The sequence below is a fragment of the Equus caballus genome, chromosome 4 (genome assembly GCF_041296265.1).
Source record: "Equus caballus isolate H_3958 breed thoroughbred chromosome 4, TB-T2T, whole genome shotgun sequence".
NCBI lineage: Eukaryota > Metazoa > Chordata > Mammalia > Perissodactyla > Equidae > Equus > Equus caballus.
Window position 1 is genome coordinate 88,942,503 of NC_091687.1, and position 106,385 is coordinate 89,048,887.

Sequence of the window (106,385 nt, forward strand, 5' to 3'; positions counted from 1 at the left end):
GGATTTATGGTACACGGCTGAGACGAGAAGTGCCACCCCATGTGCGTGTCTTCACCATTAAAATATCAGTTCTAAGTGCCTATCAGTTTGAGGAAGCCAAGCAACACAGCATGTTTTGTGTCTCAGTAAGAACTAAAGTTTAGACTCCTAAGTATGCCCCTAAGACGAATTTGGCTGAAGTAAAGGCTGATATTCACAGAGAAGAAAAGGATAAATGATACAGTGAAAATAATCTAGATTAGTGGATTTGATCCCACAAGAATGAGTCAAGCAATGAAAAGAAAAACCTGTGTAAAATATACTATAAATAACATTTAATTAGAGAAAAGTTGATATTTACTCATTTTAACACAAGGACCAAAAAATTTACCATATTTGCAGTGTACTGTCTTCCCGAAGTATAAATTCAAACTAATTCACAAAATATTTTTAATAAAAGCCATATTAAAGTATAAACTGGCTCAAACATTTGTGAGGACAAGTTAATATAGGATAGCTCCCCCGAGTACAGGAACCCATACTAGATTCAGTGTGCAAACAAAACACCCTTTCTTTCTTCATACATCTCCCAACTCTTTTGACATGTATATTTATATTGCATATTGTATTTTTTGACAGGCACTTAAAAAATAAAATATTATAGCTTTGAATTTTTGGACTAAAAGCTGCCGTAAGTCCTATAAAGAAAAAAAAATTTGTCTTAAGTATTGTTAAAATTTTTCTCCTTATTACTTTTAATAAAGAATATGCAAATGAATAGTTTAACAACGTTAACAATTGTTATTCCATGACACCTTCAATAACTTTTGAAATAGATTCTAACATGCTTTTATACTTAACACATTTAATTGATATTTTCTTCTAAAATATCATAGCAAACATTTAAAACATATCAAAAGCAATCAAAAGATAGAAACTTCCTTTCCTTTGGACATTTAACTTTTAAAAAACAGGAACAACTTTTTGAAAAATGGAATTTACAAACGATACAAAATAGGCTGCATATACAATAATGACATGAGTGGCTCAGAAGATACTGGCTTCACTTGTTTCCAGGTGACGGAAGCAGTCTCTAATAATATGTCAATCTGGAAAACACACACAAATGCCAGCTAGCCTTAGAGATACTGCATATACACATAAGAAAATAAGGATGGAGAGTCAAGTAAAACTTACAAATGTGGTAACTTCTTACTCTCCAGATAATTTTGAACATATCTAAAAAATTTAAACAGACAAGGTATCATATGATCTTAAGGAAGGGAACTCTTAAAATACAATACTATGGAATAGTGAAATTGAGTTATTAAACCAAAGCAGTAATTTTCTTGATGTCCTCAGCCTCTTAACTAAGACCCAAAAGTTTAATTCTATCAACTAAATTTAATTCAAGAGTTGAATTTTTAAACGCTAATACTGTCAAATCTCTTTCAATAATATTTTAAAAATACACATGAACTACTACATTACTTAGAAGTTTATCTCATTTCTTTAAATGTGGGACATAGGCTTATTTGCTGAACACTGTGGAAATACAGAGATAAAAAATAAATTATAACTTGTTTCTTTTTAAGTATTTATACTAAATAATGTGATTGAAGAAAATTTTTGTAGGGAAGAATCAGGTGGATGATTCTTATTTGGGGTTTACAATGAAAAGAGACTCAAACTTATTTAATTAAGGGGGACCTACACTGTTGGGGTCAACAAAAATCTGAAGGATCACAGTTTTGTAGGCAACTGAAAAATCTGAAATGCGGTAAAAAACCGAGGGTACTATCTCTTGGTGTAGAAGATACAGCAAGTTTCATAATAGCTAAACTTTCGTTAAATCTAAAGAGTCTGTAGCGTTCATATGTATCTTCTTTCAAAAGTGGCAGTGACTCACGGATGCTGAGATTCAACTTCTGATTCAGCCAAATCAAAGTCCAAATGTTTGGAATTCAACGACCCACTACTCGCCAAAAATCCACAATATATTCACACCGGACAGACCAAGATTAACTCTCCTAAGAAAGAGAAAAAACAGTTTGAGCAGACTGGACTGCCAAGCATTGAAGGTCTTTTTTCAAATAACTAAAACAAGAGTCTTCACCAGGAATACACGTTTAACCGATGACATTTAACGCTATTCTGCAATAAGTTATGGCACACATGGTTTATCAGGTGAACTCTAGTAATAATAATTCTTAACTGTGCTTAAAACTCAAATTTAGAACAAATTGATTTATGGAGTTGAAAATTAATTTTTCAGTGGACCTTAAGAACTATTACATCAGATAGAGTTACAGGGCAGTTTTAGCAAGTAAGATTAAAGTGTCAATTAAATTTATTTATTTAATTTTTTTCTGGGAGGAAGAGTGGCCCTGAGCTAACAGCTGTGCTCATCTTCCTCTGTTTTATGTGAGTTGCCACCACAGCATGGCTTCATGAGTGGAATAGGTCTGCACAATGCAGGTCTGCGCCCAGGATCCGAACTTACAAACTGATCCGAACTTACAAACTCCAGGCTGCCAAGGTGAAGCACACCAAACTTAACCACTACACCACTGGGCCAGCCCCTAAAGTGTCAATTAAATTTAAAAAACAGAGATGATAGAGATGCCAGGCCTTTCAGAGAATTTTACCTATTTGACTTAAATTAGGAATTTTCTAATTATTAGAAATACTTTAGGGGGCCAGCCTGGTGGCATAGTGGTTAAGTTCGCATGCTCCACTTTGGTGGCCTCGGGTTTGTGGGTTCTGATCCTGGGCACGGACCTACACACCACTCGTCAAGCCATGCTGTGGCAGCATCCCAAATACAAATCAGAGGAAGACTGGCACAGATGTTAGCTCAGGGATAATCTTCCTCCCCAAAAAACCCACCCAAAACCAAGAAACAAAACAAAAAAACCAAGAAATGCTTCAGTGAATCTGCATATGGGTACTATTAATATAGCTTAAACTAAAGGATATTGCATATAATAAGAAAAATCTACTACTCCAGACAGTAACTCCTTCATACTCTCACCAACACTGCAAATGCTAAATCTCCATTTGATAGAAAAAATGTTTTCATTTTGGCTTGTTTGTATATGAGGCTAGTTAAGCATCTTTTTGTGTTTTATTAACCATTTGCACAACACTTTTCTATGAAAAAATCTTTTGTCTCTTTGACCATTTTCTATATTTCTCTTTTCTAATTAATGTATATATGCTCTTTATAGATGACAAACATTAGCTTGGATTTGATATATGTGTTGCAACTCTCACGCTTTGTCTCACTTTGTCATTTAGCTTCAAACTTTATTTACGGTGTCTTCTGCTAAACAGAACACTTAAGTTACTGTGTAGTTAATTCTATCTAGATTTCTTTTTCCCTTTTGAAAGTAAAACATTCATCTCATTCCAGTAACTGCACAAATATGTGGCACTGAATTGATAATGTATTTGGATCAATCTACTGCTTTATGGTCAGGATTCCAAATGGACTACATTTGAACCACTCTATTTCCTTTAAGTTACAGGATAGTGTCTTTTAACCATTTGATTGTTTTAGAATGTATTAAAAAGATTAATCAATCATATTTTAAAAGTTAATAATTTCAAAGTTTTTTTTTGCCTTGGTTAAAAAAAATCCCAAGAAATAAAACATATATTAATTTTAGTTTAAAATGTTTCATTTTCCACATAAAAGCTGATTCTTAAGAGAAAATAAGCACTCTGAAAATTAAATCAATTCTTTTCGGCGTCTGAGTAAATTACTGCCCCATTAAGTACTTTTAAAGTTTTTATGCATATGATATGTAAAATGCAAATGTAAAGTTTTTACATTTTTATGCATATGACAAACTGTATATGGCACTCAATCCAAGCTTCATGCTATCATGACAAATCATTTATGCATCAAAATATCAATGTGGATCTTTTGAAGGAAAAGATAAATTTTCAATTGAACTAAAAATTCATTACGTTAGCTCAGAGCAAGTCTTCTCAGCAAAAAGAGGATTGGTGGCAGATGTTAGCTCAGGGCTAATCTTCCTCAAAAAAAAAATAGTTAAAAAAAAAAGAAGAAACAGGTAAAATTAATTTTAATAATAGATTTCATTTAACCCAATATATCCAACATATTATTTCAACACAAGCGAACAATATACAAAATTATTAATGAGATATAGATATATATTTTTGGTACTAGGTCTTGGAATTCTAGTCTATGTATTTCACACTTATAACACACCTCAATTTGGACCAGTCATGTTTCAAATGCTCAATGCCACATGTGGTTGATGGCTGCTTTATCAGACAATGCAGTTCTAGAATACGTATAAAAGAGGGCACCTACACAAAACTTAGAAAAGACGCACGCATGACAGAACTGTAATGGACCCCAGAGGTTTTCTACTCCAAGGCCTTCTCTTTACATTTTCTTAGCCTCAGTGTGCTTACTGCTGGCAGAGCTGGACCCAGAACCCAGGTTTAGGGCCCTCAGACCGTGCAGTGCCAGACTTCCCCAGCTTTAGCCCGTGTCCACTTACTTCCAACGTTACTCACACACTAAAATGCTGGATCATCAAAATGACAATATAGCAACTGTGAATTTATTGTAACAGTATGTGAGCTTCATTACTAAGTATTTAGAATAAACAATTTCAACTGACCATTTTTCCATCCCAGTTAACAATATTATGGAATGGGTGCTGACTCAGACTCTGTGGAAGTGTAAACATTTTGCAGAAGGCTTTGTGTCTGAAATGGGATGGTGTAAATACAAATAGACTCCAGTTTTTTATTATTTTTATAAATTTCAAAGTGGCAAGAGCCTGAGATATATCTCGGAGTTGTTCCTCTGGGGAACACAAGTGTAAAGCCAATGATGGTCCAACTGCCTTTTTACCAACAGGGAAATAAATGGAAGTTCTGAGGAATTAATGGACTTGCCCAAGATAGCAGAGCTGGTGAGCGACAAGGCTGAGCTAGTACTAGAAGCCATATCTCTTGTTCGCTCCACAAATCCTTTCAGTATATGAAGCTGCCCTTTGCAGAATCTTACCATAAGAAGAAAAACAGTAAACAAATTAAATACTTGTGTTTTTAAAGCACAAACACCTACCACACCTACCCAAGCATTCCTGACTCTTTGGTCTTTATAATGTAGAGGAACATTAACAAGGTGTGAAACATATTATTTCGGCCCTGGAATAAAGAGAAAAAGAGAGCAAGATTTAAACTAAACCAAACCAAACCAAAGATTCAGTATGATAGGTAAATGCAGATCCTTCACATTCTAATACTCAGAATTCCATGTACATAATTCAGACTTTCATTCATTAAACAAAGTGCCTACTTTGTGCTAGGAAGAGAGAACATTGTGGTGAATCAGACAGACAGAATCCACGTAATCAAGGGGCTTAAAGTCTAGTAGGAAAGGCAGACAGTAAACTGAGAATTAAAAGAAAGTATGATGACTGTCATGAGAGAGGAGGTGCAGAGCATCAGGGCAACAGGTGCGGGCATCTGACCCCGACGGGGAGGCAGGGAATGCCTCCCCAAGGGAAGGATTTTTAAGTTGAGACCTGAAAGATGAGCGGAAAGTAAACACATTGGGAAGTTTCCACACGTGAGCAGCAGTATTTATGAAAGCTTGAAAGAGAGCTGTTCTGAGGCTGGTGACCCTGTATACGACACACAAAAACTGTTCTATCTCCAAAATCAACAGCAAAAACAAAAGTGATGGGATTAAAAAACTTTTAATCACACTTCAAAATACATTACAGTATATGTTAATAACAGTATAATTAACAAGTTAAATATACATTTATTTTAGCTACCAGGAACTACGAGGCAGCATTTTGCTAGCCCTTAAACTCAAACTGTTATATGTAATTTCTGGTCTGTAAAATAGCTCCTAAGTGAGATTTTCAACTTACTGATTAACTTGTAGCTGCTTACTCTGATTTATTGTTTTTACTCAAGAATCTACGGATGTATAATTTTTAAAAGACAGTATTTCTTTAAAAAGTAAAAAAGGATTTGTGGGGTTGGCCCCATGGCTGAGCAGTTAAGTTCACGCACTCCACTGCAGGCGGCCCAGTGTTTCGTTGGTTCGAATCCTGGGCGCAGATATGGCACTGCTTAGCGAACCATGCTGAGGCGGCATCCCACATGCCACAACTAGAAAGACCCACAACGAAGAATATACTTTGGGGGGAAAAAGGAAAAGAAAATGTTAAAAAAAACAAACAAACAAAAAGTAAAAAAGGATTTGCATGTGTACCCACAGGAATATCAATGGCCCAAAATATTTACACTTACAAAGTTGAAATACTAAACTTGAAAAAAATGAAATTAATATTCTCTCCTGGGAATCTGATGGAGAGCATGATTTACGATTATAGTAAATGTAAAATTTCTTACTAACAATGCCGGTAGAAAAATATGAGAAAAGGTCACCAACACAACTGCAAACAATCTGTTTGCAATCGAGAGTAAAATACCTTGAAAGAAGTGTAAACTGGTACAATAATCTTTTTTATAAAGTAATTTGATAATATGTTTTAAAAGCCTTGATAATATTCTGTACCTTAGAATTCCACTTTTGGACTTTGGGCTAAAGAAATTACCCCAAATGAAGATAGTTATATGCATAAAGTTGAATATTCAGCTGTACTTATGATAATGAAGAATTAGAAGCATCCAAAATGTCCAACAGTAGGGGAATGGTTGAATAAATTATGTTACAATCTTATGATGAAGTTTTTTATAGCCATTAAAAAGTATTTTCCTGAAGATTTTTAATGGCACTAAAAAATTATGTTATAAAGTTAATTTTTAAAAGGATATAAAACTATGTAAATAATATGATTTCAACCTGTAAAAAAGTACAAAGACCAAAATAAAATTTACCAAAAGGCAGCACACCAACATGTTAATAAGGAGCTGCCTCTAAGTAATGGAATAATGAATGATTTTTCTTTTCTTTATACTTTTCCAAATTAAATATATATTAGCTTTATAGTAAAAAAAAAAAAAAAAAAGAAAAGAAAAAAAGGATATACAAGAAATAAATTTTCCCTAATTTAAAAGTTTACCTACTCCATAAAAAAGAGAATCCTATTTTAAAAATATTATCAAAGCAAAGAACTCTCACAACTCAACAACAAAACATCAAACAACCCAATCAAAAAATGGGCTGGAGACATGAACAGACATTTCTCCAAAGAAGATATACTGATGGCCAATAGGCACATGAAAAGATGCTCATCATCGCTGATCATCAGGGAAATGCAAATCAAAACTACACTAAGATATCACCTTACACCCGTTAGAATGACAAAAATAACTAAAACTAATAGTAACAAATGTTGGAGAGGTTGTGGAGAAAAAAGAACCTTCATACACTGCTGGTGGGAATGCAAACTGGTGCAGCCACTATGGAAAACAGTATGGAGATTCCTCAAAAAATTAAAAATAGAACTACCATACGATCCAGCCATCCCACTACTGGGTATTTATCCAGAGAGCTTGAAGTCAGCAATCCCAAAAGTCCTATGCACCCCAGTGTTCACTGCAGCATTATTTACAATAGCCAAGACGTGGAAGCAACCTAAGCGCCCATCAACAGACGAATGGATAGAGAAGATGTGGTACATATATACAATGGAATACTACTCAGCTGCAAAACAGAACAAAATCATTCCATTTGCAACAACGTGGATGGACCTTGAGAGAATTATGTTAAGTGAAATAAGCCAGCGAGAGAAGGATAATCTGTGTATGACTCCACTCATATGAGGAATTTAAATTTATGGACTAAGAACAGTTTAGTGGATAGCAGGGGAAAGGTGGGGTGGGGGGTGGGCACAAAGGGTGAAGTGGTGCACCTACAACACGACTGACAAACATTAATGTACAACTGAAATTTCACAAGATTGTAACCTATCATTAACTCAATAAAAATAAATAAATAAAAAAAAATAAATTAAAAAAAAAATATTATCAAAGCGGGCCAGCCCAGTGGCATAGCGGTTAAGGTCATGCGCTAAGCTTTGGTGGCCCAGGGTTCACCAGTTCAGATTCCAGGTGCAGAGCTATGCACCACTTATCAAGCCATGCTGTGGCAGGCGTCCCACATATAAAGTAGAGGAAGATGGGCATGGATGTTAGCTCAGGGCGTCTTCCTCAGCAATAAAAAAGAGGAGGAGTGGTGGTGGATGTTAGCTCAGGGCTAATCTTCCTCAAAAAAAAAATATATATCAAAGCAAGTCATCCTCAACATTCTGTAACAGCAACTTCTACATTCAGAAGTACCTTTGGAAGATTGTAGACATGACGCTGGTAGATCAGTTCATAGTGGGGAGGGTTGATAGCACTTTGATAAACGCAAAAGACATTCTCATTGGTCACATCTGTAAAGGAAACACGCTACGTTAAAAAATAAAACCAAACCACTGGATATATTTCATGTGAAAAGCTCAACTCATTCTTTCAGGAAAGGTTTATACCTGGTTTATTTGGTGTCTGAACGAAGTGCTGAGAGGTAAATGTTTTCCCGTCGGGGTACTTTGGGTGTGGAGGTAACCGGGAATCAAGGTAGGTGCAGAATACATGCATGATGATCTGAAGAGGAGGGACAGTGTTTCAAAGTCAGCATGAAATCTATCATGGATACAGCCTTCTAAAAACGTGTGTGTTTATAATGACTCCAACTTTTAAATTTTCCCCTAAAGAGAAAATTAGCAAAAATGTTTTCAAGAGGTTCTAAGATGAAATCTATACAATGAAAAGATAAAAGCAAGACAATCTTAAGTTTTCCGTTAAGTGAATCCTTCACACCCAGAGTTAAGTAACAGCAAAACCAAGATAAAATACACATACATTCAATACTCAATTTGAATATTAACATTTAAAATTTCATTTTCACACATAACAGTCACTATAAAAAGATAAAGAACATGATTTTGAAAAACTCTTAAATGTTCAAAAACTTTATATTCTGTGATCTCATAAATCTAATTCTAGCAATCTTTCTTAAAGTCATAATCCCAAATAAGAAAGAAATATGCATCATGATAGTCCTTGTAACATTATTTGAGATAGAAAAACAGAAATCTCTCCCCATTCCACGTTTCTCAAACTTTTAGGCCCAATATAGGAGAACAGTTAGATGATAGTGTGTAATAATGAAAAAATAGTTAAACATTGCAAAAGTGAAAAAAGCAGGATACAAAATTTTACATATGGCATGATTACAGCTATGATAAAAACTAAAAAATAGCACAACCTAAATAAAGGGAAAAAAATACACCAAAATATTAACAGTGGTTGGGTTAAGACACTTGTACAATTTTATTTTTTATTTCTACCTTAGTTTCTAAGTTCTTTTTAGTACTTATTTTTATAATGGAAAAATAAAAACACATAAATCCAATAACAAAAATGTTAAACTAAGGGGCCAGCCTAGTGGCACAGTGGTTTAGTTTGCACATTCCACTTCAGGGGCCCAGGGTTTGCCTGTCTGGATCCCTGGTGCGGACATGGCACTGCTCATCAAGCCACGCTGTGGCAGGCATCCCACATATAAAGTAGATGAAGATGGGCATGGATGTTAGCTTAGGGCCAGTCTTCCTCAGCAAAAAGAGGAGGATTGGTGGCAGACGTTAGCTTAGGACTAATTTTCCTCAAAAAAAAAAAAAAAGAAAAATGTTAACCTGAGAAAACAAAACTAGGAACTTACAGCAGAATCAGTGGGCAGGTCTGTGTCCCACTTGCGTCCTTTGAAGTCTCCACCTCTATTCCATCGAAACGAGCTCATACAGCCTCCTTGAGATAGTTCTGTAAAACAAAGGTGAAATTTAAAAAGCTAAGAATATGCAAAAAAATAAGAAAAAGCCTAAGAAGTTATAACAAGGGAAGCAAATCATCTTAAAAACCTGATCAAAACACCCAAACATAAAGAAATACAACATATAAAAGATTAACTCAAACATCACCATGAGGAAAGAATCAGGTAAATCCACAATGTGGGAGAAGACTACTACTCTGGATTCTTAAAAAAGTCAATGTCATTTGGGAAAAAAATGGTGGCAGAACTGTTCTAGACAAAGAGACTAAAAAAAAAGATAAAACAATACAATGTAATGTGTAAACCTAGACTCTATCTTGGTTAGGGATAAAAAAAGAATATATAGCATTCTTTGGACAATTGGGAAATCTGAATATGAACTGTATATTAGATATTATACAAATATAGTTAATTTTAAAGGTCTGATAAGTGTATTGTGGTTATGCAGGAGAATGTAATTTTCAGGAATTCTTGTGCTGAAAAGTAATAATGTCTGTAATGTACTTTCAAATAGTAGAGCAAAAAAAAGTGTGTGTGTATGTACACACACAGAAAGAGAGAGAGAGAGAGACGTGCCAAAAATGGCAAAACGTTGGTAACTGTTCAATCTAGAAGGCCCATACTGTGTTCACTGTATTTTGTAAACTTTTTTGCATATTTGATATACAATAATACTTTATATATACTTTGTATATATGCACACGCGTGCGCGCACACACACACACCTATGAAGCAATCTTGCCAAAAAATTGCAACCTGAATTCACAGGAAATACAGAGGACAGAGGGTCATGTCAAACTACACCATGGGGACATGTTCAGCAAAATCCACACCACGGGAAACTCAATAGGACACACAATCCAGTTCTTTCAACAAATAAGCTGCAAAGCAAAAAGGATGGATGGGAAACCTGCAGCCTAAAAGAAACTTAAATGCATCTACCAATCACAATATGTGATAAGATTTAAATCCCAATTTAAACAAACAATACCAAACAAAGTAATTATACATTTTATGAGATAGCTGGAAATTTGTACACAGGCTGTGTATTTCAAGATATAAAGAAACTGTTTCAAAAATTAGGTGTGATAATTGTACTGTGGTTTTTTAAAAGCCTTCTATTTTAGAGATACATATGGAGATATTTACAGATGAGGTGATGTCAGTGTGGAGGATTTGTCTCCAATAACACAGGAAGGGAGGGGCTAGACAGGACACGGCTCATGCAGGGGTTGCCCAGGGACTGACGGCTGTTGGGACGGGTGCTGAGTACAAGAGGGCTGAGCATACTGTTGCATCTAGTTTTATGCATGTTTGAATTTTCCTTATATAGAAAGTTTTTAAAAGTCATGATAAATGCTTATTCCTGAACCCCAGTGCCAACCTAGGGGAGAGAGCGGGCACCATAACATTTTTACATTAACATTTATGATGAATCTGAAGAGTGAAATATTATTTCTAAAACTTGCTTAGTGATGAGAACATTTTACAGAATTTATCCAAATAAAAGTAGGGAGGCATAAAGAGGGCGTGTGGAGGCTCAGGAAGGGTACTTCCCTGACTCTCAAGTCAGGTTCCTCAGAAGACCCCCCAAAGAACCAGAATTCCCCCCCCAAATAATCAAAATATAACAGAAATATAAAGAAGCAATATATTAAATACAAATTATAAAAACTCAAAGAAATAAGTATCAGCATACTAAAATTATAAAGAATGCCACAGTGGCACCCATGCTTGGTAGTTTCTACTCCCAGTAGAAAATTAGTGAAATATTCACTTGAGCCCATTTAGCTCATATTTAAGTCTCCCTAAATACAATAAAATCATTAATTAACATATTCAAGGCTAACTACATTATTTTGACAATTCTTAAGCATATAAAATATAAAACCCAAAAGTTGTTCAAGTATAAGCCTTAATTAAGCCATAATTATATATATTTATAAAATATGAGATAATACTTAGGGATACTTTTCCTTTTTTCAAAAAGTGCTTTTCTTTGTTACCTTTATTTTATTATAACATCTCAAAGTACTAGTGAAAAAGCTCTTGTTTTTTTCTTTTTCAAATCAACAGTTACCTTTGATCCTCTCAAACAAGTATTCCTGATTTGGTGTAAGGTCTAGATACTGCACGATTGTATTCAGAGTTGGAATGAGAGGAGCTTTGACCAGAGCAGCTTGCTTCAAGCTAGTAATACTAGCCTCTGTCAAAAATAAAACATACACAACACAGATTATTCTTCATGTGGGTCTCTAAAAGAACTTAAAATGCTCTTCCCTCAATAGATGTTGAAGGAATAAATGAAAGCAATAATAGTCCTAACAATTTGCATGATCTACTTTTTGTTGTTAGTGCCATCCAGTCGATTCTGATCCCTAGGGCCCCTGTGTGGAGGAGAACAGAACCTGCCTGGTCTTTTTGCGCCATCCTCTCACCTTCCAGCACTGTATCAGACAATGCTTTGCTGCTACTCACAGGGTTTTCATGGCCGACTCTTTCGGAAGTAGGTGGTCAGGTCCTTCATCCTAGTCTGTCTTAGTCTGGAAGCTCCATTGAAACCTGTCCACCATGAGTGATCCTGCTGGTATTTGAAATACCAGTGGCACACCTTTCAGCATCATAGTAACACGCAGCTGCCACAATATGACAACCGACAGACAGGTAGTGTGGGTCCATGATCAGGAAACGAATCCAGGCTGCAGCGGTTGAGTGCTGATACTTAACCACTAGACCACCAGGGCTGGCCATTATCTACTTTACCTACAATTTATTTCATCATTTCTGGCAAGGTAGCCAGATTTACACACACACACACACACATTACAAAAGGGGCAGCCAAATCCATATCAGCAGATCTATGGACAACTAACACAGAGAAGATTTTTCTCTCTTTTTTTTTGCTGGGAAAGATTCACCCTAATATCTATTGCCAATCTTCCTCTCTTCTTTTTTTCCCTCACCAAAGCCCCAGTACACAGTTGTACATACTTGTTGTAAGTCCTTCTAGTTTTTCTACATGAGCTGCTGTCACAGCATGGCTACTGACAGATGAGTTGTGTGGTTCCACACCTGGGAACCAAACCTGCGCCACTGAAGTGGAGCACTAGGCCACCAGGGCTGGCTCTGCACAGAAGATTTTTGTAGGGTATTTATAAAAAGATATACGACAGCTTTCAAAATCAGGTTGAATTAAAAGTTGCCTGCTATGGAAGTGACAAGCAGAAACTTTTTCTTAAAGCTTTTTGGTAAGGAAGATCGGCTCTGAGCTAACATCTGCTGCCAATCTTCCTCTTTTTTTTCTTTTTCCCCAAATCCCCAGCACATAGTTGTATATCCTACTTGTAGCTTATTCTAGTTCTTCTATGTGGGATGCTGCCACAGCATGGTTTAATGAGTGGCGTGTAGGCCCACGCCTAGGATCCAAACTGTTGAACCCCGGGCCGCCAAGGCAGAGTGAGTGAATTTAACCACTCAGCCATGGGGCCAGCCCCACAGAAACTTTTTATGACAGCGATTTCTTTCCTCATATCATGAAAGACAACTATCCAAAGAAATTAATAAACCACCAGAAATTCCACAAAATGTCCAACCTTACTAGTAATATCCAATGTTGGGAAAAAGCCATGCTTACATGTGACATGGTTGCTAGAGTATATACACTGATATAAGGTTTTTGAAAGGTTATGCACATCAAAAGACTTAATACGTTTATACCTATTGAACTGACAACTCCACTTCTTTTTTTTTGGTGAGGAAGATTAGGCCTGGGCTAACATCTGTGCCAATCTGCCTCTATTTTTTGTATGTGGGTCACCACCACAGCATGGCCTTCTCATGAGTGGTGTAGGTCCATGCCCAGGATCCAAACCTGTGAACCCCAGGCCACTGAAGTGGAATGTGGCAGACTTAACCACTATGCTACTGGCCCAACTCCATTTCTAAGAAATTATCCTAAAGAAATAATTATAAATGTACACAAATATTTAGATAAAAGGATACTGACTCACAGCATTATTAATAACAGCAAAGGGAAAAAACCATAAATTTTAGATAATAAAGATCAGTTAAAAGTACAACACATTGTATATATAAAAAAGAAATACAATCTAGCCATAAAAATAGTACTGGAGAATATTCAACAAAAGAGAAATAGTGGGGGGAAAAGCAGATAACAAAATGGTATGACCACAATTTCATTAAAAATATATACATACAGAGGTACTGTATTTTCTCGACTCCTAAATATATACTCTTCATATTTTAATGTTCTTAAATTATGTATAATTTACAATTGATATATATAGTTAGCATCATAGTATTTTTCTCCAAAAATAATAATTGGTTGTGACTTAAAATTGATAATGGTTATCTCTAGAAGCAGAACTATGGGTAATATTCTCCTTTGTGTATTTCTGTACTTCCCAAATAAACAAGGAGTTTACTATATGGCTCAGCAATTCCATTCCTAGGTAACACCCAAGAGAAATTAAAATACACATCCACACAAATACTTTTACACAACTGTTCATAGCAGCATTGTTCATAATAGCCCAGAAGTGAAGACAACCTAAATGGCAATCAATTGATGAATGGGCAAACAAAATGTGGTAGATCTTTACAATGCGATATTATTTGGCAATAAAAGGAAATGAAGTTCTGATAGGCGATACAACACAGATGAACCTTGAAAACATTACGTCAAGCGAAAGAAGCCAGTCACAAAAGACAACATATTGTATGATCTCATTTATATGAAATATCCACAACAGGCCTATCTATAGAGACAGGCTGGTAGTTGCCTAGGGCTGGGGAATAGGTGGTGGTGGGAAAGGGGGTGGGTGGGGGTGGGGGTGTGTGTGTGTGTGTGTGTGTGTGTGTGTGTGTACATGGGGTTTCTTTTTTGTGTGATGAGATACTCTAAAATTGATTATGGTGATGGTTATACAACCCAAACCTTTGAACTGTAGACTTCAAATGGGTGAACTGTATGGTAAGTAAATTATATCTCAATAAAACTGTTATATTAAAAAAACACTATTACAGACATTTAGTTTTTGTCTTCACCTCAACATAACAAAAGAAGGTGCTAAACAGCCTATTACAAGAAGAAATTTTCTACCTGGCAGATTCATTGCAGGTACATCAAACGCTGGGCTCTGTTTTCACATACCTCCTATCTGCAGCTCTGGACAACCCATCCGTCTCATCTGTGTGCTGACAGACTCAACCTCCTGTACAAGTGGCACTAATATTGTCTCATTGATCCACTAGGAAGAAATGAGGTAAAGACTTTACACACATAATTCTAAAGCATTTCTCAAATAACTGTTTTCATAAAACTAAGAATTTTTTTACCATCTTGTACTAGAAGGTTAAGAGTACAGTGGAGAGAACGGAAGCAGCAAGTACCTGAAGTCTAGAGAGAGTTAAGCAAACATGCTATTGGAATGTAAGTTGCTAAGTTATATTCTTAAATCACGTCTGTTTTTTTTCCTGAAGAAAATATAAAACTTTCAGTTATATGTTAAATTTTTCTTAAATTTTTCTATGACTATTATACTTAGCTAAAAGGATAACTTTCAGTTTACATGTCTAGGGTAATCATTCATACATTTATTCAAGTAGTGTTTATATTGGTTTGAGATTAGTAAGATAGTTTTTGAAACTAACACAAGAGATTAACTCTCAGCAGGCTCACCCAATTCCCTAGCCACGTGGAAAACAGATTTATTATATTTGAAACTGGTTTGTGACTATTACAATAGCACTTTAGAACAAGGAATTTCAAATGCCACTTTGCATGGCTAATATCAAACTAACTCCGGGATGTGAAAAGACTGTCCAAGGGATCACGCCATCTGGTTTGTCCGTGTTACATGTTTTGTGTGTGTCTGTAGCAACTTCAACCACCATTTCTGTTTCAATGCTTCTGTTTAACCATAAAATTGAAGGATGAAAAAAGTACAGGTGAAATACAGGTCTATAATTCCTTATAAAAATTTTGAAGTAAAAATCTCTGAAAATTGCAAGTTTTTTTGGAATCCATTTAGCAAGCAAATTTGATATATTAGCAGGACCTGAACTGAATTCCCATGAAGCTATTTACAGACTTCATCCCACTTAGCGTGACTATTCAAATGCTTTGCTGCAGAAATATTCATGTGGTTGATTACCTAGTGCTAACCAGACTCCATTAGTGGTATTACAAAATATATGGTATATGCATATAGTTTTTTAAAAAAATCCAAAAACCACTAAATTTAGAACACTGTAGCCTAAGGAATTTGGACAAGGGATTGTGTTTGTATTTCTCCCAAGCTAGTACTCCTGACCAAGACTTTATATTTTAAATACATTAGCATTTTTAAACAAGCCTATAAGTGGAAAAAAAGAGAGTATAGTTTTAGGACATCACTTCACTCATTCTTCTAACATTTATTAAATGCATCCTACTTGTCAGACACTCTTTGGCTGCAACAAAATTATCTAAGGGGTCCAGAAGAGAGATCCAGACCTCATCCCCAAAAAGTCAGTAGTTTTAGGTTGGGCTCAGGAATTTTTTTTTTAACAAGCCATCCAGACTTCCGGGTCAAGAAAGCAGGCTGCTGTTTTTCCCCACTCCCTATTGATACCCTATTTAAATTATAGTAAAACAATAAAAAAGGAGTACAAGTGATTTCAAGATATTTCTAGAAGATAGAGAGTGGATGCATGAGTGCTGAAGGACGAAACAGCAGAAGCAGCAGCAGCCTCTACAGAATCTAAGTGGAGCTACCTGCAGTGGACCAGGGGCCAATCTGCCCAACAGAACTTGGGACACAGAGGGACTCCCGAGAGTGACAGGAAGAGGCAGCGCTGACATAAGGAAACTAATTCATGCTCCATATGGAAGAGCTGGCCTTCCCAACCTCCAGGTCAAAGATTAGAGGGTTCTTCTGTAGAAAAATCAAAGAAATTGACTGAAGTAGCTTCAAGCATATACTGTCTTCTCTCTCTAACTCTGAAGTCTTCTGAGGGCAAGGATCTCATTTTTGTTTCCCTCATATTTCTAGACACCTAACAGCTGATACAAAAGCTCTCCGAAAAATAAAATTGAGATGCTGGGAAAGGAAAGACCTTAATAACTAAATGTATTATTCCCTTATCCACTCAAAATACACTGACTTACTAAATATGGAGGAGAAAAAAAATCCCATGAAAATGGATGCCATAAGGTAAATGTCATGTTTATCCTTATACACATGCCATCCATACTGCACTTTTAATAATAATTAAGTCTGATATTCTGATTAATAATTAACATCTCTGATATTCCAAGAACATACTTTGCATATTAAGACACTAATATCATCCAGAGAGCAATGTCAGAACTTACATTTCTGAACTTAGCTGTCCATGAATCCATATGATCAAGAAGTTGTCTATTCATTGTCACTCTTGCCCAAACCTATTAAAAATATGTTTAAAATGAATAATCAGTGAGGAAAAATCTTGCCAGAAATCAGTCATTCTCTCCCCTACCCTCAAAAATATTTGGAATGATTTGAAAAAAGTCTTCACAAACATCAATACTGATCTAATTAATATGCCGTAATTGTCTTATTACTCACTTGGTTGCTATTCATGCACAGATATATCTCTAAAATTCCTTACATTAGTATGTTTAAAGGACATTCTTTTTGCTTTTAAGAACAAAATAAAAATCTTATACTTAGTATTAAACTGATGAATTTACAGACTGTCAAATGTTCTAATCCAAATGTATTAAAATGTCTTGCATATGTTGAGTACAAAGAGATACTTGAGATACCTTTTTATAAATGAATGCAGAAAAAAGTTTTAGGAGGACACTAATGTCAACTATGTGTCATAAAGAGTAACACGTAAAATATAATTCAGTTTCACGCACACAAAGTTAGATAGGAGTCTTTCCACTGTTTAATGTTTGCCAGACTTATGTTTCTAGGCATTAAAAGTGGAGGTTACAGAAAAAAAAACGTTCTAGAAGTAGAAGAGAAGCCTTTCTAATAATCTGTAAATCAGAAATATCAAGTCATTTTTATTTTCCATTTACCTCTTCTGCAGCTTGTTTAGAACTGAGATCAGCTTCATCTTTGTTGGCACATGGGGCCTGAGACCTACAGGCCAGCTGGTACTGAAACTTCTTTAAGGTTTGCGCATAATCCCCCACAGAACGACTGTAGTTCCAGAAAGTGGGACTAGTGGACGGCGAGGTGGAGTCCGGGCTCCCTACAATGATCACAGAGCGTCAGCGTGCAGGAGTAATCCTGACATCTAGAGTCAGCACACGAACCCCGGGCATCTGGGCACCCAGGTACTGGCAATCCAGGAAGACGGAGCCTCCAGGAGCTCCTCTCCCGCCTCCTCCCCAACGCTACCTTTTGTTTAGAGAACATGGCCTGCTTGTGCTAAAAATTAGAAAGAACATTTTCTGAGAAGTATCAATTTAAGAGCCATAAAAACCCTAAGTGGATGAAAGTGTCTGTTTATTTTTGTTGTAAAATTAAGCTTATTTCATTATCTAAGACTTTTAAATGCTTCAGTGAGAAACAAACAAAAGACAAATTTCTTCAGGGAAAAAACAGGCTAAGGAAGTTACCTGCTTGAATTTTTAGAAGCTCTTTCTGAATGGCATAACGAGAGCTTCCTATTAGGAAACTGCTCTGAGGGCTAGCAGCTAAACCCATTCTTCCCTGCACTATGCTGGGTTCCATTTACGGCCTGTAGTAATTCCTGTGTGGTAGTAAAAGAGACTATCTGCTGATTACACCTCCAGATTTACAAATTTACTTTTAGGAAATGTAAACAGTCATATTTAGGAACTTAGTCCTGTAGAGGCCTCGACCAGAGAACTCATCACACTTCAAGGTTACAGTCTGTCTCTTGCCCCAGACAGAATCTGAGCTCCTTGAGAGCAGGGGGTGTTTTCCCCAGCATGGAGCACAGTACCTGAACAAATCGCAAATTTTCGATGACGGGCTTATGATACTTATGAAGCGGCTTATTTTCAGAGTTTAACTGATATCAAAAATATCAGTTGATACTTCATACCCACATAAAAAAAATCACGAGTAGAAATTAGTTTTTTTTAATCTCCACAGAATTTCTAAAAGAAGTGACTAGAAAATAATAGAACTGGTTTTCTTGTGATGTTTACAGGCACAAAGGATGAGCAATCATGAAAGGAATATGTTGCAGTATTTCACCCCATAGCATCAAAACCTTGAAGGTTAGCCAGTCCTGTGCTAGTAGCTTTGGTGAATAGTAGTATGTTTCATGACAGCATAAAAATAAATAATTATGCACAGTCAAGGAATATCACACTTGGTGTAAAGTTAAATTTTCAAGTAGGACTTCTGGCAAAATTGACTTACAGGAATGAATTAATGTCAAGAAAAGAAGTTTTAAACCAACACAACTGATTTAATAAATAGGGAATAAAAAACGAAGGTAAGAGACATGGTCATGATAGAGGACAAAGTTATCCTATTTTGATTAATCATTTTGACTACTAATTTTAAAAATGATAATCAAGATTTCTGAGACAGAAATGTGAACATGAGAAAAATTTTGATAAAGACTGGCTTTAGATACAAAAGAAGTTTTACACAGATGATACAAATGAGAAGTTTTAGTATCTGTTGTATATTAGCCAAAGCAAAAGCAAATATATATAGTAAGCAGTGACAAAATAGGGCCTGTCTCTGATGACCACTGCCACCAACAAAACAGCACAAGATCTGGACCTGGAGAGCCCAAAGGACCTAAGAATCGAAGCACGTAGAGATTCGGAATTCTGACAACATAACAAACTAGGCAGCCTGAAAGATCTCCCACTACATAGATCTAAAAATGTTCATTAAATAAAACACATTATTTAAATGAATAATGGAACTTACAAAAAGTAAGAGGAATAGCCAGTGGCTAAAAATGAAAAGGGAATTGAAAATCAGAGTGGCCTGTGTGCGAGCTGATGTGTGGCTCCTACGGAGAATTTTGCAGGCTTTGGGAAACCTGGTAGCTTGGATTTCAGGGGCCAAATGGGAAAAGAGGATGTAGGCCCAGCAGAGGTGGAAAGCTGGATTCAGGCCTTCCTCCTACCTCCATCCCCTCACCCAGCACAGGGCCAGGGATCTCAGAGGACTGCATTCTCAGTGAATAAGAAAAAAGATCTGTCTACTGGCACTAGGAGGTAGTAACAAGGAAGCTTGTCTGTGTTAGTCAGGCTGTTGGGAAATTTAAAAAAACCTCTGAGATTTAAAAATCACAGATCCACCTTCACATTTAGAGCACCCATTTACACTACCCGTGAAGTCCAGGAACCTCCAAGCTCAGAAATTACTTAAGTTAGTTTGAGGTCAGTGATACTCCTGAGGCACCTGGCAGAGACAAACACAAAACTGCTAGGAGGAGACCAGGCTTCCACTCCGCCTACCCAGGACAGAAAAAGCATCGATAAAACACTACTGAAGACAAGTCTACCACAAACAGACAAAACACACATAAATCACAAGAAAATAAGCCTCCCAGCAAAAGAGTCAACAAGACAAAAATGTTAGTATTTAATCTCCGAGAACTTTAGATAACCGAACTGCTGGACAGAGACTTCTAAAAAGTATGTTTTAAGTGACTGTGATAAGAAAAAGAACTGAAAACATAAGAACAACATAAGATAACCTAAAGTAAATCAGGCATATTTGAAACAGAACCAAACAAAACTTTGAAAACTGAAAAAAACCCCGACAAATTTAAAAACTCAATGAGCTCGTTAAACAGCAGTTTAGAGACTGCTAAAGACAGAATCAACCATCAGTCCAAACTGGCTAAAACAAACAAACTGTGGGGTGAGGGGAAAAACAGAAAGCGCTTCTTTACAGAGCAATGCAAACTACTAAATGTAGAAGAAATGAAAGTATTAGAACGTCTCCATTTTGCAACCACCACTGCATGTACTCATTCAGGAAAGGATCATCAATGGATGCTAAAATCATTGGGTGAAAGGCTGTTGGGGGAACAGGAAATTCACACACTTGAAGGATTACACTATACATTATTTATTTATTTTTAATTTATTATTTTTTTTGGTGAGGGAGATTGGCCCTGAGCTAACATCCATACCCAATCTTTCTCTTTTTGCCTGAAGAAGAGTGGTCCTGAGCTAAGATCTGTGCCAATCTTCCTCTATTTTGTATTTGGGACGCCACCACAGCATGGCTTGATGAGCAGTGTGTAGGTCCGCACACAAGATCTGAACCCACGAACCCTGGGTCACCAAAGCGGAGTGCATGAACTTAACCAGTACGCCACCAGGCTGGTCCCTAGATTATTTGTTAATTACAAAAGGGAAAAGCTATTGGGAAGAAATCAGGTTGCTAGCACCTTGACCAAGTGATCCAATGTAATGTTTCCAGTAAAGCGACAAAATGATACCAGGAGTCTCTCGAGGTGATACACTGAAAGGAACACACCACTACCTATTGTATTTTTGCCAAGAAATAACATTTAAACTGAATCTAATAAAGAGAAAATGGTCACACAAATCCAAATTTGCATAACAACCAGCTTGATCTCTTCAAAATGTAAATATCATAAAAACCAAAAAACAAATAAATGTTCTAGATTAAAGAAGACAAAAGAAGTATAAGAACCCAATGCAATACATGATCCTTGACTGGATCCTGGATCGGCAAAAGAAAAAAAAGCTACAAAGGTCATTATTGGGTCAACTGGAGGAAACGCAAAAAGGACTAATAGCAGCATCTTAAGCATGATAATCACATTGCAGTTAGAAAGGAAAATCTCCTTGTTCTTAGGAGGTGCATGTGAAATATTTAAGGATGATGCGGCCAATCAGCAAAAAAGTGTGTGTGTGAAAAGGAATATATGTGAGTGCCTGGTCTCTCACTATTGGAGAAAGGAGTTACAAATATGGACAGGGAGGAGGCTGGAATAAACCCAATACAGTTGGATTGGAACTGGAGGTGTCAGTATGAACTCATGGTTTTTAATATATATAAATGGATGGATGTGGAAGTACACATCGATGTCTTATACATGTAGACATATAGATGTGTGTTTGTATGTATGTATACACATATATTTCCTAGCTGTTTGCGGAGAGGACCTACAGTAATGATACCCCATTAACAACGGCATATCCAATGCCCAGACATTAACTTATAAATACCATTCTCCACTAAAAGCAATCATCGTCCCTTGGAGAAACAGACTGACTCCAGAGCTAGTTAGCCAGGGAAAGTACAAGAGGAGCCTGGAATATCTTATGGTGCTAGAAAGTGAAAAAAAAAAAGTGCTCGAAGAATGATAGCATCATGTCAAAAGAACACAGAAGCCAGAGGATCCCATAGCCAAATCTGAGAGAATCAAACCACCAAAATAAATGATATAAGAAGGGAAGAAGAAAAAGCTCTATCTTACAGTAGAATGCCAACAAATAAATGTAAAAGGTGGCTGCACGACAATGTGAATGTACTTAATACCACTGAGTTATACACTTAAAAATGGTTAAAATGGTAAATTTTAGCTATATTTTACAATAAAAAAAGTTTAAAAAATATAACAGGGATAAATATAGAAGGAATGATGAAATTAGAAAGCCACTATGACAACCAACGTAGCATTAATTTTGAAAAGACTCATTAATTTGTTCAAAACACTTAATTACCTAAAACCTACAGGCACAGAAGGGTTAAAAGTATAGGGATGGACACAGATATAGCAGGCAAATACTAACCAAAAGGAAATTCGTACAGCTGTCTTAATGTCAGACAAAACAGACTCCAAGGCAAAAAGCCTAAGAGATAAAGATAAAAGGAATAATTGACCAGAATGATAGTACAAATCCTGAATTTACATGCACTTAACATAATCTCATACATATGGAGAACATTTGACAGAATTATGAGGAGATATTTAATGGGAGATAATCAGTGGGAGCTTTTAACATACTTTCTCAGTAACTAACATCGAGCAGATAAAAATTAGTAAGATAAAGAATTTAAGAACACTGTCAAGAAGCTTGACTCAGTAAACAAATATGGAGCCCAATACTTAGACTATGCATTCTTTTGAATACACCAAACCATTTATAAAAAGTGATCATATAGCAGGCCTAAACTTAGTCTCGAAAAACACCAAAAAATTAATAGGGTACAGATCAGAATCTCTAGCCACAGTACAATTAACTTGGAGGGAAAAACAAAAAGATAACCAAGCCTTTCATTTCACAGGTTTGAAAATTAAAAGCACCACCGATCACCAATAATACTTCCAAGCAATAATAACAATACATCTAAATAACTCCTATAGGTCAAAGAAAAAATCAAAATGGAAGTTAGAAAATATCTAGATATGACAACAATATGTAGAGGGTACACAGGTTGTTCTTTGTATTATACTCCACAATTTTCAGTATACTTGAAATATTTCAAAATTTAAAAAGAAGGAAAAGCATGTATCAACAAATAACAAGATAATATTGATTTGTTTCTTTGACATTTGTGGCATTTTCAGGCAAAATTAAATTAAAAATCAATGGAGAGATTTCAAGTGACACAAAGAGCCATGGTCCAATAACTGGTTTCCTCACTGTGGCCACACTTCAGCACCTAATGTGCTTTCTGCGAACGTTCCTCAGGGGAAAAATCATTACTCCGCTCAATAACCTAATTTGGTTTCAAACAATTGACTTTGTAATAATCAAATCCACCCCAAATAGATTAAGAGTTGCTAACATTGTTTCCCAAGGTAAACTAAAGAAAGTTCAAAAATGTTCTGAAAAACAGTAGCACTTCTACTAAAGCCATGCTCTCTCCCTCGTCCTTCCCGCCACCCCAGCCTTCCCAAGGACCAGCTGAGAGAGACAACTAGCACTTCAATAAGCCTCGCTATGCCCCGCTTCACAAACATCTGAAAGCCTCAATTTTTAAAGAGAAATTATAAATTACATCATATGAAAAAGCTTTCAATCTTAATGTAGACGAAAGGTTCAAGATGTCTCAGTTAGTTCAGCTATATTTTACTTCTTAAATTTGGTGAACTTAACTCTAAATGCATAAAATATAAAAAAAAAATGTGATTCTCTCCTAAGCCACACAAGTTATGTCAGAGAAAGAGGCAAACATTTTATGTACGGTATCAAAGTAGTGAAAATAAATGGGTTAAGGATACTGTAAAGTGACACCAAAAATATGTACATTAGACGTAAATTTAAAAAAATACGCACCCAGCTTAACTCTATGCTGTTTCTCTTCTTCACTTCTAAGAAAAGTATCCAAAGTTCGTAGGTCTGTCATGTAGTCCTCCTTGTCGGTAGGGGAGTTATACACCGTGGGTGAAGAACGGTAGCGAGATCGCAATCCACTGCTCTCCACCGGTCCAACAGTGGTAGGGTATGCAGAAGGAGGAGAAGGACTGTAGCTTGCCAACTATACAAAATAAAGGAATTTTATTTTATTTTTAATTGAAATTTATCTTTGTTTTTGTTTTTGACTCTCAAAAAGGAACACACCAATTAGAAAGGCCAAAATCCAGAACAGTGACAACACCAAATGCTGGCAGGATGTGGAGCAACAGGAACTCTCCTTCATTGCTGGTGGGAATGCAGAATGGTACAGCCACTTTGGAAGACAGCTCGGCAGTTTCTTACAAAACTAAACATACTCTTACCATATGACTTAGCAATCGTGCTCCTTGGGCTGTATAGTATTTCACTGTACAAATATGCCATAATTTGCTTTTACATTCTCTTATTCTAGACATTTGGATTAGCTACAACTTTTGGCTACTGTAAACAATGTTATGATTTACATCTTTGTACACAAATCTTGGTGAATTTCTGACGATTTCTTTAGGAGATTCCTAGAACTGAAATGATTTGATCAAAGCATATGAACATTTTTAATACATATTCCCATTCTATTAAATGAAAATGTTATACTAAGTTATACTCCTATCCGAAGAGAAAAGATAGGAGTACCTATTTTGGTGTGTGTCCATCAGCATTACTATTTTAAAATATGTTTATTTGATATACAAGATTTTTTTTTTTTAAGGAAGATTAGCCCTGAGCTAACTGCTGCCAATCCTCCTCTTTTTGCTGAAGAAGAGTGGCCCTGAGCTAACATCCGTGCTCATCTTCCTCTACTGTACACATGGGACACCTACCACAGCATGGCTTGAGAAGCAGTGCCACGACCGCACCTGGGATCCGAACCAGTGAACTCCGGGCTGCCAAAGGAGAATGTGTGCACTTAACCGCTGCGCCACCGGGCAGGCCCCTAGTGCCAAGATTTCAATCCTGTTTTTAACTCTAGAGTTTAAGCCTTTAACTTGTTTTATCAGATCAGAATTAGCTGTTCATACACTAGCAAAATGCTGACAACTGTTGAAGACGGGTAATAGATACACAGGAGTTCACTGTACTAATCCCTTCATTTTTGCGTACGTTTGAAAATTCCCATAACCAAAAGCCCAGAAAGTAACTACTTTTTGAAAATTTAAAAGAACTCAATGGTAACACTTTAGGGCCTTAATGTATTCTGCAGATATATTTGATTAATAGTTTTCAAATTTTCTTCCTTATTTAGGTTTTCTACTTCCTAGTTGATTTTAGCATTTTTTCCCCAGAAAAATAATTATTCATTTCATTAACTTTTCCAAGGTATTAGTTTGGTTCAACAAAGACTTACATAGCATCTATATTCCATACACTGTGCTAAGGAAACTAAGGTGAATAAAAACATATAATCTTGTGTTCAAGGAGGTTACAGTCCAGTAGAAAAAAGATAAGCAATGTTATCAACTTTATCTACAGAGCTATTTAGTGCAGACTAACAACAGTTTTTAATAAATGAAAGTAAATATTCAAGAGTAAACTACAGTATATCCGCTAGATGAGTACTAAGTAGCCATTAGACTATGAGTGATTTTTCTTCTACTTTTTTTCCTTTCTTTCTCACGAAAACAAACTATTTTCAAAAGTCATATTTACCTATAGGTTATGAATTATCACTATATATTCACATCCTCAACTTGTACAAAATTTTCTAAATTCTGTTCCTTGCCAAAATTATTATTGGGTAACCAGTGGTACAGAATTGCATTACAAAGAAAGATTACGTAAAAGGGTAAGGTAAGGGTGGACAGTGCATTAATTTCACTGCCAGACATTCCTCATTAACTAGTAACTATAGAGATGTTCATCTAACTAGTGAGAGCAGCTGAAAATGTGATCATCCCCCTCTTAAGGCCCTTCTTATAGTCTTATGCTTCAGGCAGGAGTCATAATTTCAAATTTGTCAATTTTGCTTCTATCAAGCCTAAAAATCAGAACAAATGCCCACTTTACTGTGGGAGTGGGAATGCAGGTTTCTAATCATCCCATGAAGAGTGTTCACACTCAAGAGTCAAACCACGACAATCCCAGTTTTTAGCTTAGAAGATACTCCAACATGATGAAAAACATGAAAATTCTATAAGGATATATAAAAGTTTCACATAAACAAGCAAAGAAAGAGGGAAAACATGAGTAAAGAAATGAAAGAAAAAAATTATCATAGTTTCAACTTGTTTTACAGACCCTGCAGAAAAAATCCTAGATGGTGAACCTCAGTTCATTATCTTCACAAAAGCTAAATTTTTTCTTTCATTTTTTTTTTTAAAAGATTTTATTTTTTCCTTTTTCTCCCCAAAGACCCCCAGTACATAGTTCCATATTCTTTGTTGTGGGTCCTTCTAGTTGTAGCATGTGGGACGCTGCCTCAGCGTGGTTTGATGAGCAGTGCCATGTCCGTGCCCAGGATTCGAACCAACGAAACACTGGGCCGCCTGCAGCGGAGCGCGTGAACTTAACCACTCGGCCACGGGGCCAGCCCCTTTTCTTTCATGTTAAGATGTGGTATAAAGAACTTCTGAACAGGTGTCAGGAAATCTGGGTTCTATTCTTGGCTCTTAAATGGGTGATTTGGGCAAGTCAGTTACCCACTGTTCCTCGGTTCCCTCACTGATAAAATGAGGAGTTCTAACTCACAACGTGATTTTCAAGGTACCTCCCGATTCTAAAATAAAGTGACTGGCCAAGAGAAAAGAGTCATTACCTTATTATAACCACCGACAGGCGAGTAGGTCACTCCAGGACTGTAAGAACCACGGCCACCTGATGACAGACCTTGCAGCTGAGGGCTGTATCCAGTTATACAGCTGGTGGTGAACTTGGGGCTGGTACTGGGTGAGCGGGATGGGCTGTAACTCAACACACTCTGACCCTGAATTGAAGGAGAAGGTGGGCAGGGAGGGATCTGGGTTGCCGCCAGATCATGTGGAGGAGTAGTCTGCACAACTAGAAGGAAGAAATAAATAAATATAAGTAAATAAATAACTTATGTCTACGGATAAGTAAAATTTCTATGAAAACAGATTTAATGAACCCAACCTTTTTCTTCAAGAAAAAAGTAAGTAATAAAGTGACTTGGTTATTAAATTACCAAAGCACACAAATAAGTTGTTTACCATTTCCATAGAGTTCAAAATAAGAAATTAGCTTCAGCGCAGCCAAGAGTTCGACATTTAATTTTAATTGTAATTAAACCACGGAACAAACTTTCAGAAAGCTGTTGAACAGTTAGTTCCATTCAATTTATATAAATAGGAATGATAATCATTGGTCTTCAGATAATTTACTGTAGACTTGTTTAATATAGTTCAGCCAGATGGCCTTAGAAGTCCCTTCCAGCTGAGTCTATGAAAAGGGAAAATTAAATTGAAAAAGATTTATCACCAACCTTTCGCTTACTTTTGCAAAAGATGTAAAACACTTACCAGCTGTTTTCAAACCTAAAAGTGTTTGCTGTCCAGGGCTAACAACCAGACTTGTTGGTGCCACAGTATATTTGAAATATCTCCAAAAATCAAATAAGGCGTTTAGGCTGAAGAGAGATGCAAGGGCAAGCTCTGGAAGAGAATAATTTTTTTTTATTTAAACATTTAAAGAGGGAAAACAAAACTCTTCCTCCTTTAGCAAATTAACAACAAAACTGAAAACTATCTTCTTATTCCTCGTAACAGTTACCAACTAATGAATGTCTGTTATGTGTACGGCATTTAATAGTGAGTTTCAAAATATTATCACTAATCCTTACCACCTTGTAGAATAAACGTTTTCACCGTCATGTTAAAAAGATCAGTCAACAACTGTAGAGAAGTCAAGTGACTTTTGCAAGAGCATACAGCTAGGTATTGAAGCCACAATTCTGAGGTATGCAGATTCCAAAACTCTTGCTCTTCCACTTCCACACCACGTCCCTATCACAGCCTTTAGATTAATGTGTATTACACTATGGAATTCACTTTAACAGCCATAAGGACTCTTTACACCCAAGGACTACTGAAGAGCAGACAGCAGTAGACAGAGAAAAGGAAGGAACCAGGAAACTGAGGGAGGCATCAGTGGAGTAACCTGATTGGTCTTGATGGTGAAAAGGTAGAGTAGGGAAGGCATTTCAGGGAGAGTAACAAATATAAATCTCACCACCCTCAAACTTTATTTTTCTTCACAGAACTCATAATTATTCAGAATTTTATTTGTTTATTAATTTGATTGTCTCCCCTACTAGAACGTTCCTTCCATGAGAGCAGGGACCTTGTTCCCTTACTGCTGCATTCCCAGTTTTTAGAACATAGCAAGCACTCAAATATTTGTTGAATGAAGGAGTGAATACTAAGTTGAATTAAACGTAAATGCAGGTTTGCATTGGTAGTAAATCTAAATCACCGTGAAAATTAATTACTTACCAATATACCAGAGAGGCCAGTATGTCACATTATAATATGAACTAATCAATTTTCCAGTCCTAAAAAAATTAAAAAGGCTTTCAATATCTTAAAAAAAAAAACACACACCAAAAATCAAACACACACAAAAACCTGTGGAACCAACCATTGGCCTCTTCAAGTTTTATTTATTTTTTTGGCTGATTAACTTACATTTCAGTATATATCATTCCAGCCATAGATACATTTAGGAGTCCCCAGGCTAAAACCACTTTCCTAGCTTCTGTTTCTTTTCTCATCTTGATGGTTCTGTCAATAAGGGAAGCACTAGGGTTTGGCTCCCCTTGCATCTATTCAAAAAACAAAAAGCACAAGAATTAATCAAAAGAAACTACTTCTCCATTTAAGAAATCAAACTTGTGTCCTTTATAACGGTAAATAACAATTGCACATTTTCCTCATCTTTAAAATGTCTTTCCAAAACTGTCTACATTTTACTATTAGCATATGAAAAGGGAACCCTAAATTATCACTTCATTGGCACCCTCCTCTAAGCAAGGGAAAACTGGCTGGTCACTTCAGAGAACAATTTAATACTTCCAATAAATAAAAATGTCTTATTTTGTAATCTAAGGGTGGGTGATAATGTCCGCGGTTACTCTGCATTGCGTTTTTGGAGACTGTCCCAAGGACTAGCCCAAACGCTAACTTAACAAACTCAAAATGCCAAATTATGGGAGAAAATATTCCATATAAGCTAAAAGCCAGTAAAGACTCCTCCCACATCCTCGGAAGCCATTAACTGCCTAGGATCTTAAAGAAGTCTGCACTGTTTTGTGTTGCTGAGGAAGGATAGGGATTTAAGTTTTAGAAGGGCCAGTACTCATGGTGTGAAGGGGATGAGGGCGAGTGGGAACAATGTGCATTCTGCTTCCGTCCACCCTGGGATTTCTATTTCCTTTGTTTGCTAAGCCTCATCTCTTGCAGACAAGGGTAAGACCTGTTCCAGCCATATGGAGCTGTATCCCACAGAGAACAGTGCAGTACCCTTCCCGCCACCCAGCCCGCGACTCCAAACTCTCCAGTCTGGAGAGCTTCCCTCCCTGGCTCTCCCGGCACAAACTTTAGCAAGCCCTATTGCTTCTTTCCTCCCTCACTAGGGGTGGTGGGATGCGTGCCCACATCCCCCTGTGTCTGAACCCTTTGCGGATCCGCAGGCGCGAAACTCCCACGACACGCGTGAACGCCGCGTCCAGGAAGCACAAAGATGACCCCGAAAACGCACCATGTTCTTCAGCCGGAAGCCGCCTGCTCGCGCCACTCTTTACTGCACATGCGCAAAGCCGAGCGCTAAGTCGAAGGCATTTGGCTTGCGGGGGGTTACAGTTACCGGAAGAACGGGACTGTCTCCTCTCGCGAGAAAAAGGGGGTGGGGGAAGGGCCGGAGTCTTGGAGCGTTACCAAGGAAACAGCTCTCGGATTTGTGGCTCCCCCCTCAGCTGCGTGGAGAAGGCTGAGCAGCAAAAATTCAGACGAGGTTCTGAACTCGCAGTAAAAAGTAATAATTATAACAAACTGAATTTCTGTATATTAATATAATTTTAGCTTTCTTAGGGCATTTATGGACTCATTTTTAAGCAGATTTGATTGAGTAGGGTGGCTGATTGTAGGACACAGTACGAGGTAACGTGTCCAGATACCGTCAGCAATGACAAAGCATTTCTCACACCTCTGTGGTAAACAAAACAATAACAGAAAAGCAACGGTCCTGACTCGATGAAAATTCTTAAATATCCTCGTAATAAGGCTGCAGCAGTAACAAGAAAAACCGAAATGTGTCTCGTTAAAGTTGCTAGTGGTTTTGAGGTTAAAAAAAAAAACCCTTTTTTTACTTTTCCTGCATATTCTTTGGAAGAACTCCTTATCCTGAGGAAAAAGGTTCATCAGGGAGTTCAGTCTGGTTTTACTGAACAAATACAAACGCCCATGATGTGTCACTGAGCCTCACGCGGGGGTGTAAAAGTAGACCTCCCAGGCCGCTGCCTGGAGGATCAGCCTGGGCGGCCCGCAGGTGCACGAGGGGCCAGCCCGGCCTCCCCGCGAGCTTCCTGGAGGAGGCGACGCGAGCCTAAGGCAGAGGGCCAAGGGCCAGGATGCGCAGGGCCTGGGGACTTGCCCTTGGGGATGCGGAGAAGTGTGCCCCTAATAAAAACATCTGCTGTGTCATAATAAGCTAGTGAGTTGTTACATCATGTGCATCCCAATGACCAAAATGTTTCCTAAAAAGCTCCTAAGGTAAAGTAGAAGAAAATGAAATTTCTTTGTAGTATTGATGCGGGGTCGGTGAGCCGAGAAGTCGAAAGAAAGATTTCTTGAACTCTCAAGATCTGGCAGTAGTGCTCTTTTATTTAGGGAATAGTGTGGAATAGCATGGGGACAGGACCCATGGGCAGTCAGAGCTTCTGCTGCTGCTGCATGGGGACAGGACCCATGGGCAGTGAAGAGCTGTAGGCATGGGGACAGGACCCGTGGGCAGTCAGAGCTCCTGCTGCCCTGAGTTGAGGGTTAGGGCTAATTTTATAAGGCATGGGTACGTGACTTATTTTTACTGGAAAAAGAAAAGATGATGTAAAAAGTCATTAAATGATTTCAGTGCAGATGGGGTCTGGTTATTGGGCGGTCATATAACTTTAGATACGAATCTGGCCATATAGATCGGCATGCAGGTGAGGATGACCTGGGCTTCTCTCCCTGGGGCAGTCCTAACTCATACCATAAAAAAACGTCCACTGGGTCATATAGTTTGGCATGTAGGCCAGGTCACCTTGGGCTTCTCTAGCTGGGGCAGCCTTAATCCACATCAGTATTGCATAATAATGAAAATCTGCAGGTATGCTATGCTCTTAAAGATCTAACAGGTTTTTTTTTAAAGTGGGATTTTTAGAATCTTTAAATTGCCTTAGCAGCAAGGGTGTTTTGCTCTAGTTTTAGATTTAGAGAGAAACTAACTCGAAAATTGTTCGAAGTGAAAGGGTTCGATGTACAGTCAAAGTTAGAACACAGGGTTCCTCCCCACCGTATCTGACTCTTTCCTACAAAGATACTGTATACATCGGATGTAATTCACAACAGACACATCTATATTTTCCCTCCTAATATAATCTGTAAATTACTGCGCATTTATTAAAGGCTTAAAAAGGACCACCACTCCTGCCCAAATTAGATATATCGTTGGCATTAGGTATTAGTTTGCTAGAGTTGCCATAACAAAATACAGCAGACTGCGTGGTTTAAACAACAGAAAGTAATTTTTAAACAGTTTTGGAGGTTGGAAGTCCTAAGATCAAGGTGGCAGCAGGATTGGGTTCTCCTGGGGCTCGCCTCCCTTGGCTTGCAGATGGCTCTCTGTGTGCTCCTGTGGCCTTTTTTTCTGTGCTCCCACATCCCTGATGTCTCTTGCTCTTCTTATAAGGACACGGGTCATGTTGGATTAGGGCCCCATTCTTATGACCTCATTTAACCTTAACTACCTCTTTAAAGGCCTTATCTCCAATTATAGTCAAATTGGGGGTTAGGGCTTGAAAATATGAATTATGGGGAACACAATTCAATCTATAACACATTAGAACTGTGTATGTTAATTTACAATGATATGATACATGTGAAAGAGACAAAAAAGATGAATGGATAGCTCAAAGACTTAGATTTTAACAACATTAAAATATTGTATGGGAAGAAAATACAGTATATACAAGTTTCACAAAAAAAGATTAAAGCAAAATGCACTATGGCATTAATCTGTTAAGGTATGGAGGAAATACTGTAAACTTTCATAGAAGTAATTTAGATAAAAGGTCCAAAAACTTAGACAGCCAGCGTTTGTCAGTTCCTGTCGCAGTCACTAACGTGTATGTCATAATAGGTTGCCAAGGAAGTTGTCATACACATCAGGTGAAGTTCTTCCCAGTCACCTTCATCCCTTGAGCATGTTTTATTTTTGAAACAAGAAGCCATCATGGGAGACCTTTTTTCCTTATTTTGGGAGGTGGATCCTCCCCCCATGCCTTTAAGCTTTACCATTCCAAATCAAGATTATGAGTGCCGGAGGGATGACTCTTGCGGGACGATAGGGAGCTTCCTGCTTTGGTATTTTGTCATTATATTGGTCCTGGTGTTCTTCTCTCGGGCTTCTGTCTGGGTAGGATATCCTTTTTCATTTTAAGTAATATATTTACTGTAGACTAGGGGATGTTCCATAAAATAAATTCACTTTACTTTGATGAAATGACTTTTTAAAAGTTTGTTTTCTAGTTTTAAAAATAATGCAATCTCATTCTAGAGAGTCCAAGAATATAGAAAAGGATGAGGAAGAAAATTTAAACTACTGTAATCTTAGTTCCTAGAGATAACCACTGTTAACATTTTGGAATATGTTCTTATAGGTTTTTCTTTTTCTCTCTCCATCTCTCCATCTATCTTTAATCTTACATGGTTGGCATTATAGTGTATAAATTTTCATATTCTGCTTTTTTTAAAACTTAATATTATATTGTAACACTTCCTCAAATTATATTGACAAAGCAACACGCTTATTGACTGCCTAGTTTTGTCTTGTGGTTGCACCATAACAAATCTGCAATTTTGAGACATTTAAGTTGTTTGCAGTTTGTCCATATGCTATGTAATACTGGAATAAATTTCCCTACTGGTTAATGACCTCCAAGTTCCTTTTGTAATTCTTTTTTTTCCCCAAAGAATTTTTTTTTAAGATTTTTAATTTTTCCTTTTTCTCCCCAAAGCTCCCCGGTACATCATTGCACATTTTTTAGTTGTGGGTCCTTCAAGTTGTGGCATGTGGGATGCCACCTCAGCATGGCTTGATGAGCAGTGCCATGTCTGCACCCAGGATCCGAACCGACGAAACCCTGGGCCACCGAAGCGGAGCTCGCGAACTTAACCACTCGGCCACGAGGCCAGCCCCATGTAATTCTAATCAAGATACAGAAGTTGTCGTATTTATAGGATACATGTCGTAGGATTTGGGGGGTTTTAGATTGAAGCAATACACTCTCTGTATAGAAAAAGATGTGGAACTAAGCTAAACTAAACAGAACTAAAGTCCTCGTTCTAGACCACCTACTAGCAGAAGAAAATGCCATCCTCTTAGGAAAGGAGATAGCCCACTTTATCAGCACTGTGATGCTCCAACATGTTATGAGTAACTGAGCTCTTATAAATCGCTGACATGGAATCCTTGCTGGCCATTAATACCAGGCTGATTATTAATCAAACCACCATCATTTAGCATTACAGCCAGAGTGCTGGGCTGGCAGTGGTCAGCTGGATTGACTGCTATATCAGCTCTAGATGGAGAGGAGGAGGTTTGTTATGTCTATGCCAGCTGGATTCCATTATAATAATCAAAGACTCTTCTCTCACCACCTCCTCCTCCTTAAGAAGAAGTTTCATCTAAAGTCTAAACGCTTCTTAAGGTAGACACTTTGCCAAAAGGAAATTTAGAATAATGATAGCTTATACATGTCTTAGATTCTCTAGCTGAGTATATTGAATTTGTCTGGCCTGGCAAGAAAAGCTACTTTAGAAAATTAACAAAAAATTGAAATTGATTCCTGGCAATTTCATCATGAATACCTCTTAAGAGGTCTAAGCGATTCCTCTGCTCCCTTGCTTGCATCAGCTGTTTGGAGTCGTAGAACCCTGAGCTTCAAGGACCTCAAGAGAGTGTATGGTCCGGCCTCCTATTTGTAGGCAAGTAAGATATCAGTCTCTCTCCTATTTTTTTATGGATAAGGCCCAAAGAAATTAAGTGACTTGTCCAATATCATATAAGTGGTTAGTGACAGAGGGGGGAATAGACCCAGGTTTCCTGCCATATCATTTGTTTGCTTCAAAGCATAGTTGAAATGTTGAATTAAATCTATTCACTGCTGATTAAAACCTTAATTATCTTAGAGGTTTCGTCTTTCACTTTGTACCCTCATAGAAGCTACAATCAGTTGAACTGCTTCTTCTGAAGGGTCACAGATTTGAAATCTGAGAACCATATGAGAGCTAGTCAAGGAAGATGGAAGTTTTCCTTCACTTTGAACTTCATTTTCTTTGCTAAACTATGAGCCTTTATTTACAAACCTTGAAGTAATGGTGAAAGCGCGATGGAAATGTGGTGGTAATTATCCTCAAACATGAAGCACACTGGTTTCCTTTGGACTTGCCACTTTGGAAGATGCATTTACCCTTTTGCTTTCAGAGACTATATATACTATATTTAGTTTATGTATTTGTTTCGTGTTTATTCAGATTGCTTGTGCTGGAATTTTTCCAAATAAAACCAGTACTAGGTGGCACAGCGGTTAAGTTCCCACATTCCACTTCGGTGGCCCAGGGTTTGCCGGTTTGGATCCCAGGTGCGGACATGGCACCGTTTGACAAGCCATGCTGTGGCAGTCATCTCACATATAAAGTAGAGGGGGATGGGCATGGATGTTAGCTCAGGGCCAGTCTTCCTCAGCAAAAAGAGGAGGATTGGTGGCAGATGTTAGCTCAGGGCTAATCTTCCTCAAAAATAAATAAATAAAATAAAATAAAATAAAAAAACCAGTCCGAGCTCCTCATTTTGCATATGTGGAGACTGAGCTGAGCAGGTGTTAAGTGGCTTGATAAAAATCTCACAATTAGTGGAATTTTGAAAGGCAGAGGCATAACCCAGCCGCTGTGTTCCACCCTACCCTCTGGGGCAAGCACTGCTTTTTGCACTCACTGAGGCACACACAAAGGCAGTTAATAAGATGCTTTTTAAGCACAGTTCATATGATTCCACTTAGCTTGATGCAGAATCTTTCTTTTGATTTTGTGTTTATATTTTGATTTGACATCAAGTCAAATATGGAACCTTTTTCATGAAAATGGTATAAACCTAATAAGTGTTTTTAAACACTTTCCCCTCTCCATTACAAAAGTACCCATTATAAAAAATGTGGAAATTATAGGAAAGTAGAAAAAAATGAAATAAAAACTACTCCAAATCACATAGAAATAGCCAACTACTATTAACTTTTAGGTTTATAAACTTCTAATCTTTTAATAATCATCTCTATACATATTAAATTTAAAATAAGGTCCTCTAAAAACTTCTTTTAAAAAAGGTATCTTAAAAGAAGATTCTACTCAATGTTTTCAGAGAATGGTTGCAATAACCCAAAAAGCAAACAGGTACCTTTTTGGAGAAACTTTCCTACCATTGTAGAGATCAGATATTAAGAAAGGAATGGGGGGGCCAGCTGGTGGCATAGTGGTTAAGTTCGTGTGCTCTGCTTTGCTTGCCCAGAGTTCACCAGTTTGGACCCTGGGCATGGACCTATACACCACTCATCAAGCCAGGCTGTGGTGGCGTCCCACATAGAGGAACTAGAAGGACATACAACTAGGATATACAACTATGTACTGGGGCTTTGGGGAGAAGAAAGAAAAAGGAAGAAGATTGGCAATAGATGTTAGCTCAGGGCCAATCTTCCTCACCAAAAAAAACCAGAAAGGAATGGGCCAAGGATCTTAGATTGCAGTTATGAATACCCAAGTATGGCAATTTTCAACTCAAAGGAAGTTTGATTTTCTACATAAATTCATTTTTCCCTAGTTGTAGAGAATTTGAAAAATTAGAAGGAAAAAAATCAATTTCACGACTCAAAGCCAACAATTGCTAACACTTGTGTACGTCTCTTAAAGTCTTTTTTGTTTTCACATTTTTAGCTAACTTGTGATAATACAGCGTATATGAATTTGCATTGTGATTTTTATTATACTTAATATTATAACATATTTATTCCCTCTCTTATAACAATTTTTACAACTATATATTATATGATTGTACCATAATTTATTTAACCATTGCCTACTTTTGAATTTTGTATTTTATGTTATCCTAATTTCACTATGATGAATATTTCTGTACACATAGCTTTCTCTCTTTTGGGGATTATTTCCTGGTATTAGGTTCCCAATAGAAGAATTATTGTGCCAAAAGTGTTGTGTTGTGTTTCAAAACTTTTTGATACATTCTGAAAGAGTTGCTTTATCTTTGTGTCTTTTGGCAAAAACCCTTTCAGCATCAAAAAGTGGGACACGGATCTGAAAAGTGGGACAAATATATTTATGGAATAGTGGGGCAGAATATTTGAAATTGGAACCATTCAAAGAAATCTGTTTCTTCTGGTTGCCATATTCACAGATAGTATATCATGATTGCATTTTAGAGGAAAGTTTCTGAAGGATTTGGGAGATATTATGTCTATGAATTCAGGTAAAGATCTTAAAGAATTATCAATAACGTGACCTGACAAAATGTCTTTTAAAAAGTAATTAAAAGTAATCCTAGTACTATCAAATCTGTTTTTAAACGATATTTAAATGATTATTACTCTATATTGTGAGTACAGGAAAACTTTATAACCTATAGCTCCTTATTAGTATTATTTTCTTGCAAGTCTTTTTTCCATTTTGCTTGGTTTAAAACATTTTGGTAGATTCTGCTATCAGAGCCTGGTCTTCCTAATGGACAGCTGAAGTAGGATCACCATAATGGGAGCTCATTGAGTATTTACTGAACTGCATTGGATATTTAAAATTCGACGTTGTCAAAGGGCCTAGGGCAATAGAGTTTCTTAACGAGTAAATATGAGTGAAAAATAACTGAGATCATTAGTTCTAATCTATATTTCTGAAACAGATGTCTGAGAAGAAAAAGGATGAAGACAGTGGGACAAACATTTCAATAAGTAAAGGTGAGAGCCAGCGCATTTTCGATATTGGACTATGTTAAGATAAATATGTATTGAGCATGGAAAGCAGACTACTGAGGTGGACACCAAGAGTCTTTTAGGGCCTCCACAGACATCTGGTGGCCCATTGGATTAACTCCTTGCTTTAGTGCAGGAGACAGCTTAGCTGCTTTAGCAGAGACACTAGAGGCCAAAAATTACTGATAGGTAAGCTCAAGTTTTCTTTTCATTCTTCAGCATTCTCGCTTTACACAGCTTGCCTTTCACACATCTTGTTGGTGTTACTACAGGATTATGAGCTGTATATCACATCTTTTTCAATGACCTATAAGCAGTGGTGTGCTGGTAAATGTTTAACAACTGGCTCTCCAAAAATATGTGTGTATGTGCATATACATGTTTTTTTGAAAAAATGTTACTGATATAAAGGATGTATACCTTGCAATTTACAAATAATAAACTAGATAATACTCTTTCTGGTAAATTCCATATAGACTGCTGATTCTTACAAAGTACTTTCCTTGATTTTTGCCAGACCTTTGTATCCTTAGTCAACCTGTAGCAGCAACTGATGAACAAGTGTGGTTCCAATATGAGTGTTACTTTCTTTTAAGTTAAGGAGTAATTGAAAGTAAAACAGGAAGATGTGTGTTGGAACTTAACTTGGTTGTAAGTGATATGAGTGACTTCTTTGCTGAATTGGATAATAGTTTTAGAATTGTCTGGAAGAATATTTCCTCATTTTTGGGTGCTATTCACAATATAGTGGCTACAGACATGAAACTTTTAAATGCAATCTATGTTAGTAACATGTTCTCCATCACTTTTTTCAGCCTAGACAATCAGAAAAAACATAAACCAAGCCCTGATTTTTAGTGTTTGTTGATTTTTATCCCACCAAAACTATTTCAAGTGACCAACATGATATCACTGAATATGGAGTTGAGAAGAGATGCACATTGTTACATAGTATTTCCAATATCTAGATACCACAGACATAAATAGCTTTAAAAGCATACATCATAATGTAGTAAAATAACTAGGAAGTGATAGGTTTTGAGTGTTTATTAGATTTATTTATAATAATTTGATTTAATCATGTTTGTATAATTTAATTTTTACTAATTGCTGTGTTTAACAACCATCTCGCAAAATTCTTGAAAGTTTAACAAATAGGTCCTGCAAGCTGGCTGCTATGAGCTGACTCCAGCACACCACTATATAAAGAAAAGATCCCCTTTGTTTCCTGCTACCCAAATCACATTCATATACACACTCGAACCTTTAAGGCTTCAAGGCAAAGGAAAAAAAGAGTCCTTTTCTGGAAAAGTTTAGAAAACTTTCCCTTGATCTTTTTTTTTTCTTTTAAAGATTGACACCTGAGCTAACAACTGTTGCCAATCTTCTTTTTTTTTTTTCTGCTTATCTTCCCAAACCCCCCGTACATAGTTGTATATCTTAGTTGCAGGTCTTTCTAGTTGTGGGATGTAGGACGCTGCCTCAATGTGGCCTGACAAGCGGTGCCATGTCTGCGCACAGGATCCGAATTCTGGGCCGCTGCAGCAGAGCGTGCGAACTTAACCACTCAGCCACGGAGCCAGTCCCTCCCTTGATCTTATATCAGGGGTCCACAAAACTTCTAAAGTAGCATGTCAAGCATCTGTTTGACCCTTTTGGTCTTTAGGAGGTTTGATATGGTACTGAAAAATGCAGTCAGCTGCCAACAATTGCACAATGTGTGAGGAAAAGTGGTGGCTTGGCAAATGGCAACTGAAAGTGAGCCCTCGCATGCCATAGGCTTCCTTAGGTAATACGAAATTATATTAACCAACAATGTGCCTAACTTGTTGATTTGTTTCATTGGTTGTTAGCAAGCAAAGATACTTCCTATAAGCGGCAAAGCAAAGATGGTACCTGGGACTCTTTACAAATGATGAAAAAACCAAAGCACAGCCAATTTGCTCCTGTAACTGAATCAGAAGTGGCTTTGGTCAACGCCTATCTTGAACAGAGACGAATCAGGCTTCATCCTCAGTTCAGCCAGATGACTCAGACCCAACATGACAGTGATACTACGGAGTGTGACAGTGAAGAATCTAACTCGGGAGCTTCCTCATGGAAGGAGAGTGAAAGTGAACACCACCCATCACCAGCCAGTATTAAGAAGAGAAAAATAGCTCAGAGGCAAAAGAATGTGGGAAGTTACCAGATCAAGGAAAGGCCCTGCCTCCACTGCAAAGCCTTGAGAACCAATGAATGGTTGACACGCCATTTCCTTCAAAACACCTCAGTAACAACCCCAATGAAGGGAGATATTCAAGAGGAAAATTCTTCACCTGACATTAACACAAAGTTCAGTAAATTTTGAGTTTTATCAAGTCCTTACCTTACTTGAAGCCAAATGAAAGAGATGAATGAAACAAGAAAAATCACTAGAATTCTAGGTGAGGAGGCTTTTATGATAAAGTCTCTCTACTACCAACAAAAACATACTTGGAACCCAATACGTTGTCCAAAAACAGGCCAGTGAATTTGTTTATGGCACAACTGGAAGATCAAAGATCTGCATCCACTATCGTTTTTTATTCAAAAGAGCACAGGACATATTTTATGCCTTGAGTGTGTGTATTTTGCTTATGTCTGTAATACAAATAAGGAAGCTCTTTGAAAATATATTTATGTTCAGAAACCATTTACATTTATTCATATGTTTTGATTGTCTGACTGACTAAATGAATTAGGTGAAGTTGGTTGGAATAGAATTGGCCATATTCTCCAGGTCCATATTTTCAGGTGACTACCTGAGCTGTATTGCTGCACAGGCATCAGCTAGAGTCTAGTGAGGAAGAGGAGCTCAAGAGCCTGAAATAAGATCTGGTTCTAGAATAGACCAAGGAGCCGAGGCAGCATGACCCTGAGGGGCAGCTGCGTTGTGGTCGTTGTCCAAAGGGCATGGCAAATGTTAAAGAAAAAATTATTCTGACACCTGTTAAAATGGTAAAGAAGACTTTATTCAAGACTATTGTAATATGGGTTAAATCTATTGCAATAGGGAAGAGAAATAGAGCTCAACTCTGAATACTCAAGAACAAGTGGAGATTTATACCCAAGGAGCCGGGTGAGGGGGCCAGTGGATGGGAAATTACTAAGACGAGACATCAAGGGTAGGGAGATTCCTGCTAAACTGACCTAATAGGATTCTTGCTAAAGGCAGACCAAGGATTTACAGGTCAAAGGTGGAGGATGAGGCACTTGATCAGATATCAAAGGTGATCAGATATCTAGGCTGGGGGACTCTCACTAAACCTATTTAGCAGGATTCTTGCTAAAACTGGGCTGGGCAGGCCAAAGACAGGACAGGCACCAAAGTCGAGATTTGGTCAAGAAGAGGGCTCAGAGGAGCCTGACTAAAGTTTGGTCAAAGAGAAAGTCTTTGCTGCAAGTTAGCCTCAATCTAGACATAGTTGGGGCTAGATTTTCCAGTTAAGTGGGGACCTTAGTAATGAGGAATTCAGGCAGGCCTAGGTACATGAGTGGACAGTCTGGAGATCATTCTCCAGATAAATGGCAAAATTCCAGCTGGGATATAAAACAAAGCCCAGATCCCAGAAGAGAGAGCTGGCAAGGACAAAATAAGTAGCAGGGACTCTGGTCACTGGGCTAGAGTTCAAAGAAGGGCTTACGTCTTGAGGAAGGACTTAGGTACTACATATAATAAAGACTGAGCCTTCCATGGGGCTGGGAATGAGACCACAGATCTGTGATTTTGATCTCAGGAGTCACTCCTGATAATAGCAGTTTCCTTAACTGATTGCAAAGAGACTTAGGAGGCAATGTGGGATCCCCAACCATTGGAACGAAGCCACTAAAATCCAGGACATGGGGTAACATTTCTGAGCCTATTTGTGGCTCAGATTGCCTCAGGATTGGAAAGCGGTCTGTTCCTCAGGGTTGGAACAAGTGAAAAGCAGGACAACTTCAAGATTTAGCTCAAGCATCAACCTTTTCCATGAAGACTTCTTGACACTCCTTGACACTCTTTTACTTTGTTCCCTCAGGCAAACTCACTGTGCCCTCCCTGATGCTCCAGTGTACCTTGAAAAGGCCTCCATCCAGCACCCTTAACATGTTAGTGAATGTATTGGTTTGCACTTCTCTCTGTGACCTATATATTTATGCACTCAAAGGTAGAGTCCGTTATTTGTCATCTTTGCATCTCTATGACCCAGCACAGTGCCAGACAACATGATAGATACATAATGCAGTGGAATCAATGTGTAAAGGGATTCATGAAAGCAAAGGGGAGGAGCTGGGGAAAGCAGAGGCAGAGAAAGCAGGGCAGGGGCCTATATCTAAAACTTAGTGAATGAGTCTGATATTTCTAGCTTGATATCATCCAGATGCTTAAGTTATCTTGTTTATCTAAGTGGATGTCAAACAGAAACCCAAAAAACAAACAAACAAAAAACAAGCTCAAAATATGGTATTAAGTTGCAGAGGCAGGATTTAGACCCAAGTTGTCTGGCTTCAGAGTTTGGGTTATGATCTTAGCCATTAGTCTCTGAAGATGAAACATCCTGATTTCAAGATAAGTTAATCACCACCCCCGACATGGCCATAAGTACTGTCCAAGTAGATGTGATCTCACCAGGAAAAGGGACAATGACTATTTTCCAGATATTAGAGTAAGGGCCCATGCCCCAAATGTTTTGCTTGAATATAAACCAGTGACACTATTATCCGAAGAGTGATTTACATCAAAGAAGGCTACTTTTCATGGTCTCATCCATGGGGCTAGAACAGATCAGAATTGGGAAGTGGGAGATAGCCGCCTATAGGAAGAAGGAACCAGGGGCTATAAATATGAGGGGATTAAACAGGGTAATCTCTAAGTATTTTGAACCCAAACAGAGCCAAACACAGCTGGGAGGATATCCACACCCAAGGAGAGAAACACACTGAATCTAAGGCAAGGACATGGTAGAATGAAGAGCAAAAGCATGGCCAGGCCCGTTGGAACTGCGTCAATGAGCTAGGTGCAGAACCAGTGAGGTGGGAGAGAGTTCATGAAACTGGGGCTGCAAACGCTAGTCATGGCTGGATGTTGCTTTTTTTTTTTTTTTTTTTAAAGATTGGCTCCTAAGGTAACATCCCTTGCCAATCTTCTTTTTTTTTTTCTCTCTCTCCTTCTTCTTCTCCCCAAAGTCCCGTAGTACTTAGTTGCATATTCTAGTTGTAGGTACTTCTGGCTGTGCTGTGTGGGATGCTGCCTCAGCATGGCTTGATGAGTGGTGCCATGTCTGTGCCCAGGATCTGAACCAGTGAAACCCTGGGCCACTGAAGCGGAGCTCACAAATTTAACCACTAGGCCACAAGGCCAGCCCCTAGATGTTGCTTTTGTGCAGAACCTGGTGTGAGCCATCAGGGTAAGGGTTCCTGAGCTTCATAACAGTACCCCCTTCAGTCTGTCCTTGCTAAATGGGATAAATTAGGTTTCCTCTGGTTTTTAGGGTAGAAGGTTGTAATCTGTGACGAATAGAAATGGCAAGCAGTAGGATATATTGGAGTATATGAGGAAGACATTTGGTGTAAACCCAATTTGGCCTGACTTTGTTTTTCCAAAAGGGCTTGATGCGGCCATTGAGCATGCATTGTATATCTGCTTTAAACATTTACTGTGGCAAGAACAAATGGCCTTAGGATAAAGGTGCAACTTCCCCCCACATTGGCATTTCCTTAAGGATAGGCATCTTTCCTTAGGCTAGGAACTAATTGCTGTGCTCACCTTTGACCACCCAGCTCACTTGTGACCACCCAGCTCGAGACAACAGACCTGCTACCCTGCTGTGTCCTTCAATCGCTGTGCTGACAGAGCAGTCTCACGACTATTGTAAAAGGGACATTTCAATCATATGTGAAACATCCTCTTTGAGGGTATATAACCACTCTGTACACCCCACTTCTTTGGTGCCCTTTCTTCCTTTGGGAAGAAAGGCCCTGGGCCATGGTCCTCACATTTTAGCTCAGAATAAACTCACTCAAATTTTCATTTATAGATTGGTTACGGATTATTTTTGTCGACACCTGTTTGGGTGGCTTGCTTGAAGGGAGGCATGGAATTCTTGGGCTTACCTTCTATCTGTGGCCCATGGATGCAGCTAAATGATTAGAACTGATCTTGTGGCAATGTCCACCTATATCAAGCATCACAAATGTTGTCAGGAAATGGGATGCAGGGAACTATGGGATGCAGGGAAGGGTCCAAATGAGATGGATGTGGCAAAGAATGAGAATATATACATATGAGGTGTTTGGAGAAGGGTTGGGGAATGGGGGAGCTGGGAACTATGGCTACAGGGTAGACAGTCTCAAACTCTAAACCAGTAACTGCCTTCGAGGACTGGGTGGTGTGGTTTTAGTGGGAGAAGAGATGAACCAGTAGATTAAATCTAAACCAATAATAATAACAGCAACAATAATAATACTGATAATAGGTAACATTTAGAGAGTGCTTGCCATATGCCACGTGATGTAGGCTTGGTGAGCCAAGGACTCGAAAGAAAGATTTCTTGGCCTCTCAAGGTCTGGCAGTTGTGCTCCTTTATTCAGAGAATAGCATGGAGTAGCATGGGGACAGGACCCATGGGCAGTAAAGAGCTGCAATGTGTTGAGGGTTAGGGCTAAATTTATAAGGCATGGGTACGTGACTCATTTTTACTAGATAAAGGAAAGATAATGTAAAAAGTCATTAGATGGTATCAGTGCAGGTGGGGTCTGGTAGCTGTGTGGTCGTATAACTTTAGATATGAATTGGGTCACACAGATCGGCATGTAGGCCAGGATGCCCTGGGCTTCTCTCCCTGGGGCAGCCCTGATCCACACCATAAAATCCATCGGGTCATGTAGATCAGCACGTAGGCCAGGACACCTTGGGCTTCTTTTTGGGGCAGGAGCAGGCTTGATCCTCATCACCAAGCACTGAAGTGAGCATTTTATAAGGATTATTTACCTTTCATAAGCCTGCAAAATAGGTATCTCCCTAATTTTATGGATGATGAAACTAGACTTAGGGAAATTCAATGACATACCCAAGGTCATACTGCTGATGAATGTGGGGGTGCTGGGTCTTGGTCTTGTCTGACCACAAAGATTCTGTTTTTACCATGATGATGTGATAATATATTATCCATGTTCTTAATGGAGAGGAATTAGATAAGAACTTGGGAGACCAAATAGCAAATACCAAACTGAGTCCAGAGAGACCAGAGAAGGACTATTAGTGGAAAATGGTGCCAAGAGTCAGAAACAGTGCAGAGATGGGAGCAGTTAAGTAAAGCTGGAGAGGGTTTGCACTATTGAGTGGAGAGGCCTAGTGGCATCCGCTTGCCCCATCTGCAGTGGTGAAGCCTGGCGAGCTCCCTGGTGAATCAGGCAGAAACTCCAGGGGGTCTTTTGAAGAAAAGGGGGTAAATGGAAACTTAGGGAAGAGTTGGTGAGAGTAGGAATGAACTTCCCGCTGAGCGTTGAGGAACAAGAGGCCGTAGTTACTAGAGCAGTGAGATTGATGGCCAAGGGTTTGAGAGCAGGAGAATGGGGAGAGGACACCATGAAGAAAATCAGATAGCATCTACAGCTCTTCTCCACTGCCACCCTTTCTCTCATGAAGGCATACTGTCTCCCTACAGATTCTAGAGTAGTGTTTTCAAAACAGCAACCCATTAACAGACTGTGGAATCAATTTAGTGGGTTGTGACTAGCATTTATTAAAAAATAAATAGAAAATAACAGAGTATCGCACATAATAAGGGTAAGTATTGTTTTTGTTTCGGTGTGTGTCTACTGAATTGCAATGTAAAATGTGTTTCTTACTATGGTAAGACAAAAAATAAAAGCCACTGCTCTGGAGTAGTTTTCTTTGTAGATTTTCTGAATTAGCTAGCTATTCCACTAAGTTAGTAAAGGGAGTTGTCACTCCACGCATTCCTGATTGTTATGAATGCTAGTAATTAGTAATTAGTAAATCCTTACCCACATTGTAAATCTGCACTGTCTAGATTAGCCAAAAGCTTGAATTGAATTATACTACTTTAAAAGAACTTTAGGTTTATTATTTTCAAATAGAGTAAGTGGAAGCAAGCTAACCAACTGTTGCCTGGTACACAGGGGTGGGTTTTGCCTTGGTGAATAGACAAGAGTAATTTGTAATTGACATTTCAAAGGGGCCTTAGAAACAGGCCAGCCTTTGTTTAAATCATGATTATCCTGTTTGTATGTAAAAGGATACTTCTAAAGCTTTTCAAAACAACTGGTTCTTTTAAGTAGATAATTATTCCCCTTCCAATCTTGTTTACACTATTCAGAACTTCAGTGAATTCTTTTTTTTCCATAGATAGTACAAAGGTTAACTTCAGCCAGCCCTTCCTCAAATTATCACAAATTCCCAATTAGTGAATTCTAAACAGGGTTTCCCTGTAACAATATACCAAAGACTTGTATGATGTGTTCTTTATTGCTTTGAATAATATCTGACAAGTTTCCAAGTACCAGGCCACCTGGATATTCTCTATCTGTCAGGAACATGTGGTCACAGAAGTGCATGGGAGGGTTAGGGAAACACAAGTCAGGCACCAACACGTAGGGGAGACAAAGGGAGAAAATGCTTTTTATTTTTTTAGTGTCACATATCAACTGAATATTAGATTATAGACACTTTTTGGTGTAAAGAAGAGCTGCACTTTAAATTTCACAAAGCTACAGATGAAAACAGAAAACTGAGCTTTGCTGTATGTAGACTGGAAGTTATTAGAGAGGTCTCAAGAAGTTGGCAGAGGAAAGATGTATCACGAAAAAAGTTATACTCGTTCTTTTTTGAACAACTCACTTTTCATTGCAGATTTCCACTCCGTGCAAAAAAGGAAATGCATGAAATACTTTTTTAAAAAAACAAAAATGTTATAATCCTGGGCAATACTGTCTTCTAGTTCTCATCTTTTATCTTCCGAGCTTGGCCTCTTTCACAGGCAGTTCCTCAAGCTGCCTTATTGCAGGGGCCTGTTGTCTGTAACTGTCTTTATCAGGGCCCTCTCTCACTAGGAGTTGCATGTGTTCAAAATCTTGATTTAGCAGCGAGAGCATCAGGCAGGGAGCCAACTCTGCTACTAATTAGTATAACTCAAAAGCGGGAAGTGGAGAAATAAAAACCAGATCCCAGGGGAAGGGTCTGCAGCCAGGGTTCATAAGACTGACTGGCAGGTCAGAGAGTTGAGTCGGAGACAAAAGGGCTTGGAGAAATGCCGCTTCGGGCCAGAGTCTTTTTGTCTCTTTCCTCTGATTGCATCCCTACAGATGCAGAAAGGGTCTGTGGTAGCCTCCTTGGATTGTTTTCCTTCCATTCTAGCAGATCCCCATTCTGTTCCATTGTTCTCCTTCCTTTTCAAGAGTTAGAGTTAGACCTCACTTGGTCTCAGCCAACCGTGCTGGTGCTGGTGCTCTTCCCCTGTCACTGAGTGGTTCATACATGGGCCTGTGATCTAATTCTGGAAAGGGAAGTTTGCTGGTGGGCACATGCTGAGAAAAGTTTCTTCAGTTTTAAAAAAGACTGGCACAGGAAAGAAATGGTCCCTTTTTGTTTGGTGGATGATGTCAAATCTGAACATGATGACTGCAACTAGGACCACTATCTGTGTCCATAAGGGCATTAGTCTGAACATGTCAGAGTGAGACTATGCAAAAGACTAGGTTCTGAGCTGCGGAATTAACAAATTCTGGAACCATCCTACTTTGGGACTTGTCATTGGCCAAGAAAATTTCCCTTATTAAGCACTTTAAGTTGGCTTTCTGTTTCTTGCAGCCAATACAGGGTCTTAGTCATCTTCTTATCCTCTATACTTTTTAGAGCAGTTCCTTTTACCTAGAACGTGCTCTATAATGCCTCAGGTGTTAAACAAATATTGAATAAGGTGCCTGTACGCCTTTGATGAGGTCTGTGGCTTTGCCTGTGTTGATGACGGTGAGAGCTATTAATAGCTGAGAAAAGGTCTTTATAAATGTTATGGACGCTTTGGGTTGACTGCCTCATGCCTTTTCTTTTCCAGGAGCCTCTTCTCCCCCAGATTCTCATGAATGTTGGTACAGTGTGATCCTGCCTGCCCCCACCCTACCTCACCCCATCCAGGCATCGATTTCAGTAGGACTTTACTCCAATTGGAGCCTCTTCCTGAGAATTTGGAATTGAGACCAGGAAAGAGATTGGTCTCTCTAGGTGACTGGACTTAAATCAGGTTTTCAGGGTCCACATTTCCCTCTGTATAGACTGGGAACCAGAGAAAGCAAATTGTAACTGAAAGAAACAAATGAAACAAACAGAAAAGGACAGAGAAATGAGAAGGAAAGTCCTGCTGGTTTTCAAATTCCTGGTTCCAGCTAATTCCTAAGGCCCATCTGTTTACCCACTCATAGGTGTCATGACACTTCACAGCAGATTCTTTTAATAAATTCCCCTTTTGCTTATGCTAGCTTAAGCGGGTTTCTATTACTGGAAACCAAAAGAATCCTTAAAACAGTGGTGTGCTGGTGTTGCCCGCAGCCACAAAGGGCAAGGAATGACAGGTACCACCAAGGCTACTTGGTTGTTTAAGCAATCACAGTTTATTGATAAAGGGAAAAAGAACGAGGAGCAGGGATAAAGGGGAACAACAATCGGTCCTTACAACATCCACGCCACAATCAGCCAGGGAAGTCCCAATAGTTTGTACGACGGGTGGGAGTGCTGATTGTCCGTGTCTGAGGCAAAGCGTCCTTTCCTCAGTGAGACTCCCAATTGTTCTGTGCCTGTGACTCCCTTTTATCCTAAGGTTTCTCTGGGTTCTGACTCAGGGTTTCAGACGTTTGGATACTTTAAGTTATTTCTTCTTGTTCCCACGGATGGGGTGCTTCTATCTTTTTTGTTCCCACAGATGGGATGTTTCTAAAGTCCGGTCAGGTGCCCGTCGGGGTGGTCAGCCCAGACAAGGAACATGACACAGGACATATTCTTTGTAACTTGTGCCTTAGAGTCAGGGCTGAAGTGGCCATCTTTGGCCCCAAGCCCAGACACATTCCTTCACGTAGGGCCCAGGCCCAGAGTCCTTGCAAGGCAAGGAGGTCAGTGAACTCTGTACAGCTGGTATATGTTTAACAATCAGCTCTCATTTTTAAAAAGCCCTGATTTTGTAGCACTTGCTGGTTTCCATGATATAAATACTCCCAGAACTTCTTATTTCAAGCTACCTAAGTGACATCACTGAACACTGAGTTAGATAGAGGGCTCTGCCGAGCCAGTCTGAGCAGCTCCAGCACACCACTGCCTAAAGAATACAACATGCAGCATGCTTCTCAAAAAATCCTTAAGTTACATAGGAGATCCAGGGATCTATTCTGATGGCTACTAAGTTGGGAATTCTGGTATTAAAATCTTTTTTTCTTTCTTTTTTTTGGTGAGGAAGATTGGCCCTGAGCTAACAACTGTGCCAGTCTTCCTCAATGAACCTTCTATGTGGGATGCCACCACAGCATGGCTTGATGAGTGATGTGTAGGTCCACACCCGGGATCCGAAACTGTGAATCCTGAGCCTCTGAAGCAGAGCATGCAAACTTAACCACTATGCCACTGGGTCAGCCCCTTAAAATCTTTTAATTAATTTCAAATGTGCAGAGTCTTGGGGCTTCGAAAGTACAAGAAGTAGGATTAAAGTTTTAAATAACATTGAAGAAAATTCTTTTTTCCGTACAATAACACATGTGTGTGTTGGGAATAGTAGGGAAGTAGGGGGCTTGGACTGAGGGAGGCAAAAAGGCTGGGAGTGTGACTGGGGAGGTGTGGAAGAAGGTGACCTGTGGGAGGGTCTAGGCCTTGAAAAAAGGAGAGTATCAACCTCTCCAGGTGAGCAGGGGCATTCTGGGGGTGAGAAGGCAAGGCTGCCTGGTACCCCAGGCCACCACACCAATAAAGGAGTAAATTAGGTCATTCGGCCATCTCCCGGAAAATCTCCTGACCTGCTTTGCTTTCGTCTGAAGTTCCTTTGAAGAGGGAAAAGCCTTTTATTACACAAAGATAAGAAGGTATAAAAGGCATCTGCAGGGTTGGAGAAATACTTTTATTGTGAATGAGGCCAAATAAACAATCGGTGAGAGTAAGTCTGGCATCAGAGCCTTACCTCCTTTGATGAGGAGAAACTGGGAGGGGTGGAGAAAGATACTATCAGGACTTTAAGAAGCCCTTCTGCCGTTAGCCACCTTCTCTCACTGGATTCCTCTGCCTGAAACGCCAGTCACCAAATCTTCAAATGTTGAACCCCTCCACAATTGTAAGACCAATCTCAAAGCTCACCTCTCTGTAACATTTTCTGTGGCCCTCCCAGGAAAGCTGGGTTCTCACAGTGGAGACCCCTGTTGTAGCCTTGATCATATCTTATTGTAATGAAGCCAAATCCTGACTCTCATATGTTTGATGTTGAAATAATTGGAATTTTTGGACATTATGCATTGACACTCCTAAACTCTCAGAATTTGGATTTTTGTATGTGAGCTCATGAATGAACATTTCAAATGATGGCATTGTTTACTTTCAATGCATCAATAGCTTTGTACATCAGTGTTTGCACATCTATTTGAATATTTAGTCCTTGACATTTATACCTGATAATGTCGATGTTAGTGATAAGAAGAGTAGATTTTATGAATTTAGTTCAGTTGAGACATCACTGGAAATCATTAGACAGGCTGGAAGGGGTGCGTTTTAGCATCAATTACACATTTGGACTTAAGCCTGTTGACTGTGTTCATTTGTGGAAAAAGAAAAAGATCAAAATTAAAGAACACGTATAAAATGCTGAAAAATATATTCCTGAAGAACATATCTGAACAGTGATGCACACTAATCCCTTACATAAAAATTAACTCCAGATGGAACAGAATTGGAAGATGAAACAAGGCAACCATAAAAGTACTAGAAAAAAGCACTAGTAAAAAGTTTCCTGATCTCAAAGTAGGGAAGGCCTTTCCAAGCACAATATAAATAAAATCCAGAAGCCTTAAAGGAAAACAGTGATGCTTGGACTGCATTACAATATTTCCACTTCTGGAGAGAGATTGAGAGAAAAATGAACAAACAAACAAACAACAACTCAGTAAATAAAGTGAAAAGACAGACTGGGAAAAATTTTGGAACACAAAATCAGGGCAAGCCCTAAACTCCCCAATATATAAAGAGTTTTTAAAATATGATAAAGCCAAAGAAGTTAGCGGAAAAATGGCTGAAATATATGAATAGAAAGTTCACAGAAGAGAAGTTACAAATGACCAATAAATACATAAAAAGATGCTCAACTTCACAAATCGTTGAAGCAATACAAAATAAAACAATGAAATAGTTTTCCTTATTTTAGATTGGTATAGGCCCAATGTTTGAAGATACGAGTATTGAGAAGCTGTGGGGAGCAGGCGCTCTCAAGGCAATGTGGGTGGGAAAGAAAATTGCTATAATTTTCTTGGAGGCCAACCTGGAAATATGAAAAATGCTCGCACTCTGTGACTTAGCAATTCCATTATTCAGAATTGGTTCAACAGAAATGTTCTTTCAGATGTACAAAGAAATTATAGATACACACTTAAGGATAATCACCGAAGTATTGTATCTGCTTAGGTTGCCAGGTTCCCAGAATCTGCTTTTTAAAAATGACATTTTTATTGTGTTGTTTTCTGATTAGAAGTACTTATGTGCTTTGTAAGAAATTCAAATAACACAGTTATGTTAAAATAGAAGAAAAATTCTACCCCAAAGATGATTACTGCTAACAGTTCAATGCATATTATTTCCAGACCATTTTTGTGCAAAAACACATGTAATAAGCTAAACTGCTGCTTTCCAAACCTAGGAACTGAATAGATTCAGATAAATATTTTGCGGTATATTTCTCCTCGTCTCAATTCTTGCTAGTCGCCATCCAAAACTTAGCAGCTGAATACATTTGGAAAACTTAATATCCTTCACTATCTGAATTTACTGCTCAAACTTTAACTCTTGCTGTTTGAATTTGGAAGCAAATAAATTTGGACAGCCAGCGATAGTTGTACAAGTATTTTTTCTCTTACAAAAGTTGAATTGTAATATACACTATTCAACAACTTGCCTTTTTTGCTTATAGATATATTTTTGACATCATTCCATATTAGCTCATAAAGATCTACCTCATTTTGTTTTAATGGCTGTATAATATTCCATTCTATAGCTATATCATAATTTATTGAACAAGTTTCTTATTGATGAGCATTTCTCTGTAAACTAAGCATATTTACTGACATATAAAGGTGTCCAAATAATATTTTTTAAGTTCAAAAGTAAGTTGGAGGGGTCGGTTCAGTGGTGTAGTGGTTAAGTTCACTCTGCTTTGGCAGCCCAGGTTTGTGGGTTCAGATCCCAGGCACAGACCTACACACTGCTCATCAAGCCATGCTGTGGTGGCATCCCACATACAAAATACAGGAAGATTGGCATAGACGTTAGCTCAGGGACAATCTTGTTCAAGCAAAAAGAGGAGGATTGGTGACAGATGTTAGCTCAGGGACAATCTTCTTCTTCTTCAAAAAAAGTAAGTTGGAGAATATGTACAGTCTGTCTAAAATTTTGTAAAAGGAGAAAATAAGCTGGTTAACATAGACACAGAAAAAAAATTCTGATGGAATATACACCTAACTGGTAACAATCATCAGAGGTACAGATTGGGACAATGGTTGGGGGGCAACATGAGAGGTAGTAACTTTTCTGTGTTATAGTTTTCAGTAATTGAATTTTTTACTATGAAAATTACAAATGTTCTTTGTAATATGCTTGGAAATAGTGAAAAATTGGATGCCATAAATAAGATTGGTTAAATAAATTATAGTATATCCACATAGTGAAATACAATTTACCTCTCCCCCAAATACAGTATAACCTCACACTTATAAAAATAACTAATAACAACAGTATGTTTTTATGTAGCTCAAACTGTTAATTATCTCTAGTAATAGCTTAACTTTCTGAGTTATTTCTTTTTTTTAAATTTTTAAAATTAAATTAATTAATTAATTTTTTTGAGCAAGATTAGCCCTGAGCTAACGCCTGCTGCCAATCCTCCTCTTTTTGCTGAGGAAGACTGGCCCTGAGCTAACATCCGTGCCCATATTCCTCCACTTTATACGTGGGATGCCAACCACAGCATGGCTTGCCAAGCAGTGCCATATCTGCACCCAGGATCCAAACTGGCGAACTCCGGGCTGCCGAAGCGGAACATGTGCACTTAATCCCTGTTCACCAGGCTGGCCCACTGAGTTATTTCTCTAATGCTTCAATTCTTAATAAGCAGCATGAATTACATTTGAAATTAGGATAAAAGGCTATTATTTAATGCAGGTTGAAATTAGGGACTTTATGATGTTTTTTAGCTCTTGAGAATTAACTATCCTACCTTGTTATATCAGGTAAGTCTATAGTTTATTTTATTTATTTTAGTTTAGTTTTTGCTTGAGGAAGATTAGCTCTGAGCTAAAATCTGTGCCCATCTTCCTCCACTTTATATGTGAGTTGCCACCACAGCATGGCTGATGAGTGGTGTAGGTCTGCGTTCGGGATCCAAACCTGTGAACCCAGGCTGCCAAAGCAGAGCACATCAAACTTAACCACTATGCCATGGGGCTGGCTCCTATAGTTTAACTGTTATGCATCAAACTTGTATACATTTCCAGGAACCTATAAGGTACTTTAGTAGGAAATTGTTTGTTTAGACATCACTTCTTTTTTTCCTAGACCAGTGCTATCCAATAGAAATTTAATGCAAAACACATAGGTAATTTAAAATTTTCCAGTAACTATCTAGAAAAAAGGTAAAAGGAAATAGGTGTAATTAATTTTAATAATATATTTTATTAACCCAATATATCCAAAATACTACCATTTTGACATGTCATAAATATAAAAATTATTAATGAGATATTTTACATTCTAATTGTCATTCAAAGTCTTTGAAATCTGGTGTGTATTTTACACTTACTGTACATCTCAATTTGGCTGTTAAATTTTCAACAGTTAAAATGTCCTACAAAAACAATAAAATTTGTTCAAAAGAAAAATATTTTATACTGCTTCAGTTTTTAAATTTAAGTTAAAATTAAATAAATAAAATAAAAAATTCAGGGGCCGACCCTGTGGCCAAGTGGATAAGTTTGCGCACTCCACTCTGGTGGCCCAGGGTTTCGCCGGTTAGGATCCTGGGCGAAGAGATGGCACCACTCATCAGGCCACGGTGAGGCGGCGTCCCACATGCCACGACTAGAAGGACCTGCAACTAAAAATATACAACTATGTACCAGGGGGCTTTGGGGAGAAAAATAAAATCTTAAAAAATAAAAATAAAAAAAATAAATAAATAAAAAATTCAGTTCCCCAGTCACACTAGCCACATTTCAAATGGTTAACAGCCACATGTGGTTGGTGGCTCCTATGTTGGACAGTGCAGATATAGAACATTTCCATCATCACAGAAAGTTCTATTGGACAGTACTGGTCTAGACATTGAGCTCTTGGCAGATAAAATCTGTCTTATTCATCTTTGGAGCCCTACAACTTAACAGTGTCTGTCATGTAGTAGGTTTCCACAAATGAGGAATTCATGCACGGATCCTGAACTGGAGGGATCATGAATGGGAAACTGATCCAGGAAGAGAAGGATGAGAAGATAGATCCTCACAATATGGTGTTGGGTGGCCAGTTATTGTACTTAGAGGTCTTTTGAGCTTGGTGTTGCAAACAGCAAACGATCTACAGAGTCTGTTTGTTCTTCCCAGTTGACTTAATATAAAAAGGGTTTGTGCAATGGACTTTTAGACTCAAGCAATTGCGAAGGCTATCTTTGGGAAGAGAAGGCGGGGGTTCAGTGTAAACTGGGTCCCCCTGGATTGACACAGTGGTTGTCTGCTGGTGGCAGGAGGGGGCAGCAGAGGGCTGCCAGGGTGGTGAGCTCTGGGGAGCCCCAAAGGATGGGTAGGTGGGAAAATGGAGTATTAGGGTGAACCCAAATCAGGAACTCACAGACCAAAAAGAAAGCCAGGCCAGAAAGCACAGTATCAAGAGGGATGCCAAGCCAGGTTGGGACCAAGGTATACGGAAAGATGCCAGAATCTGTGGTTTCCCCTCCCATCTCAGAGGGAGATTTGGTCTCTTCTTTCTTTCTTTCTATTTAAATTATAAGCAAAATGAAGAAAATTAAAGGTACTCATAACCACACAGAAGTTTTGGCAATTTGTGTAGCCAAATCACTGGTTAAATTTTTGGTGTGTTTCCTTCCTAAATAATCATTATTTTGAATGCACGTTCTGTTTGGTAAGCTGTCTTTTTTTTTTTTTAAACTTAACATTCTGTAAACATCTTCCTATGTTTTGAAATATTCTTAGCATTCTTATACAGCATCGCTTTTAACAGTCATCTCATCTTTGGTTGGTGTGGATTTGCTCTGCTTGGTTTAACCAACTGCCAATTAGAAGACACTAGAATTTTTCTAATTTTTCACCATTTTAAACAATACAAGTACTGGGTAAATTTTTGTGTGTATCCATGATGATCTCCTCAGAATAAATTCCTCAAAGTAGAATGGTAGGTGTGGAGGTCCATATCTGTAAGTTTTGCCAATTCCCTACCTTGGAAGGCTGTAACAGTGTATATTCTTCCATGAGTGCCCATATTCCCAAACCTTCACCAATTCTGGGTAATATTAAGCACACAAACAAATACACAAACATCCACCACAACCAAGAAACCCAACAACTTTACTAACCTGATTGGTGAAAAGAGTGGCATCTCATTTTCAAAAATAACATTTCTTTGATAGAGATGTTGAACATTTTTTATTTGGCCATATTTTGTGTGTTTGTTTGAGCTGTCTATTTTTGTTATTGTCCATTTTCTACAAGATATTTCCTTGTAGGGATTTGTGAGTGCTGTGTACATCGTAAGGATATTAACCCTTTGTAAGCTGCAAATATTTCCCACTGTACATCATTTGCCTTTTTATTGTTTTTGCATGTGGCTTCCCAGAAGGTTTTATTTTTTAATAAACTTTTTATTTTGGAGTAGTTTTTGAAGTCATTTTGATTTACAGAATAGTTGCCAAGATAGCATGGAGAGTTCTGCATACCTGTCACCCAGCTTGTCCTAATGTTAACGTCTTACATGACCATGGTATATCCGTCAAAACAAAGCAACCCCATAAGATTTTGAAGTTGCCTTGTTCATGTATGGCAGAGAACCAAGCAACTCTGATACAATCTTCACCTTCCTGTCATGGGAAATTTGGTTTAAAGTTTGGTGGATTGAAATTTGGAGCACTTTTTTTTCACAGATGCTACGACTGTATATATTTTCCAATGAGAGCACAGAAGTCTATTGAATCCATAATATTCTGAAATATATCATTAATGGTTCACTAACAGCTGCAGAACTCGTTTTACTATGAATAATAATAATTCTACACTCAAAGGCGTTTTGAGTTTGATTCTGAAGTGCTTTGGAGCCTGGTAACTCTGCTGAACTGTTTAATTTGAAGTCGTGTCTCCTACGGTTCCCTTCAGTGGCTTCCTTCCCTGTGATTAGACTACTCACTTTCTTGGGTTAAAGGGCAAAAGTGAGACGTGTGCCTAACATCATCCTTAATAGGAAGTAACTTGCCATTTGAGCACTTTTCTAAAGAGAGCTATCATCTTTCTCTTCTGAATTACAGCTTCCTGAGGGATAGGTTGCTATAGAAGTGTTTGGTTTGAAACGGTCTTTTCCTAGAGCTGAGTAGAATTACCTTGGATAACTGGACAGTCCAGAGTGTCAGGGCAGTGGCCAGGATCTGAGGATGGAGCTCTTTGTCTCTGCTCCACCCCTCATCAGTCCTGGAGCTTTGTGGGAGTCCCTTCTCCCCTCGAGGCCTCATTTCCTCATCTGCAAAGCAGGGGGGCTTCAATGATCTCTTTCCGGCTGGGATTTCCTCCATGATTCTCAAAAACAAGTTTTATTGGAGATGATGGATATGTTCACGATGTTGACTGTTGTGATGGTTTCTTGGGTGTATGTCAAAATTTATCAAATGGCATATTTTCTTTTTAGGAAGATTAGCCCTGAGCTAGCATCTGCCACCAATCCTCCTCTTTTCTGCTGAGGAAGACTGACCCTGAGCGAACATCCGTGCCCATCTTCCTCTATTTTATGTGGGATGCTTGCCACGGCATGGCTTGACACGTGGTGTGTAGGTCCACACCCGGGATCTGAACCGGTGAACCTCAGGCCACCAGAGCATTATGTGCAAACTTAACCACTGCACCACCAGGCTGGCCCAGCATCTTTTAAATATATGCAGTTTATTGTATGTCGTGTATACCCAACACTGCTATCTAAAAAAACCAGATTTATCCAGAACGATGAGGTGGGAGAAGGACGAAGCTCCATTCTAATGAGGATCTGTTTATACCGTTGTCCCCCTTTATCCACGGTTTTGCTTCCCATGGTTTTGGTTACCTGTGGTCAATGGAGGTCCAAAAATATTAAATCGAAAATCCCAGAAATAATTCATAAGGTTTAAGTTGTGTGCCGCCGTTCTGAGTAGCTTGATGAAATCTCTGCACCCCTGTGCTTCGTCCTGCCCAGGACATGAATCATCCCTTTATCCAGTGTATCCACACTGTATACGCTACCCACCTGTTAGTCACCTAGTAGCCATCTTGGTTATCCAGTCAACTGCGGTGGTATCGCAGTGCTTGTGTTCAAGTAACTCTTATTTTACTTAATAACGGCCCAAAGTGCAAGAGCAGTGATGCTGGCAATTCGGACATGCCAAAGAGAAGCCATAAAGTGCTTCCTTCATGTGAAAAGGTAAAAGTTTTTGACTTAATACAAAAAGATGGCTAGGATCTACCATAACTTTTATTACAGTATATTGTTATAAGTGGCCTATTATTTCTTGTTGCTGTTAATCTCTTACTGTGCCTAATTTATAAACTAAACTTTATCATGGGTATATACGTATAAGAAAAAACATAGTATATATAGGGTTTGGTACTATCTGTGGTTTCAGGCATCCACTGAGGCTCTTGGAAAATACCCCCCAAAGTCGAGGGGGTACTACTGTATTGTCGGTGACGGAGAAACAACAGTGCTTTCTGGAGTTCTCTTTGCAACCTCCTACTAACGCTTGTGCTTTCTCCTCCTTCAACTTCTTCTATCTATTTTTTAAAATTATTTTCATCCACTCCAGAGAATGTTCTTTTCCTTCATCTCAGGCATCATCCTCAAGTCCTCCCTATTCTTTGGACTGCCCTAGGCTTAGGAGTGAGGGGTCCAAGCTTCTCTTGGATCCCTGTTTCATCTCTAGGCTCATCCTCACTGTCCTCTTCAGGAAGAAAAAAAGAGCCATCATGTCCCTAACACTGAGAGTGAATTCAGTTCACTGGGTAGTATTTCTCAGCAAAAATTCCTTTTTGAAAGCATACTGTATGGGACATGAAACAAATTCTCACAGTGGATCTTCACACAGTGTGACAATTGAGTGAGGAAACGTTGGGATGCTGCCATGGGGGTGGCTGTCTGCCCTCCTTTAACACCCACTGGAAAGTACCCTTTCTCCGGCTCCTCCTTCTACACCATCTCAGGCACCATCATCACTACGGACTCATGATTATTCCACTGAAATAGCTCTGTGAGCCCATCTCATGCATTCCCTCTCCCACCACCTAGTCCAGACGCATCATTTTAAACCTGGCTTTCTTCAGGAAGCTCCTTACTTGGCTCCCTGCTTAGAGTCTCTCTGCCCTGCCGCCCATCCTGCAAGATTCCTCATTCTCAATGCTGCCTTCATCAACCACTCACCAGCTCAGGAACTTCCAGGGCTCTCCATGGCTCCCTTTCACCAGCAAAAACTCCTCTGCTTGGACTGTGAGGGCCTCTACCATCTTGCCCCACCTTCTCATATTTTATCTTTCCTACTACGTCCAGGGTCCAGTCCGCCCGAGTGGGGCCCCTTTCCTCCCCAATCCAACCATGCATTTTCCCAGTTCTCTACCTTTCTCATGTTTCCCAACCACCAGAAATGCAGGCCCTCCTCAGCATTCCTATGTGTTCTGAGACTCAGCTCAGGCCCCATCTTTTCCAAGAAGCTTTGACTGATCATCCAAGAACATTCATTTCAATTTATATGATGGCCATTTACTCGATAGGTGCTGAGGATGTGAGGATGAATTATGGCCTCTGGCCCTTGGTTTCTGTCTTCTCCCTGATGCCCAAGAGAATGAAAAACCAAGTTAATCTGGGAGTTTCTTAAACACCATATATATTTTCTAAACAAAGGTTTTTTTAAACAAACGTGATCTTTCCTTGTCTGTCAACATAGATCTACACACACCCATATATATGTACGTACACACACCTTTCCCCTTCAAGTAGGTACTTGAGAATTCTAACCCAGGGATTTAAAGCGTGCACAGATGAAGAATTTGACACACAGGGGACAGATGAAAATTTCCTTGTGTCTGTTTGTGGTTGATTCTTGCTAGGCTGAAAATAATGTGTGTGAATGACTAAAATGCAATAAAGTATGATTCCTGAAAATAGGTAGGTGTGTTTTCTTTTTCTTTTTTTTAAAGATTGGCACCTGAGCTAACAACTGTTGCCAATCTTCTTTTTTTTTTCCCTACTTTTTCTCCCCAAGTCCCCTCAGTACATAGTTGTGTATTTCAGTTGTGGGTCCTTCTAGTTGTGGCATATGGGACACCGCCTCACTGTGGCCTGTTGAGTGGCGCCATGTCCGCACCCAGGATCTGAACCAGCGAAACCCTGGGCCACTGGAGTGGAGCATGCAAACTTAACCACTCTGCCACGGGGCCAGTCCCAGTGTATTTTCTTTTTATGCAATGAAGAACAAAGATTAATGTAGATCTATGTTGACAGACAAGGAAAGATCACCTTTGTTTAGGAAAATCTTTGTTGAAAAAACAGAATATAGGATATGGTCTAATCTTTGTTTAAGAAAAAGCTCTAAAATATAGAAGTTTGGAAAGATACACACCAAATAGTTTTCTTTGGGTGGAGGAATTAATGCTGATTAAATAGAACACTTCCTTTTTATCTGAACTTTCTATAACAAGTAATTTCATTGTCATAATCAGAAAGACATTTTCATTTTGGGAAAAAGCACAGAAACAGGGACATCAATTTGATATAAATGCAGATGGATCACTTCAGAAACAGTCCAAAATTGACTATTAAAAGGCCTTCTGTTTTGTTTAATATAGAGTGAGGACTGGAATGGGCCATATCTACAGGGAGATTCAGCAGATGTGGATGAAGTGATTGCAGTATTTCAGGGTAAACATTATAAAAATAAACAAATGGGCAAACTAATGGAATGTGATAGACAGGATGCCTGAGTAATTACTATAAATGCTGTGTCCTTTTTTTCGTCAGAGACCCAGAAAGGACTTTAACCTCTAGGTCTATTAATTTGGCTTCTATCACTGATCAGAGTTAGTGGCACTTTATGTTCCAAATCATAAATACATGATTTGCCCTTGGTATGCGCTAGCAATTTTGTTTTCTTTCCATCAAAGTTTGTTATCTCATTGTAGGAATGGAAAATGTACGGGCTGGTGATATCACACAGGTGGGTGTCTACAACCTGAAGAATGTGACATGCAGGTAGGAATTTTCCATGTGGGAATTCACTTGAGTTCTTTTTTTTTTTATTTTTTTTTAAGATTTTATTTTTCTCCTTTTTCTCCCCAAAGCCCCTCGGTACATAGTTGTATATTTCGTTGTGGGTCCTTCTAGTTGTGGCATGTGGGATGCCGCCTCAGCGTGGTCTGATGAGCAGTGCCATGTCCGCGCCCAGGACTCGAACCAACGAAACACTGGGCCGCCTGCAGCGGAGCGCGAGAACTTAACCACTCGGCCACGGGGCCAGCCCCTCACTTGAGTTCTTAAATGGATCAGCCTCAGCCGTGGTTCCTACAAATAAAGTTCGGGAGTGACACTGAATTCTGGACTCTGGGAAGACCCTTGACCATGAGGTTGATCCTGTTTTTTGGTGCCCTTTTTGGGTATACCTACTGTCGACAGACATTTGTGGGGTAAGTTCCGTGTTCTGGTTCCTGTTTGAATTTTGCTTATCTGATTTACAGAGTCTCTCACCGGACCGTTGCAGGGTAAGGGATGTAACTGTTCAGCATTTTCAGAGAAGTTCTCTTAGATTTGGAGAGGGGATAGTGGGAATCATAGGAAGAAGTGATCAAAAAGAGAGATGAATGCCACGAAGGAAAAAATGAAAACTGAACACATATACTCTATTTCTCTCTGTCTTTAGCCATCTTCCCTTCCGACGATCAGAATGTAGGGATGGTAGACATCAGTGAAAATAAAGCTGTGTGGCTATTTGTCTCAGTCCATCTCAGGAAGCGTCTCAGTTACCCTCCCACCACCTCCGCCCTACCTTTCTGGGCTCCATCCTCCCTGTCAGCTCTTGTCCTCCCCATCTTTAGATCTAGTGCCATGCAGTGGAGCCTCATGAAGTGGGTGGACCAGGGCTGCAGATTTCAGCCCAACTTTAACTCTCACGGTTTTGTAGGATTCATCGTTGCTCCAAAGCAGTTTGGTTCCAAGATTCTATGAAGGGCATTAGGCAGCATTTCTTGAACAGTGTTCCAGGGAACTACAAAGTGGTCAAACAAATTTGTCCCCCAAAAAATGGGTGGTCAAATTTATTTACTGTAGTTCAAAAATTTTGGGAATCAGAGGGCTAAACAACTATAGGATTTCTAGGTGCTTTTACTAAATTAGCGTGCACTGTAAATCTACAAGAGGGGATCAAGATGGCTGCACCTACCCAATTTTTTGACCATCAAACTCCTCTCGTCTTTCTTTCCTTCTTTACTTTTTGCTAAGCAACTCAAAGGGCTACTATTCCCAAGAACACACACTAGGAAATATTAGTGTCACATATTATTCTTATCCATGGCTTCCCGTTTTAAAGGAGGACTCCTGGGAGTTCATGCATTAACCAAAAGGCATGAGACTCAAATGGAAGATTTTTCAGATCTTCTGTGGCAGGTGGAAGCAGGAGAGCCTTGAAGATCTCGCATACTTTCACTTATGTTTTCCACTAGAGATCACTGGAAATTGCACAGCTGGTTTCAGAAGACCCGGGTTTGGGTCTTTATACCAATCCCTTCCTCACTGCACACACGGGCAGGACAGTGACTTGGGAAGTCAGCCTACCTGGAGAAAAGGGATAGAGCAGGATCCTCTGTCACCAAGGAAAGGCTATAAGAACCCAGGCGTACTACCCAACTTTTTTCTAAGGATATGTGTTTGCTTGTTTTGTGACTTCTCTTTCCTGCCCAGGTGTCCTTGATACCCTTTTTTTTTTTTTTTTTTTGAGGAGGATTAGCTAACTGCTGCCAATCCTCCTCTTTTTTCTGAGGAAGACTCGCCCTGACCTAACATTCATGCCCATCTTCCTCTACTTTGTATGTGGGATGCCTTCCACAGCATGGCTTGCCAATGGTGCCATGTCCGTACCTGGGATCCAAACCAGCGAACCCCGGGCTGCCGAAGAGGAATGTGCGCCCTTAACCACTGTGCGACCGGGCCGGCCCCTCGATACCCTTTATTTCTCAGTGTGTGTGTGTGTGTGTGTGTGTGGAGAGAGAAAGGCACACCATGATTTTTCTGGGCCTCAATTCCCTAGCCGTATGCCAGGTTTGGGCCCTATGAATGGGGTTTGGAGATGGAACTCTGATATATTTCAGTTAACAACCATAGAAAGACATCCTAGGTCTACCCAGATGTGGATTCGATTTCTCTTACAAGTACTTACAAGCACCAAACTAATTATTCCTTTTTTTTTTTTACTTATTTCTGAAAAACAGGAACAGACAAGTTTTAAAAGCCAATGCTTTATGAGCAGCAGATGTTATTTGATAATTATTAACTAAAGAAAAGGTAACTCTAATGTCAAGCTTCCTGCTAGGAGCAGGTACACCTCTTAATTATGGAGATAACACTGCCTTGGGGGAAGTAAAGCCATTCTATCAACTGCTCTGTCTGGGGATGTGGGTCAGTATATTATTTATTAGTTTCTCCATTGTCAAAGAGATTATTGACTGCTGCATTAACCTCTTACATGCAAAGACTAACGAGCAGGAAGCAACAGGAAACACTGTCCAGGTTTTGCTTTTAAGGTCACGTATGTGGTTAATATTCTCTAGACACCAAATTCTTGAGATGATACCAAGGAATGAAGAACAAATAAAAAATCTGACAGAACTGGAGGCTGAAGAACATCTTCAGGGATCTGTTCCAGGGAGGGTTTCTGTCTCCCAGAGTGACTTCTCCACTGTTACACACAATGATTGAGATCTCTTATTTTGGACTGTATCTCATCTCCCTGACATAGTGTGGAATGCTAATTCATGGAGCTGGAATGCAGAAAACTTGTGCTCTAGTACCAACGATGTGACATTGGGCCAGTCACCTACCTTCCCTGTGTCTCATTTTCCCATTTAGTATAATAAGGATAAATATACCATTCTTCTATCTCACAGGTTTATTGTAAGAATGAAAAGAGAGATTGAATGTGAAAGTTACTTTGAGAAATCACTGAACACCTTTAATGCGTTATTTTCCTCCTAAAATAATTTATAATATTAATAGTTTGTTATGAAATGAATTGGATCACTTGAATGCCAACTGTTAAAAACAAACTGCCATAATTTAAAATAATCTTTACCTTCTGCCAGTTTTAATATCTAACCATAGGGAGGGAAAACAAATAAGACATACCAATGCTCGGATATTTAAAAACTCTTCTTGCAATATCATAGGGACTCCACAATGGTTCCAGTCTGATGGGCTTGAGGTACAATAGATATGAATTGATTTCTGGAAATCTGTCTGCGCTGAGCTGTCTGTTTCCCTTGAATGACCCACTCATTGCTTTGACCTTTTATCCCTTTCAGCTTGACTTCTGGAAGTCACCCACCATCCCAGGGGAGATAGCCCATGTCCCAGTTCCCTTTTCCAGCATCCAGGCAGTCGAAAGTTTCTTGGAGTCCCAAGAAACGCCTTATTCTGTCACGATTGAAGATGTTCAGGTAATTTTCCCACAGACCCGTCCTTCCAGAGGCTTGCTGGTCAACATGAACTGAAGGTCCATCCTCTTTTACCTTTGGGGACCCTCTACCAGGGAAGGGACCTGTGGGCGTCACTAGGATCTTCCTGCCATCTCTGCAGAGAGGGTAGGGAGGCGCTGTCCCTCTCCCTTTTGCATTTGGCACAAGTGGGATACGGTAATAAAAAATTTAAGGGAAATGGCAAAAAGAGAGTCTCTGGCATGAAATATAAAGTACAAACCGAAGGGTGTTAGTCAAAGTAGGTAAAAGTAAGATGTTATTATTTAGTTTTTTATTAGCAGTTACCTCAGGCCCTGGGCTCCCAGAAAGAAAGGATGAGCCATAAGACAATCAGAGGACTGACTGTCATGCTCTTTTTGCAGCATCTGCCTGGCCGGAAGTCCCGTTAATGTCCCATCCCCTTTCACAGTGCTGCCAGAATTAGGGAAAGGGATGACCCCAAAGCCTATGGGACTGGAAGAGGACCACTGGGGACTGGGGACCTATCATTTCCTTCACAATTGTAGATTCAAATGCATTGTAAACTAATCATAGATATAACTGGTTTTATCTGAGGCTCTCTTGGTCAAAGAGAATGAAGAAATGTTATTTAATCTTAAGACAAGAGAACGGAATGGTAACTTCAACTTTGAGGCTTATCATACCTTCAAAGAGGTAGGTGTTTCAAAATGAACATTAGAGAAATGGGCCATTCTCTCCTCTGATGACAAGGCCTATACTTCTACTTGGTGATTTAATGGAAATTATTCTCATATTATTTCCTAACTTCTCCAAGTTTCGCCAGGATTTCACAGCCAGTATCAGTGTCACTGCCTCGAGGCAGGACCTCCCACCTGCTCATCCCAGCAGCCATCATGTTATTTGGAAGTGTCCAGGTGTGTCTTAAGTGAGCACACAAGCAGCCTGCCACACTCATGATCTCTGCTCAAGGCCCCCTTGCTGATTTCTGACCTGTGCTGCCCACAGAGCCATTTGTGAGCCGTGCTTCATGGAAGCCACTGATAATGAAACCAGGGGACACCTTGACACCTCTGACTTCTAGCCAAGGGTGGGGTCTCCCAACCTGCCGAGTGCTCTCAGACCTCATGGTAGTGAAGTCTTTGCTCTCTTTCCTGGGTTCTGTTGGTGTGAAGAATGCCCCCTTCCTCCAGCTGGGTCGCACGCTGCCATCTGGGCACCTGGGCAGTGCTGCATTTGCGTCTTCCTGACAGAGAGCTTTTCTTGGGGCCCACAGGGGTCCATCCGCACTAACTGATTCGGGGGTGGAGGCTGGACCGGAGAGGATTTGGGGTTTGGGGTGTTAAGGTGAGAGGTGGAAGAGAAGGAAAAGGCCAGAAAAGAGGTATCTGGTAGGAACTCATTCCCCTTATCAGCAATCCTAAAATGCAAAGAACTCTGAAAACGATCCCTCCCCCACCCCCCAATTTATTTGGTGGCAAAACCTGACCTGACCTAAACTCATTTAGGGGCAAAAATCTGAACCAAGTTGCTACTCATTTGTCTCACTGCCAGAATTATTAATGTATTCGAATATGGAGCAATGCCACATGTGTAATATACAATAAATGCTTCCTGCCTTTCTAAAATTACACACACAAAAAACCCTTAATTTTAAATATGTATGGCCCCTAAGGGTTTCAGATAAGGGACTGTAGACCAGTATAGAGGATGAGGGAGAAAAGGGAGCAAAGAAAATAAGATGCGCGCTCTCTCCTTTGCTGGACCTCACAAATTGGTGTCTGCGTCCTAGGGAGAGCAAACGTCGGCAACGGCTGGAGAGGCTGTTTCATGCCGTTCACTCTCCAAGACACGCCCAGACATGCCTCAATCCCAGCAATGGACACAGCTTGGGTGCCCCAGCTGCACAGAATTTCGATCAGCCTTGCAAAAAAGAACCGGAGTAGCTGCCGATGGAAGTGCATCTGAGGCAGCCCCCGGCCTGAACTAGCCCTGCTGCGTTTTGTAGTGTCTGCCTTTAAATCCACTTTTTTTTTTTTTTTTTGGTGTCACTACCCCTTGTATTCCTTTGCTAGTGAGGGCGAGCAGCTTTCTAGCTGGGGAAGTTCCACCTTAGAGCAGCAGTGAGGGAAGCCACAAGCAAGCCAGAGAAGTGCCATTTTGTTTTAAGCACAAAACTGGAAAGAGCAGGCTGCACTGACGCAAAATGGCTTCCCCTTTTCCAGCCCCTGCAGATGCCCAGTGACTCATCGTCTCTCAGCTTTCATTCAAACGTCCCCAGTCGTGCAGCATCTGCCACACGGGCCTCTCCACTTTGTCCTGAGGGAATGGAAATGGAGGAGAAAGAAAGTCACTAATGGATGCATCAGATTATTCATTTGCAGATGTCTATTTATTCTTTGTAAACATTTCAGATTTCCGAAGAATTGGATAACCTCGTTGCTGAGCACCCTGGTCTACTGAGCAAAGTGAATATTGGCTATTCTTTCGAAAAGCGGCCCCTGAGCGTGCTCAAGATACACAGGTGCAGCTGTTGTTTTTCCTCCCGATGCTTCTAGAATCCCGCGCCTCCCAGGCGGGCCGTCAGTCCCGGCTCTGCGTGAAGAGCGAGTCCTTTTTTCCCCCTTCCTAACCGGTCTTTGCTGGTTTTCACCATCCACCTCCCCACAGCCCCCCCGCCCCTTTCTTGTTCTTTTTCTCTTTCCTGCGCAATCTGACGCAGGTCTGCAGAAGTGAATTAATACTCTCATCTTGATAGATTCGCTCTCAGGGAACCGGATGCGAACGCGCCAATGGGAACAGAGGAAGGGGGAGGTGGTGCCGACCCCAGAGTTGGGGGGCGATGGGGAAGGTGTTCTGTAATTAATCAAGGTAGAAGTTCTCTTTTTCTTCCTCTTTTTTTTTAAACAAGAGAATAATAATAATAATAATAATAAAAGCTCCAAGTACTTGCCTGAGCTTCACTTAAAAAAAGAAGAGTTCCCGCAGTGTGAAGGAGGAAGCCGGGCAACTAAATTAAACCGCAAAGGCAAATGCCCAGAAAGGCAGGCAGTTTTTAGGTGCTCGCTGAAAAAGGTTAGGGTTTTATTTCAACCGGTAATGTCTAACAGTCGTAGTGCTGATAATTTCAAGCTTTTTCACCTTGCTCTGAGAAAAAAAAGAGTGAAAATTATTTCCTCAGATTTCCTAGAAAGAGTTTAAGAAAAAAAAAAAAGAAGGAGTGATAATGTCACAACTCCCTGCTAAATTTGGAAACGTTATGGCTGAGAACCAGCAGACTCACTGGGACAGATGGATTTCTCCAGAGCGTTTTTCCCAAAGCAGGCCTGAGAGGAGTGGTTTGCCTGCTTTATGACACTAGGGTACATTTGCTAATATTTACTACCTTGTCTTTCTTTTTTTGTTTTTTAAAAAAATTTCCTCTTCCCTGTTTCTCCTACAACTGGGTCAGGAAACCCCAGATTCTCCTCCCCCTTGGATTTTCCTGGCCTTCCCTCCTCTAGGGTGGTTCTGTGGTTGAGAATGTTATGTGTTTTTGAAAGATCCCTGCTTTTTACATTTGAGCTTTTTGGAGGAAAAGGCATGAAACGTTTTCAACTAAAACTTTCAAAATCCTGTGAAATGTAGTTTTGAGCAAGGAGTTGCATTTCTCATTTACCTTATCTGCTATGTTTAGAATGCTGCACAGAGATAGAAGTTGATGGTGCAAAAATAATCTTTTCCTCCCCATTTACTGATCCAATTGGCAAAGCCAGTGTTCCAAATAAAACTGAGTCACTTAGATCATAATTTTTTTTTTAGGTATGCTTTTTTTTTTTTTTTTTGATGAGAAAGTTTGGCCCTCAGCTAACATCTGTTGCCAATCTTCCTTTTATTTTTTCTTTCCCCTTTCCTCCCCAAAGCTTTAGTACACAGTTGTATATCCTAGTTGTAGGTCATTCTGGCTCTTCTATGTGGGACACTGCCACAGCATGGCTTGATGAGCTGTGCGTAGGTCTGCACCCAGAATCTGAACCATCCAAACCTGGGCCACCGAAGCGGAGCACACTAAGTTAATCACTTGGCCAGGGGGCTGGCCCCAGATCATAAAATTTAAACTCTGGAGAGCACTTCCAGAGCCTCATCCTTTTTTATGAAGGACTCAAAATGTTATCACAAGCATTTTTTATTGCAAAAATAAGACAATCATTGCACAAAATTGGAAAAAGAAACTGAAAAAGAAAGAAAAAGGAAAAACATCTCTGTAATTCTAATTCCACAATTTGTTGTATATCTATTTCTTTCTCTCTTCTTTTCTCTCTTCCTCCCCCTCTACCTTTTTTTCGTATGTTTGTGTGTATGTACATATATATACACATACACACGGACTAGCCTTTTTATTTATTTATTTGAGGAAGATTAGCCCTGAGCTAACATCTGCCGCCAATCCTCCTCTTTTTGCTGAGGAAGACTGGCCCTCAGCTAACATCTGTGCCCATCTTCCTCTAGTTTATATGTGGGACGCCTGCCATAGCATGGCGTGCCAAGTGGTGCCATGTCTCCACCCGGGATCCAAACCTCGAACCCCAGGCTGCTGAAGTGGAACGTGCTCACTTAACCGATGCGCCACTGGGCTGGCCCCCCGACTAGCCATTTTAAAAAATTAAAATGGCATCATACTATTCTGTAACCTGTTTTTAGAAATTTACAGCATATGATAAACTTATTTTCACTTTTTTACATTATCCACAACAAGTTTTTACCAACTTCAAAGGAGAAAAAGTCTATATCCCTCTTGGTAGCCTGCATTTAAGCTTACATTAAAAGAAGGGACGAAAAAAGTCACATTAAATGAGACGAGTTAATCAACGGCATCACTGTCTATACCTCCTCCTTCTCTCTCAATCACATCAAGTACAGAAAAAGGGACAGATAAGACTCCCCCACTAAAGAGAGGGGAGGAGGGTCCCGCAGCAGTGGAGCCAATCCCATTTCCATGCTTGTTTTGCAGTTCAGCACCGGAGGACACAAGCGGGCCTTCTGGATAAATGCCGGAATCCATGGTCGAGAGTGGATTACTCAAGCTACTGCATTGTGGACAGCAAATCAGGTCATTTTGGCTAAAATTCCTCAATTATTTTGTCTTTCTGGGGTCAGGTCACACCTAAGAACAGTCCACGTGGTCCTAACGACTGACACTGTCAGCCCGAGACCTTCTCTTGGCACACAGGCAGGAAACGGACCCATTCAACCTTTTTCTGGTATTGCCCCACCCAGCATCCTGGCACTCTCCCCCAGGCCAGCCACTGTGTGCTCTGTTAAAAGACACAGTGAGCTAGAAGAAATTGAGCGGGTGGCAAGTTTGGACCCTGGGAGACAGATTTCAACATAAGAACAGACTAGAGAAAAATTGCTTTGGAGCCTGGAACTCTGAGGGCTAGAAATCTATAAGAATCTGTAAAATCTTGAAGGAGGCTCAGATGGAAAATATAAACAGGTGCTAGAAGAGCTTACTTTAACCTACAGATCCAAAGTGGAATTAGTTAAGGGTTTTGGGTTGTTCTGAAAATTTTCCAAATCTGATTTTCAAATCGGGGTGAAGCAATACCTCTCTTCCACATGTTTGTTGGAATTAAAGTCAGGACACTGGGCTGGGTGTGACCTAGTGTGGTATTTCTTAAGTAATTCAAAAATGACACGCTATAAATCAGAATGTTAATTCATGAGCAAAGGAAATCAATCCACATCAGATCATTCAAGCATATGCAGCCACGTGCATACCAACTGGTACATTTTTCCGTTCAATTAAAATGCGGTTACCTTTAGGGTATTATGAAATGGATATTTAACAGTTGAATAATAATGCCTTAGGATGGCTGAGCACAGGAAATGAATAAATTTTAATCCACCAGAAACTTCAACTCTACTGCAATTGATCACAAGTAGAAATTTAATTTCCCAAATGGAGTTTAACTGGTCCTCTGTATCTTTAGAAAAGTCTCTGAGTATTTAAGTAATCGGATGTTGGTCATGACTACTTTTGGAGAGCTAGCCTGTGTGGTGATTAAGGAAAACTGAAAAAATTTCTTTGGTTCATAGATGCCTCTAAGCCACATATGCCATTGCCCACCATTGCAGAATGCCTGACCAGAATTAATAAAAAGATTTCTCCTTTTTAGAGGGAAGGGATAAGTGATATCTGTTTTTTAAAAAGATATAAGTAAATTATTCTGACTGGAAATAAGGTATAGACCCTGGCATCTTCAACCCATTAACACTGCGGGAGATGGGACAGCAGTCCTCGGAGACTCTCACTGACCCCCAGGGATACCTGGTTCATGTTTAGAAAAAACATATTGCCTTAAGATTCTATCCCCTGTTCCCCAGTGAAAGGGGACTGTGAACTTGACATATATGTTGTTGTCTCTGCTCAGATTGCCTCTGATTATGGAAATGATCCATCTCTTACTTCCATTTTGGACTCAGTGGATATCTTCCTGCTGCCCGTCGCAAACCCTGATGGATATGTGTTCTCTCAAACCAAAGTAAGCCTGGACTTTTTCTTTCCTTCAACAAGAATCTAAGAAGATGTGTGGGAACTTCAAAAACAAAATAAAATAGATCTTTCTGTTCTTGATTCACCCTATACAGAATGCCTAATCTCTCAGTAGCGGCCCTGAATTGAGGCATATAGTGGAGTTTATAATCACTTCTTGTTCCAACACAAGATGTCTGTATCTATTGCCTCGGTCAGAGCCCATTTCCGCTGTTAGGCTGGGCTATTAGAGCTCAATGTTCGCCATCAGTTACCTAGGAGATTTGTTCCAATTATCTCCGTGTTTATGTGGTAGGATTGATAGAAAAGAGGAGGTGGATGTTACCTGCTGGCAATTAGATTGCGGTAGGATTTAGGTAGGCAGTACATTGCATCTAGCATTTTACTTACAACCTGTAGAAGAAATCCTCTGTCATATTACTAAAAGGAGCGATGTCGGGTTTTTTCTTTAAAATTTCACCACGAAACACTATTGTGGCAACTGTGACCCATGTAGATTCAAAATGAATCAGAGCATCAAGTTTATTTTTGGAGACAGCTGACTATGATAGTGTTTTTCAACGTGTGTTCAAAAGGAACTCGTACAAATACTAGTACTCATCTTGTGAGGTACCCTATGAATAAAGGGTTCTGTGATCAAGTTTGGGAAATATCAAACCATACAATAAAAAGGAATACAAATCACTGCATTCCTTTCTTGGAGGTTCATAAAAAAACATTAAAGCGTTAAAAAACTCTTAGAAGTTCTGAAGTAAATTAGCCAATTTAGCCCTATATTTTCCCCAAATTTTCTATCACAGAACCGTTGCTCTCTCCCCACTTTTTGTTTTTTTGTTTTTGTTTTTTATTGTTGTTTTTGTTTTTTTTGTTGTCAACGTTTAACAGAACTGGTGTTCTAAGGAACACAGTTTGGCAGGTATTCATATGAGGAGAGGGTTGAATATCTACCTCTGGCCCCGGTGAGACAACCATAAAGCTCCAAACAGAACCCCACATAAGGACTCTTCGACACCTCTGCAGGCAAGGGAAATTAGTGCAATTCCGAAGGGGCCTTCCTGGGAGAGAGCAAGGGAAATTAACAGAATTCTAAAGGGACCCTCTCATCAGCCTGAATAACCATCTTTCTTTTTTCTGTGTTCTCTCTTATTTGAATTTTAAAGAATCGTATGTGGTAGAAGACCCTGTCCAAGATACCTGACAGAGACTGTGTTGGTGTCGATCTGAACCGGAACCGGGACGCACATTTTGGAGGTGACTGCGGACACTTGCCCCTGAGATGCTCAGATGTTGTCTGGCCAACTAGCTATTTTGCATGGCTCTGCTGCGGTGCTGTCAGCCTGCTAAGCCCATTCAGGATTGAAGCCATTTAAAAACCCATTTGAAAAACACTTAACTAAATTCCCTTCACAGGCGCGCAGTGCTGTCACAGAGCTCTGAACAGCATTTAATATATTTTGTCTCACATCTTGGTTTTCCCACAGGCTGTAACCCAGCTCGGCTTCTGAGCTTCCAGAGCAAGATTGCCTGCAATGGAGGGAGGCCTCAGGAAGCCCTGAACTAACCACTAGAGGGGGTTAGGATCTATTCAGAGAAGAAGCATTACATCATCTATGGATGCTTCGAGAAAGAAAACTAAAAAGAAGTACAAATAGGATTAAGAAACTGATTTTCAAAATAGAGTCAAAGAGAAAATATTAGCTTGCTACTCTGGCTTTGTTGACTTAGAGCTCTAATTTTTCAGAGTCAGTAGCAGGCTGGTTGGGGGGGCTCCTTAATACTTTCAGGCACCAGTTAAAACCTCGTATGTTTCTCTAATCACAGAATTGGAATTTGTTTGGTTTTTTCCTCATTAGGTGTGATAACAGTGAGGTTAGAAGCTGTCTTTTTCACTGTAGTATTCCTAACACCCCGCACAGTATCTGGAACGTAGAAGGTAATCACTAAATATTTGTAAGACAAATGAATTAATGAGAGTTATTGAGTCAAGAAAGGACACACTTGGGAATTGTGATAAGATATGGATGAGTGGCAACTTCATTCATCGCTTTTACAATAATTTTTTTTTTCAGTGTAGGGAAAAAAAATTAAAGTATCAGATCCAAAATATTGAACAATGCCCAGCAATTCTATGTCAGTTTTTTTCCTGAAATATTGTTCTTATTAAATAATCTTAAAATAAGGTGACAGGTTGTATTTAGACTTTGTATATATCATTTAGAGACCCTGGGGGGAGGGTCCAATGTCCCAGCTGTCCCCTCAGAGTTCCTTCAGCATTCACATCCCTGGTCAGGCCACTGAAGAACCAACTCAGTGGTCATGAGTAATTCTAGTTGCTATGAAAATAAAGGCCAAAGATGTCCTTATTGTCAAACGTAGTTGTGATTTTCTCACTGCAGAAAGGGTGTCAGAGGTTCCTTGCATTTGTAGCTTTGTGACTTAGAAGTACAGATGCATAGAGTCTTCTACTCTTGGGCTCTAAGAATTGGAAGAGATCCCAGAAAATAAGCTTGCTCAACTCCCACCCAATGCAGGAATTCCATCTATAATATTAAATCTAGCTTTTCTTCCAATATCTCCCACAGAGAGGAGATGATCTAATTTGATAGCTCTTTCTGCCATATAGAGGAACCATACTTAGCTATTTATTTTTTTGGTGAAGAAGATAGCCACTGAGCTAACATCTGTGCCAGTCTTCCTCTACTTTGTATGTGGGGTGCCACTGCAGCATGGCTTGATGAGCCGTATGTAGGTCCACACCTGGGATCTGAACCTGTGAACCCAGGGCTGCTGAAGCAGAGTGCATGAACTTAACCACTATGCCACCAGACTGGTCCCCCGAGGAACCATATTTTTAAAGAAGAGAGATGTGACCAGAATCACTTCAGTTGGGCTCTCCAACTATGCCCTTAAATAATGACTCCATCTAACACAGTGACAATCTTGCTCTGATTTCCAGAGGGGGAACTTAGTGATGTACTGCAACCGCCCCCATACAGTGTCTTCTTAGTGTTCCCTGTTCTCTCTTGGGTTCTTCTGCCTCCCATCAGGACCTGGAGCCAGCAATGACCCCTGCTCTGATGGATACCACGGACCCAGTGCCAACTCTGAAGTTGAAGTGAAATCCATAGTGGATCTCATCAAGAGGCATGGAAACTTCAAGGCCTTCATTACCCTCCACAGCTATTCCCAGCTGCTGGTGTTCCCCTATGGGTATACATGTAGCAGGCCAGATAACTTTAATGAGCTGGTGAGTTTCTGAAACTTCATTTCAGCTCAGCCACAGCATCCATTGTGTGGACAAGAAAGTTTCAGTCATAAAGTTAGGTACTGAGATGTTATGTACTAGTGACAGTTTACAAAGATGAATGAGACATAGTACGTCCATCCACGGGAAAGACTGTGATTCAGGCAAATGTTTGAAAGACGGGTTATGGACTTTCCTAAATTGTTTCCTTGGGAAACAGAATTCATGAAATTATTATTGCCCTAATCTACATGAGCAGGACCTTGATTCAACCATAAATTCCCTGGCTCTGCTTTCTGTTGCTTAGGAAATAACCACCTGGATTTGGACCTGAGGCTCTTGGTTCTGTAGTCAGATGCTCTATGCTAAGCAATGCTGTCTCCCAGCTCCTTACCTGATACCCTCCTGGTGCCTTCAGCTCTACGAGCTTCTGTCACGATGCACTCGTGTACGATGTTGGGTGTAAAACACTCACTTCCTTGACTTGATACCTTCCATCATCTTTCCTGTTTTAGGACTAAGCAAACTGGTGGCAGCCTTAAGTCAGACGGTGACATCTCAGGGGGCTGCTTACAATTGAACAAGAGCTATCCCAGCTGAAGGGAATGTGCATTTATTTCCAACTTGGCTTTTAGGCTTTGTTTTTAAGACCCATATGTTAGAGATAAGCCTTGAGATGGGACCTTTCAGTCAGTTTACTTTCAAATAGATGGTTTTCAGCAGCCCCTAGCAGAAATGGAATAGATTATTCCAATGCAGGTGTATCTTGCACCTTAGCAGTCGGATTTTAGCCCTGTAAGGCAGTTTCCAGGGTTTTGTTGGTGAGTCTTACCTCTCAAGGTCGAATTGGGGAAGAAAGAATGGCAGGGTTGAAAGAACCTAACAGGTACTTTTAGAAAGCTAGCTAACCTTCAGTTATGTACTCTGGTGCTCAGATCTCTGCCAGGTAGTCATCCAACCTATGATGGGACAGCTTCTTGCCTCCAAGGGAGCCTATTCCATGTTGGGGCAGATTTGACTTGTTTGAGTTCTTCCTTATAGAGAGTGAGAACTTTCTCCTATGGTTTTTACCGACCAGTTCCGGTTTATTGTCTTACTTCATAGAGCAAGTTTATTTCCCTTTGAGAGGGAAAATCCATTAATTACTTGAAGACCAGTACCCTGCTTCTCCTAGGTTTTTCCTTGTCCCCACTAAATGCCCCCAGTTCCTTCAAGCACTCGTAATATGGTCCCAAGTTCCCTTACCATTCTGGTTGTTGCTCTTTTCTGAACATGCTTTGGTTTGTCCATGTTCTTCAAGGGGAGCTCCCAGAATGAATGTAAAACTTGTGTTGGCGGGTTAACCAGCCCAGAGCAGAGCGTGACCATAACTGCCCTCATCCAGACTGTGCACTTCTGCTTATGCAGTTGAGGGTCACATTAGTTTTTTGGCAGTCGCACCGTGCCGTTGACTCATGTTGGGCTCATTGACAACTGAAACCCCCAGGCTCTCTGAGGATTCCAGCGAGCCAGGTTTCCCCCATCTGGTAATTGTACAGTTGTTTTCCTGGACCCAAGTTCAAGACCTTACATTTATCCCTAGCAAGGACAGTAAAGCCTCAATCAGTCAAAATTGGAACCCTCAAATAATGGAAAATATTTTGCTGAGCTCTACTTCTTGGAAAAAGAGACAATCATAGGGAAATAAGCCAATGTAGGGATCCAGTAAAAAAAAAAATCAATTTCCCGGGTACATCCTGGGGTCAGTACACATTCTCTTTAGCCCCTTACTCCTACCTTATTTCCATCCACACCCCTGAACAAGGAGAGCTGGTGGCAAAATAATGACCCTGGTGTATTTATTGCAAATACCTGGATGGTCAAATAAACAGTAAGGGTCTTCCTGTTGTATTTTCAAAGCCAACAGAAGTGAACTTGTGCTTACTTCTCAGTGAAAATGGTTAAAACAAGAAGGGTGTTGTGCTCAAGCCTCAACTAACCGGAGAGTCCGGTTAATCAGACTGTGTCATTCTACACCTGTTCTCCTAAGAGACAAATGTTATCCATCCACCTTTCGTTGGTTCTCTCATTCTAGAATGAAGTGGTCCCAAAGGCTGCCCATCTTTGAGAAGCCTGAAAGGCACCGTATAAAGTGGGACCTATGTGCTCAATTGTCTGTAAGTGTCCAATGTGTTTTTACAAATGACCCACTAAGATGACAGGCACCATGTGACTTTGGGCCAAAGCCTTTAAGTGCCCTGATGTGAAAGGCATGGAACCTTCACGCAGGGAACCCAGCCATAACCAGATCCCCTCAGTAAGGCTGAGTATCCTCCATGAGATACCTACCATGTGATATCTAGAGCAAAGAATTTCCTAAAGATTTGTATTGTGTTCTCTCCCCCTGCTTGTCCGGATCCTTATGGTCACTTTCATTATGTGGAATTTCTTTGCCTGAGAATGGCCTTTATCAAGATCTGGTCCTCAGTCAGGCACTTTTATTAATTTCCCCTTTCCTAGCTAAGGATGGCTCTCACTCTGAGTAATCCCATGGACTGTGCATGGGGACAGAATGGATGCGACTCTTTAAGAGGACCCAGATGACTCAGTGGATAGACTCTTTTGCAGTCACTTCTCCGTGCAGAGTTTGGGGGAGACAAAGAGGAAGACAGATCAGGAATACTGACAGTGTCAGGAATAAGTCTGGGTAGTCTGCTGTCAGACTTTCTGAGACTCCCCTCTCCCACAGTGGATAGGGATGAAAAGAAGAAATGACTTCAGTGCTGTGGGAAATCCTGGTGCACCTTCATGCTATTCTGAGTCCCTCAGAGGTATCCCCTCACTTTATGGACAAAGCCAGAAACTGCCCAGGATCCCTAGTGTTCCATGCCTGATGATCCTTTGGAAACAAATGCCTCTTATAGGCAGCCACTCTGTCCAGCACACTTTTATTAAGCATCTACTATGTGCTGATCATTATGCCAAGTACTGGAGACATAATGAATTCCACAGAGAACTCACAGTTTAATATGGAAGAAGAAGAGAAAGACAAATGAATGCTGGTATGATATGTGCAATGGTATAGAAGTATTAGAAAGTTGGGGGGATTTGACAGTGGCAGAGTCAGGAAAAGCTTCATATAGGAGAAGGGTGAGATTTTGAAGGCTGACCACCAGAAAGCTAGAGAAGGGGAAAATAGGGCATTCTGGTTAGTTAACAGCACATGCAAAGACCTAGGAGTATGAAAATACATGATGGGCTCTGGGAACTTCAAGGAGGTTTTGGACTACTGGAATGAAAATGGTAAGAAGGGGAGTGGGGGAGTTCAGGTTTTTATGTGCCACGTTAGGGAGTTTGGATTTTAACCCAAAGGATTCTGGAAGCCACTGGAGAGTGTTCGGCAGAGCAGTGAGTACATCGAGGCATACGGTATTTTAGATAAAATGCATTAGCAGGATGGAGTGATGATGGACTGGAAGTAGGAACATCCCACAGGAAGAGAAGGAAGAGTTCAGGTGAGAGATGATGGCCCAAACTAGAGCAGTGCCAATGAGGATGGAAGCGAGGCATCTCAGAGGTAAAACCAAAAGCCTTTTGTCATTTATTGGATGTAAAGAGTTTCTTCCTGAGGGTCATTGAATGGTACCATTAACTGAGGGAGCAATCCAGGAAGGTGAAAGAGGGGTGGGGCTGAAAAATAATCAGTTCAGTTCTGGACATAGTGAGGTTGAGATAATTGGTGTGTGTTCAAGTGGAGATGTCCTACAGGCTTTGGGCTACATGGCCCTGGGGTTCTGTGGAGAGAGATATTAGGGGTAGTTGACACAGAGAGGGTGGTTGAAACAGGAGAGCAAAAAGAGCATTTGGAGTGGGAAGAGCCCTGGTGGAGGAGGGGAGCAAGATGTTAGACAACAGAAGGGGTTAGCAGTGAGGGAGGGACACACAGCAGGCCTAGGCAGAGAGGCCGAGAACCCTACATTTCAGAAACCAGGGAAGGAGCAATTGTTGAAAAGGAGGCAGTGGTTGACAATCACAAGAAGGCCACAAAGAGGTCAAATAGGACATTTAGCATTGGATTTTCATCACTAGCTTACTGGTGACCTTAACCAGAGCAGGTTCCGAAGAGCGGTAAGAGTAACTGGGGAGTATATGGAATGAAGGAGAGGGGAAGTTGGGTGAGTGGACTGCTCTTTCTAGGAGCCTGGATGAGAAGGAAGAGAGAGAGGAAGGGAGGGTTTTGTTTTTGAGATAACGGACTTATTTACTGATTGTAGGAAAAGGAACAATAGAGAGGGAGAGGTGGAAGGTGCAGGAGAGAGAAGAAATGAGCAAGGCAGTACTGATCCAGAGTAGGGGAGAAGAGTGGCAAAAAGGGGACAAGCAGAGGTGGGCAGATTAGGCCTGGCCGAGAGGAGTGAGTCTGCAGACATGCTGCAGGCACTGATGTGGGTGCATCTGTAGGAGGGTGGTGGCGGGAATCTGAGGGAGTGCACACAGATAAAAACATGTCAGCCATGTTTTTCTTTGGAGAGGAAAGGAGTAATAGTTTACTCACCATGTCTAGAACACAATGGAAATCCAGAAACTCTGATCTGGTAATATTTCAGATCACGAAAGTTTCTTTTTTTCCAGATTATGGGATTTTTTTTCTTTTCTCTTTTCCTATTACGATGCATTTTAAAAACTTTATAGAAAAAAAGAATTCAATAATCATATTTTATTATCAGTTTCAAGTTCATTCATGATTTTGTTAATGAACACAAATATATTTACCTAGTTATAATCAATGTCTTTGTTCTTTCTTGTGTCCAGCTTTTTTCAGTTAACATCATTTCATGTGTAGTTTTACGTGTTTCCACTCTTGGTGTTTGTTGTTCCATTATATTGCTATATCCCAGTTATTGGGCCTTTGGATTAGTTCAGCTTTTTGCTAAATAGTGCTGCTATGAACATGTTGGTACAAACTCCTTTTTCTTTTAGATGATCTCTTTGGTGGATGTTCCCAAGTCCAGATTACTAAGTAAAATGGAATCAACAGCTTTGGAGCTTTTGTTACGTATCTTTTAGGCTAGTCTCAGGGAAGACTGATCTGCTTATGGTTTCACAGGATCGTCCCCCCCCTTTGTTGGGGGAACGTCCAGGGCAGAGGGCCCTCTGAGTGGTGGTGATGGGGAGGAAGGCCATAATGGCCACTTAAGGCTGAGGAATGCCTATGTCCTTTGGTTGGCAGCCTCTGCATGGAGGCTGGAGTTCAGATTGTCAACAGAATGGCATCATTTGCTCCCGAGACCCCTACATGGGGTCTCAACCATTTTATTAGAGGAATCTAGTTTTTCACTCTCTTTATCTGAGGTATTTACAAGGATAGTAGACCTTGGAAGGCTAAGGTTTAGTATGCTTTTCTTGATAAGATCACAGATATTGAAGATATTTCTAATAAGCTAATATCAGGCAAGTATAGCGTTTGCTGTCTAATATTTTGGAACCTGACCATTAATGGTAAAGCAAGTTCTGGCTGCATCTCTGCCCGGAGCTGACTCTGTTATCCTTGATCCTGGCCTCATTCCAGCATGGACAAGCACTGCCTCTAAAAGCTAGTCACAATTAAGTACTTTTTGTCTCCTGCCCGAGATTGGTATGCAGCTGTGGGCTGAACACCTGCTTCACTCCACCCGAGAGGTGGCTGGACTTCTGTGCTGGGTGAGACATTTCCTGGGCAGTTTCTCATCTGGAAAGGGCTATGAGGAGCTGCACTACAATAGGTGGTTGGTCCAGGAGAAGTTGTTACGTGAGTTCTCAGAGAGGTGTAGGGGGAAAAACTCAGACCTTGGGGACAGAGGCCTGGGTTTGAGTTACAGCTCTGCCACTTTGGAACCAAGTAACCTTGGGCAGGTCACTCATCCTCCCTTGGTTTCTTCATCTGTGAATTGGGTTGTCCAGAGGCTCAGAAGATAAAATGTAGAATGAAAGTGTTAGTAACTCTAAGGCACTTGTAAATGTTGCTCATTAGTTTCCTAGTGAACTACTCTCCTCCAGGTGCCTCTGATCCTTAATGTGGTCCAGCTTTTTGATAGGATCCTATCATGTGTTGATAATGATAGGTATAATCACAACTGACACATTTTGAATGTCTGTTCTACATTCATTATCCCAGTTCCTTCGCTTAACCTCTCTGAACCTCAGTTTTCTCATCTGTAAAATGGGAATAATACTAGTATCTACCTCATGACCCAGGTGGGGATTAAATGAACCAATTTAGCATACAGCCTAATACATTTAGTAAGCACTCAACAAATATTGGAATCATAAACATTATATTATCCTATTTAATTCTCAGTACTCTATGAAATAAGTAGTATTATTATCCCTATTAGGTGGATGAAGCATTTGGACTCAGAGAGGTAAGTGACCTGCCTTAGGTCACCTAGCTAATGATCTGCAGAACCAGGATTCAATCTGAAGTATTCTGTCTACTATGGACCTCTTAGTGGATCGGCTGTGTTGCGTAGCCATACCAAAGGTATAACTTAGTAATTTTGGTACTCGGGAAGATTCAGTTTAAGTCAGCAACCGTTTGGTGTTTGTTATTTACTGGGCACTGCTCTAGTGCTGTGGGCGAAGGCAAAGACACAAGTCACAGGAGTTCATGGTGTTAACTCACAGTATTAACCACTAGTCTGATTCCTCCCTGGTACGGCTTCCCTGGTCTTCCCCTTTGCACAACTCCGTTCTTAGGAACTAGGTGACATCCATCTCTGCCCATCTGACCACTACCTGACCTCCCTGGGAGGGGCCTCAGAGCTGGTCCATTGCTCAGCTCTTCTGAGTCATGATTGCCTGCAAGTCTTTGTAGGCTAATGCTTCTTTCTTTCATCATCTGTCACGTCAGTGGCCACACGTTATACAGGTGCACATTACTCTGTTGGTTTAACCCAACACATACAGGTGCTGGGCATGTTATTTGACATCAGAACAAAGCCTGCTCCACACTTAGCTGAAAGTTCCCTGAGGGCAGGGACCAAATCTTTTACTCTGTTTGTAATCCTTCCTCTCCCACTAGAGAAAACAACGTCTACGTCTAGCCCTTGTCTAAAGAAGGAAGTGATGTGGCCTCCCTAAGGTGTAGAAGATGGCAATTAGGAGATCAGGCAGGATTCCAAATGGATGAGTGAAGCCAGAGGCTCCTAAGGATGCCAAAGGAAGGCAAGCTTAGTGTCCATTTGAATAACACCTTTTGCTTTTCACATTAATCTGTATTTTTTCATACACACAACGCCCTACTAAGCTGTCCCTGCTCTCAAGGTCCATGCAGATATGGGCCTGACTTACCTTTGATAATGGTGGAACTTAATCTAGAGGTCCTATAGCTGTGAGGGGCCAGTGGGAATAGCATAACCAGACTTTTTTCACTTTTATCCTTCAGACCAAGCCAGTGGAGGAAGCATCGACTGGGCCTGTGACTTTGGCATCAAATACTCATTTGCCTTTGAACTGAGAGACATGGGTTGCTATGGCTTCCTCCTGCCTGCCGATCAGATCTTGCCCACAGCCAAAGAAACCTGGCTTGGTTTGAAGACAATCCTGGAGCATGTGCGAGACCACCCCTGTTAGGGCTCTGAGAAAGAAATACCATTAAAAGCTATTTTGTTTGAAGCACAGTTGGGTTGTGATTATTACTTTTTCGAATTTTGATCTAGGAGCATTATGTCTTCAATTTGTGCTGCCCTAAAAACGGCAAGCCACTGAGGTGTACCCCTTCATCGTTTTTTAAATCCATCCTGAGCAAAATGCTCCCAACATTCTTTAAAATTTATTTTTTAAAATTATAGTAAAATACACATATCATAGAATTTAACGTTTTAACTTTTTAAAAATTTTATTTATTTTTTATTTTATTTTATGTTTTTGGAGGAAGATTAGCCCTGAGCTAACATCTGCTGCCAATCCTCCTCTTTTTGCTGAGGAAGACTGGCCCAGAGCTAACATCCGTGATCATCTTCCTCTACTTTATATGTGGGATGCCTACCACAGCATGGCCTTCTGAGCGGTGCCATGTCCGCACCCGGGATCCGAACTGGCAAACCCCGGGCTGCCGAAGCGGAACGTGCAAACTTAACTGCTGGGCCACTGGGCTGGCCCCTTAACTTTTTTTTTTTTTTTTAAGATGGGCACCTGAGCTAACGTCTGTTGCCAATCTTCTTTTTTCTTTTTTTCCTTCTTCTCTCCAAAGCCCCCCAATACATAGGTGTGTCTTCTAGTCATAGATCCTTCTGGCTCCGCTGTGTGGGATGCTGCCTCAGCGTGGTCTGGTGAGCAGTGCCATGTCCTTGCCTAGGATCTGAACTGGTGAAATCCTGGGCCGCCAAAGCAGAGTGCGCAAACTTAACCACTCGGCCACAGGGCAGGCCCCCATTTTAACTATTTTTAAGTGTATAATTCAGTGGCTTTAAGTACTTTCACAGTGCTGTGCAATCATCACCACCATCCATCTCCAGAACTTTTTCTTCATCCCAAACTGAAGCTCTGTACCCATTAAGCAATAACTCCCCATACTCCTTCAATCCAGCCCCTGGTAGCCTCTATGCTGCTTTCTGTCTCTATGCATTTGCCTGTTCTAGGTGCCACGTACAAATGGAATCAAATAGTACTTGTCCTTTTGTGACTGACTTATTTTACTTAGCATGATGTTTTCAAGGTTCATCCATGTTGTGGCATGTGTCAGCTCCTTCACCTTAATAGAATAGCATTTAAGAGATGGAAGTGGACTTTTGAGATAGTTTATTCAATAAATACTAATTAAGCCACTGCGTTGTGCCAAGCATTGTGCTAGGTGCTGTATCCTTTGGTTCCATTGTTGGCTTCTGCTTTTCCATTTCTGGTATGCTGCATTATAAACATTGGTGGGGACCCAAACCAGCGACATGCCTTCCTGCTGGCTGCCCCATCCAGTCTGGGTCTCAGATTCCATATAATTTCTCTTTAGACATTCACTTCCAAGAAGGACTTAGATTTTGTTGATGGATTTCCCTGGGAGAAAAAGATGGGAAGTGAATTCCAGCTTGTCTAGAATTCTGGGTATTTGATTCTTTAGTTCACATTGCTTGCAGATTCCAGTCTCAGCTTCTCTTGTTACTAATTTCAGAGCTGAAATCTATTTTGGTGAAGTAGAGCCCAACCTTTGTGATGGACCGGAGTGGGCACAGGAGTTCAGTTTCAGTGTTGGAAGGATGAAAGAGCTCTGATAGAGGCCACTGGCTCCACAACTCCTGACAAAGACTTTCCTTGACCAAACCTTAGACAGGCTCTCTGAGTCTTCTTTTTGACTAGGGCTTGTCTTTTGGCCCTAAATCAGTCTTAGCAGAGAATTCTGCTAAGTCATCCCCCAATTCTTGACATCTGATCAAGTTCCTCATCCTCCACTTTTTATGTGTACATCTTTGGCCTGCCTTTAGCAAGAATCCTGTTAGGCTAGTTAAGCAAGAATCCCCCTACTCTTTTTTTTTCTTGAGGAAGATTAGCCCTGAGCTAACATCTGCCACCAATCCTCCTCTTTTTGCTGAGGAAGACTGGCCCTGAGCTCACATCTGTGCCCGTTTTCTTCTACTTTGTATGTGGGACACCTACCACAGCATGGCCTGACAAGCAGTACTAGGTCCACACCTGGGATGTGAGCCGGTGAACCCTGGGCTGCCAAATCAGAACGTGCGAACTTAACTGCTGTGCCATGGGCTGGCTGTCCCCCTACTCTTGATGTCTCCTCTTAGCAATTTTCCATCTACTGACCCCTCACTCTTCTGTCTTTACTGTAGTCAGAGTTGAACACAATTATGTACTCTCTCCTGTTGCATGACCCCTATTGCAATAATTTTGAATAAAGTCTTCCTTATGGTTTTAACAAGTGTCAGGATAATTTTTCTTTGACACACCCAACCATGCCTCTTGGTTGTATCCACTCCCCTTGAGCAAGTGCAGAAAGAAGGTAGACCATAGGACAGCGGGATGCGGGAGGCTTGTGGATATGGGGCTCCCAAGACAGACTCAAGGCCTCAAAGTCCCTGAAGAAGTTGTGGAGGTCATGAGTGTCTTCCATTTACTCTGCTGTGACTTAGTGGAAAAGATACCAGACTCAGAGTCTAGCAAATATAAGAAAGTATTATTACTAATAATATCATTAAGCCTTCCCTTTAGCTCAGACCCCAAGGAAAACTGGTAATTTATTCAGACCAACACAATCTTCCTATACCATTTACCTCATATATGTCTACTTTCTTAGTGGGATCATAGGAATTGGGTGTCAAATTCAAAACAGAGGCCACAAACTTTCATCATGATGACCTGCTCTGGTGAAATTCTCTGATGAGGCTTGTTAAGCGTGTGGTCTTGGAGCTGGCTTGTGGTTCCTTTGATGGTCTTCACTTTTCTTTAATCTACAGCTAACTCCATCCCATGTTTCTAATCTGGCTTCTCCTGTCCTGGGACTTTCCTATTTACTCAAAAAACACTATTTAAATACCAAGCGATGAGCAATGTGGCACCCTTGGCACAGACTTTTCCAGCCTGAGGAGCAAGTTCTGATCTTGTAAGTCAAGAGGCTTGGCCTTTATCACTCAAAAGGAATGGAAGAGGCATGGGTAGGCGCACGCCTGACGTAGCGTCAGAGTTGCAAGGGTGCTTGGGAATCACATTAGCATTTTTGAGGACATGAGTCTACCTCAGAGTCCTTATAAATACAGCTTGACTCAGCTGCTCTGTGGCTGAGACCCTTGGGACATGAAGTGGATACTGTTCTTTGGGGCCCTGATTGGGCCCAGCATCTGTGGCCGAGAAAAGTTTTTTGGGTAAGTTCCTTTTGGACTTATTATTATTTTTACTTGGTTAGTTCAGAGATATGGGCTCCAAATGAATCTGGAAATGAGTGACTGATTATACCTCAACCCATATGGCCCTGGGAAAGAATACCCAGCTCCTGTGCCAGCTCTGCCCATGTCATCTTGGACCAGTTACTTCTGTTTTTTTTTTTCCCCTCAAGGAAGATTAGCCCTGAGCTAACTACTGCCAGTCCTCCTCTTTTTGCTGAGGAAGCCTGGCCCTGAGCTAACATCCATGCCCATCTTCCTCTACTTTATACGTAGGACCCCTACCGCAGCATGGCTTTTGCCAAGCAGTCCCATGTCTGCACCGGGGATCCGAACCGGTGAACCCCAGGCTGCGGAGAAGTGAAACGTGCGAACTTAACTGCTGCACCACCTGCCTGGCCCCTGGATCAGTTACTTCTTTCTTGGGCTAGTTTTACCTGTGGAATCAGGACTAAATGGTCTCCACAGTCCCTCCCCAGCTCCCTAATCTCCTGCCAATACTTTTTCTTCCTAGTTCTTATTTGTAGGGTCAGTTCCAGGCACTGCCTACTTTCTTATTCCTATATTGTGAATTACCAAGAATGACCAGAAATTCTTTCTAATTTCTGCCATGCTTAAGGGAAAACCTGAGTCTTAGGCTTTCTGGTTTCACCTCTCTGTTAACGGTGAAGGCTTAGTTGAGCTGGTGCTTTCTCGTCACCGTCTAGGACATGGAGATTTGATAGGTCTTGCCTAGCTACAGCTATGAAAATTGACATGCAAGGACACACCTGTAAACTCTGTGTGTGTGTGTGTGTGTGTGTGTGCGTGTGTGCGCGCGCGTGCTTGCGTGCGCACATGCTCAACCCCCTCCACACTGAATGCTTTGAGGTTTGCAAAGGAAAGGACATTTGGGAGGTGGGAGAGATGAAAGGATGCCATGGTACCCTGCTAGAAGGTTGAATTCTAATAACTCATTATTGCATAATACTTTGCTATTTGCAAAGCGCTTTCATGTGCATTATCTTTTGGAGCACACAACAACTCTGCCAGGCAGGGGTGTTATTTTCCTCAATTTAAACATGAAGAAACTCAGCCTTGGAAAGGTTAAAGAAGCTGCTCAAGGCCACTTAGCTGGTAAGCAGGGGAGCTGGAACTCTGGCTACAACACCCATCCCTTTTGCTATAACACAAGTTAATCTCCAGATAGAATCCTGTATCTCCCTGATCTATCTATATCTGTTAGTTTACTCTCTCTTATACTACCTGGCTAAAGGGACTTTGGAGTTGTTTATTGAGGTAATTACTTATATGAGATTGAGTAATTTTTATGGTGATGGCTTCTGTTCACACCTGGTCTCTACTGCCAAATAGCTCAGGGGGGTTCAGTGTAGCAGGTGGCCTGGGAAGGAGATGTTGCCACAGGCAGCTCAGCAGTAGGTGTGTAATAACTATGCTCACTGCCGTGTGGGCTGACGCATGGAGCTGTCAGGCTCCCACTGCAGCTATTCACATGGCTGAAAAATCTTTATTTCTCGGAGTACAGACTTCTCTTACAACGCACTGGACACCTGGGTTGAGACAGCTGGGATGGACCCTGGAGTGCTTGTCTCAGGGGCTGGCACAGAAAGGGGTGTGTGCCTGAGCTAACTGCAGATGGTTTTAACCAGTAGTGTCATCCTCATCACCAAATTTGTTCTTACCCCGTAGTAGGGAACCCAGCAAAGGTGGTGGACTCCTTTCTGGGGTACATAGACACGTCCCAAACATCCATCTTAGTGAACAGGTAGAGTAAGGGGAAGCTGGCCTTTGAGCATTCAAATGGCCAGGAAGCTAGGAGACAAGTTGGCTTGGAGGCGATACAGGGCTGATGGAGATGAAGGTGATGATCGTCCCTCCCCTCCCCACCTCAGTCTCCGTTCCTCCCACCCAAGTCATCTACTTCCCCTGTCTCACTCTGCTGGTGTCTTCTGCTCTGGTCTTTAGTCATCTTAAGGATGGGACAGTGGCCAGGATGCCTAGAGGTGTGGGGCAGGCAGAGGACAGGAAGTAGTTGCAGAACTGGTTGTAGCCTCAGCAGTAGCTGGCAGGCATTTAAGAGTCTGTGAAACCATCTCCCAGTACTCATGGTAGTTGCTAAGCCTGAGTGGAAAGGCAGGTGAGATAGGCACAAAGAACAGGCCACCTGGCTGCCCACATGGCCAAAGTGGGAGGGATAGAAGCTCAGCACCAAGGTGACTGTTGACTGTCTAGAACGTGGGACAAGCGTGGGAGTGAGTGAGAGAGGATCACAATCGTTGCGTTCACAGCAGCTGGACAGCCCTGGGTATTGGAGAGGGCCAGAGTTAGGAAGAGCTGTAAGAACAACTGTGCTGAGTAGGAGGGTTAACATGGCAGCCTGCAAATCCCACCATATCCCCCCTCCCAGGCCAATCTTCCATCTTCAGGAAGAGCTTAAAGCCTTTGAACAGATTTCCGGATGGTGGAGATAGGTTGTGTTCAGCCACTCACACTCTCAGGGCCTGCAGAAGGCATTTTCCAAGTAGAAACAAGGACAACAAGGGCAAGAAGAAGGCTGCCCTTCACCTGGCACCCACTTACGTTCTCTCTGCTTCCAGGTATTGATGGACTTATGTTCATGACAATAATGTTAGACAGCCCCCTCACCCCTAATTTTTAGCACCATCTGAAGATTGTTTCTAACTTTGCCTCCTCTGGTTAGGGAAAACCTTGTGGGTGGTGGGAGTTGGTCCTAAAGCCTGGGTGGGAGATTGCCAGGCAGATAAGGAAAAGGGCTGGATGTCCAGGTAGAAGGAACAGCATGTGCAAAGGCACAGACGGGCAAAGTACATGGTGAATTTAGGATTTCAGTGAGGCTGGAGCCAAGAAGGTGTAGGAGAGAGAGATGGGGAAGGGCCCCGCTCTTTACCAGCCCTTCCACCCTGTCTCTCTGCACACTACAGATGTGTCTTTAACCTCTGTAGCTGGGCTTGTTAAGGCGTGATGAGGTGGGCTGTGGGTTTAATCATCATCAGGGCCGGTTAGATACACTGTGTCCCATTATTGTGCACTGTGCCCAGGAGTATGGAAGTTTGGTTGTGAAGTTACCACTTTGGGAAAAGTAAAACACATGCTCTGGGTGAATGTGTAACATGATTTTCAGACTCTTAAGAGCTCCTTATTCCTATGTTCCGCTTTTTTCTCTTCCTGTTCCTTCTCCCTCCCCTCCTTTTTTGTGATTGCCCTAATCAGTACTGTATTTTACAAATACCTAATTTTGCCAATAGAGATGTCCGTGCTTTCTAGAACACCCATTTTTAAGACATCCCTTGTTCTGGAGTGTTGAGGATGGGTTGTGACAGAGCATGAGTTTGGCAGATGGGCCCTGGTCATCAGCCAGGAGTAAGGATTTCTCTTCTGTTTTTAACCTGCCCCTTTTTTGTGAGGCTCCCTGCCCAGGGTCAGGGAAATGGTGATTTGACTGTCCGTCTTCCCAGGGCTGCAGTCTAACTCCTAGCAAGCCCGTTGGATTCAGACTGAGACCTGCCCAGTTGGCGGCTTCTCCACTACGGCCTCAGCAGCTCCCGTGGGATGCAGTTAGCAGCCCACCTTCCCCAACGCCGCGGAGACGGAAGAGTTGGGAGAAAGGGAGCCTTGGTCACTGGCATTTCCTTCAGAGCTGCCACCTGCAATGGAAGCAACTCTGCAGTGACCCTGGCCTCCTTGGGGCCAGGCTAGACCTCCACAGATCCTCCAGAAGCTCCCAGAACAAAGTTAAACCCTGAGCGTCCATCCGGATTGAGCCGGTTTTCTGATGAGATGCTGATCTGCCACGTGAGGCTGCACGTTTAGCTCCCTGTGACAGAACCATTTTCTCTGTCAACAGGTCCTTCAGCCCACAGCCCTCTCCAGCAGCTCTTCTCACATTCATTGTGTCAAAGGGATGACGCATGTGACAGCCTCGAGTGCAGATTCATTTGGGCCGTCACCTAGCAACGGCCTAATGGCTCCCCTGGCTCCCTGAGCCGGCTGAGAGCACAAAGGCAGCTTTTCAGGCTCAGCCTTCTCCCACCCACACACAGGACTTCGGGGGCCTCTACCCCTGCCGCAGCCGCTTCCAACTAAATGGTGTATATGAAACAAATGCAGAACAGACAACAAAGGGGGCTCAGGATGGCCGGCTCCCTTCTGGGCCCTCTCGGGGCCCCCTGGGAGGACTGAATCCCAAGTGCAGCCCCAGCACCCTGGTCTGGATTGCAGTTTGCATTTGTACAGGGTTCTGGAACCGGAAAGGATTGACAGGGCACCCAGACCCTCCCTTTTTTGCTAAGAGGAAAATAGCTAACCCTCCAAGGATGGAAGGTCTGTTCTATTTTCCAACTCTTTCCAGCATATTCGGCCAGAGTTTTAGTCCTAGCCCCTGACAGTGAAGAAGTGCTCCTTTATGTCATGAGTTAGCTTTGCGTGTAACTAAGGAACATTCCTTTCTGCAAAATATATATGTTTTTCATTATAAAGTAATATGACCACATTACAGAAAACAGATACAAGAGGAAAAAAAAGTAAGTCATCCATAATCCCACGACCCGAACATAAGCATTGTCAGCATTTGCTGTATTTCCGTTGTCTGTTTTTCTTCCAATGCATCTGCTTTTTCCATACTTGTAATCATGGCATACATACAATTTTGTGTCCTGCTCTTTCACTTAATATTTCCCTTAAAGTTATACCATAAGCGCTTTTTCATAGTTGCCATGTAGCCTTATTTTTAATGGCTATACATTATAACCAAAGACTAGACCATTTCCTCTCGTTCAGCCCAGTTATGTCTGGGATAGTAGGCTGAGGGTTTATTTGCCAGCTGAAAGCTCACCATTATCCTTTGAATTTTTTTTCTCTAGGGACCAGGTTTTTAGGATTAACGTCAGAGGTGGAGATGAGATCAGCAAATTAAGTCAGCTGTTGAATTCAGACAACTTTAAGGTACCTGGTCCTTCTTTGTCCCCTTGGGTAGCTCTGACTTTGGTGGGAGAAGATTCTTACACCACCAGCATTATTATTCCTGAAGAGTTTCTGTGTCTAACCATGTATCAGTCCACATGCCTTTATATGATTGGGAGGGTTGACGGGGGAGAAGTGCTGTGGATAACAGCAGCACTGTCCTGGGAGATGGCAGGCCTCAGCCCTGGACTCCGTGTTTCTGTCTGCCATTGACTTAATACTTCTTGGACTTTGCGAGGTATTGCCTGCTGGGCCAGCCTCACCAGATACAATTGTTTTTTTTTTTTTTTTCAGGTACAGTTGTTAAATGGGCAAAATTTGCCCTTGAGCAGATCCCAGCCCCTAGGAATCACCCTGGCTTTTGGCAGTGGTTCTGAAGAATGAGTTCTTTGTGCCTTTTACCTGAGCTGTCCTTTAACCTGGTTTTATTTCTGTTCTCTTCAGCTCGATGTCTGGAAATCTCCCTCTGCCTTCAGTCATCCCGTGGATGTCCTGGTCCCATCTGTCAGTTTGCAGCCAGTCAAATCCTTCCTGAAGTCCCAGGCCTTGCAGTACTCAGTGACAATTGAAGATCTGCAGGTGGGTAGGCCAAGGCCCCTCACTGGCCTTGCATAGGACCAAGTAGCCAGAGGGGACCTGAGACATTTGCAAGTTCTGGTCTTATCCTTCTCCATTTTACAGATGAAGACACTGAGGTATATGGAAGTGAAGAGCAGTGACCTGTTAGAGGAACATGTTGTAGCGGAAAGGGCATCCATAGATTAGGGAACCAGACAGATCTGGATCCAAATCCTGATTTTGCTAACTACTAGCTCTGTGACTTTGGAGAAGCTATTAACCTCTTGAACCTCTGTTTCTTCATTGGTAAAATGTAATAGTGGTACCTGTTTCATAAGATTTATTGAGAAGGGTAAATGACTAAATGTATGTAAAATGTCTAACTGCTTGGTACGTCATAGATGCCCCACAAATATTAAGTCTCTTTCCTTTTTCTTATTTGAAGTCTGGAGGGAAGAACGGACTGGGCAGGGAGGTGGAGGGTGCTGGGGACCAGTCATAAAAAGCATCCTTTGAGAACGGGAGAATGTCACCAACAGCCCCCAGCAGAGGGAACATCATCACCCAAGCCAAACACCAGCCTCACGTCCTGTATCTGAACAGCAGGACAGTGTCTGGCTCGTGTTCTCTCCTTTACCGAGGTGGGTTATGGACTAATTGGTGATTTGGCCCGGGAGTTTCCTGATGGCGTGAGCAGCTGTGAGCTTATTAATCATCCTCACATGTCACAGACATCTGCCAGGAACCTTCAAAGTATGAGTGGTTATAAGAATTTCTTTGTTTCTGAATGGTTTCCCAAGCTGTGTATTTCAGAGGCACTGGATACCAGATGCGGGCTGATGTCTAGAGAATTCATAGTATAGAATAACCAAATAGCACATATGTTTTTTCCAGGGAGTAAGTAGGTTTTGAATGGGGTGATGTATGCTGGGTGCCAAGAAATAAGATTTTATAGATATGGGGAAGAAATCTTACCCCCTTTTACACCTTGCCATTTGTGCTGCTTGATAAGTGTGCCCATCGTGCTGCCATCTTGGCCAGCCCGTGTCAAGATATGGTGGAAATAGCATGCCCTCTATCTCCAGTGGATCACTTCACAATGTTGTCACGTCTGTTTTAGGCCCTTTTAGATAAGGAAGATGAAGAAATGCAACACAATGAAGGGCAAGAACGGAGCAATAATAACTTCAACTATGGAGCATACCACTCCCTGGAAGCTGTAAGTGTTTCAGAGCATGTCAAGGTCAAGGTTGTCGGCCTCCTGGGTTTGGTAACCGCTTTCCTTACTTCCAGGAGGTGTTAGTCCTTGGCACAATATCCCTTCACTGAGGGGTAAAATGTGTGTGCACACTTCTAATTCTTGGGTTGTTTAACTCCCACCAGCCCCTAGAGCATAGTGAAATGCAAACTAAACGTTTTGTCTCACGTGATCCTTCTTTTCTTAAGCAGTCCCTTAAAGGAAACCGTGAAATAATTGCAATCATTTCCAGTCCTTGTAATTCAACCTTCTTATACCCCACCATAATCCCTGTATTTTATTCACCCAGATTAAAATGTTACGTATTCCAGGCAAGTAAACAGTGGTTATTTCCAAGGTTAACTAAGTATTTCCACTCATTTATCATGACTACTTATAAAGTATATTTTTTCCATAATGCATTTTGGTGCTGTATTTAGTTAGAAACCACATTATACAGATGACTGACTTTCAAAGTAAGCCAACGCTGCAAATGAAAAACTTGGAGCAGAATAATTTCATATGATATTGGAACTTGAGGAATCAAGAGGAACTATAGAATGGAACAACATCATGTGCCACGCAGTTCTCATATGTCCCACAATGTCTTCTTCATTAGTCTGGAAACTCTCTGCTAGCTCAGGCACACACCCCAAATCTAAATTGGTATTCTCTTTCCTATACCTGAGTACATGTTGTTCTTTAGATCCAGAGATGGTATTCCTGACATGCTTTTCACGAGGCATATACTTTGAGTTGTTTTTCTTCTGGATGAGGGATTATTTCAAAGGTTGACCAGCTATTTCCACTTCTCTCCCGTGATTGTCAGTAGCTTTATTGTGTACACTTCCAACCACACTGCCCCTTGATCCCTCTTGTGACCAATGAATACATCTGCAAAACAGCTGGATTGTTAGGATTTCAGTTCAGGGCCATGGACGAAAGCAGAGCTCAGGGCCCCCACAGGGATCAAACCCATGACGTTAGCCTCACTAACACGGGGCACTCTGTAGCTGAGCTAACCAGTTGCAAATGTCACCGAAGCCCCCACGGAAACTCCATCCCCTCACCTGCGTGCTGTAGGAGCCTCACTTCCTCATCGACTCGCTTCTGTTCTCTGGCTCTAGGTGCCACTGTCATGTGGTTTACAGCTATCTCTTGTCCCCTGCGTGGACTTTGCTGTGAATTAGTGTTCCTTCCTGGCTTGATCATATTCAGTTCTTTCTAAAAACGGCTTTTAAGAGCTCATATCCTACAACCACTGAGGCCTTCTTAGGTCTCTAGTGGGAATTTCCTGTTTGTCTCTGTTAGGACTTCTAGTTTCAGACCTTTGTGTGTGTTGTTGTGGTTGCTGTTATTTCTGTTAGTTTCTCTGGTGAGTGTTGTCCTGATGAGCAGTGTGAATCTGGACCCTCCCACCCCCATCTGGACACAGCTTGGTGTTTGAACTTTTCCTAGGTGACTCTCTTTTTCCTCATGGCTCAGGGCAGGCTTCCAGCTTTTGCTCCACTTTCTAGGGTCTGAGGGTAGAGTTTCCAGGCCCCTTTATGTGGCTGGAATTGCTGATTCCCGTCTCTCAGGTTCCGGATTCTTGCCCTCCTCTGGGTCCTGTGCTCTCTACTCCTACTCCTGGTTTGCTGTAGATCCTCAGCACCTCAGGCAGCCGGTATCCGGTCCTGGGGCTTTATCCTCTGCCCTCCACTCTGCCAGCTAGTTCCCTCTTTATTTCTGACACCTGCAATTTCCCCTTTTTTGGCTTTTAAACTTGGTTGTGAATCATCTTCATTGTATTTTATCTGGCTTGCCTGTATGTCTGGGGGTGGTTTCTTGCTTCTGCTCAATCGGCCGTATTGACTCCAAGTCTGATAAACCCTTTAAGCTTGATTTTATTCTATATTGATTTCACATTTTCCTCCTCCGTAAAGCTCCTCCTTTCAATTTTAAGGTGTAAATATAAATTTATTTCCTTCTTTTGACCCTCATAAAGTTTGAGGAACTAAGATGGATGAAATCTATTTAAGTCAAACTTTTTTTTTTTTTTAACTGAAAGCAAATGGAAGCTTTTGTAGCCACGATTTTACAGCTCTTCACTTGTTCTCTAAAAGCCTTTAGAGGAATCATCTCCCAAGTGGGGCGCCTACAGTGCAGGGTGTAAGCAAGATGGTCCCCTGGGATGGAGGAAGACACTCTTACGACTTCTGTTTATATTTCTACATATGTTTAATATTTATCATTAACGTAACCATTTTTATTTCTATATTTTGTTTAATAATGTACATAATATATTTGTGTGATAGTGTATATATACATGATGCCTGCTAAATTTTTTTTCTTTTTTCTACTCATGGAGAAAGTGATCAAAAAAGTTTGGGGAGCAATGCTTTCAAGAATGGTGGTTGAATGGGATATGGTGCACAGGGCCACACTGTTGGAGCATTAAACTACTTTAGTTTAATGGACTCTAGTTTTGTGGACAAATAAAACATGAAATTTTTAGAAACACACTCTTAGTTCCTCCAGCATAAGCATTCCATGCCGATAATATTGTCAATCCCAAGGTTAGGGAGCTGGAAGAAATCATTAAGATCAACAAGATAAAGTTCACAGATACCCATCCAGAGGTGAACAAATTTAAAAAATGCCCCTGGGTTCGCTTTTTCACTCTTCAGATTTACCATGAGATGGACAACATTGCCGGAGAGTTTCCTGACTTGGCACACAGGCTGAAGATTGGGCATTCGTTTGAAAACCGGTCCATGTATGTGCTGAAGGTGAGGCCCCATGCTCTTCAAAGGGCCTGCCTGGACTCAGACTCCTGGTTCCTCGTGTCCAGGACCCCACCCTCACACCTCTCAAGGAGGCAGCTTTTTAGGACGTCCTTGACTTCAGCGAGGAGAGTGAGGTGGGGAGACATCCTCCCGGGTTTGAATTTGGTCTGATGGAGAGTCCCCCTCTTTTGCCTAAGATGGGGGGAGTTAGAAGGAGCACATTCCATTCCAAGTTTTGACTGAAAGGCAGGATGGTGAGGAGGTGGTTAGTATTCCAGAAAACTCTTAAGTGGGGCACAGTCTTTTGCCTTCATTCCCACCTCCTGTAAAAAGCAAGACAAACTGGGATAGGCCTACGAATTCTATTCTGCTTCTAGGGGTACTTATTGGAAAAGCAATCTAAGAAGCTAATTTTAGGGCTGATGTAATTTTAAGCCCAGCCTGTAATCCTTGGCTGCAGAAAGTCTAATTTCCAGATATTTCTAACAGATTCAGGTCTGTATTGGCAAAGGCGGTAGGGAATTCACGGCAGTGACATAAATTACATAAGTAATCCAGCCGAATGAATAAAAAAGAATGTGGAGATATGAGCCATGGAACAACTGATGGTGCTAGGAACTTGTCAAGCCCTCAGCCTCCTCTAAGCCCTGCAGAGCCCAGACTTACAGCACTGGTTAAATTGCCAGCGGTTAAACTGCCCTGAGCTGGCTGTTCTAGAATAATCTACATAAATTTAGATTATTTGCCAATCTGATGGCGACCCTGGCTTCTTAGCACCAAGCTCTGACCCAAGGAGGCCCCACACTAAAAGGCAGGAGCCAGAATTCGTTTAATGCCAATTATAAAGGGCTCTAGTGAGCCCCATTCCTCATTTTAAAACTGGATTCATTTATTGCATCAACTAGAACAGACTGGGTTCGTGCACTCTTGTGTCTCTCTATTGGGATACTATTTGAGGTCTTTCAAGAGACATAATATTATCTCTAATCACGCTGGCATTATAATTCCCAATAGCAATTGTTTCCCCTTCCCATTTACTTCCAACCTTGGAGCGGCTGTAGCTGCCCAGGCTGCCGCTGGGCCCCGCCAGCCAACCAATTAAGCTCCCTGGTCACGGATAAACCAGATAAATAGATGGTGCCCTCAGGAACATTTGGTCTCTGAATTATCTTAAATGGATTAAATGAATAGGGGTGAGCTGGGGAGACGCGAGGGGAGCAGAGACATGGGCAGTAGGGTCACATTCTGGCCTCTTTTTCCTTCCACAGTTCGGCACTGCAGAAGGCAGGCGGCGGCCAGCCGTTTGGCTGAATGCAGGCATCCATTCCCGGGAGTGGATCTCACAGGCTACAGCGATCTGGACCGCAAGGAAGGTCATGTCGCCTGGTATTAACTGAGAATTCTAGTGGGCCTGAGGTGCCCCTGCTGTGTCCCATGAGGCCGTGGGATGAGGTGGGAAGGTGCTCTGTGTGGACATAGGAGGCTGGGGTCCTTTTCAGATCAGAGAAGCAAAAGGTCTGAGCCTCTCGGTCAAGCCACTGTGGCTAAATGACAAAGTGCATTCATGGCAGTGAGCAAACTAACGAGCTGCAGAGGTGGCCCTGAAACACTGACCCATAGTCAGCCTCACAGAGAGGGAGCAGAGCCTTCTCATCAGCAAAACTCAGATGAGTTTACCTTCAGCCCCTTCCAAGCCCCCCAGGCCCTCAGGGACCTCATGGTGTCTCCATGTCCCTCTGGAAAGTCTGCTTTAAGCCAGCCCTGGGAGAGGAGGGGTGGTGTGTGTGGAGGATCCATCTTTTTCACCCTTAGCTTGGGGGCTCAGATTCCTAATAACTGTTATGATGTGTGGGTCTGCCTCCCCTGCTCCACTCCTGGAAGGAATGAATAAACCAGGCAGCCCAGGATTCATTGCAGTTGCTGACATCATGCAGCCATGTTCCCCCAGGTTTGGAAGTGCTCTGAGAGGTTGCAGAGAGCAGTGTCTATGAGGCTGGCAGGGAGGCTGTAGACGGTGGCTGCTGTTCTAGGAGCTGGGCCTCTGGGGAAGAGACATGGGCTTAGACCTAGCAACTCGGCCTGCGATGGCAGAGTTGATAAACTCGTTGTCTCTGCTTAGATTGTATCCGATTACGGGAAGGATCCAGCCATCACCTCCATCTTGGAGAAAATGGATATTTTCTTGTTGCCTGTGGCCAATCCTGATGGATATGTGTACACACAAACTAAAGTGAGTAATACCAAGTGGGTGGGGCTTGGAGTTAAGACTTGTTTGTTGAATTCCTCGCTTGGCCACTAAATAGTTGTATGACCTTGGAGAAAACTTCCCCAAATGTGCATGTTATAAGTTTCCTTGGGGTCTCATTTTCCAGTCATTCTCTGAGCTGAGAATCACCAGGGAATATTTTTTCTTAGAGAGAATAGTCTAATGAACTCCCGATCATGGATCTTGAACAATTATCAACACTTTACCAATCTTCTTTTTATTTCTTTTCCTCCCACACATTTTTTCCTGACATATATTAAAGCAAATCCCAGACATCAAATTATTTCATCCCAAACTTCTTTAGTATGCATCTCTACCTGATGATAATTAAAGAAAAAAACAATACACCGCTATCACCTTTAAATAATTAATGGAAGTTCTTTAGTATTGTCTAATACCCCCAGTTATCTTTAAAACGTCATTTGCGTCAATTTGTCGAAATCAGGATCCGCTTAAATTCTGCACTTACACTTGGTTGTTCTTGCTCTGCAGGCTTTTTTATTCTACAACATTTGCTCCCCCTACCCCCATCTCTTTTTAAAATGTCATACGTTTCTTGGAGAAACCAAGTAATTGTCCTACAGAATGTCTCACATTCTGAATTTGGATGATGGCTTCTTGGTTGTGTGCCATTTAATTTGTTCCCTTATCCTTCGTATTTCCTATTCACTGGTGGTAAGATCTAGAGGTTTGATTGGATTCAGGTTAATCTTTTAGGCGAGAATAAAATCATTGCTGTGCGCTTCCTATCACATCAGTGAACATGCAGCCGCATAATGCTTGTTTGTCCCACTTTAGACCAGAGCCAAAAATTATTCAGTGGGTTCAGGTGACATCAGTCTGGTTCTTGCATTATAAAGTTCTCATCTGGGCATTTTGAGGAGTCCCTCTCTCAGAGCCAGAAGGGCTAAGCCTCCTCTCTCTGGGGGATGAGAGGAGGCTGCTCAGTCAGTGAGGACTGGAGCCCCGATGATCCTCCAGGCAGAGTCGCAAGCAGCTTGCCCCATCCGTGGTGCCCATCTCCCTTTTGGGCCCCCAAAGAAAACCTTCGCTTCTCCTGTGCCATGACCCATCTCTGGATGCTTGTTCCTTCCTTGGTGGATTTTTCAGAACCGACTTTGGAGGAAGACACGATCCCTAAATTCTAGAAGCCCCTGCATTGGTGCTGATCCAAATAGAAATTGGAACTCTAGTTTTGCAGGTAGGTTGGGGAAGATGGTTTTCAAATCCTGCTACCCCTGGGTAACCTGGTCCGTAGGGCTCAGAGCTGGCAGTGAGGGAGCTGCTCTCCAGGCTGGCTCCATTGCTAATTCCCTGAAAGACCTGGCTGAATCCTTTACACTCTCTGTGTCTCATTAAAAGATTTTTTTTTTTTTTAAATTTTGGAAGAGAATGACTCTGCAGGTCCTGTCTTCCTGAGAGATCACTAATATTTTAAAAACCATTCTAGTCTCAGGTATACAAATCCACAGCTTTTCTTTACACCCTGGCTACTCCAGTGTCTCTGGGGCGAGTGACTGGGTGGGTGAAAGGGCCCCTGGTGGCAACTCAGAAGAGAGCTATCCGTCCTGTTACCCTGCGAGACGAGATCGTGTTGTGAGGATCAAACTCCAGCAGTTTACCCTGAGATGTGTGAATATGAACCTCAGCCCTTTGATATCACGGAAGGAGAATGAGAAGCAGGAGCACTGGGTTCTGAGTTCCAGCTATTTAAAGCTGAGTTCTAGCTACATGGAAATCATCCCCACGATAGTGCCAGCCGTGTGCCGGGTACTTTCCCATGTATTATCTTATTTATTCTTCTGGCCTAGTGAGTGAATTTTGTTAACTGAAATGAGACAATTGAAGCTCAGACACAATCTCAAGAGCATATGGTTAAGTGTTAGGATCTGGGGCTGGCCCTGTGGCCGAGAGGTTAAGTTCCTGTGCTCCGCTTTGGCAGCCCAGGGTTTTGCTGGTTTGAATCCTGGGTGTGGACATGGCACCGCTCATCAGGCCATGCTGAGGCAGCGTCCCACATGCCACAACTAGAAGGACCCACAACTAAAATATACAACTATGTACTGGGGGGCTTTGGGGAGAAAAAGCAGAGTTAGGGTCTAAACTCACCTTGCCAATCCAAATCTGAATAGTTCTCTGTCATTACTCCACAGCTGTACTGACATTTCATTTTTGATGTACTTCTTTTACTTGCATAGAACTACCCCACAAACCGTTGGGGGAAAAATAATGTGACTGTGGGAAAGGAGCTGATACAAACATGGAACTGAGGGCATCAAAATTAAGTCAGGTATTTCCACAACTGGGGTGGTTTCACACACACACCAGATACCTCAGGGAGCTATATTGTGAAGTAATACAGAAGGCAATATTTCTAAATACCTGTCAAATAATCAAGAGATTTTAGCCACAACAATAGATTATTTCTGGCAGTGCTTGGCCATTAAGATCTGAACCAAGAGCATGAGTTGACACCAGAATAAATGGAGTCATTTTCATTATTAATTGGTACTCATCGTAATTATCTAGAATACTTATTAATTACAACTCATTGTCAAGTATGGTATTAATTATTTATGACAACAGTTGGTGATACAATAGAAGGTCAACTCTGTCTGTTTAAAGGAGTCCTACCAGTTTTCCTCCTCAGCTGTGGCGGAGCCAACAGCCTGACCTCCCACTTCCACGCCCTCCCTGCAATATATACACCCGAGGACCAGGTTCTGGGGGACATCTAGCAGTGGCCTGCCCATTGTCAGTACCTTCTGCCCCTCCTCAGGGTCGAGTGTCCTGCATTTCTGTTTTCTTGGCCTATGGGTTAATGTTTCTGCTTGGGCTGCCCCCTATAGGAGCGGGAACCAGTAACAATCCTTGCTCTGAAGTGTACCATGGACCCCATGCCAATTCGGAAGTGGAGGTGAAATCTGTGGTAGATTTCATCCAACAACACGGGAATTTCAAGTGCTTCATCGACCTGCACAGCTACTCACAGCTGCTGATGTATCCGTATGGGTACACAGTCAACAAGGCCCCAGATGCTGAGGAGCTGGTGAGTGTGGGCTGTCTTCCACCCAGCCCTGGGCCTGCTTTACCCTCAGGTGCTGGCATGGCGGTTGTTCTATAGCTTTGTAGGGAAAGTCCAGGAGCCTGGGCTTGTTTCATTAAGGGCCCAGGCTTTTCTCCCTGCCCTTTGGGAAGTGCCATCAGGCCTCCTGGGGACAGGAAGAAGTGGTGCCCCTTATTTCTTTGTTTATGGTGAGTTCCAAGAACCTCACCTGACCCTTGCCTTTCCTTCTCACTTGTTTTTCGGACCAAAACGTACTGCAGACCCACTCCTTGCTAACAACTGTGGGTGCCATGGTGGTGGGCAAGGGGGAGGTGCTCCTCACTCTGGTTAAGGTAGAGGTTAAGTAGGGTGTAGGGCATAGCCTAGGGATGCTCTGTGTCACATACAGTCACTCACCCCAGGACGTGAACAGGCACTGAGGGTGGACAGATTGGAGCAGGGCTGGCATCTACAGGGGGGCTATAGGCCTCTCCCTCTGTGCTGGTCTGCCTGAATGTGCCTCTCTGCCCAGGGCCACAGCTAGCCCATAAACCTCCCAGCAGATGCAGGGCTCATGGCTAGGTGTGGACTAGATTCTGGTCTCAAGCAGGCAGTCTGCACAGGGCACATTCATACATAGTGGACCTGTCTCCAGCTCCACTCTGGGAACACCCAACTCTTAGAAGGTTTTCTCTTGAATGTACTTGACCTTCCCTCATGTTTATGAACATGACATATCCTTTCTTCAGGAGAGGTGAAGATGATGGTGCCTTTACCAGAGTCCTGATGGGTTGGTGAGCAGCCCTCGGATCTTTGGAGAGCTTGAATACAGCTCCTCCAATCTGAGTATATAATACACACACTTTCAGAGTGCTTCTCCATCTTCTTCCACCTCTTTCTTTACCCCCTTCCCCAGACTGGAAGTAAAGAAGTAGGGACGTCGTGGGGGAAGGAATTGGAGGAACCATGACATTTCTCTTAGATTATAGTCAGGCCTTGGATCTGGTTGGATGGGAAAGAAGAAGAGACCGGAAGAGAAAATTGAAGGAGGGGTGGAGAATCTTCCAAATCATTGCAGTACAGAACAGCTGAGGAAGGTCAGGCTGCAGCATCCGTTTTTTTCTCACTCCGCTGATTCCCCTTCCTAGGACGAGGTGGCAAGGTGTGCAGCCAAAGCTCTGGCCTCCCTGTCGGGCACTAAGTACCAAGTGGGTCCTATCTGCACCACTGTCTGTAAGTACTCACTGTGTTTATTGGTTATTTAGAGAGTGCTTTGAGAGGGAACTTGGAGCGGAGCAGGAGAAGAGCTGCATGTTGGGCTTCCTATGCTGTAGTCTGATTGTTTTTGTTGTTAGTAATAGACTGAGTTTATGTCAAGCTTTGTGTGATAGTAGTTGTTTCAGGCAGTCATCTTCATCAACGTCATCACCGCTATCATGCTATCTATCATGTGCCCATGATGAGTTAAGTCCTGTTGGTGTGGTGGAGTCTGTGATCCTTATCTTCCATTAACGCTCTTGATATAGTCTATCAAAAATTCCTCCAGTCTGTCATTCCGTTTTCAAAGGAAATCCACCTTTGGATTGGTAGATTGAAGTGGTGGTAGTGGGGGTGGAGGAGAGTCCTTATCAGAAATGAACAAGTGTTGGAGCAAGGCCAGGAGCTGGGTTAGGGGATCCTCCCAACAGCGGTAAGCATCAAGCCAAAAAAACCAAAAACAAACCAAAACCCCAAACCTGGAGATAATCTTGAGGCTCATTACCACAACCTCAACCTCATTTTGAGGAACTACTTTTGTTTTGGTTTCTCACTGAAGTGTTTCACCTAAGCAATTCACTCTATTCCTGCTGAGATCTTTCTAGTTCCCTTATTCTGTGAGTCTCATCTTTAAATTTAAAGATCATACCGAAGAATATGATCATTCTCTACGACCCTCGGTGCAGATGGGAAATAAATGTCAATACAAACGTGGGAAGCACAGTTCTGACCTCTTCATATCTCGTACCCTTCTTTTCTCTTCTAGGGCCTCCTCTGTAAATAGTTTTCCAACAGTTGGTCCACCCTCAGAGCCCCTGCGAACCTCTGATATTTCTTCCTCTTCCACCCTGCAACTGACTTTCCCATCTCACCTGCTTTGCCCTCAGCTAGCTGCTCCCTTCAGCCTTCCTCTTCTGGGAAGAGTCTCCATCCCACATCTTGCATCCTCCTTTGTACCCTGATCTCAGTACCCTTGTCTGTGTTTCATATGCCATGTGCTGCATAAAGTAGTTAGCAGGATGTTGCTGTTTGTGTTGCTAATTGCAGCAAGAATCCATTAATTATTCATGGTTTATTATTAGTAGTGTGGTTAAATGGGAACTCCTCAGAGAACAAACACATCAGAAGAGTTTCTCCACCCTCTGCTTCACTAGTCAGAACTGAGTCTGGGGCCAAGGAGAGTTAAAGAGGCTTGGTAGGAGCCCTCTGAGGAGGACCTCGCATCACCAGGGTCCTGGATTTTGGGTCAAACACCAGTTTAAAGGATGGCCTTGTCTTCCCACATAAAACACATTCTTCTCCCCAGCATAAGCAGTGCCAAAAGCAAGGGATACTCATCAGATTCCTCCAACAGGAGCGGAGGAAGGCTCTCTGGAGGGTTGTCCAGGAGACATAAAATTTCCTACCTCTTTCAAGAGCCCATCTTCTGTGTTTTTAATAGGCTTCACTGCCCTCCTTGCTTTCCAAAAATATAATGGATTTTTGTATAATAACACTCTAACTCTGTGGGTTATGACATGTGCTACGTCATAGTTAACGTTTATCCCTTCAAGTGCTGGGCCTTCTCTTAGATGACCATTTTAGATGACAATCATTCTAAAATGGATTTCTCACTTTCCTGCCTTCTTAAATGGAGCATGTAGAAGAGATTTAAGCTCCTTTCTTCATGACTGAGTGGCCTTCGGAATGTCAGTAGTTATACCCTGAAAGTCTACTGTGCCACATTGGACTCTTTGATCCCTGTGCTCAACAGCCCCAGCCTGTTTGGCTTCTTTACTTCTTGTGTCTGCTTTTTAGAGTTCTCATGTCTCCTTCCTTGGGTCAGTACAGCTTGCAGGCCGGCTGCCTCTAGCAGCCTTTCCCCTCCTCCTCACTGATTCTGATCTACTAAGGGCTTGAAACAAGTTCTTTGGGCTTGTTTGGCTCAGGGATAGCTCCTGAGTATGAAGAGTGTTCATGACAGTATTGTTTACAGTCACAAAAGACTGGTAAGCACCTAAATGTCCGCCAGGAGAGTGCTGGATAAAAACACATTTGGTACATTCATACAATGAAACAGTTTGCAGCACTTAAATGAATGAGATGGATCTATATGTGCTAATAGGCAATAGGCTTCAAATGTTAATTGAAAAATACAGGGTGCAGAACATAACAGTATGTTCCCATTTGTGTTTGAAAAATAAATAAATAAATAAGAGTAGATAGGCTTTTTGAGCAGGGACCCAGATAAAGTGAGGTCCTTGAACTTGATCACTTTGACTGCTCAGCAGAGGCCTTCTTGCCTCCTTCCTGAATTTTAAATATGTTCTGAAATACTTGAGCTGGCCACATAAATAACCTCGAGAAACTTCTGGTAGCGTTGTCTGTTTTTCAGTCAGCATTTTCTCAGGGTGGAGAAAGGCTATGGGAACCACACAAAGATTTCAGAGACTATAGGAGAGACTATTCCATATGCCCAGGGAGTGTGTAATCTCAGTGGAAGCAGCATATCTAGAAAAATCACAAGTGGTGTCATGAGAAACAACCTTCAGGAACAATGGAAAAACAAAACGACCCATATTTTCATTTAATAGACATGTCGTATACCAAATGGACTGGAAGTAGGTTGAAGAAAGCATGGGCTTTCTCATTAGATGAACCTAAGTTTAAATTCTAGCTCTGCCATTTTATAGTTCCTTAGATAAATGACCCATTCTGAGCCTGGATTTCCTCATCTGTAAAACGATAATACCTACTTGGGTTTTTAAAGACTAACTGAGATCATAAATGTAAAGTTTCTAGTATAATGACTGGCTCAGGGTAGATATTCAATAAATGATAGCTGCTATTGACATCACTTTGTTATTCAATATTATGTACACTTTGCACTTTAAGCCAATTTCTACTCTAGTAGAGTTTGACTTGGAAGAAGCAGGAAAACAGGCTTCTTGCCTTTTCCCAGCCTTTTGGCAAAGCACGGTCCCAAAGGCTGAAACTGTTTCTCTCTGCGTATCAGTTATCTCTTGCTGTGTAAAATGTTATCCTAAAATTTAGCAGCTTAAAACAAGAAACATTCATTTTCTTACACTGTTTCTGTGGGTCAGGAATCTAGGAGCATCTTAGCTGGGTGGCTCTGGCTCAGGGTCTCTCATGAGGTTGCAGTCAGGATATCTTCCAGGGCTACAGTCATCTAAAGGCTGGACTGGGCTGGGGGATCTGCTTTTAAGGTGGCTCACTCAGGTGCTTGGCAAGTGCTTATTGGCAGGAGGCCTCAGTTCTTCACCATGTGGACCTCTTTGTAGGGCTACTTGAGTGTCCTTAAGTCATGACAGCTGTCTTTCCCCAGAGCAAGTAATCCAAGAGAGAGCAAGGCAGAAGCCACAGTATCTTTTATGACTTATCCTTGAAGGTCACACACCTTTATTTCTGCAGTCTTCTATTACACAGGTCAGGTCAGCCCTATTCCTGTAGGGGGGCACCACACAAGGACATGAATCCCAGGAGACAAAGATCATTGGGATGTCTCAGAGGCTGCCTACACTCTATCTCTGTAAAGATTGGTCTTGAGTGACTTGCAGGAGTCTAAACAGTGAGTTAGTGACAAGGTGGGAATGAGGATTTAAAATCTCTTGATTTGAGACCGGTGAAGACCCTCATGGTGCAGGAGAGCCTGAGACATATGGATCAGGCCAATGTTTGTGTATTGTAGGCCTGATGACTTTCAGAAAGAATTCTGGATCCCTAAGGAACCCACAGGCAGGCAGAGCTCTGGCTCTTTCCCATCTAATCCTGAAAGGAACTGGGCTTCAAAGGTGTTTTCTCTTCTGACTTACAGATCCAGCTAGCGGGAGCAGTACTGACTGGGCGTATGATAATGGCATCAAGTATGCATTCACTTTTGAGTTGAGAGATACTGGGCACTATGGCTTCCTCCTGCCAGCCAACCAGATCATCCCTACTGCAGAGGAGACTTGGCTGGGGCTGAAGACCATCATGGAGCATGTGCGGGACCACCTCTACTAGGGGTGGAAACCCACTTTGTCTACATTTATTTATCCCGTCTGTGCACACACACTGAGGCCATATTAAGGGAGCTCGTTCCTTCCCATGTAAGTCAGAGCCCTCTGGCTTTATAGCCAACACAGGGCAGCCCCTCTCCAGCCACCCTCCCTGAAGTTCATGCATTCGTGTGGTGCACCTGAGAGAAGCGCTTCTGTCCTGCTTCATTCTGGTCCTGCTGTTTCACTAAGCCTTTTGTATACTTTCCTTTTGCACAGCTGGTTGGGCAGGCCACATTTGGGATCACCCTTACTGGGTAGCATGTGTCTACCTCATTTTTAGAGCTAAAGGACACCTAAGATGGCTCTCTAGCTGCATCCAATCTAGCCAGCCAGTGACCTTGCTCTGGTGGAGTCCAGAGGGAGGCACTCTGGGAGACAAGGCTTATCTTTTAGATCGGTCTCAAAGATAACACAGAATTTCCTTTAATTGATCTCATTCCTTCTTAAATATGTTTTTTAAATCCTGTAGAGTCATCAGTATAGGTCATCCCCTTTTTTTCCGTTCCTGTTTGTTTTGGGTCTGAATGCACAGTAGAGGATCACCTCCCATCACTGGGCCAAAAATTCCCAGATACGACAGTTGTGATCACGTTCTTCTCGGTATTGTTCAGTGTAACTGGGATCCCAGAGGACATCTGTGTCGCTGTAGGTACTGCTCACCCAGAAACCCTGGATGACGTGGTGATCTAATAGCAGGATGGCTAAATTATCCCCATCTGTCCTAATGGGCTCGCCTCCACTTTGCCTTTTGAACTTACTTCAAAGATCTCGCCCTCGCCCTGCAGGTCCTAAATCACTCCTCCAGCCTGGATAATGTCACTGCCCAGGCACATTCCTGTCTGTGCTCTGCTGTACCCTGTGTTTCATTCTCCTGGGTTGGTTTTTTTTTTTTTTTGGTCTTTAAAGTCACCTTCTTTTATTTTGCAACTTGGACCATGAGTACCAAGGTGGACCAAGGATTCATCAGTCAGGCTCCTCTTGTTTCATTCCTCCTCAGCATGCACCATCTGCCTTTCTTTTTCTCTTTTTTTCAAACATGTCTGTAAATCTTATCCTTCTGCCTAGGATTTGTGCAGCATCTGGTGTGTGCTCATAAGTCAATAAATATTCAATATGAGTCTCATGATCATCTCTATTCTTCACCTGAAGGGAACCAAGACATGGTTTTGAATATGCAGCTCTTTGTAATGTCAAAAGTCAATTTTAATCCCCGTCTGTTTTGCATGACATGTAGAAAGGTCTTCTCCGTTAGGCCCAGGGGTCTCCAGGGCAGTGTTACCTTGGTGACTGTGCTCTGGTCCTGGGTCTAGTTCTTCGTTTTTCAGCTTAGTTTTCCAGCAGCTTGATATTCTCAGTGTCCGTGTTGATTAGACTCAGGGATGCTGACTCACGCCTACAGAGCTCAGATGAGGCAGATGATAAAATCAGAATACGAATTTATTAATTTACATCATGGCATGTAACTGTTTAGTGGATTGGATCCTCACGTCGGCCCTAACAGTACATTTTCTCCCTGTAGGCAAGGAACATGGGAAGCCAAATTATAATCAGAAGGTTGTTTAGTGAGAGGGGCATCAGAGCAAGGAAAGTTAATTACAGTCTATGATTAGAATTTTTAATGGTATACAGCTCTAATAGCATGATATATCCAATTCTATAACCAGAACATACCTGCCAGCCAGCCAGCTGGTCACTTGTGCTGGCTAGTCAGGGCTGCCTTGACCAAACAATGCCTCCGTAGGCATGCCAGTGCTTGCCTCTGTGACTCGCCTGTAACCTGGCTCTATTTGTGGACTTCCCCCACCCCCACCCAAGATTGAGATAGTCCTTTAGATTCCTTAGGGGAAAGATTTCTTAAATGAGACATAAAAAGCCATAAAAAGAAGACCTGTGACTATAACAATATTAAGAACTCAGTTTAAGACTCCCTAAGGAAATGAGAAAACAAGTTACAACCTAGGAGAAGATATTCACAATATTCATAATACAACAGAC

General features: G+C 41.2%; 4 protein-coding genes across 8 annotated transcripts; 3 read left to right on the top strand and 1 right to left on the bottom strand.

Annotated features, from left to right (window-relative positions):
* Positions 1 to 297: 297 nt before the first annotated feature.
* On the bottom strand, positions 298 to 30,819 carry TMEM209 (transmembrane protein 209). 5 transcript variants are annotated; one of them, XR_011437991.1, is made up of 15 exons: positions 29,797 to 29,932; positions 28,853 to 28,989; positions 28,661 to 28,719; positions 27,689 to 27,820; positions 26,968 to 27,209; positions 24,096 to 24,297; positions 17,904 to 18,079; positions 17,205 to 17,276; positions 15,000 to 15,096; positions 11,907 to 12,032; positions 9,719 to 9,816; positions 8,487 to 8,705; positions 8,293 to 8,390; positions 5,105 to 5,178; positions 298 to 2,009 (listed from the first exon to the last, which is right to left on the bottom strand). XR_011437991.1 is itself a non-coding variant. In XM_001501827.6 (15 exons), the coding sequence occupies exons 1-15, from the start codon at positions 29,925 to 29,927 to the stop codon at positions 1,955 to 1,957; spliced, it is 1,686 nt and encodes a 561-aa protein (XP_001501877.3). In that variant the 5' UTR covers positions 29,928 to 30,819; the 3' UTR covers positions 298 to 1,954. The 5 variants fall into 5 exon arrangements, 4 of the variants coding, with proteins under 4 accessions (XP_001501877.3, XP_023495441.1, XP_023495442.1 ...); XM_001501827.6 differs by having other exon boundaries at positions 8,487 to 8,601; positions 29,925 to 30,819; XM_023639673.2 differs by having other exon boundaries at positions 8,487 to 8,601; positions 29,763 to 29,938.
* Positions 30,820 to 32,554: 1,735 nt separating this feature from the next.
* Positions 32,555 to 40,126, top strand: SSMEM1 (serine rich single-pass membrane protein 1). Its single transcript, XM_001502973.5, has 3 exons — positions 32,555 to 32,837; positions 37,383 to 37,437; positions 39,306 to 40,126. The coding sequence occupies exons 1-3, from the start codon at positions 32,655 to 32,657 to the stop codon at positions 39,800 to 39,802; spliced, it is 735 nt and encodes a 244-aa protein (XP_001503023.2). The 5' UTR covers positions 32,555 to 32,654; the 3' UTR covers positions 39,803 to 40,126.
* Positions 40,127 to 60,268: 20,142 nt separating this feature from the next.
* On the top strand, positions 60,269 to 81,006 carry CPA2 (carboxypeptidase A2). The gene is given in 11 exon segments (XM_023639676.2): positions 60,269 to 60,606; positions 62,743 to 62,830; positions 63,493 to 63,627; positions 64,222 to 64,320; positions 66,039 to 66,148; positions 68,620 to 68,713; positions 70,038 to 70,148; positions 71,320 to 71,410; positions 73,207 to 73,406; positions 75,478 to 75,559; positions 80,806 to 81,006. Coding segments are annotated over 11 exon segments (1,344 nt in total). The 5' UTR covers positions 60,269 to 60,460; the 3' UTR covers positions 80,994 to 81,006.
* A 3,062-nt stretch (positions 81,007 to 84,068) lies between these two features.
* Positions 84,069 to 105,507, top strand: CPA4 (carboxypeptidase A4). Its single transcript, XM_001502994.3, has 11 exons — positions 84,069 to 84,220; positions 89,119 to 89,200; positions 89,663 to 89,797; positions 90,897 to 90,995; positions 93,683 to 93,784; positions 95,050 to 95,154; positions 95,901 to 96,011; positions 97,158 to 97,248; positions 98,897 to 99,096; positions 100,242 to 100,326; positions 104,165 to 105,507. The coding sequence occupies exons 1-11, from the start codon at positions 84,153 to 84,155 to the stop codon at positions 104,350 to 104,352; spliced, it is 1,266 nt and encodes a 421-aa protein (XP_001503044.2). The 5' UTR covers positions 84,069 to 84,152; the 3' UTR covers positions 104,353 to 105,507.
* Positions 105,508 to 106,385: the final 878 nt, after the last annotated feature.

Bases quoted from the DNA above. Each gene is read 5' to 3' on its own strand.
- TMEM209 (XM_023639672.2), bottom strand. From the start codon at position 29,823: ATGTGGGCACGCATCCCACCACCCCTA. The intron at 24,298-26,967 runs GTAATGACTCTT...TATTTTGTATAG, and splicing joins CTGTCGGTGGTTATAATAAG to TTGGCAAGCTACAGTCCTTC. The intron at 8,391-8,486 runs GTATAAACCTTT...TTTCCTTTACAG, and splicing joins TCAGACACCAAATAAACCAG to ATGTGACCAATGAGAATGTC.
- SSMEM1 (XM_001502973.5), top strand. From the start codon at position 32,655: ATGGGAGACCTTTTTTCCTTATTTTGGGAGGTGGATCCTCCCCCCATG. The intron at 32,838-37,382 runs GTAGGATATCCT...TTTCTGAAACAG, and splicing joins TCTCTCGGGCTTCTGTCTGG to ATGTCTGAGAAGAAAAAGGA. The intron at 37,438-39,305 runs GTGAGAGCCAGC...ATTGGTTGTTAG, and splicing joins AAACATTTCAATAAGTAAAG to CAAGCAAAGATACTTCCTAT.
- CPA4 (XM_001502994.3), top strand. From the start codon at position 84,153: ATGAAGTGGATACTGTTCTTTGGGGCCCTGATTGGGCCCAGCATCTGT. The intron at 84,221-89,118 runs GTAAGTTCCTTT...TTTTTTCTCTAG, and splicing joins GGCCGAGAAAAGTTTTTTGG to GGACCAGGTTTTTAGGATTA. The intron at 90,996-93,682 runs GTAAGTGTTTCA...TTCACTCTTCAG, and splicing joins CATACCACTCCCTGGAAGCT to ATTTACCATGAGATGGACAA.